This window comes from Betta splendens, chromosome 5 (assembly GCF_900634795.4).
Source record: "Betta splendens chromosome 5, fBetSpl5.4, whole genome shotgun sequence".
Taxonomy (NCBI): Eukaryota; Metazoa; Chordata; class Actinopteri; order Anabantiformes; family Osphronemidae; genus Betta; species Betta splendens.
In genome coordinates, this window is record NC_040885.2 from 3,961,672 (window position 1) to 4,088,814 (window position 127,143).

The following is a 127,143-nucleotide window of genomic DNA, read 5'->3' on the forward strand; positions in this document are numbered from 1 at the left end:
AAACGCGAGGTGAAGCTCCGAGCATGAGGCAGGTTGAGGAACAGCGATGGCGTGGCTGTGGAGACCGGGTCCTCGTTCCAGTGTTACTCCGGAGGTTCCTTCCCACGGTGTCTGTGGAGGAGCACAATGGTGCGCGCACAGCGCTTCACGTAACAATACCGGGTCCGACGGCTAGTAGCGCGCGACCCGAACGACGGAGGACCGTCCTCACGTCAGTGTCCTTTTTAGTCCGAAATGGCACGGGCAAAATGCTCACCGTGCGAACAGAAAAAAAAACGTAAACTCAAAGCGCGTACAAAGTACGGAAAACTGGCGTGGACAGCACAAACAAAATCTAAGTCAACGTGAAACAAAAATACAACAGCGAGGACTATGGTCACAAGGCGAAATAACTTGATCAAACCTGGACGGCTTCAAACAGCTGTGGGCGAACAATAAACCGACAAGGATGCCTCGGAAACGGAAGGGCTAAATAGTCCGACTAATGAGGCACCGGTGAAAACAATCAACAAGCCAAGGAACAGGAACGAAACAACCGGATGCAAAACAAAATCCACGACAATAAAAGCCCAAAACCAGAAAGCCCAGCTGCCGACGTAACAAATACACCATAAAAGCACAGTTGCAAATGCCGTGGTTGAAACCAGTTTTCTTATGGCTTGAAAAGCTCAAAAACGATGTTTTAGTGTTTCTGCATTGGTTTCTAACATCACAGCTTAAGATGGTCATGTTCTGATGCCAGGCAACTTTAAAACAGCTCAATACACCATTAAAGCACAGTTGCAAATACCGTGGTTTAAACTAGTTTTCTTATGGCCTGAAAAGCTCCAAAACAATGTTTTAGTGTTTCTGCATTGGTTTCTAACATCACAGCTTAAGATGGTCATGTTCTGATGCCAGGCAACTTTAAAACAGCTCAATACACCATAAAAGCACAGTTGCAAATGTCGTGGTTTAAACTAGTTTTCTTATGGACTGAAAAGCTCAAAAACGATGTTTTAGTGTTTCTGCATTGTTCTTTAGGTATACAGTTTGTAATGGTCATGTTCTCATGCCAGGCTACTTTAAAACAGCTCAATGCGTCCTAAATGTACAGTTGCATATGTCGTGGTTTAAACTAGTGTTCTTATGACCTGAAATGCTCAAAAACGATGTTTTAGTGTTTCTGCATTGGTTTCTAACATTAGTGCTTTAGATGGTCATGTTCTGATGCCAGGCAACTTTAAAACAGCCCAATACACCATAAAGGCACACTTGCAAATGCCTCGGTTTAAACTAGTGTTCTTATGAGCTAAAAAGCTCCAAAACGATGTTTTAGTGTTTATGCATTGGTTTTTAAGTATACAGTTTGTAATGGTCATGTTCTAATGCCAGGCTACTTTAAAACAGCTCAATGCATCCTAAATGTACAGTTGCATATGCCGTGGTTTAAACTAGTGTTCATATGACCTGAACAGCTCAAAAACAATGTTTTAGTGTTTCTGCATTGGTTTCCATCAGAACAGCCTCTACTGGAAATCTTTTGATGCCAGGCTATTTTAAAACAGCTCATTACACCATAAAAGCACAGTTGCAAATGCCTTGGTTTAATGTAGTGTTCTTATGACCTGAAAAGCACCAAAATGATGTTTTAGTGTTTCTGCATTGGTTTTTAACATCACAGCTTAAGATGGTCATGTTCTGATGCCAGGCAACTTTAAAACAGCTCAATACACCATAAAAGCACAGTTGCAAATGCCTTGGTTTAAACTAGTGTTCTTATGACCTGAAAAGCTCCAAAACGATGTTTGACTGTTTCTGCATTGGTTTCTAACATAACGGCTTAAGATGGTCATGTTCTGATGCCAGGCTACTTTAAAACAGCTCAATGCATCCTATATGTACAGTTGCATATGCCGTGGTTTAAACTAGTGTTCTTATGACCTGAACAGCTCAAAAACAATGTTTTAGTGTTTCTGCACTGGTTTCCATCAGAACGGCCTCTACTGGAAATCTTTTGATGCCAGGCTATTTTAAAACAACTCATTACACCATAAAAGCACAGTTGCAAATGCCTTGGTTTAAACTAGTGTTCTTATGACCTAAAAAGCTCAACAACGATTTTTTAGTGTTTCTGCATTGGTTTTCTTCAGAACAGCCTCTACTGGACATCTTTTGATACCAGGCTACTTTAAAACAGCTCAATACACCATAAAAGCACAGTTGCAAATGCCGTGGTTGAAACCAGTTTTCTTATGGCCTGAAAAGCTCAAAAACGATGTTTTAGTGTTTCTGCATTGGTTTCTAACATCACAGCTTAAGATGGTCATGTTCTGATGCCAGGCAACTTTAAAACAGCTCAATACACCATTAAAGCACAGTTGCCAATACCGTGGTTTAAACTAGTTTTCTTATGGCCTAAAAAACTCCAAAACAATGTTTTAGTGTTTCTGCATTGGTTTCTAACATCACAGCTTAAGATGGTCATGTTCTGATGCCAGGCAACTTTAAAACAGCTCAATACACCATAAAAGCACAGTTGCAAATGTCGTGGTTTAAACTAGTTTTCTTATGGACTGAAAAGCTCAAAAACAATGTTTTAGTGTTTCTGCATTGTTCTTTAGGTATACAGTTTGTAATGGTCATGTTCTCATGCCAGGCTACTTTAAAACACCTCAATGCGTCCTAAATGTACAGTTGCATATGTCGTGGTTTAAACTAGTGTTCTTATGACCTGAAATGCTCAAAAACGATGTTTTAGTGTTTCTGCATTGGTTTCTAACATTAGTGCTTTAGATGGTCATGTTCTGATGCCAGGCAACTTTAAAACAGCCCAATACACCATAAAGGCACACTTGCAAATGCCTCGGTTTAAACTAGTGTTCTTATGAGCTAAAAAGCTCCAAAACGATGTTTTAGTGTTTATGCATTGGTTTTTAAGTCTACAGTTTGTAATGGTCATGTTCTAATGCCAGGCTACTTTAAAACAGCTCAATGCATCCTAAATGTACAGTTGCATATGCCGTGGTTTAAACTAGTGTTCATATGACCTGAACAGCTCAAAAACAATGTTTTAGTGTTTCTGCATTGTTTTCCATCAGAACAGCCTCTACTGGAAATCTTTTGATGCCAGGCTATTTTAAAACAGCTCATTACACCATAAAAGCACAGTTGCAAATGCCTTGGTTTAAACTAGTGTTCTTATGACCTGAAAAGCTCCAAAACGATGTTTTAGTGTTTCTGCATTGGTTTCTAACATCACAGCTTAAGATGGTCATGTTCTGATGCCAGGAAACTTTAAAACAGCTCAATGCATCCTAAATGTACAGTTGCATATGCCGTGGTTTAAACTAGTGTTCTTATGACCTGAACAGCTCAAAAACAATGTTTTAGTGTTTCTGCATTGGTTTCCATCAGAACAGCCTCTACTGGACATCTTTTGATGCCAGGCTATTTTAAAACAGCTCATTACACCATAAAAGCACAGTTGCAAATGCCTTGGTTTAATCTAGTGTTCTTATGACCTGAAAAGCACCAAAATGATGTTTTAGTGTTTCTGCATTGGTTTCTAACATCACAGCTTAAGATGGTCATGTTCTGATGCCAGGCAACTTTAAAACAGCTCAATACACCATAAAAGCACAGTTGCAAATGCCTTGGTTTAAACTAGTGTTCTTATGACCTGAAAAGCTCCAAAACGATGTTTGACTGTTTCTGCATTGGTTTCTAACATAACGGCTTAAGATGGTCATGTTCTGATGCCAGGCTACTTTAAAACAACTCAATGCATCCTATATGTACAGTTGCATTTGCCGTGGTTTAAACTAGTGTTCTTATGACCTGAACAGCTCAAAAACAATGTTTTAGTGTTTCTGCACTGGTTTCCATCAGAACAGCCTCTACTGGAAATCTTTTGATGCCAGGCTATTTTAAAACAGCTCATTACACCATAAAAGCACAGTTGCAAATGCCTTGGTTTAAACTAGTGTTCTTATGACCTAAAAAGCTCAACAACGATTTTTTAGTGTTTCTGCATTGGTTTTCTTCAGAACAGCCTCTACTGGACATCTTTTGATACCAGGCTACTTTAAAACAGCTCATTACACCATAAAAGCACAGTTGCAAATGCCGTGGTTGAAACCAGTTTTCTTATGGCCTGAAAAGCTCAAAAACGATGTTTTAGTGTTTCTGCATTGGTTTTTAAGTATATTCAATTCAATTCAATTCAATTTTATTTATATAGCGCCAAATCACAACAAAGTTATTTCAAGGCACTTTACAAAGTAAGGTTTAAAACCTCACACAACTAAACCCAACAAATCCCACATACAGCAAGCATTTAATTTGACAGCAACAGTGGAGAGGAAAAACTCCCTCTCTAACGAGGAAGAAACCTCCAGCAGAACCAGACTGGATGTGGGCGGCCATCTGCCTCGACCGGTTGGGGTGAGAGGATAGAGAGATAGAAAAGCACAGCAACAGCAACAAGCAACAACAAGCAACAACAGAGCACAGGCAGGATGGTAGGACCAGGGACTGGATGCAGGCAGGATGGTTGGATCCGCAGCTGCCCATCACAGACACCAAACTTTGAGTCCAATGATACCTGTGGGTGAGGACAGAGAGGGAGAAAGAGTGGGGGTGGGGGGGGAGAGAGGAGAGAGGAGAGAAGCACAACTACTGGACAGAAAGAGACAAGGTTAGTTAAACATGGGACAATGATGGGAGGTTATGGGACAGAGGAGGTAGAAGGAAACAGAGGAGCTCAGTGTATAAATTAAGTCCCCCAGCAGTCTATGTCTATTGCAGCTTAACTAAGAGATGGTTCCTGTGACTAACAATAATTGCCAGTGACCTGAACCATCTCTAACTATAAACTTTATCAAAAAGGAAGGTTTTAAGCCTAATCTTAAAGGTGGAGAGTGTGCCAGCTTCTCGAACCTGAAGAGGGAGCTGGTTCCAGAGGAGAGGAGCTTGGTAGCTAAAAGCTCTGCCCCCTGTTCTACATTTAAACACTCTAGGAACCGCAAGTAGCCCAGCGCTCTGAGAACGAAGTGTTCTGCTGGGAGCATAAGGAACTATAAGGTCTTTAAGATAAGAAGGAGCTTTATCATTGAGTACTTTGTATGTGAGTAGGAGAATTTTAAATTCTATCCTACATTTTACAGGCAGCCAGTGCAGAGAAGCTAATGTAGGAGAAATGTGATCTCTCTTTCTAAGTCCTGTCAGAACTCTGGCTGCAGCATTTTGAATGAGCTGTAGGTTTTTTAAGGAGCTGTTAGGACATCCTATGAGTAAGGAGTTACAGTAGTCCAGCCTAGAGGTAACAAATGCATGGATCAGTTTCTCTGCATCGCTCTGAGAGAGGATGCTTCTGATTTTAACTATATTTCTAAGGTGGAAGTAGGCGGTTCTGGAGATTTGTTTAATGTATGATGTAAAAGAGAGATCCTGGTCAAACATGACACCAAGGTTCCTCACAGTAGAATCTGAAGCTAATGTTATGCCATCCAGGGTGGCTATCTGACTCAATAGTGTCTCTCTCAGATTTTTAGGCCCAACAATAAGAATCTCGGTTTTATCTGAGTTTAGTTGAAGGAAGTTTTGGGACATCCAGGATTTGATGTCTTTTAAACAACCCTGAATTTTGACTAGTTGATCTGTTTCATTTGGTTCCAAGGACATGTATAGCTGAGTATCATCTGCGTAAAAATGAAAATTAATAGAATGCTTTCTAATAATCTCACCTAGAGGAGACATGTATAAGCTAAACAGAATTGGACCCAGCACAGAACCCTGTGGAACTCCATAGCTAATCCTTGTGCGTGTGGAGAATTTATCATTAACATGAACAAACTGGAATCTGTTCAACAAATAGGATTTAAACCATCCCACTGCTGTTCCATTAATCCCGATTCTATGTTCTAGTGTCTGTAATAGAATGTGATGATCAATTGTATCAAATGCAGCACTAAGATCTAACAGGACAAGGACAGAAACTAGACCATTGTCCGAAGCTAATAGAAGATCATTAGTGACTCTAACCAGAGCTGTTTCTGTGCTATGATGTTTTCTAAATCCTGACTGAAAATCTTCATACAGGTTATTCCCACTAAGGTGGTCAGATAATTGTTTAGCCACGATTTTTTCCAGAATCTTGGAAATAAAGGGTAAATTTGAAATGGGCCTATAGTTGGCTAGTTGTCCAGGGTCAAGGGTTGGTTTTTTCAATAGAGGTTTGACCACAGCCACCTTAAAAGCCTGTGGTACATAGCCTAGTTGTAAAGATTGGTTGATTTGATTTAATATGGATGAGCTGATTAAAGGTAGAACTTCTTTGAGTAATCTGGTTGGGATTGGATCTAAAAGACAAGTGGACGACTTGGAAGAGTTGATTATTGAGGTTAACTCCATATGAGTTATGGGGGAGAAGCTGTCTAGGTAAGACAGAGGATTTAATAAATTTAAAGTTAATGGATCTAGACAGTGCTTTCTGTCATTTGGAAGAAGTCGCTGCTGAATGTTTTTTCTAATGATAATAATTTTATTAGTAAAGTAATTCATAAAGTCATTGCTGCTGAGATTTAAGGGGATAGTAGACTCAATACAGCTATGACTCTTTGTCAGCCTGGCTACAGTGCTGAAAAGAAACCTGGGGTTGTTTTTGTTTTCCTCAATTAGGGAGGAATAATATGTTTTTCTAGCAGCACAAAGTGCTTTTTTATATTTCATTAGACTGTCCTTCCATGCAATGCAGTTTACATTTATTTTGTTGGAACGCCACTGTCTTTCTAGTTGTCTAGTCCTTTGCTTTAGACTGCGGATCTCTGAGTTAGACCACGGAGCTAACCTCCTCTGATTCACTGTCTTCTTCTTCAGAGGAGCCACTGTGTCTAACATTGTACGTAGAGAAGCTGCAGCATCATCTACAAGACAGTCAACCTGTTCATAAGGATTAAGGTGACTGTTCTCTGTGTATCTGCAAGACATTGAGGCAAAAGATGATGGAATCATCTGCTTGAATCTGGCAACAGCATTGTCAGATAAACATCTGCTATAGTAACATTTCTTTCCAGCTGTTATAGGGTCAGTTGTGCTAAATTCAAAAGTTAATAAGAAATGGTCAGATAACAGAGGGTTTTGGGGAAGAACTGTTAAATTATCAATTTCAACTCCATATGTCAGGACAAGATCTAGAGTGTGGTTAAAACGATGAGTGGGTTCATTTACCTGCTGTGTAAAACCAATAGTGTCTATTAAGGAGTTAAAAGCAGTGCTGAGACAGTTGCTGTCAACATCTACATGAATGTTAAAGTCTCCCACTACAATGACTTTATCTGTGCTAAGAACTAAGTCAGATAAGAATTCAGAGAATTCAGTTAAGAACTCTGAATATGGAGCAGGAGGACGGTAAACAATACAAAACACAACTGGTTTCTGAGTTTTAGAGTCTGGGTGAGAAAGGCTCAGAGTGAGGCTCTCAAATGAGTTATAACTATGTTTAGGTTTAGGAGTAATTAATAAATCTGATTTATAAACTGCTGCTACTCCTCCACCTCTACCTGTACTTCTTGGAACATGATAGTTGATGTGACTCATTGGAGTCGACTCATTTAAAGTAACATATTCATCCTGCTGCAGCCAGGTTTCAGTGAGACAGAACAGATCTATGTGATGGTCACTTATCAAGTCATTTATTAAAAAGGATTTAGATGAGAGAGATCTGATATTTAATAAACCACACTTCATTAGCTTACTATTACTTTGTTCCGTAAGAGGAACTGTTTTGATGTTTATTAAATTCTGGTAAGTCACTCCTCTTTGATTTGTTTGTGACTTGTATAGTTTAGGTGGTCGAGAAGCAGACACAGTCTCTATGCGATAACTAAGACTAAGAGTGGGTCGCGGCTGTAGAGAACGTGCAGAGAGGCGTGTAAGACTGCGACTCTGCGTCCTTGGCTCCACTCTGAGTTGTACAGTTTGTAATGGTCGTGTTCTCATGCCAGGCTACTTTAAAACAGTTCAATGTATCCTAAATGTACAGTTGCATATGCCGTGGTTTAATCTAGTGTTCTTATGACCTGAAAAGCTCCAAAATGACGTTTTAGTGTTTCTGCATTAGTTTCTAACATCACAGCTTAAGATGGTCATGTTCTGATGCCAGGCAACTTTAAAAGAGCTCAATACACCATAAAAGCACAGTTGCAAATGCCGTAGTTTAAACTAGTGTTCTTATGACCTAAAAAGCTCAACAACGATGTTTTAGTGTTTCTGCATTGATTTCCTTCAGAACAGCCTCCAACAGCTCAAACACAACGTTTTACTGTTTCTGCATTGGTTTCTAAAATTAGGGCTTAAGATGGTCATGTTCTGATGCCAGTCAACTTTAAAACAGCTCAATACACCATAAAAGCACAGTTGCAAATGCCATGGTTTAAACTAGTGTTCTTTTGACCTAAAAAGCTCCAAAACAACGTTTTAGTGTTTCTGCATTGGTTTCTAACATCACAGCTTAAGATGGTCATGTTCTGATGCCAGGCAACTTTAAAACAGCTCAATACACCATAAAAGCACAGTTGCAAATGCCGTGGTTTAAACTTGTTTTCTTATGGACTGAAAAGCTCAAAAACAATGTTTTAGTGTTTCTGCATTGTTCTTTAGGTATACAGTTTGTAATGGTCATGTTCTCATGCCAGGCTACTTTAAAACAGCTCAATGCATCCTAAATGTACATTTGCATATGCCGTGGTTTAAACTAGTGTTCTTATGACCTGAACAGCACAAAAACAATGTTTTAGTGTTTCTGCATTGGTTTCCATCAGAACAGCCTCTACTGGACATCTTTTGATGCCAGGCTATTTTAAAACAGCTTATTACACCATAAAAGCACAGTTGCAAATGCCTTGGTTTAAACTAGTGTTCTTATGACCTAAGGCTCAACAACGATTTTTTAGTGTTTCTGCATTGGTTTTCTTCAGAACAGCCTCTACTGGACATCTTTTGATACCAGGCTACTTTAAATCAGCTCATTACACCATAAAAGCACAGTTGCAAATGCCGTGGTTTAAACCAGTTTTCTTATGGCCTGAAAAGCTCAAAAACGATGTTTTAGTGTTTCTGCATTGGTTTTTAAGTATACAGTTTGTAATGGTCGTGTTCTCATGCCAGGCTGCTTTAAAACAGCTCAATGCATCCTAAATGTACAGTTGCGTATACCGTTGTTTAATCTAGTGTTCTTATGACCTGAAAAGCTCCAAAATGATGTTTTAATGTTTCTGCATTGGTTTCTAACATCACAGCTTAAGATGGTCATGTTCTGATGCCAGGCAACTTTAAAACAGCTCAATACACCATAAAAGCACAGTTGCAAATGCCGTGGTTTAAACCAGTTTTCTTATGGCCTGAAAAGCTCAAAAACGATGTTTTAGTGTTTGTGCATTGGTTTTTAAGTATACAGTTTGTAATGGTCATGTTCTGATGCCAGGCAACTTTAAAACATCTCAATACCTCATAAAAGCACACTTGCAAATGCCTTGGTTTAAACTAGTGTTCTTATGGCCTGAAAAGCTCCAAAATGATGTTTTAGTGTTTCTGCATTGGTTTCTAACATCACAGCTTAAGATGGTCATGTTCTGATGCCAGGCAACTTTAAAACAGCTCAATACACCATTAAAGAACAGATGCAAATGCCGTGTTTAAACTAGTTTTCTTATGGCCTGAAAAGCTCCAAAACAATGTTTTAGTGTTTCTGCATTGGTTTCTAACATCACAGCTTAAGATGGTCATGTTCTGATGCCAGGCAACTTTAAAACAGCTCAATACACCATAAAAGCACAGTTGCAAATGCCGTGGTTTAAACCAGTTTTCTTATGGCCTGAAAAGCTCAAAAACGATGTTTTAGTGTTTGTGCATTGGTTTTTAAGTATACAGTTTGTAATGGTCATGTTCTGATGCCAGGCAACTTTAAAACATCTCAATACACCATAAAAGCACACTTGCAAATGCCTTGGTTTAAGCTAGTGTTCTTATGGCCTGAAAAGCTCCAAAATGATGTTTTAGTGTTTCTGCATTGGTTTCTAACATCACAGCTTAAGATGGTCATGTTCTGATGCCAGGCAACTTTAAAACAGCTCAATACACCATTAAAGAACAGATGCAAATGCCGTGTTTAAACTAGTTTTCTTATGGCCTGAAAAGCTCCAAAACAATGTTTTAGTGTTTCTGCATTGGTTTCTAACATCACAGCTTAAGATGGTCATGTTCTGATGCCAGGCAACTTTAAAACAGCTCAATACACCATAAAAGCACAGTTGCAAATGCCGTGGGTTAAACCAGTTTTTTATGGCCTGAAAAGCTCAAAAACGATGTTTTAGTGTTTCTGCATTGGTTTTTAAGTATACAGTTTGTAATGGTCATGTTCTCATGCCAGGCTACTTTAAAACAGCTCAATGCATCCTAAATGTACAGTTGCATATGCCGTGGTTTAAACTAGTGTTCTTATGACCTGAACAGCTCAAAAACAATGTTTTAGTGTTTCTGCATTGGTTTCCATCAGAACAGCCTCTACTGGAAATCTTTTGATGCCAGGCTATTTTAAAACAGCTCATTACACCATAAAAGCACAGTTGCAAATGCCTTGGTTTAAACTAGTGTTCTTATGACCTGAAAAGCTCCAAAACAATGTTTTAGTGTTTCTGCATTGGTTTCTAACATCACAGCTTAAGATGGTCATGTTCTGATGCCAGGAAACTTTAAAACAGCTCAATGCATCCTAAATGTACAGTTGCATATGCCGTGGTTTAAACTAGTGTTCTTATGACCTGAACAGCTCAAAAACAATGTTTTAGTGTTTCTGCATTGGTTTCCATCAGAACAGCCTCTACTGGACATCTTTTGATGCCAGGCTATTTTAAAACAGCTCATTACACCATAAAAGCACAGTTGCAAATGCCTTGGTTTAATCTAGTGTTCTTATGACCTGAAAAGCACCAAAATGATGTTTTAGTGTTTCTGCATTGGTTTCTAACATCACAGCTTAAGATGGTCATGTTCTGATGCCAGGCAACTTTAAAACAGCTCAATACACCATAAAAGCACAGTTGCAAATGCCTTGGTTTAAACTAGTGTTCTTATGACCTGAAAAGCTCCAAAACGATGTTTGACTGTTTCTGCATTGGTTTCTAACATAACGGCTTAAGATGGTCATGTTCTGATGCCAGGCTACTTTAAAACAGCTCAATGCATCCTATATGTACAGTTGCATTTGCCGTGGTTTAAACTAGTGTTCTTATGACCTGAACAGCTCAAAAACAATGTTTTAGTGTTTCTGCACTGGTTTCCATCAGAACAGCCTCTACTGGAAATCTTTTGATGCCAGGCTATTTTAAAACAGCTCATTACACCATAAAAGCACAGTTGCAAATGCCTTGGTTTAAACTAGTGTTCTTATGACCTAAAAAGCTCAACAACGATTTTTTAGTGTTTCTGCATTGGTTTTCTTCAGAACAGCCTCTACTGGACATCTTTTGATACCAGGCTACTTTAAAACAGCTCATTACACCATAAAAGCACAGTTGCAAATGCTGTGGTTGAAACCAGTTTTCTTATGGCCTGAAAAGCTCAAAAACGATGTTTTAGTGTTTCTGCATTGGTTTTTAAGTATATTCAATTCAATTCAATTCAATTTTATTTATATAGCGCCAAATCACAACAAAGTTATTTCAAGGCACTTTACAAAGTAAGGTTTAAAACCTCACACAACTAAACCCAACAAATCCCACATACAGCAAGCATTTAATTTGACAGCAACAGTGGAGAGGAAAAACTCCCTCTCTAACGAGGAAGAAACCTCCAGCAGAACCAGACTGGATGTGGGCGGCCATCTGCCTCGACCGGTTGGGGTGAGAGGATAGAGAGATAGAAAAGCACAGCAACAGCAACAAGCAACAACAAGCAACAACAGAGCACAGGCAGGATGGTAGGACCAGGGACTGGATGCAGGCAGGATGGTTGGATCCGCAGCTGCCCATCACAGACACCAAACTTTGAGTCCAATGATACCTGTGGGTGAGGACAGAGAGGGAGAAAGAGTGGGGGTGGGGGGGGGGGAGAGAGGAGAGAGGAGAGAAGCACAACTACTGGACAGAAAGAGACAAGGTTAGTTAAACATGGGACAATGATGGGAGGTTATGGGACAGAGGAGGTAGAAGGAAACAGAGGAGCTCAGTGTATAAATTAAGTCCCCCAGCAGTCTATGTCTATTGCAGCTTAACTAAGAGATGGTTCCTGTGACTAACAATAATTGCCAGTGACCTGAACCATCTCTAACTATAAACTTTATCAAAAAGGAAGGTTTTAAGCCTAATCTTAAAGGTGGAGAGTGTGCCAGCTTCTCGAACCTGAAGAGGGAGCTGGTTCCAGAGGAGAGGAGCTTGGTAGCTAAAAGCTCTGCCCCCTGTTCTACATTTAAACACTCTAGGAACCGCAAGTAGCCCAGCGCTCTGAGAACGAAGTGTTCTGCTGGGAGCATAAGGAACTATAAGGTCTTTAAGATAAGAAGGAGCTTTATCATTGAGTACTTTGTATGTGAGTAGGAGAATTTTAAATTCTATCCTACATTTTACAGGCAGCCAGTGCAGAGAAGCTAATGTAGGAGAAATGTGATCTCTCTTTCTAAGTCCTGTCAGAACTCTGGCTGCAGCATTTTGAATGAGCTGTAGGTTTTTTAAGGAGCTGTTAGGACATCCTATGAGTAAGGAGTTACAGTAGTCCAGCCTAGAGGTAACAAATGCATGGATCAGTTTCTCTGCATCGCTCTGAGAGAGGATGCTTCTGATTTTAACTATATTTCTAAGGTGGAAGTAGGCGGTTCTGGAGATTTGTTTAATGTATGATGTAAAAGAGAGATCCTGGTCAAACATGACACCAAGGTTCCTCACAGTAGAATCTGAAGCTAATGTTATGCCATCCAGGGTGGCTATCTGACTCAATAGTGTCTCTCTCAGATTTTTAGGCCCAACAATAAGAATCTCGGTTTTATCTGAGTTTAGTTGAAGGAAGTTTTGGGACATCCAGGATTTGATGTCTTTTAAACAACCCTGAATTTTGACTAGTTGATCTGTTTCATTTGGTTCCAAGGACATGTATAGCTGAGTATCATCTGCGTAAAAATGAAAATTAATAGAATGCTTTCTAATAATCTCACCTAGAGGAGACATGTATAAGCTAAACAGAATTGGACCCAGCACAGAACCCTGTGGAACTCCATAGCTAATCCTTGTGCGTGTGGAGAATTTATCATTAACATGAACATACTGGAATCTGTTCAACAAATAGGATTTAAACCATCCCACTGCTGTTCCATTAATCCCGATTCTATGTTCTAGTGTCTGTAATAGAATGTGATGATCAATTGTATCAAATGCAGCACTAAGATCTAACAGGACAAGGACAGAAACTAGACCATTGTCCGAAGCTAATAGAAGATCATTAGTGACTCTAACCAGAGCTGTTTCTGTGCTATGATGTTTTCTAAATCCTGACTGAAAATCTTCATACAGGTTATTCCCACTAAGGTGGTCAGATAATTGTTTAGCCACGATTTTTTCCAGAATCTTGGAAATAAAGGGTAAATTTGAAATGGGCCTATAGTTGGCTAGTTGTCCAGGGTCAAGGGTTGGTTTTTTCAATAGAGGTTTGACCACAGCCACCTTAAAAGCCTGTGGTACATAGCCTAGTTGTAAAGATTGGTTGATTTGATTTAATATGGATGAGCTGATTAAAGGTAGAACTTCTTTGAGTAATCTGGTTGGGATTGGATCTAAAAGACAAGTGGACGACTTGGAAGAGTTGATTATTGAGGTTAACTCCATATGAGTTATGGGGGAGAAGCTGTCTAGGTAAGACAGAGGATTTAATAAATTTAAAGTTAATGGATCTAGACAGTGCTTTCTGTCATTTGGAAGAAGTCGCTGCTGAATGTTTTTTCTAATGATAATAATTTTATTAGTAAAGTAGTTCATAAAGTCATTGCTGCTGAGATTTAAGGGGATAGTAGACTCAATACAGCTATGACTCTTTGTCAGCCTGGCTACAGTGCTGAAAAGAAACCTGGGGTTGTTTTTGTTTTCCTCAATTAGGGAGGAATAATATGTTTTTCTAGCAGCACAAAGTGCTTTTTTATATTTCATTAGACTGTCCTTCCATGCAATGCAGTTTACATTTATTTTGTTGGAACGCCACTGTCTTTCTAGTTGTCTAGTCCTTTGCTTTAGACTGCGGATCTCTGAGTTAGACCACGGAGCTAACCTCCTCTGATTCACTGTCTTCTTCTTCAGAGGAGCCACTGTGTCTAACATTGTACGTAGAGAAGCTGCAGCATCATCTACAAGACAGTCAACCTGTTCATAAGGATTAAGGTGACTGTTCTCTGTGTATCTGCAAGACATTGAGGCAAAAGATGATGGAATCATCTGCTTGAATCTGGCAACAGCATTGTCAGATAAACATCTGCTATAGTAACATTTCTTTCCAGCTGTTATAGGGTCAGTTGTGCTAAATTCAAAAGTTAATAAGAAATGGTCAGATAACAGAGGGTTTTGGGGAAGAACTGTTAAATTATCAATTTCAACTCCATATGTCAGGACAAGATCTAGAGTGTGGTTAAAACGATGAGTGGGTTCATTTACCTGCTGTGTAAAACCAATAGTGTCTATTAAGGAGTTAAAAGCAGTGCTGAGACAGTTGCTGTCAACATCTACATGAATGTTAAAGTCTCCCACTACAATGACTTTATCTGTGCTAAGAACTAAGTCAGATAAGAATTCAGAGAATTCAGTTAAGAACTCTGAATATGGAGCAGGAGGACGGTAAACAATACAAAACACAACTGGTTTCTGAGTTTTAGAGTCTGGGTGAGAAAGGCTCAGAGTGAGGCTCTCAAATGAGTTATAACTATGTTTAGGTTTAGGAGTAATTAATAAATCTGATTTATAAACTGCTGCTACTCCTCCACCTCTACCTGTACTTCTTGGAACATGATAGTTGATGTGACTCATTGGAGTCGACTCATTTAAAGTAACATATTCATCCTGCTGCAGCCAGGTTTCAGTGAGACAGAACAGATCTATGTGATGGTCACTTATCAAGTCATTTATTAAAAAGGATTTAGATGAGAGAGATCTGATATTTAATAAACCACACTTCATTAGCTTACTATTACTTTGTTCCGTAAGAGGAACTGTTTTGATGTTTATTAAATTCTGGTAAGTCACTCCTCTTTGATTTGTTTGTGACTTGTATAGTTTAGGTGGTCGAGAAGCAGACACAGTCTCTATGCGATAACTAAGACTAAGAGTGGGTCGCGGCTGTAGAGAACGTGCAGAGAGGCGTGTAAGACTGCGACTCTGCGTCCTGGGCTCCACTCTGAGTTGTACAGTTTGTAATGGTCGTGTTCTCATGCCAGGCTACTTTAAAACAGTTCAATGTATCCTAAATGTACAGTTGCATATGCCGTGGTTTAATCTAGTGTTCTTATGACCTGAAAAGCTCCAAAATGACGTTTTAGTGTTTCTGCATTAGTTTCTAACATCACAGCTTAAGATGGTCATGTTCTGATGCCAGGCAACTTTAAAAGAGCTCAATACACCATAAAAGCACAGTTGCAAATGCCGTAGTTTAAACTAGTGTTCTTATGACCTAAAAAGCTCAACAACGATGTTTTAGTGTTTCTGCATTGATTTCCTTCAGAACAGCCTCCAACAGCTCAAACACAACGTTTTACTGTTTCTGCATTGGTTTCTAAAATTAGGGCTTAAGATGGTCATGTTCTGATGCCAGTCAACTTTAAAACAGCTCAATACACCATAAAAGCACAGTTGCAAATGCCATGGTTTAAACTAGTGTTCTTTTGACCTAAAAAGCTCCAAAACAACGTTTTAGTGTTTCTGCATTGGTTTCTAACATCACAGCTTAAGATGGTCATGTTCTGATGCCAGGCAACTTTAAAACAGCTCAATACACCATAAAAGCACAGTTGCAAATGGCGTTTTTTAAACTAGTTTTCTTATGGCTTGAAAAGCTCAAACACGATGTTTTAGTGTTTCTGCATTGGTTTTTAGGTATACAGTTTGTAATGGTCATGTTCTCATGCCAGGCTACTTTAAAACAGCTCAATGCATCCTAAATGTACATTTGCATATGCCGTGGTTTAAACTAGTGTTCTTATGGACTTAACAGCTCAAAAACAATGTTTTAGTGTTTCTGCATTGGTTTCCATCAGAACAGCCTCTACTGGACATCTTTTGATGCCAGACTACTTTAAAACAGCTTATTCCAGCATAAAAGCACAGTTGCAAATGCCTTGGTTTAAACTAGTGTTCTTATGACCTAAGGCTCAACAACGATTTTTTAGTGTTTCTGCATTGGTTTTCTTCAGAACAGCCTCTACTGGACATCTTTTGATACCAGGCTACTTTAAATCAGCTCATTACACCATAAAAGCACAGTTGCAAATGCCGTGGTTTAAACCAGTTTTCTTATGGCCTGAAAAGCTCAAAAACGATGTTTTAGTGTTTCTGCATTGGTTTTTAAGTATACAGTTTGTAATGGTCGTGTTCTCATGCCAGGCTGCTTTAAAACAGCTCAATGCATCCTAAATGTACAGTTGCGTATACCGTTGTTTAATCTAGTGTTCTTATGACCTGAAAAGCTCCAAAATGATGTTTTAGTGTTTCTGCATTGGTTTCTAACATCACAGCTTAAGATGGTCATGTTCTGATGCCAGGCAACTTTAAAACAGCTCAATACACCATAAAAGCACAGTTGCAAATGCCGTGGTTTAAACCAGTTTTCTTATGGCCTGAAAAGCTCAAAAACGATGTTTTAGTGTTTGTGCATTGGTTTTTAAGTATACAGTTTGTAATGGTCATGTTCTGATGCCAGGCAACTTTAAAACATCTCAATACACCATAAAAGCACACTTGCAAATGCCTTGGTTTAAACTAGTGTTCTTATGGCCTGAAAAGCTCCAAAATGATGTTTTAGTGTTTCTGCATTGGTTTCTAACATCACAGCTTAAGATGGTCATGTTCTGATGCCAGGCAACTTTAAAACAGCTCAATACACCATTAAAGAACAGATGCAAATGCCGTGTTTAAACTAGTTTTCTTATGGCCTGAAAAGCTCCAAAACAATGTTTTAGTGTTTCTGCATTGGTTTCTAACATCACAGCTTAAGATGGTCATGTTCTGATGCCAGGCAACTTTAAAACAGCTCAATACACCATAAAAGCACAGTTGCAAATGCCGTGGGTTAAACCAGTTTTTTATGGCCTGAAAAGCTCAAAAACGATGTTTTAGTGTTTCTGCATTGGTTTTTAAGTATACAGTTTGTAATGGTCATGTTCTCATGCCAGGCTACTTTAAAACAGCTCAATGCATCCTAAATGTACAGTTGCATATGCCGTGGTTTAAACTAGTGTTCTTATGACCTGAACAGCTCAAAAACAATGTTTTAGTGTTTCTGCATTGGTTTCCATCAGAACAGCCTCTATTGGACATCTTTTGATGCCAGGCTATTTTAAAACAGCTCATTACACCATAAAAGCACATTTGCAAATGCCTTGGTTTAAACTAGTGTTCTTATGACCTAAAAAGCTCCAAAACGATGTTTTAGTGTTTTTGCATTGGTTTCTAACATCACAGCTTAAGATGGTCATGTTCTGATTCCAGGCAACTTTAAAACAGCTCAATACACCATAAAAGCACAGTTGCAAATGCCGTGGTTTAAACCAGTTTTTTTATGGCCTGAAAAGCTCAAAAACGATGTTTTAGTGTTTCTGCATTGGTTTTTAAGTATACAGTTTGTAATGGTCATGTTCTCATGCCAGGCTACTTTAAAACAGCTCAATGCATCCTAAATGTACAGTTGCATATGCCGTGGTTTAATCTAGTGTTCTTATGACCTGAACAGCTCAAAAACAATGTTTTAGTGTTTCTGCATTGGTTTCCATCAGAATAGCCTCTACTGGACATCTTTTGATGCCAGGCTATTTTAAAACAGCTCATTACACCATAAAAGCACAGTTGCAAATGCCTTGGTTTAAACGAGTGTTCTTATGACCTGAAAAGCTCCAAAACGATGTTTTAGTGTTTCTGCATTGGTTTCTAACATGACAGCTTAAGATGGTCATGTTCTGATGCCAGGAAACTTTAAAACAGCTCAATACACCATAAAAGCACAGTTGCAAATGCAGTGGTTTAAACCAGTTTTCTTATGGCCTGAAAAGCTCAAAAACGATGTTTTAGTGTTTCTGCATTGGTTTTTAAGTATACAGTTTGTAATGGTCGTGTTCTCATGCCAGGCTACTTTAAAACAGCTCAATGCATCCTAAATGTACAGTTGTAGATGCCAAGGTTTAAACTAGTTTTCTCTTGGCCTGAAAAGCTAAAAACGATGTTTTATTGTTTCTACATTGGTTTCCTTCAGAACAGCCTCCAATGGTCATGTTCTGATGCCAGAATACTGTCAAACAGCTCAATGCATCCTAAAAGCATAGTTGCATATGCCGTGGTTTAAACTAGTGTTCTTATGCCCTGAAAAGCTAACAAACAATGTTTTAGTGTTTATGCATTGGTTCATACATTACAGCTTAAGATGGTCATGTTCTGATGCCAGGCAACTTTAAAACAGCTCAATACACCATAAAATCACAGTTGCAAATGTTGTGGTTTAAACTAGATTTCTTATGGCCTGAAAAGCTCAAAAACGATGTTTTAGTTTTTCTGCATTGGTTTCCACCAGAACAGCTTCTAATGGTCATGTTCTGATGCCAGGCAACTTTAAAACAGCTCAATGCATCCTAAATGTACAGTTGCATTTGTCTTTGTTTAAACTAGTGTTGTTATGACCTGAAAAGCTCAAAAACTATGTTTTAGTGTTTCTGCATTGGTTTCTAACGTCACAGCTTAAGATGGTCATGTTCTGATGCCAATCAACTTTAAAACAGCTCAATACACCATAAAAGCACACTTGCAAATGCCGTGGTTTAAACTAGTTTTCTTATGGCCTGACAAGCTAAAAAACAATGTTTTAGTGTTTCTGCATTGATTCCACCAGAACAGCCTCTAATGGTCATGTTCTGATGCCAGAATACTGTCAAACAGCTCAATGCATCCTAAATGTACAGTTGCATATGCCGTGGTTTAAACTAGTGTTCTTATGACCTGAAAAGCTCAAAAACGATGGTTTAGTGTTTCTGCATTGGTTTCCACCAAAACAGCCTCAAATGGTCATGTTCTGATGCCAGAATACTGTCAAACAGCTTAATGCATCCTAAATGTACAGTTGCACATGCCGTGGTTTAAACTAGTGTTCCTATGACCTGAAAATCTCAAAACGATGTTTTAGTGTTTCTGCGTTGTTTTTTAACTATACAGTTTGTAATGGTCATTTTCTGATGCCAGGCTACTTTAAAACAGCTCAATGCATCCTAAATGTACAGTTGCATATGCCGTGGTTTAAACTAGTGTTCTTATGACCTGAACAGCTCAAAAACAATGTTTTAGTGTTTCTGCATTGGTTTCCATCAGAACAGCCTCTACTGGACATCTTTTGATGCCAGGCTATTTTAAAACAGCTCATTACACTATAAAAGCACAGTTGCAAATGCCTTGGTTTAAACTAGTGTTCTTATGACCTAAAAAGCTCCAAAACGATGTTTTAGTGTTTCTGCATTGGTTTCTAACATCACAGCTTAAGATGGTCATGTTCTGATGCCAGGCAACTTTAAAACAGCTCAATACACCATAAAAGCACAGTTGCAAATGCCGTGGTTTAAACTAGTTTTTTTATGGCCTGAAAAGCTCAAAAACGATGTTTTAGTGTTTCTGCATTGGTTTTTAAGTATACAGTTTGTAATGGTCATGTTCTCATGCCAGGCTACTTTAAAACAGCTCAATGCATCCTAAATGTACAGTTGCATATGCCGTGGTTTAAACTAGTGTTCTTATGACCTGAAAAGCTCAAAAACGATGGTTTAGTGTTTCTGCTTTGGTTTTTAAGTATACAGTTTGTAATGGTCATGTTCTCATGCCAGGCTACTTTAAAACAGCTCAATGAATTCTAAATGTACAGTTGCATATGCCGTGGTTTAAACTAGTGTTCTTATGACCTGAACAGCTCAAAAAAATGTTTTAGTGTTTCTGTATTGGTTTCCATCAGAACAGCCTTTACTGGACATCTTTTGATGCCAGGCTATTTTAAAACAGCTCATTACACCATAAAAGCACAGTTGCAAATGCCTTGGTTTAAACTAGTGTTCTTATGACCTGAAAAGCTCCAAAACGATGTTTTAGTGTTTCTGCATTGGTTTCTAACATCACAGCTTAAGATGGTCATGTTCTGATGCCAGGCAACTTTAAAACAGCTCAATACACCATAAAAGCACAGTTGCAAATGCCGTGGTTTAAACCAGTTTTCTTATGGCCTGAAAAGCTCAAAAACGATGTTTTAGTGTTTCTGCATTGGTTTTTAAGTATACAGTTTGTAATGGTCGTGTTCTCATGCCAGGCTACTTTAAAACAGCTCAATGCATCCTAAATATACATTTGTAGATGCCAAGGTTTAAACTAGTTTTCTCTTGGCCTGACAAGCTCAAAAACGATGTTTTATTGTTTCTGCATTGGTTTCCTTCATAACAGCCTCCAATGGTCATGTTCTGATGCCAGAATACTGTCAAACAGCTCAATGCATCCTAAAAGCATAGTTGCATATGCCGTGGTTTAAACTAGTGTTCTTATGCCCTGAAAAGCTAACAAACGATGTTTTAGTGTTTATGCATTGGTTCATACATTACAGCTTAAGATGGTCATGTTCTGATGCCAGGCAACTTTAAAACAGCTCAATACACCATAAAAGCACAGTTGCAAATGTTGTGGTTTAAACTAGATTTCTTATGGCCTGAAAAGCTCAAAAACGATGTTTTAGTTTTTCTGCATTGGTTTCCACCAGAACAGCCTCTAATGGTCATGTTCTGATGCCAGGCAACTTTAAAACAGCTCAATGCATCCTAAATGTACAGTTGCATATGTCTTGGTTTAATCTAGTGTTGTTATGCCCTGAAAAGCTCAAAAACTATGTTTTAGTGTTTTTGCATTGGTTTCTAACCTCACAGCTTAAGATGGTCATGTTCTGATGCCAATCAACTTTAAAACAGCTCAATACACCATAAAAGCACACTTGCAAATGCCGTGGTTTAAACTAGTTTTCTTATGGCCTGACAAGCTAAAAAACAATGTTTTAGTGTTTCTGCATTGATTCCACCAGAAAAGCCTCTAATGGTCATAATCTGATGCCAGGATACTGTCAAACAGCTCAATGCATCCTAAATGTACAGTTGCACATGCCGTGGTTTAAACTAGTGTTCCTATGACCTGAAAATCTCCAAAACGATGTTTTAGTGTTTCTGCTTTGGTTTTTAACTATACAGTTTGTAATGGTCATGTTCTGATGCCAGGATACTGTCAAACAGCTCAATGCATCCTAAATGTACAGCTGCATATGTCTTGGTTTAAACTAGTGTTCTTAAGACCTGAAAAGCTCAAAAACGATGTTTTAGTGTTTATGCATTGGTTTCATTTAGAACAGCTTCTACTGGTCATGTTTTGATGCCAGGCTGCTTTAAAACTGCTCAGTACACCAACAAATCACAGGTGCAAATCTTGTGGTTTAAACTAGTTTTCTTATGGCCTGAAAAGCTCAAAAACGATGTTTTAGTGTTTCTGAATTGGTTTCCACCAGAACAGTCTCTACTTGACATGTTTTGATGCCAGAATACTGTCAGACAGCTCAATGCATCCTAAATGTACAGCTGCATATGTCTTGGTTTAAACTAGTGTTCTGATGACCTGAAAATCTCCAAAACAATGTTTTAGTGTTTCTGCTTTGGTTTCTAACATTGCAGCTTATAATGGTCATGTAATGATGCCAGGCTACTTTAAAACAGCTCAATACATCCTAAAAGCACAGTTGCAGATGCTGTGGTTTAAACCAGTTTCCTTTTGGCCTGAAAAGTTCAAAAATGATGTTTTAGTGTTTCTGCATTGGTTTCCACCAGAACAGCCTCTACTGGACATGTTTTGATGCCAGGCTACTTTAAAACAGCTCAATACACCCTAAAAGCACAGTTGCAGATGCCAAGGTTTAAACTAGTTTTCTCTTGGCCCGAAAAGCTCAAAAACGATGTTTTAGTGTTTCTACATTGGTTTCCACCAGAACAGCCTCTAATAGTCATGTTCTGATGCCAGAATACTGTCAAAAAGCTCAATGCTTCCTAATTGTACAGCTGCATATGTCTTGGTTTAAACTAGTGTTCCTATGACCTGAAATTCTCAAAACGATGTTTTAGTGTTTCTGCTTTGTTTTTTAACTATACAGTTTGTAATGGTCATGTTCTGATGCCAGGCTACTTTAAAACAGCTCAATGCATCCTAAATGTACAGTTGCATATGCCGTGGTTTAAACTAGTGTTCTTATGACCTGAACAGCTCAAAAACAGTGTTTTAGTGTTTCTGCATTGGTTTCCATCAGAACAGCCTCTACTGGACATCTTTTGATGCCAGGCTATTTTAAAACAGCTCTTTACACCATAAAAGCACAGTTGCAAATGCCTTGGTTTAAACTAGTGTTCTTATGACCTAAAAAGCTCCAAAACGATGTTTTAGTGTTTCTGCATTGGTTTCTAACATCACAGCTTAAGATGGTCATGTTCTGATGCCAGGCAACTTTAAAACAGCTCAATACACCATAAAAGCACAGTTGCAAATGCCGTGGTTTAAACCAGTTTTTTTATGGCCTGAAAAGCTCAAAAACGATGTTTTAGTGTTTCTGCATTGGTTTTTAAGTATACAGTTTGTAATGGTCATGTTCTCATGCCAGGCTACTTTAAAACAGCTCAATGCATCCTAAATGTACAATTGCATATGCCGTGGTTTAAACTAGTGTTCTTATGACCTGAAAAGCTCAAAAACGATGTTTTACTGTTTCTGCTTTGGTTTTTAAGTATACAGTTTGTAATGGTCATGTTCTCATGCCAGGCTACTTTAAAACAGCTCAATGAATTCTAAATGTACAGTTGCATATGCCGTGGTTTAAACTAGTGTTCTTATGACCTGAACAGCTCAAAAAAATGTTTTAGTGTTTCTGTATTGGTTTCCATCAGAACAGCCTTTACTGGACATCTTTTGATGCCAGGCTATTTTAAAACAGCTCATTACACCATAAAAGCACAGTTGCAAATGCCTTGGTTTAAACTAGTGTTCTTATGACCTGAAAAGCTCCAAAACGATGTTTTAGTGTTTCTGCATTGGTTTCTAACATCACAGTTTAAGATGGTCATGTTCTGATGCCAGGCAACTTTAAAACAGCTCAATACACCATAAAAGCACAGTTGCAAATGCCGTGGTTTAAACCAGTTTTCTTATGGCCTGAAAAGCTCAAAAACAATGTTTTAGTGTTTCTGCATTGGTTTTTAAGTATACAGTTTGTAATGGTCATGTTCTCATGCGAGGCTACTTTACAACAGCTCAATGCATCCTAAATGTACAATTGCATATGCCATGGTTTAAACTAGTGTTCTTATGACCCGAAAAGCTCAAAAACGATGTTTTAGTGTTTCTGAATTGGTTTCCACCAGAACAGCCTCTAATGGTCATGTTCTGATGCCAGAATACTGTCAAACAGCTCAATGCATCCTAAATGTACAGCTGCATATGTCTTGGTTTAAACTAGTGTTCTTAAGACCTGAAAAGCTCAAAAACGATGTTTTAGTGTTTATGCATTGGTTTCATTTAGAACAGCTTCTACTGGTCATGTTTTGATGCCAGGCTGCTTTAAAACTGCTCAATACACCAACAAATCACAGGTGCAAATCTTGTGGTTTAAACTAGTTTTCTTATGGCCTGAAAAGCTCAAAAACGATGTTTTAGTGTTTCTGAATTGGTTTCCACCAGAACAGTCTCTACTTGACATGTTTTGATGCCAGAATACTGTCAGACAGCTCAATGCATCCTAAATGTACAGCTGCATATGTCTTGGTTTAAACTAGTGTTCTGATGACCTGAAAATCTCCAAAAAAATGTTTTAGTGTTTCTGCTTTGGTTTCTAACATTGCAGCTTATAATGGTCATGTAATGATGCCAGGCTACTTTAAAACAGCTCAATACACCCTAAAAGCACAGTTGCAGATGCTGTGGTTTAAACCAGTTTCCTTTTGGCCTGAAAAGGTCAAAAATGATGTTTTAGTGTTTCTGCATTGGTTTCCACCAGAACAGCCTCTACTGGACATGTTTTGATGCCAGGCTACTTTAAAACAGCTCAATACACCCTAAAAGCACAGTTGCAGATGCCGTGGTTTAAACTAGTGTTCTTATGACCTGAAAAGCTCAAAAACGATGTTTTAGTGATTCTGCATTGGTTTCCACCAGAACAGCCTCTAATAGTCATGTTCTGATGCCAGAATACTGTCAAAAAGCTCAATGCTTCCTAATTGTACAGCTGCATATGTCTTGGTTTAAACTAGTGTTCTGATGACCTGAAAAGCTCCAAAACGATGTTTTAGTGTTTCTGCATTGGTTTTTAACTATACAGTTTTTAATGGTCATGTTCTCATGCCAGGCTACTTTAAAATAGCTCAATGCATCCTAAATGTACAGTTGCATATGCCGTGGTTTAAACTAGTGTCCCTATGACCTGAAAAGCTAATAAATGATGTTTTAGTGTTTATGCATTCTTTCATACATTACAGCTTAAGATGGTCATGTTCTGATGCCAGGTAACTTTAAAACAGCTCAATACACCATAAAAGCCCAGTTGCAAATGCTTTGGTTTAAACTAGTGTTCTTATGACCTAAAAAGCTCCAAAACGATGTTTTAGTGTTTCTGCATTGGTTTCTAACATTACAGCCTATAATGGTCATGTTATGATGCAAGGCTACTTTAAAACAGCTTCAATACACCCTAAAAGCACAGTTTTAGATGGTGTGGTTTAAACTAGTTTCCCTTTGGCCTGAAAAGCTCAAAAACGATGTTTTAGTGTTTTTGCATTGGTTTTTAAGTATACAGTTTGTAATGGTCATGTTCTCATGCCAGGCTACTTTAAAACAGCTCAATGCATCCTAAATGTACAGTTGCATATGCCGTGGTTTAAACTAGTGTTCTTATGACCTGAACAGCTCAAAAACAATGTTTTAGTGTTTCTGCATTGGTTTCCATCAAAATAGCCTCTACTGGACATCTTTTGATGCCAGGCTATTTTAAAACAGCTCATTACACCATAAAAGCACAGTTGCAAATGCCTTGGTTTAAACGAGTGTTCTTATGACCTGAAAAGCTCCAAAACGATGTTTTAGTGTTTCTGCATAGGTTTCTAACATGACAGCTTAAGATGGTCATGTTCTGATGCCAGGCAACTTTAAAACAGCTCAATACACCATAAAAGCACAGTTGCAAATGCTGTGGTTTAAACTAGTTTTTTTATGGCCTGAAAAGCTCAAAAACGATGTTTTAGTGTTTCTGCATTGGTTTTTAAGTATACAGGTTGTAATGGTCATGTTCTCATGCCAGGCTACTTTAAAACAACTCAATGCATCCTAAATGTACAGTTGCATATGTCTTGGTTTAAACTAGTGTTCTGATGACCTGAAAATCTCCAAAAGGATGTTTTAGTGTTTCTGCTTTGGTTTTTAACTATAGAGTTTGTAATGGTCATGTTCTGATACCAATCAACTTTAAAACAGCTCAAAACACCATAAAAGCAAACTTGCAAATGCCGTGGTTTAAACTAGTTTTCTTATGGCCTGACAAGCTAAAAAACAATGTTTTAGTGTTTCTGCATTGATTCCACCAGAACAGCCTCTAATGGTCATGTTCTGATGCCAGAATACTGTCAAACAGCTCAATGCATCCTAAATGTACAGTTGCATATGCCTTGGTCTAAACTAGTGTTCTTATGACCTGAAAAGCTCAAAAACGATGCTTTAGTGTTTATGCATTGGTTTCATTTAGAACAGCCTCTATTGGTCATGTTTTGATGCCAGGCTACTTTAAAACAGCTTCAATACACCCTAAAAGCACAGTTGCAAGTGCCATGGTTTAAACCAGTGTTCTTATGACCTAAAAAGCTCCAAAACGATGTTTTAGTGTTTCTGCATTGGTTTCTAACATTACAGCTTATAATGGTCATGTTCTGATGCAAGGCTACTTTAAAACAGCTTCAATACAACCTAAAAGCACAGTTGCAGATGGTGTGGTTTAAACTAGTTTCCTTTTGGCCAGAAAAGCTCAAAAACGATGTTTTAGTGTTTCTGCATTGGTTTCCACCAGAACAGCCTCAACTGGACATGTTTTGATGCCAGGCAACTCTAAAACAGCTCAATACACCCTAAAAGCACAGTTGCAGATGCCATAGTTTAAACCAGTGTTCTTATGACCTAAAAAGCTCCAAAATGATGTTTTAGTGTTTCTGCATTGGTTTCTAACATTACAGCTTATAATGGTCATGTTATGATGCAAGGCTACTTTAAAACAGCTTCAATACACCCTAAAAGCACAGTTGCAGATGGTGTGGTTTAAACTAGTTTTCTTTTGGCCTGAAAAGCTCAAAAACAATGTTTTAGTGTGTCTGCATTGGTTTCCACCAGAACAGCCTCTAATGGTCAAGTTCTGATGCCAGAATACTGTCAAACAGCTCAATGCATCCTAAATGTACAGCTGCATATGTCTTGGTTTAAACTAGTGTTCTTATGACCTGAAAAGCTCAAAAACGATGTTTTAGTGTTTATGCATTGGTTTAATTTAGAACAGCTTCTACTGGTCATGTTTTGATGCCAGGCTGCTTTAAAACTGCTCAGTACACCAACAAATCACAGGTGCAAATCTTGTGGTTTAAACTAGTTTTCTTATGGCCTGAAGAGCTCAAAAACGATGTTTTAGTGTTTCTGAATTGGTTTCCACCAGAACAGTCTCTACTTGACATGTTTTGATGCCAGAATACTGTCAAACAGCTCAATGCTTCGTAAATGTACAGCTGCATATGTCTTGGTTTAAACTAGTGTTCTGATGACCTGAAAAGCTCCAAAACGATGTTTTAGTGTTTTTGCATTGGTTTTTAACTATACAGTTTGTAATGGTCATGTTCTCATGCCAGGCTACTTTAAAACAGCTCAAGGCATCCTAAATGTACAGCTGCATATGTCTTCGTTTAAACTAGTGTTCTTATGACCTGAAAAGCTCAAAAACTATCTTTTAGTGTTTCTGCATTGGTTTCCATCAGAACAGCCTCTAATGGTCATGTTCTGATGCCATGATACTGTCAAACAGGTCAATATACCCTAAAAGCATAGTTGCATATGCCGTGGTTTAAATTACTGTAGTTTTCTTATGGCCTGAAAAGCTCAAAATGGTGGTCTAATGGTCATGTTCTGATGCCAGAATACTGTCAAGCAGCTCAATGCTTCCTAAATGTACAGCTGCATATGTCTTGGTTTAAACTAGTGTTCTGATGACCTGAAAAGCTCCAAAACGATGTTTTAGTGTTTTTGCATTGGTTTTTAACTATACAGTTTGTAATGGTCATGTTCTCATGCCAGGCTACTTTAAAACAGCTCAAGGCATCCTAAAGGTACAGCTGCATATGTCTTCGTTTAAACTAGTGTTCTTATGACCTGAAAAGTTCAAAAACGATCTTTTAGTGTTTCTGCATTGGTTTCCACCAGAACAGCTTATAATGGTCCTGTTCTGATACCAGAATACTGTCAAACAGCCCAATACACTTTACAAGCACAGTTGCAATTGCCGTGGTTTAAACTAGTGTTCTAATGGCCTGAAAAGCTCCAAAACAATGTTTTAGTGTTTTTGCATTGGTTTCTAACAGTACAGCTTATAATGGTCATTTATTGATTGCAGACTGTTGTAAAACAACAAAATACATCTTAAAAGCACATTTGCAATTGCAATGAATTAAACTTGTGTTCTTAAGGCCTGAAAAGCTCCAAAACGACGTTGTACTGTTTTTGCATTGGTTTTCAACAGTACAGCTTATAATGTTTAAGTTCTGATGTCAAACAGCAGAATACACCTTAAAAGCACAGTGGCACGTGTTGTGGTTTATACTTCAAATTGTTGTTCTTTGAGCCCCGTGATACGTGGGTGGTGCAGTTAAATTCACCTGGATCCATGCAGTCTGTTCCTCCTGGATTCACTAACGCTTGTGTTTTAGACATCAACTGTTCACACAAGACAGACTGTTGCAACTTACACTTATATGCATACATTAGATCAGTCACCCCACAGTGCATAAACACTTCTTCTGAATTTATATTTGCGTCTGTAGTGACAATTCAATTCTTCTGGGGATGAGGTGAGAGAAATGCACAGGTTTATCATCACATCTCTCCCTAACAAATTTATCGGGCACAAATCAGAAAGCATGAAAGCATGTTTGAACTTGTTACCACCTGATCTGACACATGTCAAAGGTTTGGTATTATTGGTTCGGTATTAAGTATTATTAAGTATTATTTTACTGTTACACCTGAAGCCCTAACACTGTACACATAATTCCCACTAATTTTTGAGTGAAACTTCACTACATCACTACAAGTCATCACTACAGAGCGTGTAGCTCCACTTTCTACTAGAAAAGTGATTAGTTCCCAATTTATCATCAATGTTGGAACCCAACCGGCTCCTCACCTATCAGTTTTCCCTGGCAGAATCATTCTGTGGATAGTCAGCTGGTCTGTGCCCTTCAACTTTGCAGTATAGGCACCGTCCCTCAGTGGACTGGCAAATTCAAGACCAATGTCCCTCTTTACCGCACTTAAAGCACGTTGTTGCTGATTGTTGATTTCTTCAGCCAGTTCCTCTGTGGTCTGCTCATCCTCTTCCTTCTCTCTAACCCCTTCCCTGACCATCTGCTGTGTGACTGCGTCATACATAGTTAAAACTGGCATTTGCAACTCTACCCTTTCTTTGTTGTCCTTCTGTAGAAGTTGTTAGAAACCATGGTCTGCGTGACGTCAAACTTCTTCCAGTCTTGCTCCAGTGTCTGCACCAATGCATGTCTGACGAGTCAGCTTTCCCACTTCAGGTAGCAATCCCCTCAGGAAGTAATCAGTGGTATTTCCCAGGTACTGGGGACATTGCCAAGTTGATCAGGTTGAGCAATTCCCCCATGGTTGTTGAATATTTCCCTAAGACAATGGAGGAAATCGTCCACTGATTCTCCCACTTTTTGTCTGCAGCTTGTGAGTTTCCCAATAACCATTCTGACAGGGGATGCAATCTTTATACCGTCACACAGTTTGTCTACTGCAGCACAATATAGGTTGTCAGCACCGGCATCCCATTCTAGTGAAACGCTGCGGATTTGGGGGTCTGGTAGGTATTCATGAAGCTTATACATGTCCCCTGGCTTGACTTTAGAGGTCAGCAGTTGTCGTATTTCTGCTTCTGCGGAAAATGACAAGGGCGTTGGCAACCCACCTTCTGGAATCACAAATTGTTTTGTCCAAACAGAAAGACAACTGATGTTGTCATCTCCATACTTTCCCCTCATGATATCAACAATGGGACCCTCCAGCTCCAAGCCGGGTTTACCTTTACTGTTTAAGGAACAGCACCACGCGTGGTTGTACGGTCACTGATATCTCAGTGAGAGTTTGATGCCCAATTATAGTGTTCACGACTAACACTAATATCAGTGCCCAATTATAGTGTCCACTGATTAACACTTTCCCTCGGACATTTGAGGAGGAAAGATGTTAACAACTCACCAGGTTCCCTTTTAGTGAAGTTTTTAGTTTGCAGGATTCGTCAGATGGAGATCAGTCATTTAGAATTTCCCCACTGCGGGACTATTAAAGGTTTTCTTATTCTTATTCTTATTCTTATACACAGGAAAAAGCGCAGTTGCCCTGCGAGAGTGTAGTTCTCAAATCTCTCTCTCTGTGCCTCCCTTAATATCTCCATTTTTGCTAAGGGGGTCAAAATGTAACCACTCAGTGAAAAGTGTAACATACAAAGAACAGACTGTTCATAGATTTGATCATTTTATGCTGAATGCAATGTTTCATAACACATCGAACAAATAACACTACTAATTGGATTATATGAATATATATAAGTTCACAATAGAAAATACTTTCACATACATGAAATTACCATTACAATTTGGTTGAAGCATTGAGTTTGAATTACATACATTAAACATTCTCATTTAACATAAACTAAACATTGAATTGGTATGAGTGGTTAAAAAAATTATGGGTTTATTATTTAAAAGGTAAGGCCAATGGGGTGGGAATAGATAAGTCTAACTTCTTCCTACTCCATTCAAGCATGTACTTGTTATAGCCACTCAGCTACGAGTGAAAACTTTTTCAAGTGTCTTTTCTGGTGATGTGCACGCCAATCAAAATGAAATCAAAACATGACCAACGGTGTCATGTCAAAACTATCGTATATTGGCTCTATAACAGTAGGTTGGTCTCAATAGGTCTCAAACTGGTTCCATTTGTTTTCCAAGTTTCTCTGCTGATTACCTTGATCAGGTGTGTCAGTTGGCTTTCCAACCGTGTCATTGACTGAACACACCTGGTCAAGGTAATCATTAGGAGAGAGTTGGAAAACCAGCAGGCCCTTGGTGGAACTGGTTTGATCTAAGACCCCTAAAACTAACACTGTCTCTTATAGCTCAGTGGTTAATTGAGTGACTCTTGTCTTAGCAGTCTGAGTTCAGTTCCTCATCTCTGCTGTTACTTACAGCTTGCCTATAATATTTTGTTGTGAAAAACGTAGTTGATGTCTTGGTTATTTTCTGTTCACTAAATCATAATCACTCTGTCTAATCTAAGACAGACCTGCGCCACCAGCAATCTCCTCTTTGCATCTGAGTCTAGGTCAGTTGGTACTGGGCTGCGAAAGAATACTTAATTTGCATTACTTCTGTTTTATTCATTGTGTGATTGAAACATTGCAAACACAAAAAATATCTGAATGTAAAAAAAAAGATTAGATGAGAGCCCTTGTTGGCTTACCAGAGTCTGACTTTAGTGGCCTGGTAGTCCACCAGGGTGACAGTGCTAGCTCTGGGTTAAAACTGCTCTCAGGTTTCATAGCAGGCTTTTAGATGCTCATTAATAGGAGTGCTATTGATCGCACTGTCCTGAGCAACAGATGGAGGTAACCTTAGGATCTAAGTTAGATAACAGGATCTGATCTGCCTGTCATTCAACACAGATCTACAGATTTGATCTACATTTGTGTAAAACATGAACAGTAGTGGACTAGGCCAATCAATGATAATGGTGGATGTCACCTTGGGATGAGATAATAAGCTAAAGGACTAGAAAAAGCTGCAGAAGGAAACAGTGGTAAAACATACATACAATGTATGTAACATCTAAAAATGTAAATGCTAGATAACACAACTTAGTTAAGGATGTTGCCTGTGAACTCAGACATCATCGAAACTATCGCATTATGATTGTGAGAATTCAAGTTCAATTCAATTCAATTCAATTTTATTTATATAGCGCCAAATCACAACAAAGTTATTTCAAGGCACTTTAAAAAGTAAGGTTTAAAACCTCACACAACTAAACCCAACAAATCCCACATACAGCAAGCATTTAATTTGACAGCAACAGTGGAGAGGAAAAACTCCCTCTCTAACGAGGAAGAAACCTCCAGCAGAACCAGACTGGATGTGGGCGGCCATCTGCCTCGACCGGTTGGGGTGAGAGGATAGAGAGATAGAAAAGCACAGCAACAAGCAACAACAGAGCACAGGCAGGATGGTAGGACCAGGGACTGGATGCAGGCAGGATGGTTGGATCCGCAGCTGCCCATCACAGACACCAAACTTTGAGTCCAATGATACCTGTAGGTGAGGACAGAGAGGGAGAGAGATTGGGGGGGGGGGAGAGAAGCACAACTACTGGACAGAAAGAGACAAGGTTAGTTAAACATGGGACAATGATGGGAGGTTATTGGACAGAAGAGGTAGAAGGAAACAGAGGAGCTCAGTGTATAAATTAAGTTAAGTCCCCCAGCCGTCTATGTCTATTGCAGCTTAACTAAGAGATGGTTCCTGTGACTAACAATAATTGCCAGTAACCTGAACCATCTCTAACTATAAGCTTTATCAAAAAGGAAGGTTTTAAGCCTAATCTTAAAGGTGGAGAGTGTGTCAGCTTCTCGAACCTGAAGAGGGAGCTGGTTCCAGAGGAGAGGAGCTTGGTAGCTAAAAGCTCTGCCCCCTGTTCTACATTTAAACACTCTAGGAACCACAAGTAGCCCAGCGCTCTGAGAACGAAGTGTTCTGCTGGGAGCATAAGGAACTATGAGGTCTTTAAGATAAGAAGGAGCTTTATCATTGAGTACTTTGTAGGTGAGTAGGAGAATTTTAAATTCTATCCTACATTTTACAGGCAGCCAGTGCAGAGAAGCTAATGTAGGAGAAATGTGATCTCTCTTTCTAAGTCCTGTCAGAACTCTGGCTGCAGCATTTTGAATAAGCTGTAGGCTTTTTAAGGAGCTGTTAGGACATCCTATGAGTAAGGAGTTACAGTAGTCCAGCCTAGAGGTAACAAATGCATGGATCAGTTTCTCTGCATCGCTCTGAGAGAGGATGCTTCTAATTTTAACTATATTTCTAAGGTGGAAGTAGGCGGTTCTGGAGATTTGTTTAATGTATGATGTAAAAGAGAGATCCTGGTCAAAGATGACACCAAGGTTCCTCACAGTAGAATCTGAAGCTAATGTTATGCCATCCAGGGTGGCTATCTGACTCAATAGTGTCTCTCTCAGATTTTTAGGCCCAACAATAAGAATCTCGGTTTTATCTGAGTTTAGTTGAAGGAAGTTTTGGGACATCCAGGATTTGATGTCTTTTAAACAACCCTGAATTTTGACTAGTTGATCTGTTTCATTTGGTTCCAAGGACATATATAGCTGAGTATCATCTGCGTAAAAATGAAAATTAATAGAATGCTTTCTAATAATCTCACCTAGAGGAGACATTTATAGGCTAAACAGAATTGGACCCAGCACAGAACCCTGTGGAACTCCATAGCTAATCCTTGTGCGTGTGGAGAATTCATCATTAACATGAACAAACTGGAATCTGTTCAACAAATAGGATTTAAACCATCCCAATGCTGTTCCATTAATCCCGATTCTATGTTCTAGTGTCTGTAATAGAATGTTATGATCAATTGTATCAAATGCAGCACTAAGATCTAACAGGACAAGGACAGAAACTAGACCATTGTCCGAAGCTAATAGAAGATCATTAGTGACTCTAACCAGAGCTGTTTCTGTGCTATGATGTTTTCTAAATCCTGATTGAAAATCTTCATACAGGTTATTCCCACTCAGGTGGTCAGATAATTGTTTAGCCACGATTTTTTCCAGAATCTTGGAAATAAAGGGTAAATTTGAAATGGGCCTATAGTTGGCTAGTTGTCCAGGGTCAAGGGTTGGTTTTTTCAATAGAGGTTTGACCACAGCCACCTTAAAAGCCTGTGGTACATAGCCTAGTTGTAAAGATTGGTTGATTTGATTTAATATGGATGAGCTGATTAAAGGTAGAACTTCTTTGAGTAATCTGGTTGGGATTGGATCTAAAAGACAAGTGGACGACTTGGAAGAGTTAATTATTGAGGTTAACTCCATATGAGTTATGGGGGAGAAGCTGTCTAAGGTAAGACAGAGGATTTAATAAATTTAAAGTTGATGGATCTAGACAGTGCTTTCTGTCATTTGGAAGAAGTCGCTGCTGAATGTTTTTTCTAATGATGATAATTTTATTAGTAAAGTAGTTCATAAAGTCATTGCTGCTGAGATTTAAGGGGATAGTAGACTCAATACAGCTATGACTCTTTGTCAGCCTGGCTACAGTGCTGAAAAGAAACCTGGGGTTGTTTTTGTTTTCCTCAATTAGGGAGGAATAATATGTTTTTCTAGCAGCACAAAGTACTTTTTTATATTTCATTAGACTGTTCTTCCATGCAATGCAGTTTACATTTATTTTGTTGGAACGCCACTGTCTTTCTAGTTGTCTAGTCCTTTGCTTTAGGCTGCGGATCTCTGAGTTATACCACGAAGCTAACCTCCTCTGATTCAAGTGATCTGGAAAAGAAATATGTTGATATATACAGTACTTACAAGACTTATATGTACTGTATAGAAGGCGCTAAGGAGGGTGCAGTCTCCAAATCCATATCCAAATATTTTGACGCCTCACACCACCGGACCACCCCCCACAGCCCTTCACACCTTTACATAAAGCCTGGCACCATCAGTCCTGCAGACCAGCGACTCATCCCAACAACACTTCTCCACTTCACACCACCCTGAGACACTCCTTCAACCCATGTCATTTTCCAGCACTAAGGTGAGAAAAGAGCTTGAGAAAAGAAGATCGAGGCCAGGAAAGTAGCTCGATCAGATGGCATCAGCTGCAGACTCTTAAACCTGGTCAGGGTAACCCACCCCTGCATTGGGGTGAACCTCATTCACACACATTCAAATGTAAACATATGTCTATCTAGAAAAAGGTTGTAGATGTCCCACTGGAGTAAAAGGGGATTGCAATTGCATTGTATGATTGATCGAATAAAATAATGCTAGAAGCTTGTAATGACTCCTTCAGTGTCCGTGTGCAGCATGATAAACACACTACAGGGTAGGTTGCTCTGAACAAATGTGTCCTACAAATTACCTGGCTAAAATAGTCATTATAAGGTAATTGTGTGAATGCTAAGGTCCAACCATGCATGTATGGAAAGATCAGTATGAGTGGAGACTTGTTTGTTTGAAAAAATCCAGTTAACCTCTAAGCATCTAAGTCTAAGCAAGTAAGTCTACGAACAAAAACAAAGAAATGACTATTTAGTTCTTACAGGCTGTGGTTAACAGGTTGCAAACAAATTGAGTGAGGATGTTTTGGCACTAGGTAAACTATAGAACAAATAACATTTTATTATGTAGTCCATGTCACTCATTTAGCAAAAGGTTGAAGGAGAAGAGGAAGCTGGCAAGAAGGAAGAAGAAGGTAGCAGGAGTTAACATATGGAAATCTTTAGTAAGATTTGTTTTGAGAAAAAGTCTTGTGAAAGTGAACAATGGGGAAGAATTTGCAAGCAGGGGAGGGGATCTGTACCCTGCTGTCTGTGTGTGGAGCTTTGATCCATCAAGGACACATCATCTCTACAGAAATCTGCCGACAGGGACGGGAACTAGAACGGCGTCCTCACAGGAGCCGACAGGAACGGGAACTAGAACGGCGTCCTCACAGGAGCTGACACGGACGGGAACTAGAACGGCGTCCTCACAGAAGCCGACAGGGACGGGAAATCTGACCTCTCTCTGACCTCTGTGCAGGACACAGATCAAGATTCTCACTAACTGCTCCTTCCAGGAAAAAAGGTTTTCTCTTCCAGTAGGTGTTTGTTGATTACAGGCACCCAAATCAGGACAAGAGAAGGTACAACAAATGCTCAAAAGTGAAGACGGGAAGGTACTGGTGACTGGGAGATGGAAGAATGCCTGGTGACTCTTCAAAGGACTGAAGGTGATGGATGGATTTACACCAGCGGCTGTAAGAAAGGTCCATGAAAAAGAAAGAAGCAGAAGACAACAGCACTGACACAGCGGTCAGAATCAATGTGACTGTTCTAATCAAGAAGAATCAGATCCAGCTTGATCCAGACCCAAAGATTTCATCAAAATCAGCTAAACCACAGAGACAACAGAGGACGACAGGTCAGATTACACCGACATGAACATAGAAAACATATAGAGAAGGCATAAATTATTAGGATGTTTCTCAAATCAACCCTATGCCACACCTATGTCAATTAGTAGTTTTTATATCCAGACTATTTATTTATGCTAAGTTTTTGAAAAGAAATCAGTAGGATTTGTCAGGAACACACGGAGGAGGACCCAAATGCACAGTGCAGACGAGGATTATAGTTAACAACAGTGTTTATTGTGTCGGCATAGTCAGGCAGTCCAGGTCATACACGGTGTGTCTCAGTTCTTCAGGTACAAAGGGAACAGGCAAGACCAGATCCGGTAAACGGGCAGAGGTTCGGTTCACAGATAAACCCGGCAGAGGTACAGGCAAGGGCTAGGTAAAACTCAATGGTCAGACAGTCGTAAGGTTTACCACAAAATCCAAAGCGAAGGTACAGACGAGGGTCAGGCAAGAATCGGAGGTCTAAGACAGAGGCGATCAGCAAACAAGACAACTATACACGAACGCTGGAATGTGGTACTAGGACTCGACAATCTGGCAGCTAGAGTGTGTAAGAGGTGGAGACTATATACTGGTGTTGATTACTAATTACAGACAGGTGTGGATAATGGGAACCGGTAATTACGGAGAAACAGCTGAGATGAGGTATGAACAGGAAGTCCTTTCAGAGTAAAACAGGAAACAGTACCGATCGTGACAGTACCCGTCCCCCTAAGGCGTCTACCACGGCGCCCACGGAGACGGAGACGATGACCGGACCGGAGACGAAGACAGACGTGGAGACGGAGCTGGGACCAGAGACGAAGACAGACGTGGAGACGGAGCCGGGACCAAGGTCGAAGACAGACATGGAGACGGAGCCGGGACCAGAGACGAAGACAGACTTGGAGACGTGGCCGGAACTGGACCACCAGGACCCGATGCAGGCGTGGCCGGAGCCGGGCCACCAGGACCCGATGCAGGCATGGCCGGAGCCGGGCAATCAGGAACCGATGCAGGCGTGGCCAGAGCCGGGCCACCAGGAGCCTAGGCGAGCCCGGCCGGGACCAGCCCAACAGGAGCTGAGACGAACGCGGCCGGGAACGGGCCACCAGGAGCTGAGACGAGCGCGGCCGGGACCGGGCCACCAGGAGCTGAGACGAGCGTGGCCGGGACTGGGCCACCAGGAGCTGAGACGAGCGCAGCCGGGACCGGGCCACCAGGAGCTGAGACAGGTGTGATCTGTGCCAGATCACCAAGAACTGAGGCAGACGTGGTCGGAGAACCAGGAGCTGAGGCTGATGTGGTCTGTGCCAGATCACCGGGAACCGGGGTCAACGTGGCAGACGTCGGACCACCAGGAGCTGCCTCTGCGAGTGTGGCCGGACCACCGGCGGCCGGTACAGATGGATTTCCGCAGGACCCTCCGGCACCCCCCGGAACAGCTCCTGCGCACAAAGGAACAGCAACAAAAGTCTCTGCAGGGCCACCAGGAACTGCAGCAGGAACGACACCCTCCTGGAGGCCGACAGTAACTGCAGCGGGAACTGCGGCAGGCGCGACCTCCTCTTAGAGGTCGACGGGAACTGCGGCAGGCGCGACCTTCTCTTGGAGGTCGGCAGGAACTGATGCTGGGGCGACCTCCTCCTGGAGGTCGTCAGGAACCGCAGCGGGAACTGCAGCAGGGGTGACCACCTCCTGGAGGTCGGCGGGACTCGCAGCAGGGGATGCAGCGGGGGCGGCCCCTCCGAGGCCGACAGGAACACGAACGACCCCTCCAGGGCCGACAGGAACACGAACGACCCCTCCGGGGCCGACAGGAACACGAACTACCCCTCCAGGGTCGACAGGAACACAAACGGCGTCCTCCGTGGAGCCGACAGGAACAGAAACTAGAACGGCGTCCTCACAAGGGCCGACAGGAACGGGAACTAGAACGGCGTCCTCACAAGAGCCGACAGGAACGGGAACTAGAACGGCGTCCTCACAGGAGCCGACAGGAACGGGAACTAGAACGGCGTCCTCACAAGAGCCGACAGGAACGGGAACTAGAACGGCGTCCTCACAGGAGCCGACAGGAACGGGAACTAGAACGGCGACCTCCAGGAAAACACTGCTTGTTGTTTTCACTGGTTCCTGTCTCAGGCGGGCTTCAGCTTTTCCTCCACCTCCACCCCGATTAAAATCCCTCTCTTTCCTATGTGCTCCTGATATTCCTTGCATCATGTTTAGGGAATCCATGTGTAGCTCCTTTTGTACATTTTTGCCTTTAATGTCCTTTCTCTGCTGCAGCATGTGCTGAGCGTGTCTCCAGCCGGCAGAGGTCCCCACACCCAATGTAGGTGCGTTGAACCTCAGCAGTAATGTCTTTCTGCAGGCCGTTTGTGATGTGGTTGCACAGATGAATTTCCCAGGGACTGGGAGTGTCTCCAAGGTTGGCTGGTTGTTGCAGGCCACTGTGGATGTTGTATAGGGTGGTCAGATGGTGGATGATGCTGGCTGTCCTGCGTGGGATGACACTACTGTAGTGACCCGACCCAGTAGATGACACTACTGGGTCGGGTCACTACTGGTGGGATGATGATGATACCAATGGCTGTCTTTGAGCTTGTCCACTGAGTTGTGCTGTATTTCTGGCTGGCTGATAATGTGGAGGACAGGAGTCGAGGTTGGAATCCACACTCAGTGCGTGCATTTCTGCAAAAGGATAAATAGAGGAAGGGAAGATGCACATGGTGGGGGCTGCTTTCCTCCATGAGAAGAATCATTAATATCTTTCCCTCTTCCAGGCAGTTCATTTACTGCCTGCTTCCTAGCCCTACTTTCTTCTTCCTTCTTCCACAACTCCAAATACTTTCTGTTACCCTTAATATACTCTAACATTTTTCCCTTTACATTTTTCTTTTTCCTTACCTAAACTTCCTTCACTTCAAGCTTTTTCTCTAAGTCTTCAATCTTGGTGCAGATCAAACTTCCCCATTCTGAGAAGCCGTATTTAGAAAACCAATCATTTACCCATTTTATGCTGGCTTGGCCATATTTTCTTGTCATCACTTTTACTATTGGACCATCCAGAAGAATTTGCTTTGTCTAACCAGACAAACCCGGACAACCCACAAATCTTCCTTCTGGTCTTTTCCTAATTGAATTAAAACCCCTTAATTTGAAAAAGTAACTCGAGTTTTCTTTTTTTGGAATTTCTCTCACAGCGCATCAGAAGTGTTGTTGTTTGGATCCCAGCGGTGAAGGTCCCTTAGTGAAACAGTCATTCCCCTCTTCTCTGAGACACGAGGTTAGGGCTGACCTGAAGAATTTGTCTCAGTCAGGACCGTTGTTGCCCCAGACCCAGGAAAAAATACCACAAGAGCTTCTGACGACTCAATGAAAAGAAGAATTCAAAAAGTTGTGAATTTATTTCTGCATATGCATATAGGAAATTGTGTCGTGTATTTTCTTTCTTCATGGCAGAGATTTCACAAGAACTCAACTTTGAAGTTTAAATCAATAGCATACAGGTTTATTATATGACAAATTAAAACAATCAGATAATGATTACAAAAGAGTAATAGCAAGAGAGGCAGAGACCGAATTCACCTGCTTGTTCCTCTGCAGAGAGAACTGAGAGGTCGGAAAAGGTCAGCTGTGTGCTACCAGTGGACCGTCTGCGAAGCGCTCTGAAAACCCCAGCCTGTGAAGGCCTGCTTTTAACCACCACCTAAAATCTTTCCACATGTCCAAATAAGGATGTGTAGATGTTTTTCTCGGCTACTCGGAAAGTCCTGGCACTGGGCCGTGTCATCTGTCCAGCTCCCAGAACCATCCGACCCACCATCAACCTCCTAGTTCCTTTCCCAGGTCGGCGTGACATTTTGAATATTTCCTTAGGAACAGCTCGGATAAACATTGTTACGCAACAGATTCTGTGAACCCAGTTTAAGCAAACTCTTTAACCCAAGTCACCGAGGACACACATGAACCCATCTAGCCTCTGTATTTCTCCTATAAGCAATGATCAACTTTACTGCTAAAAGTAAATGTAAATGTCTGTTTCCTGGAGTCTATCCCAGATGCTCCCCAGACAATGACCCTGCCAAACTACAAGGGTTGCGGAACAGTCACTGCATCTTAAACTGACCAGAACAAATTGTTCACTACCTATACAATAAAATATGATATGATACATAAATAAACTACAAATAATATATGATATGATACATAAATATACTACCATTGAAAAAAGAAAAGAAAAGCACTCTGGTGGAGAGAACAAGTTGATGCTCACACAAGGTGCCCACCAAGGTTCTCTGAAAACTTTTTCTCCTGTCCCGAGTTTTAAAGCCTACAAATAACACAAACACCTCCACACATGAGCTTGAACTTCGGGACAATTTGCCACGTCTGCAAGAGCAAAGATGAGAAAAGAGAAAAGCCTCATTCAAGGAGCAGTCTATTCCTTGTCTAAGTCAAACACTATGTCAAAGGGTCATCAAGTCAGACAGTCAGACACTGTCTCACAGAGTGATCAAATCAGAACTAGGCTTCCTGTTCAAAAGATAACTGAGGACCTCTCTTACTCAGATGCTTGCAGCAATATACTTGAACAATGCATAGAATGTTTAAGGATGTGAATGATATGAACATAATTCAGAAACAATCAGATGATTATTAAGGCATAAATAATACAAATGATCAACATTATAGGATAATATAACATTTCCATCACAGAGTCTAGTGTTTATTGATGTTCATTTTATTCAAATTCATTAAAAATGCATGGATATCGAGTCATAGTAAGACCTCACATTGATACCTATGATACTTTCTGTTTCACATTTTTTTAATATTTGACTACAATAACAACATGGAGACTATTCCACAATAGCTTTTAGAACAGTTTTTCTTTTACTTTGAACATGTTTTTAATTTGTTGATAACTCAACTAGTATTACAGGATTTATAGTTACAATGAAATGTTTCCTGTTCTCACTTCAGAAAGTTGCTACACAGTAATTCATACTAAGAAACTCTTTTTCTATTTCTGTTTTTGTAACACTAACACTAACACTTACTAACACTAACATCTAACTAACTTTTATTAGCATTAGCTGCGGCATTGATGATGCCACTTATGTACAGGGTGTAACTGCTTTTAGTTTCTTTGTACAGTTTTATACTTTTAAACTTCCCCTGAAGATTCTCCCCCTCAAAGCAGGAGCTGACCTGACCTACTGTTTGGACCACAGGTGACTAGAAAGTTGATGAAAGCGTCATCAACAACGGTTCTGCTAGGGCGGAGTTGCTGACTGTAGAAGATTCAGTGGAACATCAACTTCTAGCTGCTTAAATGTCTTCAGATTGGGAAACATATCAACATTAAACAAAAAAGGACAACAGAGATGGAGTGAACAGAAGAGCAACATCGGAATCTCCTCAAACAGAACAGGTTTAAGGAATCCTTTGTGAGTATGGGAACCATGTTTCCCTGTATGAATGTGGACAAGCACCAACGAAACATCAAGGACTTAAAAGGGACTAAAAGAGAGAGTGACACTAAATTGACAATGAATTAAAATGTTGGCAATACTTTCCCTTGTTTGTATGTTTGACACTTAGTGTCAAAAAGGGAGGAATGTGGGAAATTTTGTGTCATGACATGCTGTGCCTCTAGCTTAGGGTTGTTCCTCTGGGGTCATCATGCATTTAATTATGAAATGGTGGGGGTTTCACTGTGGTGACCATGGGGAACATTGTTAAGGAAGTAAAGGGGGGTTTACTGCACTCATGTATATCAAGGAATAGCCAACAGCTCATGTAGGGGTTTGTAACAGGGTATAAATACAGGACTTGTGTCCTCAGTCCTTGAGTGGATACTTTTTACATGGAAAGATGTGTCCTACGTCTTAGATGTACTTTAATTGTGATCGACAGTCGGACACAGTAAAGGTGGTGAACTTTTGTGATTTACTTCTATATTTTACAAATTAGGAACTGCTGGACCCTGTTGTGGAAATTTTCTCATAAAGAAATCAACTGGAGATCATCAGTGTGATAAACCATGTCAGAGTTTACTCTTAGACTTTATTTATAAAATGTATTTTCTGAAATGTAACTTCTTCTTGGGCAAACAACCCCGGATACTGTAGTAATGAAATCCAATAGACCCTAATTAGGGTGTGTGTGGGGGCACTAAATTTGGTCCCCCTGTGGTTCAAAGTGCTGACTATATGACTATACAGTAGATATGCTTTACATCAAATTAAACTGCATGTAGTTAACATTATAGCTCAACCTGGGCTAGTCTGTGACCCATATATGGGTCTACCGCTGCAATACCTTATGCAACACTGTGGTGGAAATTTTCCATAAAGAAGCAGATGAGAGAGTTGTCCTTTTGTGCGATTTATTGAAATAATAAAGAAAATAAAAATAATGGGGAAAGCAAATAAAAAGCATGGATGTTGATCGTGCACATCAACAAACCAAAAACCAGCTGGGGAGATCAGTGCACACACCACGGAGGTGTGATGCAAAGAGCCCACGATCCTAAAGTTGCTTCTGCCTTTTAGCTTATCTGTCTGACTAGGGTGGAATGTCTTTCTAACCCAATCAAATGACATGCACCATCTCCTCCCTGTCGCAGTGTGTGTGAAGATATTTACATTCTCACACCTGCATCGCTGACGTCCAACTATCTGTGAGAAAGGAGCACCAAGTCTCAACAGACAGAGACACAACTCCCCGACCTTGGGTTTGGGAGCTAGAGTTGAGAGTCTATCAGGCAGAGACAACCATTGAACAATGTAGGTGAAATGTCAAATGCATACAGTAAGACAAAACATAAAATATTAATTGCAGAACATAAGTCATAAATCATATAATAACTGCATAGAATAAGGAAGACACAATTTTTCCCATAACAAACACACATGAACAACGGCTGAAATGAAAGCTTTAATCTAAAGGAATATGCGCCAATCCATGCTAGCTATCACATGTGGTGAGTTATGAGCCAAAGAATTAAATACGCTAAGCTAATCGCTAGCTAAATAAACAATGTACACATTCAAATATCGTACACAAAGCCCATATTACTGGCAAATTAGTCCCATTATCTGTTATTCCTACCTTCTAGCAGGTTGTGCTACTTTCTAGCCCTCCCACAGAGCTTGTCTGAAGTGATTTACTTGGGGGGCCATTTGGTGACATTTTTATTGTACCACGACCATTAAACACAATCAGTTGTTTTTAGGCCAATTGCATAGCTTATAACGATCTTAGCCGACTAGGTGACGGACCCATACGCACAGGGAGGACAAGGCTTGGAGTTCAGTTAGTTTAATAAGGTTCATAGTCAGGCAGGCAAAAGTCAGTACACAGCTGGTGCAGGGTAAGGTACAGACAAGGCTCAGGCAAAAGCGTAGTCAGGCAGGCGATGGTCAAACCAGTAGATCCAAAACACAGACAGACGTACTGACAGGGACAAGACAAAGACGGGATAACAAATGAAAACAAACTGGATCTTACACGGGCAGGAAATCAAGATAACGCTGGATAGTGGTGACAACATGCAACAATCTGGCAAAAGCTGTGCGTGAGTACTGAAGACTAAATAGCCGAGTAAATTACAAATTGAAGACAGATGGTGAAATCACATGACAGGGAAGAGAAGCAGGAACTAAACATGAAAGAACCAAAACCAAACTAAAGTGGTACCAAAACAGGAAATACCAAAACATCAATCCAAACTACAGATCCATGACAGAACCTGAGAAGGGCAAATTCCCAGGTGCCTAAAACAACAAACCGAAACAAACATTCGTAGGGAGGACTGGAGGAGGCCAGAACAAAGAATTACCAAAGTAGATGGGTCCAAACAGAGTCCAAAACTCCATTCAAGGAGGGTGGAGGCAAGGAGTGTTTCTGCCTAGCAGCAGCTGGGCTAGAACGGCACCTTTAGTGCCCAGGAACAAGTGTTGAATTGTAGGAGGCCGGCTTCTGAATGCGTCCAGAGGCCCACAGGGCAAACCAACGTCTTCCAGGATGAAGACGTCCAAGAGAGTGGAGAGTCAAGGTGGCCGGTGTCGAAGGTGGCCAGCGATGAAGGAGGCAGTCTCACCATTGTGTCCGAATCGCTTGGACCATCAGAGAGAGGAACTGGAGAGCTGAAGGGCAGGATGGCAGCAATGTGCTGTCTAGGGACTAGAGAGCAAGGCTGACAAGCAGGGCCCAGAACCAGAGAGCTGAACAGAGCTCAAGTAGGGTAGCACTTCGGAACCCAGGAGGGAGCTGCTGCGAGAGCAGGAGTCGAAGGGAGGAGCTGACCAGCTGAGGCGCCGCCACCAGGAACACTGGGGAGAGCAACTGAAGACATGAGAGCAGAGGACCCAGGGACTGAAGCAGACGAGGAACACGGGCTAGAGGGGTTCGCTTTTCCGGACCAACAGGAACACGGGCTAAAGGGGTCTCTTTACCGGGGCCACCTGGGACAAGAGCTACTTCTTGAGCTAGACGTGGCTGAACAATAGCAAAAATAGCAAAACAACAGCCCAAACTACAGATCTATGTCAATAACAAGTAAAAAGACACCTCACTGGCCACAGTCAGTTGTTGCTAGCCAGAGACATGGCTGCACAGACAACTGCCCCCCACCCTACTGGCCTGTACAGCGACAGATTTGGACATGAATTAACACTTTCATATATGTTTAGATTGGTATAAGTAAATGGTATTTTGATATATTGATAACTTTTACTGCTTTTTATGGATTGTAGTGGAAAAACATAGAATATCCACACTAGGAAACTCATCTGACTGTTTAAAAAAAGACATTACAATTATTATAATTTGGTTCTGCTTCAATAAATTGAAACCAACTGAGTTAATGTTCACTGATTGTGCTATGATTTCATGCGGGTTATTGAGGCCTCTATTTATTAAAAATATTATTGTTTTTTTTATTTATAACCATCCAGTATCACTTACATTAATTTTTACACCTCATATCACATCTCACAATTGTCCCCTACATTATGACACTATTTGCAGTCAAACAGACCTTCTGGTTGCAGAGATAAATTTTGTTGTTTTGTTGTTTTGTTGTTTTGAGTTCAAAAGCCACTGAAAACATAGACAATTGTAGCACCAATAAGAGAAGTCTTTGGTCCTATAGGTAAAATTTGAGACAGAGTAAAACAGTGACTGTCTCATACAGGTTTATAGTTTATTTTTTATTTATGATTTTACTATAAAACGTGTAATATAATTACATAACATTTTATTTTAAAATAAAAATTCTTGTCTAGGACTTTTTCTGTACAAAAACCAAATAAATATTGCTTTAAAAATAACAGTTGTAGCCAAGGCGTACTATAAATATAACTGGTAACATCCTTTAACTCATTTTTAATCTGTACTGAACTCTGAACCCTTAGTGATAATAAATTAACTCTAGTATTTGTATTTGAACATTTAAGTGAAATATAAATGTAAATACAATCTAAAATGAACCTACAAATAAGTGGTCTATGGGCTTGCTAAGTGGCAGTCTGGACCATCTTTTGTGATCCAATATTTGATGCAGTATTTAATTGGAGTGTCTCTCCGTTTTCCCCAGAGAGCAGGGGTGTAGGGGGAGGCAGGGACGCAGCACCTGCCGCCTCAGCCTAACGCTCATAACAAAAGGAGGCAAGCAAGTTGCAAACGTCTGCCATTAAGATTCCTGGTGCCAGCTACAAACTCACCGGAACATTGTAGATGTTTCTTTCATAATAAGAAGACATTCGGCTCGATGCTCTTAATAAAACTTGGAATACTTGAGAAAAGAGAACACAATATTTTGAAACGTATATAATGTAAGATTTTTTTATGTTGTGCGGTGTAGCAAACGCAATAATCTCCCAGTTTATGAAAAAACAGAATATTTGGTTTTAATTTTGTAAATCGGACACCGGAAGTGCTTTTGTTGTGTCGAAGACTTGACCTCAAAAAAGCCAGAAGGTGGTGAGGGAAAGGAAAGAGAGACGAGGGAGAGAGAAATACATTAGAGAGACGGAGAGGCAGCGGCAGAGAGGGCGTCCTTGGATAAAAGTAGACAACAGGAGGTATCGTCCTCCTGTTCGTTAGAGCTGGATAAATCATCGGATTCGTCGTATTGGCTTTAACGACGTAGCTACAAGCATCACCTCGCCACCTGCAGCATCCGCTGTTCCGCATTCCCGCTGTCCGGGCACAGGATCGTTCATTTCAGCAAGGTACACAAATCACACGCCTGCGTGTTTTACTGTCATGCTTCCAGATCCACCTTAACGCGGTGGTCTCATGAGGCTGACTGAATGTCCTGATTAGTAATGTTTTCGACGCAATATCCTACACCAATGACATTAACAAATAGCGTTACAAAACGCGCTCTTCTGTACTCTAACGTGACGAACATTAGGCGAAACTTTGTTAATTTCTTGCCTCTATGCTTAGAAGCATATAAACCGCCTCACAATATGACTCAGGACCCTTAGCATGCACTGTAAATACCTGATAGTTAGTGCGTGTTCTGAGTCTCATTATTGGGTTGTGCTTTTAGGTTCGGTCGCAATCATGTCTGAACCCTCATAGACTGAGAGACCACAACAGAACTGGGAATAATTTATTTCAGTTGAAACCAACATGGACACCTAAGATTGACTTGAAAATTATGTGGAAAGAGTCTGTATTATTTATTACTATGTTGTGTACAAATGCAATGTCACCCCAAATATCTGATATTTAAGACCTTACAGAACGCAAAAGTACAGCTATTTAGAGTTTTATAGCTAAGAGAACAGTGGAGAGGGAACCCCCCCCCCCCAAGGACCAGGCTCACAATGGGCCTTGTTTGGAGGTAAAAGTATAAAAGATCACAATGCATGTATGAACAGAAACCAGTTTAATGTCTGTGTGTAGTCTGAGTAGAGTTTATTTGAGTAAGAGTTTACTCTACATACAGTCGTAGAACTTAAAAGTGTCAGCCTTTACCACAATCAGCTTTCATTTTTGAGCGCGGTATCACCTTGTTTTTACCGCGTTGAAGCGTGTGTTACGTGTTTTTGGCCTATAGGTGGCTCTCAGCCCCCACACTGGCCCCTATGACGCCGTACTAAGAACATGTTATATGAGCCCAAGTAGAGTAACGAGACAATGTCTTAGTGGTGTAATGATTAGTTATTGCTTAACAGCTTTGACTCGTCAGTTTTTTTGTTTGGGTTCGAATCTCGGTGGAATCAGAAGTTGTAATTACTGAACAATCAGCGTTTCTGTTTATGGAAAACAACTCGTTGTCTCGTTTTCCCAGCTTTTACTCTGGTGGGGAAATCAAACTTAGAAAGTACATGACACACCCGACAGTACTTAAACACGAGGACATACTGTATAAAGACAGCAGCAACTTCAGCAATTGACAACAAACACTAGCGCACATTGACAACTTCAATCCATCCATTTTCCAAACCGCTGAATCCCATATGTGGGGTCGAGGGGGTGCTGGAGCCTAGCCCAGCTGGCTATGGGCGAGAGGCAGGGTACACCCTGGACAGGTCGCCAGTCCATCGCAGGGCAACACACAGGGGAATCGAACCCAGAACCTTCTCGCTGTGAGGCAACTCACAATTTGACAACTTCATCCAAGTCATCTGCCTATGAATAAGTGGCTCCTCCGCACCAAATCGTTGAAACCTCACATCACTGTCTGCTTCAGATGGTGATGCCACTTCCCCAATTCTCTCGTTGCCTGCATTAGCACATGCATACATTTTTGGTTAAGCTCTATCTGGACACATCATCTGCCATTCAGGCTCTTACGTTTCATTAAGAGTCAGAGCAAACTATAGGTCATTGCGGTCTGAGTAAATTTTAAGAGTTTGTTTTCTCCAACTTAGAAGCTGCTATAACAAGAGAATGATTTATTCTTTTGTTCTCTGCTTTTTTCTCAAAACAAAAAATCAGCTTTAAATCCAACTCTGTGCCTTGTGTCAAAAAAACAACAACACTTAAATTCTGTTTGTCTATCCAGTTTGTTTTGTATTTTTTCGTCATAACCAACAAACCGGAAGACAAGTACAGACATACATATAAAATACATTTATAACACAGATTGATGAATAAATATATATTCCTATTTTATGTTACTATACTTATATTGTCATATTGAATTGGCTGGAGATGGGACTGTGTCTCTCGGCTGACTCTGTGTAAAGACATCAGCAGCTTTGGCAATTTACAACAAACATTAGCGCGCACTAGCGAGCAAAGACACATAATAATCTATAATATTTAAAAATGAACTACTCTACATTTAATGATACAATAACATGACATCGTTTTTTGTGCTTAATGTGCAGACACAGATAGAAATTAACAGTCGGACCTCACATCTTTGCGCCACCAGGTGGTTAAAATGAGACTAGCACCCTAAATTTTTTCAGCTTGCTGCAGGATTAAAAATCCTTAGTCGGGGATGCACCCGTTGCACGGTGGCGATGCGACCGTACTGCATTAAAGTACAGAGAGAGCAAGTTGATGCTCACACAAAGTGCACACCAAGGTTCTCTGAAAACTTCTCCTCCTGTCCCGAGTTTTAAAGTCTACAGCTAACACAAAACCTCCACACATAAGCTCAAACTTCAGGACAATTTGTCAAGTCAGCAAGAACAAAGATGAGAGAAGAGGGGGCCTCACTCAAGGAGCATTCTGTTCCTTGTCTAAGTCAAACACTACGTCACAGAGTCATCAAGTCAGAGTGATCAAATCAGAACTAGGCTTCCTGCTCAAAAGATAACAAAAGAGGACCCCTCTTGCTCAGAGGCTTGCAGCAATATACTTGAACAATGCATAGAATGTTTAGGGATGTATATGATCAACACTTAAGAATATAAACATAATTTAAAAACAATCAGATCATTATTAAGGCATTAATAAAAATGAAAATGATTGGCATTAAGGGATAATATAAAATTTCCACCACACCTCTCAGCTGCTCAGTATCAATGAAGGCTACTCTGGAGTAACAATTGAAAAGCCTCCATGATGCACTCTTACTCCGAGTAAGACAGTGAAGCTTTCTGACACACAGGCGATCCATGTCAGCATGGCCAACTAGTTCAACAGTCCTTTGTTCTAACACCAGTGCTAACACCAGAAAAGTCAGTTCTTTTATCTCAGACAGATGTGACCCTCAGCACCCTGCTGTGACTGCTGGACATTTGAGAGATGAGGAGATAACGGACTAACAAGAAGTATACTTTATGATATTGTTGTGTGTCTGCCCTTCAGCAAAGCTAATGATCACTGCAGTGGGCGAAGCTACACTGTCTAATTATCTGAACAGTATGTATGTGTGGCCTTTCTCTCAGCTCAGCTATAGGAACAGCAATAAGCAAATGAAAGTGATGTGATTCACTGACTTAGTTTTGGTTTCAAGGGTTACATTACTGCTTTGGCTTCATGCTGTTTTAGTATATTTTTGTGCTGGTCAATAGGTAAGAGCAGGACCAGTTACAAATTTGGAACTTTTTTATGTTTTTACTTATCTATCGTTGGCTTATTTTAAAGCTAAGCCATAGTAGACTATTTATATACTATTTACCATATTTACAGACATTTTAATGAGACTTGTTAAATTAGTCCAATTAGTCCAATTTAAATTAGCTGTGGACCTAATTTAAACATCACAGTGTGTGTGAATTGCGAACTGTGGAGTATTTTGTTAAACTGTACAGTTTAGTATTATTATGTCAGTGTTTTACACTACAATTATTCCTGTTCATTCGTGGACACTCACTGCTAGAGAGTGTACCTGTGAACATCACTCTGCTTCGCCCAGATGATAGTGTGTCAGACTACGGCAGAGAGCGGACCCACATGCACAGTGCGAGGACACGATGTTGGGTGGTAAATTCAATTCAATTTATTTATATAGCGCCAAATCACAACAAAGTTATTTCAAGGCACTTTACAAAGTAAGGTTTAAAACCTCACACAACTAAACCCAACAAATCCCACATACAGCAAGCATTTAATTTGACAGCAACAGTGGAGAGGAAAAACTCCCTCTCTAACGAGGAAGAAACCTCCAGACTGGATGTGGGCGGCCATCTGCCTCGACCAGTTGGGGTGAGAGGATAGAGAGAGAGAAAAGCACAGCAACAAGCAACAACAAGCAACAACAGAGCACAGGCAGGATGGTAGGACCAGGGACTGGATGCAGGCAGGATGGTTGGATCTGCAGCTGCCCATCACAGACACCAAACTTTGAGTCCAATGATACCTGTAGGTGAGGAGAGAGAGGGAGAGAGAGTGTGTGTGTGTGTGTGTGTGGGGGGGTAAAGAGAGAGAGCGGGGGAGAAGCACAACTACTGGAGAGAAAGAGACAAGGTTAGTTAAACATGGGACAATGATGGGAGGTTATTGGACAGAGGAGGTAGAAGGAAACAGAGGAGCTCAGTGTATAAATTAAGTCCCCCAGCAGTCTATGTCTATTGCAGCTTAACTAAGAGATGGTTGCTGTGACTAACAATAATTGCCAGTGACCTGAACCATCTCTAACTATAAGCTTTATCAAAAAGGGAGGTTTTAAGCCTAATCTTAAAGGTGGAGAGTGTGTCAGCTTCTCAAACCTGAAGAGGGAGCTGGTTCCAGAGGAGAGGAGCTTGGTAGCTAAAAGCTCTGCCCCCTGTTCTACATTTAAACACTCTAGGAACCACAAGTAGCCCAGCGCTCTGAGAACGAAGTGTTCTGCTGGGATCATAAGGAACTATGAGGTCTTTAAGATAAAAAGGATTTTATCATTGAGTACTTTTTAGGTGAGTAGGAGAATTTTAAATTCTATCCTACATTTTACAGGCAGCCAGTGCAGAGAAGCTAATGTAGGAGAAATGTGATCTCTCTTTCTAAGTCCTGTCAGAACTCTGACTGCAGCATTTTGAATAAGCTGTAGGCTTTTTAAGGAGCTGTTAGGACATCCTATGAGTAAGGAGTTACAGTAGTCCAGCCTAGAGGTAACAAATGCATGGATCAGTTTCGCTGCATCGCTCTGAGTTTTGACTAGTTGTTCTGTTTCATTTGGTTCCAAGGACATGAATCCAATAACGGAAATGGTCACTATACTGTACTATACAAGCAACTGAATATTATATTCATCTGATAGAAAGTGTTTGATGAAAGTATCTGTTAGTGTTTGCTGCTAGAATTCAAACTTGGCATTTTGACATTCCAAGTACCAACTGGGGCTATGTATTATACTATACAGCATCACAGACAACCAATTATCAAGAATAAATCTACAGCCTATTTGTGTCACTTTCTAACTATGAACTATGCACATTGTGCTTGGCTCTTTTGTGATTCTGTGTGCTTCTTTGTGCTGTGAGGTACAGTAAAGGTAAAACAGAGCAAAGACTTTCAAGGAAAAGTCTATAGATATTCCATGAAAGGATAAAATACATTTGTGTTAACAGAAGCGCTCATATTTCTTCTTCTAGCTTCATCTCTCTCTCCCTCTGTACTCGTAATTGACAGAACTGTTTTTTACCAGGGACTCTGGGTTGGGGTTACAGGAGACACTAAGGCCTCCAGATGGAACGGGTGGATGGGGGAACTGTCTGTTTCAAAGCAGACTCCTGCTTAGTTAAACAGGCAGAAACGAACTGTATTATGAGAAGCAGAGTTACAGTGAAGAGAAGACACACGCATGCACACACGCGCACACACACACACTTCAGTGGTTCTTTGTTTAATGGGGCAAAAAGTTGCAATAGAGACTCAGACCCACTATTGTTCTATAGTGACCACATGATGATCAGGTGTCAGGACAATTGCAGATATAATGGAGCCGCCAGTGCACATTGTGTCATGATTTGGGTTTTGTTTCTAGTTGTTTCCTGTCGTCACTACTTCCTGTTTTATTTTGTAGACTTCCCGTTGCCAGTTCAGTGCTCACTCCCTAGTTCATTCACCCACACCTGTCTGTAATCAGTTAATCACTCACCTGTGTATTTAGTCACCTCCTGTTCCCGTAGTCACTTGCCAGATTGTCGTGTTTCATCAGTGTTGCGTGTTTCTTGAAGAGTCCGAGTTTCCTTAGTGTTCTGTGTTTCCTGAGCGTTCCTAGTTTCCCGTGTTTCACGAGTTTTCGTGTTTCGTGTTCCGTGTCCCTCGTGCCTGTTCCTGTTTTGCCTTGCTCCGCGTATCCTGTCTGTAAAAGAACCTGGACTAACTACCTGACCGTGAGTTTGCCTTATCCCTGCCTGTACTTTTGCCGTGATCATTTTGTGTATGACCTGGACCGTCTGACCTTGCCTTGGGAATAAACCTCTGTTTGATCATAATCCTGCCTCCGTGCTGTGCATGTGGGTCCGCCGCCTGCCCGAGCCCTGACACATTGTGGAACCTTCAGCGTGGAAAAAGCTCAGACATCGTGGAAGATATAAGATATATATGTTAGGTTTAATGTTTAACCTCATGAACAAAAGCACTACACTACTAGCACTACTCTGCTCTGTGCATGACACTTTTATGACATCTCTACCCGTAGCCGGCTTTGATATTCAATTTACATGTGACAAGATAGGGCTGACTGTTTGACAGCTGTCAATCAAAGTTTGAAGAAAGCTATATTATATAACCCTCAAAGTTGCTCTCTAGAGCAGATAGTGAGTCCTCCAGTGGGTGAGAGTCCTGATCCATGATGGATGTCAGTTTAGCCAGGATCCTTCTCTCACCGTGTCCAAAGTGCAGCCCAGGACAGAGCTGGACTTTTTGATGACCCTGTCCAGTCTCTTCCTGTCCCTCACCTTGATGCTGCTGCTACAGCAGATGACACCATACAGGATGGCTGATGCCACCACAGAGTCATAGAAGGTCTTCAGCAGTGGCCCCCTCAGTCCAAAAGATCGCAGTCTCCTCAGGAAGTAAAGTCTACTCTGACCCTTCCTGTACAGACCATTCGTGTAATGAGTCCAGTCCAGTTTATTGTTGAGATGCACAAGTGGGTGCATTTCTGGATGTGCATCGGTGGGATGACAGCAGACTGTCGTCGGCAAAAATCCACCACCCTCTCCTTTGTTTTCCCTGCATTAATCAGGAGGTAGTTGCGCTGGCACGAGTCCTGAGCAAGTCCTCTGTACTCTGCATCGTCATCATCAGTGATAAGTCCGACAATCGCAGAGTCATCAGAGAACTTCTGCAGAACACAGCTGTCCGGGACGTGTCTGAAGTCTGACGTATAGAGGGTGAAGAGAAAGGGGGGCCCCCACACTGCAGGCCAGAGTGTCAGACACACAGTCCATGGCTCTCACAAGTGCCCAGGAACCACCAAAGTGACTTGGGAGGCTGGTGTTGAAAGACGGAGCGTCCAGAGGCCCACAGGGGGTGACGATGACCTCCAGGACGAGGACGATCTAGGAGACTGGGGAGTCGACAACGGAAGAGGCAGCGCCACCCTTGTGGCAGAGAGCAACAAAGGTGAGGCCATCCACTCAGCCGTAGAGCATGGGGTGACCAGAGAGAGTTGCTTGGGCCACCAGGAGCAGGAACAGGAGAACTGGGACTGCAGGATGGCAGCGAGACGCACGCCATGGGCTGGAGAGCAGGGCAGGGGAGTCGGTCCCAGACCCAAGGACCATAGCAGAGCAGAGGCAGGACAGTGTTCAGAAACCCCTAGGGTGGACACCTGGAGACACCAAAGCAGAGGAAACCAAGGCCGACGTGGTCTCCCTTGGACCACCTAGAACTGAGCCAGATGCGGTCCTCTCTGGACCACCAGAAACCCCGGGGGTAACACCTGCAGACATGAGAGCAGAGGGCACAGGGACCGGAGCAGGCGTGGTCATCTCTGGTCCACCAGGAGCTGAGACTGGCATGGTCATCTCTGGTCCACCAGGAGCTGAGACTGGCGTGGTCATCTCAGGTCCACCAGGAGCTGAGACTGGCGTGGTCATCAACAAACCACCAGGAGCTGAGACTGGCGTGATCATCCCCGGGCCACACAGAAGCTGAGACTGGGGTGGTCGTCCCTGAGCCTCCAGGAGCTGAGACTGACATCCCCGGACCACCAGGAGCTAAGACTGGCGTGGTCATCTCCGGACTACCTGGAATCAGCACTAGAGGGGTCCGCCTCAATGGGCCATCAAGAACTAGAACTGGGGGGGTTGGCACCGGACCATCAGGAACCAGGATTAGAGGGTACCGCTTTACCAGGCCACCAGAGACGAGCCAACAGGGGCTGGAATGGCCCCTTCCAGACCAACAAAGGCTAGAATCTGGGCAGGAGCTTGGCTTGACTGGGCACTTCAGCCAGACATGGCTGAAGTGGTGCTTGCACTGACCATGGCCGAACAGGAGCTGAAGCTTGAACTTGACGTGGCGGAGCTCGAGCTCGAGCTTGACGTGTGGAGCTGGAGCTGGAGCTTGACGTGGTGGAAGCTGGTGCTTGGGCTGGAACTGGGAGTGGTTTGTGCACAGGGGCTTGAGCTGGGCAAGATGGCTCCTGCACAGGTTGAGCTTGACATGGCAGCTTAGGAGCTTGAGCTGGCCTAGACTGCTGCGCTGGAGCTTGAGCTGGCCGTGACTGCTGTGCTGGAGCTTGAACTGGCCCTGACTGCTGCGCTTGAGCTTGAACAGGCCATGACTGCTGCGCTGGAGCTTGACGTAGCTGGGCAACAGGTGCAGCAGGGGTCAGACGTGGCTGGGTGACAGGTGCAGCAGGGGTCAGACATGGCTGGGCGACAGGTGCAGCAGGGGTCAGACATGGCTGGGCGACAGGTGAGAAGCATTCAGTATTCATTACTGAATGCTTATGAGTATTGTATTTGTGAGATTGCATCTGATACACAGGCTTCATGTGCTTCCACTGTCTGCTCTACTGCACTGCTTTAACTGATCTACAAGGAACTTACGACTTAAAGACATGGACCATAACAATTGTATGTTGTTTTGTTTTTTCTTCACTACACAGGCCTGGGTCTGGACTGAAGGGTTCTTCTCTGACCACTTGTGATCCCACGGCTGTCCAAATGGAACGCTTGCTGTATGTGCTGGTCCTCACTTTAGTGGCTCTAAAGGAGGCTTTAGGTAGGTGCCCGGTTTTTTAGTGTATTAGTGTTCAACTACATATTCAGCAAAACCAGGATTAGTGTGGATTGTCATCTGAGGAAAGATGAGAAAAATGGAGGAGCTCAGCATATCAAACTGCCTAAAGCTATAGCAACTTAACTAAGAGAGTCAGCTTTAGCTACAGTAAAAGCTTTATCCAAAGGAAAGTTTTAGACTAGTTTTAAAAGTACAGATGGTGTCTGCTTCCCTAACCTGTTCCAGAATCTGGTCCTGCAAGAGAAAAGCTTGGTCGTGAAAGGCTATGCCTTTACACATAGATTGACACTGTCAAAATTTAAATTTAACAAGTTCTTCTTACCTAGACAGCTTCTTCTCCATAACTCATATGGAGTTAACTTCAATAATTAACCCTTTCAAGTCGTCATGTTGTCTTTTAGACCCAATCCCAACCAGATTACTCAAAAGAAGTTCTACCTTTCAACTCGTCTATTAAATCAAATCATCCAATCTTTACATTTAGGCTACGTACCTCAGGCTTTTAAACCTTTATTGAAAAAAACTACCCTGGAGAACTAGCCAACTATAGGCCCATTTCAAATTTACCCTTTATTTCTAGATTCTTGAAAAAATCGTGGCTAAACAATTATCTGACCACCTGAGTGGGAATAACCTGTACCAAGATTTTCAATCAGGCTTTAGAAAACATCATAGCAAAGAAACAGCTCTGGTTAGAGTCACTAATGATCTTCTCCTAGCTTCAGATAATGGTCTATTTTCTGTCCTTGCCCTGTTAGGCCTTGGTGCTGATTGATTGATACAATTGATCATAACATTCTGTTACAGAGATTAGAACATAGAATCAGAATTAAAGGATTCTCCTATTTGTTGAACAGATTTTAGTTTGTTCATGTTAATGACAAATTCTCCACATGCACAAGGATTAGCTATGGAGTACCAAAGGGTTCTGTGCTTGGTCCAATTCTGTTCAGCCTATACATGTCTCCTCTAGGTAAGATTATTAGCATTCTATAAATTTTCATCTCAGCTATAGATGTCTTTGGAACCAAATGAAACAGATCATCTGGTCAAAATTTAAAGTTGTTTCAAAGACATCAAAATCTGGATGTCCCAGAAAAATGTAAAAAATGTAAAATGTAGGATAGAATTTAAAATTCTCCTACTCACCTACAAAGCACTTAATGAAAAAGCTTCTTTTTATCTTAAAGACCTCATAGTTCCTTATGCTGCCAGCAGAACGCTTCATTCTCAGAGCGCTGGGCTACTTGTGGTTTCTAGAGTGTTTAAATGTAGAATGGGAGGCAGAGCCCTTAGCTACCAAGCTCCTCTCCTGTGGAACCAGCTCCTTGTTCAGGTTTGAGAAGCTGACCACTCTCCACCTTTAAGATCAGGCTTAAATCCTTCCTTTTTGATAAAGCTTTTAGTTGGAGATGGTCCAGGTGACTGGCAATGATTGTTAGTCACAGCAACCATCTCTTAGTTAAGCTGCAATAGACATAGACTGCTGGGGGACTTAATATATACTGTACAGTGAGCTCCTCTGTTTCCTCCTACCTTTGTCCAATAACCTCCCATCATTGTTCCATGTTTAACTAACCTTGTCTCTTTCTCTCCAGTAGTTTTGCTTCTCCCCCGCTCTCTCTCTCCCCCACTCTGTCCTCACCTACAGGTATCATTGGACTCAGAGCTATGTGTCTGTGATGGGCAGCCGCGGATCCAACCATCCTGCCTGTATTCAGTCCCTTGTCCAACCATCCTGCCTGTGCTCTGTTTTTGCTTGTTGTGTTTGCTGTGCTTTTCTCTCTCTGTCTATCCCCTCACCGCAATCGGTCAAGGCAGATGGCTGCCCACATCCAGCCTGGTTCTGCTGGAGGTTTCTTCCTCATTAGAGAGGGAGTTTTTCCTCTCCACTGTTGCTATCAAATTAAAGGCTTGCTGTATGTGGGATCTGTTGTGTTTAGTTGTGTAAGGTCTTAAACCTTACTATTTAAAGTGCCTTGAGATAACCTTTGTGTGATTTGGAGCAATATAAATTAAATTAAATTAAATTAAATTAAATTAAATTAAATTAAATTAAATTAAATTAAATTAAATTAAATCAAATCAAATCAAATCAAATCAAATCAAATTAAATTAAATTAAATTAAATTAAATTAAAATGATGTCTTTTGGCATATGGAACTATGGAATTCGGGATGAGATGAAACTTTAACATCAATAATTTGTAATTTGTAAGGATTTCTTACTTTTTTATATCCAGTGAAGAGATGTTACGTTATTGGGACAAACTATGAGTTGGCTTAGACATTATGATTCATTGATTCAAATAGAATTATGTCATCTACATTCATCTACTGTAGTATGATAATGTTCCTTTGAGATCTTTGGCCCCCTTATAATATGACTTCCAACATGTCTGACATATTCATGTTTAATCGGGTTGGGTGGGAGGGGAGGTTGCGGATGTGCATGACTAGAAACTCTGGCAAAAAGGGCAAATTAGGGTGTCTTGGCACAGGGAACAGGTCTGACTTAGTGCCAGCACTGTAAACCAGGCTCCTGCTCTGCTCTTACAGCGACTAAACACCCCTTTGCAAATCGTTATCATGCTCTCAGAGCACCTCTTATAGCATTCTGTTTTCCAGGTTCAGTAGTCTTTCCTGCAGAGCATGGAAAGGGAAGGTGCTTTCTAATAATATTACCTCCTGTAGGGAGGGGGCAGTCACTTGGCTTTGCTGACATCAATGGCAGCAGAGCCATGTGTACTTATTCAATCTGACCATTTAAAATCTCCTAGTTACAGTTCTCTACCATACTGTGAGATATCACTGTCAGAGAAGGCATGCCAAGTTGTTGAGTGCTCAACAGAAACAGCCTGATCACTGTAGTGTTATTTTTACCTATTATTGTGTGAGAGTCTTGCTTCATTCATTGATCTTCCATTTAACATTTTCATTCAAATCCATCAATAAAATAAATACTTTTATCAGTACTGTCTTGGTTTATCTTATCGTTTGTCTTTGCAAATTTCATATCAGTTTCATTTAGTCTTGATTGTCTCCTTTATTTTAGGTGGAGATGTTTGTGTGTCGGGTCATGACAGTGGGCCTGTGTTTGAAGAACAGCCAAGCAGTTTAATCTACCCAGAGGGACTGAGTGAAGGCAAGGTGATCCTGAGCTGTCAGGCCAGAGCTAATCCAACTGCCTCCTACAGGTGGGTGATGTGCCCACACTTACATATACTGTGTGTGTTTATATGCACTTGTGTCAAAACCTTTTACTGTCACAACCAGCGATGGAGGAAGGACCCAAATGCACAGTATTAGCTTGGTTAAGATCAAAAGTTTTAATAATCGAGGTCAGGCAGGCAGAGGTCATACACGTAGCAGGCAGGAACTGGATCCGACAGGGAGTAGGCAAAGACGAGGTCAACATACATACAATGGTCAGAACTCATGGCACTGGATTGTCGGAGACTGGGCTAAAGGCAAGGTCGGTAATAAACTAGGTCAGACACGGAACACAAGATGCTGGAAGTACTGGAATGCTGGTCAAAACAATGCAGACAATCTGGCGGGGAACTATGGCAAGAGACGTGATATAATATAATTACTAACAGGACACAGGTGAGTTAACTAAAACCGGTAGTTTTTACCCACCGATAGTTAAGTAAAACTAGAACTGCTGATGTTGATGCTGGAAACAGGAAGTGGTGACAAAATAAAACCGGAAATGACTAACACAGTGACTAATAAACATGAGCTGTGACATTTACACTTAGTTTGGTTGTGTTTTTATTTTCGCAACCTTATGTTTCAAATTGACTTACTATATGGTTGACTTATGGTTCAAACTGATTTGGTTTCTGTTGTGAGAAAAAATATTTCTTCCTTATTAATATGCAGTTATTATATGATTTATTACTTATGTTCTGCATTTAATATATTGTGTTTTGTCTTACTGTATGTATTTGTTTTATTTTGTTTAATTATTATCTCTGCCTAATAGACTCTAGCTCCCAAACCTAAGTTGTGTCTCTCTGTCTGTTGAGACTTAGTGCTCCTTTCTCTCTGATAGTTGGACGTCAGCAATGCAGGTGTGAGAATTTAAACATCTCCACACACACGGCGACAGGGAGGAGATAGTGCATGCAGTTTGATTGGGCTTCACAGACATTCCACCGTAGTCGGACAGAGGGGTTAAAAGGCAGAAGCAACTTGAGGATTGTGGGCTCTTTGCATTACACCTTCATGGTGTATGCACTGATCTCCCCAACTGGGTTTTGGTTTGTTGATGTGCACGATCAACATCCATGCTTTTGATTTGCTTTCCCCATTATTTTTATTTTCCTTCCTTTTTATATATTAAATCTCACCAAAGGCAACTCTCTTATCTGCGGCTTTATGGGAAATTTCCACCCCAGTTACATAGATACAAAGTTAATTTTTTAAAAAGTGATGTGTGAGATCAGTATCTAACTCTCTGGAACCTTTTACTGGTTTGGTTTATTAAATTATTAGCTATAATTTTCTCCCTGACTTGCAGATGGCTTGTGAATGGCACTGAAGTACCACTTGGTTTGGATCCCCGGTATACCGTAGTCGTTGGCAACCTGGTAATAAACAGCCCTGACTCTGGCAAAGACACAGGCTCATATCAGTGTCTGGCTCTCAACCGCTGTGGGACCATCGTCAGCAGAGCAGCTAACCTCAAATTTGGCTGTGAGTGATCAGAGACAAAAGCCAAAAAGAATTTACTTTACTCAAAAAGGCAACACACACTTGAATGATTTGATTTGACCCATACTAACAGTATATAACAGAAGCATTTAATATTATTTTTTTCCCCAAATCACTTAATGCATTTAGTGGTTACTACCAACTACATATTATTGCATTTTCTTTTGCTGTGTTCCTGTGTAAATGTTTTGGATTCTCTTCTCTTTGTCCTTCATCCAGACCTCCATGACTTCTCTACAGACAGCAGGAGTCCTCAAACAGCATACGAAGGGGTAGGAGCATTCCTGGCCTGCCAGCCACCTCCACATTACCCAGGTATTGGAAGGTTTCTTCATTGAGAAAAAACTGGTAGAAAGCCTACAACAGCATGCAGCTATTCGTCTTCTTTAATGAGACAGAGCTTTTTATATGGATACATTTAAAATTAAGTTGTATTGTTTTGGCTAATTCTCAGAAGGTACATGTAAACCAAGTTTAGACTGGATTTGTGAAAGATAAATATAATTCTTTCTCCAGCTTTGTCTTACCGCTGGCTCATCAACGAGTTTCCCAACTTCCTCAAGCAAGATGACGGCCGCTGGTTTGTGTCTCAAGTAACAGGGAACCTGTATGTGGCCAAAGCAGAGCCAAACGACACAGGGAACTACTTCTGCTTCACCACCATCAACATGGACGTCAGTACCAAGAGCACGTTCAGCAAGGCCAACCTGCTCACTGTCATAACTGATGGTGTGTTATGCTTCACATCACTATGTGTAACTTAACCATACACGGTGGTGTATATATTTTGCTATTTGCCATCTTTCTCTGCCACTATAAGAAACAACAAAGTTGTAGAAAATAGAACACATTTATGCTGTGGCATAAATAAACTGAATATATTTAGAAACAACAACAACAGAAAATGTAACACTGTTTTCTAGTTTTTTAAATTTAAAACAGTGAGAATCAAACTTACTTTGCTGGCATTGTAGTTGAGCATGTTAAATTCTGGGTATCTGAGCAGGTCACAACTTGGCCAATTCACATTTCCACTGAGCTACAGAATAGAATTTTAGGACACGGGAAAGATATTGTCACGATTCGCCACACAAGATGGCGAATCGAGTTTTTTGGGGTCCATGAGACTCCCATCAGAGAGGGGAGCAGAGGTCAAATTCACACTCCTGCAACACTAAACCTAAATAAAACCAGGCGGGGCAAATACCCGATAAACAGAACAAGACACAAATCCAGATGAACTAATACAGCTAAACATGAGCAAGAGCTAAGGCAGACTAAACATGAGCAAGAGCCAAGGCAGGCTAAACATGAGCAAGAGCTAAAGCAGGCTAAACATGAGCAAGCAAAGGGCTGCACACATCGTGTCTGAGCATATGAGAAACATTAATGTCACGTCTTAAACGCTCAGCAATGCATGACTAACATGGACAGAGTTAAACAAGCATGACTAAGTGAATAAGTAAAGGCAAACAAACATACTTTAGTCCAAGATGCTTAGAGTCCCTGGAAATGCATGAGCCATGAGTAGCATGCATGCAGCATTGAAGGGAGGCAGAGGGGAGGGTCCAAGTGTGTGAATTGCAGGGAGTTTACTGAGGTAGAAAGAGGGAGTGGGTGCCCAGAGCCCAGAGCAGAAACATGGTAAGCCCAGGAATCATCCATCCATTTTCCACCATTTATTTGCTTTGAGAGGTGGGGTACACCCTGGACAGGTTGCTAGTCCATCACAGGGCAACAACCATTCACACACACCTACAGGCAATACACCCGGAGAGATCCCACATGCAGACTCCACACAGAAAGACACCCGGAAATCAAACCCAGGGCTTTCTCGCTGTGCTACCCACTGCACCACCGTGCCGCCCACCATGCATAATGCATAATATTTAACACGTTTTACCATGTCTGCATGCAACTAACAATTTGAATGCACAGAGCCCAAAGGAAATCAGTAGAAATCCTAAAGAAATGTGTTTTAATTAATTTTTTATTTAATAAATTTGAATTACCTTTGTTATTTGAATAGCTCTACTGTTAAACATTAGGTCGGGTCAAAACGTCCCCATATCCTCCTTAAATCAGTTTAGCAAGCGCATTAGAGGGTATATAATAATATAATAGGTATAATAGATGAGACACTGAGCTACGATAACAGGCTGCGGGTCTAGCTGTAACTCATGATGTTTGGGCTTAAATGGTTGGGGGTCGTGTCATCAGTAGGACTCCTTTCGTGTTGTCTTCTTTTCTGAGGACCTTCATGAGACACAAAATCATCTGTTTTGTTTTGCCCATTCTCTTTGTCCAGTTTCTTCCAACATCTTTTCCTTTTTGTACCAGTAGTTAAGGTGTCATCCCTAACAACTACAGATGGACAATACAGGAGTAATGCACATGTCCCATCCAGCTCTTCAGTTAGGAACAGGATGTACAACGTGAGCGATATTAACCTGGATATGTCTACCTTTTTTCAGGCAATTCCAGGAAGTCAGCTCCAACCATCAAAGTGCGCTTCCCAGCAGAAACCTACGCACTCACAGGACACACTGCTCAATTAGAGTGCTTTGCATATGGAAAGTAAGCTTAAAATGTACAAACTGTTACATAAAGTAAATACTAAATACAAATACTTTATGTAACAGCAAGAAGCATGTTAAGCTTTGATATTTCTTCTCAACACTGTTCTATAACATTAAGCTTGCCTGAACTTCAGCTTTGCATTTGTGTATTCCCTCATATACATACATATATCTTCATATTGCCCATATAGCCCAGTTCCAAAACTGAGATGGAGGAAGGTGGATGGACTGATGCCATCCAAGGCAGGTTCTTCTGCAGAGGGCCCAACTCTCACCCTACAAGAGCTCACCTTTGATGACGAGGGTGTTTACGAGTGTGAAGCCTACAACTCTGAAGGAAGTGACAGATATCAGGGACGCATCACTGTTCAAGGTAAAGAAATGAAATTGTTACCATCAATGCTTTCATAATGTTACTCTTTATTATTTGAAACTCATGTGGTGTAATTTCCTGTGTCTTCTTTCAGTCATTTTTTTCCCTGCCTTTCAGCTCAGCCAGAGTGGCTGCAGGTGATGAGTGACTCAGAGGTGGAGATTAGTTCTGAGCTCCACTGGAGTTGTGTTGCTGCTGGTAAACCACGCCCCTCCATACGTTGGCTACGGAATGCACAGCCGCTCAGCACACAGGTAGCACATAGAAAAACGATGTTGAGTTAAGGTGCTCATGTTAACATATATGTTTGTTTTTTTTATTTTTCTCTCTGTCTCCTGCTAATAAAGTCCAGCACTTACAGTAAATCTAATTTTCTGCTGTGCAATGGGTAGTAAACCATTTTAATGCTTTCAATTTCCAAATGTTTCATTTTCTAAATAAAGTCAAAAAAATGTCTCACTTGACTCAGCGAAGCTTAACTTTTCCTGCATTCCTCATTCATCTTACTGCAGACCTTTATACCGTAGATAATACAGTTAGCACATTTGTTGGGTGGTTTCTAATACTTGTTCCTGAGTAACATCTCCTGTAAGATTTGTTCATTTTGACCATCTATGTATCTCAGGGGATTTTACACATTGTACATTCTCTGATTCTCTATCTTCTGTCTGACTTTGACTACCTCCCAGGATCGGATGGAGGTGAGTGGTGCTCGTCTTAAAATAAGTAATCTGGCGCTGGAGGATTCTGGGATGTACCAGTGTGTGGCTGAAAACAAACATGGTACTATCTACTCCACTTCTGAGCTTAGAGTCCAAGGTAGGACATATTGAGTTGCGCTTCCAGTTGAATAAAACTACTGTTGACTATTACGGTTCCTTTATTACAGTAGCAGTACAGTAAAGACCCTACTAACTACTACATAGTTAGCATCAACATATTTTTGTTTACATATAAAACCATCAGCCCTCTTCTTCTTTGTCCAGTTCTTTTCACTATGTTTCTACTTCCATTTTTTTTTTCAGTCCAGGCCCCAGACTTCAGGTTGAATCCAGTACGAAAGCTCATCCCAGCAGCCAGAGGAGGGCAGGTGATAATTGAATGTCGCCCCCGAGCCGCTCCCAAGCCCAGTCTGTTCTGGAGTCGTGGGACAGAGCTACTCACCAACAGTAGCAGGTATTGCTGTAATTTGCTTATCATGCCTAGTGAAGTGCATTTGCTTTTCATCCAATTGATTCAATTTATTCCAATTGAACTGAATTCAGTTTAGTTTATTTATTACAGTGTCAATTCACAACAAGTCAAAACCAATTTGCAGGTTTAAGGTTTAGGAACTTGGAACTTGGAAATAAATATACTAACTAGAGATGCTCGATGTGATGATGGAGAATTAGTGAACGTAACAGACGCATTGAAAACCAAACTAAAAGTAATTCAGACATTTTCATGTTTACCTGAATAAATCAGTGTAAGAAGAAAACTAAGCAGTTATAACATAATTGAAACTAGCTGATGAATTCAAAGTGTAGCTAATTGGAACTGCAATAGTGTCACGGCGCTCTCGGTAGCGGACCCACATGCACAGTGGAGACAAGGCTCGGTGACAAAAGGTTTAATAGTTCTCGTAGTCAGGCAGGCAAGGGTCGATATACAAGGTAGCGGTTTCAGTACAGGCAAGGATCTGGCAATCGGTGGTCAAAAAACAGGCTCGGGTCGAATACACAGCAATCCAGAAACTCCAGCAACGGTACAGACGAGGGCAAGGCAAAAGACACGGTCAAGACAGCAGACAGAAACTGGTGCACGATAAACTTACAGGAAGACGCTGGAGAGTTGTCACGGGTGGATGAACAAACAATCTGGCAACTGGGCAGGGCTAGAGCTGGTGCTTAAATGCAGAGTGATGATGATGGCTGGATAGGTAGCAGGTGAGTAATTACTAACAGGACACAGGTGCGTCAACTAAAACCGGAGGTAAAACTGGAACTGAAAACATGGGCACTGAACAGGAAGTGGTACAAAATAAAACCGGAAATGAGTGAGAAACCTGACTATGTGACGTGAACTGTGACAAATAGTTGCAGAGCTGAATGTGCAGAAATTAAAAGGTTAAAAACAGAAAAACAGTTTTTTATTAATATATATGTTTGTTTATGTTGGTACAAGTCTCTTTTAAACAATTCATTTAATTCTCACTAAAAAATATGTCCTAACCCACAATGACTGGTTAAGGCAGGGAGCGCAGCAGACGTAATCTGCAATCTTACAGCTGCAATGTACATTTGCCACCAGAGGGCAGTTGTGCACTTCTGGCCCTCGATAGTGCACAGAAGCCTGTACAATTGCCTGCCAAAGCTTTGGTAGTTGTAGGACGATTTATACCATTGAATTACATCTGAGTTGCATAAGTATTAGTGCTGGGCAAGACTGTGTTAACACAGACAATGCGTGTTAACGCCGTTTGTTTTTATTAATAATGTTTGGAAATTCTGTTGCACCTTGGCTCTGAATACACATATAGACAAACGATGGGTCACAGGTGGAGCAAGCTGTTTATCAGTACTGGCCTTAAATACGCTTGTAAACCAATGAGAACCGTTAGGGGCGGGGTCTAAGACCGCTGCAGCGCTCACTGAACCGGATCCGAATAGAGCCGGGGCCAGATAAATTAAGAAAGGTAAAAGTGTCTTACGTCAATTTAAATATCTTCTGAAGGCAGAGTTCTTGGAAACAAGTCATTTGTAACCACATCAATGCTGATCCTGAATCAGCTGAATCGCACTGTAGTACTTAGTAGAATAAACAAACAGTGAGGGGAGACTTCGGCAGACTACATTGAATGTAGCATGTGGAAGAAGTATAAAGAAAAGCAAGGCAAGCTAACAAATGGCTAAGCAGTTAGCTGCAAACTCCAGGCCAAGTCATTTCCTAGAGTTGTGGAAGATATCAGTCTGAGGAACATTAATAGAACCGGAACGAACACTTGCGAGCCTCCCTCAAGACAAACTATCAGTATCAGAGTTGTATGAAAAGGAGAGGAGGTACAGCGTCTACCAACTGTTGCTCTCATCTCATCATGGAATTTATTACTGAGTGCTTCTTATAATAATACGATCAATCGTATTATTATAATATATCATACAAACTCATGCAATTAATGCGATTAAGGCAAATGTGCCCTTACACTCTAGCTGTGACATAACGCACTCATCACGCACAGACAGAATAATTGAAAAGCTGAGTATTTCGGCAAAAAACCACCCAATACTTAAAGTGCTATGAGTCAGAAACTATTAAAGACATTAAAAAGCTGACCAAACAGTAGATTAATGGTTAAATAGCTGAAGATTGTTTTGTAGTTTAAAAGGTGTCTGTAGCTTAAAGTATGCTGTAGTAGTTAAAGCTGAAAGTAGACAAACCTGAAGAGTGTTTCTCCATTTATTTCTATGAGACAAAAAACTGAAAAAAGCTTAATATTTCGAAAAACTATGAAACATATGAATAAGAAAAGTAATAGCACACTTCTCCTGAAGTACCTGAATAGTTTGATTTTGAATGGTATTAGCTGAAAACGTGTAGAAGGAGATAGGTACCAAAAACGGACGGAAGAACGATCATAACTAGAAAAATTGTTATTAAGAAAATGCTCAGTAAATGCTTCCATGCTGAATGCATTGCTGAAAAATTGCTGAAAGTAGAGCTATATATATCTGAAAGGCTGGTCTAATTTAGGCCCCATTCACCTCCTGAGGGGGGAGTGTGTTTTACAGGATAAACAGTGTGTTTTACATAATAAACAAATGCATGAATATAGACATGCCTAAAATCAAATTAAACAGCAGCAGTCAGGGCTGGGACCCTAAATAAGTGTCCTTCATGTACATCGAACACAGATGAAGATATGATACAATAAACCATTAGCATGTAGTTAGCAATATAGTCTGCGCTGGGCTAGTTTACGGCTCACTTATGGTTCTACCGCTATGATACTTTATGCAACACACATTAACAAGGGCTCAAATGAACGCTCTAATATAAAGGACTCTAAGCATGCTAGCTATCACATGTGGTGAGTTATGAGCCAAAGAATGAAAATGCTAAGCTAATCGCTAGCTAAATAAACAATGTACACTTTTAAATATTATCACACAAAGTCCATATTACTGGTGAACTAATCTCATTCTCTCTATTTCTACGTTCTGGGAGGTTACCCACTCACTCTGTTACTCTCCAGCCCTCCCACAACGCTTGTCTAAAGTAATATATATGGGGGGCCATTTGGTGACATTTTTTATTGCACCAGGGCCATAAAATGCGATCAGCCATTTTTACTGGTTAACAGTCCTGTCAACTGTGTGCTGGGGCTTTTAGGCCAATTCCATAGCTTATAACAAGTAGAAAGACACCTCACTGGCCACAGCCAGTTGTTGCTAGGCACAGACACCTGTCCTCCCTAGTGGCCTGTACAGCAACAGATTTGGAAAAGGTGGACACGAATGAACACCTTCACATATGTTTAGATTGGTATAGGTAAGTGGTATTTGGATATATTGATTACTTTTATTTGCTGTTTTAGGTGGAAAACATATAGAATATAAATGATAATAGGAAACTCTTAAGCTCATTTGTCATTTAAATTGGTTTAACTTGGTACTGCTTCACTGTATTGAAACGCAAGTTTTTGCTGAGTTGATGTTCCCCAATTGTGCTATGATTTCATGGGGGTTAGAAATTGCATTAGCCTGCTTTACTGAGATATAACTGAAACAGTTTTAATTTTCTATTATTCATAAACTTCTCATCACTAACACCTACACAAATTTTACATCTCATATCACGTATCAGAAGTGTCATTGTGTCATGTCACATTATGACACTGTTTGCAGTCAAATAGACTTTGTGGTTACAGAGATAAATTCATTTGAATGTAGCTATGCCATTTTTCAGAAAACACTCTTATAGGCTTGAAAATAGGCTTGGGGTAGAAAAGGTTAAACTTAGCTGTACACAAATGAAGCAGGAAGCATAGATGAATGTATTTGAAGAGAATTGGGAGTTGTTTAAAGAGAGCTGAATTAAAATTGAGAAAAGTTGAAGCTTTGAAGGAAGCACCAACTAAACTAAAATAGTCTCATTAACTAGTAATATAATATAATATATAATATAATAATTAACCAGTCAAACACCAGTCAAACACAGAAAAAGTAATGCTTTGGCTAAAGATTTTGATTGGTGCTTTTTTTTAAAGCATTTGGAGGAAGTGTGTGTGCCTAATTACTAAACTGTAAAATAGTGTAATTCGATAGTTAAGTTAATACAACATCGATAGACTATTGTCTATCTGTCTGTTTGTCTCTCTGCCCTAGCAAACAGTGTAGAACTGACATAATCAGATCTATGTCCTGTTCTCAGAACTGTGCCTATACTTGATATTTGGCCCTAAGTATAAAGGTAATATACTAAAGCTCCACCTTTTGGTTTCACCCTGGAATTGCGTCTTTGGTGCTAAAAATGGGGATGGCCCCATTAACATTTTTAACATCTTCCCCTGACAGACCAAGGAGGGGGGCTGCTGACCATCGGCTCATGAGTGAGTGATGAGTGTGTGATCAGCGCCGAAAAGGGCACTGACAGTCGACTGAAATCGGCGAAAACAATACCGCTCCATCTGTATATAAAGCTGAAGATGTGAATTTGCACTTTTATTTTGAAAACAAGTGTGTGTAGTTAATTGCTAAAGTATAAAACAGTCTTAATGACTAGTCACAGATGACCTGTCAAAGGCAGTACAACTGCTATAAAAGCTAAACATTTGAATGGAGAAAGTTTGTGCCTGAATACTAAACTTCTAAGCTAGCTAGTATTGCTTTTTAGACCTAAAGATTTGAATTGGTGTTTTTCTTTTGAAAGGATTTGGAGAACGTTTGTGTCGGCAACAGTCCTAATAACTAGCCAGATGACCTGTCAAAAGCAGAATTAGTGCTATTTAGGCTAAAGTTCTGGATCTGCTTCATTTTGAAAGCATTTAGAGGTGTGTGCTTAATTACTAAAAAACTTGTGTAATGAATTCATCTGTAATATGCATAGAGCTGCTTTTTTAAATTGCTCAACGTAGCTGAAACATTGAACACAGCTTGAAGTAACTGAGGACTTGAATGCATACCTGAATAAATCTAAAAATCTGTTTTTGAAACAGAACTGAAAGTGCACAATAGAAGCAAAACAGTCTAGAATTTAAGAACTAAAGATGCACACATTCCTAATATTTTCCTGTAAACCATTTAATGTCAGATGTTTGGTTTTGTTTTAATCGGGCACTGAAACTTGGACTCCAACCTTAAGGTGAAGCTCTTCTGCCAGTTTTGCGAGTCTCAGCTGTGCAATACATACTAAAGGCTGAAAGAGGGGGGAATTAAACACAAGACTTCAGGGTACAGAGTGAAGCACCCTAACCACTTAGTCACAATAGCCGGTCATGTCACACACTGTAGCAGCACAATACTGTACATACAAGGAAAAGACATTTTTAAGAATTACTGAAAGATTTACAATATACAATAATATAGCTAAAAAGTGACTGATACATTAAATACATAACTCAGTTTATCTGGACAAAATCCATTTAGTTGTATTAAGAAATGAACATGTAAAGATGCCACATTGGGAATTCAACCTAGATCTCCTAATGCAGAGTTGAAGATTATAACATTGAGCCACAGGATATTAGAGCTCAAGGAAAACAAAGCCGGAGATATTTAACTGTAATTGCTTTACAGTACTGAAATTATTAATTAAGCATGAAGAAGAATGTTTTAACAGTTTAAAATATATAGATCTAAAGCAATTATATTCATTCATCATTGCAGGGGCCATTACTTCTCACAGCAGGTTCTGTTAGGGTGCCAGCAATTACTTACTAGTGACCACTACCGATAATGCACTATGCGGTAAATATGCATATAATGCTGAATGCCTTGTGAAAAACTTAAACATTTTTGAAAAAATAGCTGAAAGGGGTGGATACCAAATGGAACAGCTAAATATATCTGTAAGTAGAGATGTCCAACTCAAGCAATCCCACTCTGCACAGCATCGATCTTTTGAAGCAGAAAGGTCGCAGAGTAGTGTCTCCAGTACATATCAAAACCACCAATGCCAAAACCATGTCAGGTGACTACTGAGCTGCTTATCTGCAGATTAAACGGACTGGTTGTTTCAATATGTCAAACCTTTATAAACATGTCAAGTGGAATTAACGCCATAGACATGTTTCACACTACAGATATCTGTAATGTATTTATGACTTATGACTAAAGATATCCACACCTACATTTTGACAGATCACAATTCCAATAAAGTTATGTTTACATAATTCTCACACACAACCAGCAGATGTCGATGTTCTGACTGTGTCAAATGGTGTCGAGCAATGTGTTGATTTCAACCCAACTGTGTGCTCAGTGTGTAACAAGGCTTTGATTTCATCACTATCTGTAAGTCAAAGGAACAAAGCTGAAGAGCCTTTTTGATGGATTGGAAAACAACTTCAATCTTAATGAGATTAACATACTTTCATACTATTGTTATTTAATAAAAAGCTAAAATTTACAATGGATTGTGAGGAGCTGTACTGGCGTAAGGATTCTAATGCAAATCCATTAATCAGTCATTGCAAGGGTCACCAGTTCCTGTTATGGTGCATTATACTTATTGCATGTGCTGTAAATTTGCATATATTGCTAAATGCTGTAATGTTGAATTCATTCCTCAAGAAAGTTGTAGCGAAGATTCGCACCCCTGCTTAACAGACTTGTTACAGCAAAACCATAAGGCTTATCACAAAAATAACTTCATTTTATGAATGCCAAGGTTTCAATGAGCAACTGTGCGTTAATTAATGAAGAGTGAAAATTGTGGCCACAGTCGCGATTTAAAAATGCCACTCCTCTGCGTTTCTCCCCAGAAGTCAACAAACATTCACACATCCATTGGAGTCCATGGGAGTAATTCTGGAACTCTCTGTGCTTTGAGGCAGATCAAGACTAAAGTATAGGTGTGCAGGCTTAACCAGGCACATCATTAGAAAGAAGACAAGTCGACGAGTTAAATAATTATTGTCATAGAGTGAAAACTGTGGGTGTACTGATGAGTTAAAGAGATAAGATCTTTCTTAAAAAAACAAGATTACTTGTCACTTTATTTTAAAGTATGCTGAAGTAGTTAAAGCTGAAAGTAGACAAAGCTGAAGAGAATTTGAAAAGTTGTTTCCATTCATTTCAAAGGGAAGAAAATTGGAAAAAGCCTAATTAATATGATTATGAAAGATTCCATGCTGAATGTGTTCCTAAAGAATTGCTAAAGGTAGCTGAAACATTTAAAACTTATACATACATACAAATAGCTAAAGCATGTAAAGCATAGATTTATGTATCTGAAGAGAAATTTGAAGTTGTTTAAACAGAGTTGTTGAATTGAGGAAACTTAAAAAAGATTTGCTGAAAGTGAAGGAAGTGTATAAAGGTTTGCTTAATTTGATGTAATTTAGCTTAATGTATTAAGCAGCTAAATATCATACTTTAAACGTTTTAAGTTCAAGAGTGTGACAAACTGCCAGTTTGCAGCGGCTCCGGACTGTGCGCGCGCGCGCACACACACACACACACACACACACACACACACACATGGTACGTGCTGTAGATGAGGGAGTGACTCGAGCAGTACCGAGATCAGGTGAGGGAGAACCTGCAGGTGACGCAACGATTCCAGAAGTGATGGTATGATCAGCACGCAAGACAACGACAGTATCAACTAGGACAGAAAGTGTTACTCTTGCTACTGACCTCTATGACTAAGCTTCTGGCGAAGTCAAGGTCCATATACCGTGGTCCAGAAGATGGGCTCAGTGACTTATGAAATCCATCACCCAGACAAAGGAAAAGAAAAACAAACATACTACATCAACCTTTCGAAAGAGTGGAAGGAGCCACCGGAAAAGCAGTCAGGAGTTGCAGGGACTGTTGAACCAGCTACCGGCACTGCTTTGTCAGACGCGTGGGCGAACAATTCAATTAAATAAAATTTTATTTATATAGTGCCAAATCACAACAAAGTTATCTCAAGGCACTTTACAAGATAAGGTTTAAGACCTAACACAACTACACTCCAAATCCAACATACAACAATGTTGTGATCTCTCTTTCTAAGTCCCATCAGAACAACATTTTGAATAGCTGTAGGCTTTTTAAGGAGCTGTTAGGACATCCTATGAGTAAGGAGTTAAAGTAGTCCAGCCCAGAGGTAACAAATGCATGGATCAGTTTCTCTGCATCTGCATTCTCTGTAGGATGCTTCTAATTCTAGCTATATTTCTAAGATGAAAGTAGGCGGTTCTGGAGATTTATTTAATATACAATACAAGAGCGATCCTGGTCAAAGATGACACCAAGGTTCCTTACAGCAGAATTGTTGCCAGATTCAAGCATATGATTCCATCATCTTTTGCCTCATTGTCTTGTAGTTACACAGAGGAGAACAGTCCTTAATTTTTATGAATAGGTTGACTGTCTTGTAGATGATGCTGCAGCTTCTCTACGTACAATGTTAGACACAGTGGCTCCTCTGAAGAAGAAGGCAGTGAATCAGAGGAGGTTAGCTATGTGGTATAACTCAGAGATCCGCAGGCTAAAGCACAGGACCAGACAACTAGGAAGGCAGCGGCTTTCCAGCAAAATAAATGTAAACTGCATTGCATGGAAGGACAGTCTAATAATATATAAAAAGCACTTTGTGCTGCTAGAAAGACATATTATTCCTCCTTAATTGAGGAAAACAAAAACAACCCCAGATTTCTTTTTAGCACTGTAGCCAGGCTGACTAAGAGTCATAGCTGTGTTGAGCCTACTATCCCCTATTATCCCCTTAAATCTCAGTAGCAATGACTTTATGAACTACTTTACTAATAAAATTATCACCATTAAAGAAGACATTCAGCAGCAACTTCCTCCAAATGACAGAATGCACCGTCTAGATCCATCAACCTTAAATTTATCCTCTGTCTTACCTAGACAGCTTCTTCCCCATAACTCATATGGAGTTAACCTCAATAATCACAAGTAGCCCAGTGCTCTGAGAACAAAGTGTTCTGCTGGAAGCATAATTGAATGTTGTTGTCGTGTTCCTCTGCCTGTAAACCTTAACAACTGTTGAAAAGCATACCATACATCTGTGGGGGCGCCGCTCATGTGGCAGCTCACTGCTCCCCCAAGGGGGATGGGTCAAATGCAGAGAATGAATTTCCCCACTGTGGGACTATTAAGGGTTAATTTCTTTCTTTCTTCTTTCACTGGTATGAGGAGGGTCAGCGCCTGTAAGTCGACAGAAATGAGCAAAAATGAACTGCTGCATCTGTACATACTGTTTGAAAAACTTTCTCAAAGCATCGTTATAGTAAATGTTGTAATAGCCGTTAAAATGTGAACCCTGTGCACTTTTGCATCTCCAAACACATTGATTGGGCAGCAGTACTCTAACCATCCAGTGGCAGGTGCTCATGACCTTCCTACATGTTTACAGAGTCACAGTAACTCCAGATGGAATCTTGAGGCTCCACAACATCAGCAGAGCAGATGAAGGGAAATACACCTGTTTTGCTGAAAACTACTTGGGCAAAGCCAACAGCACTGGACACCTGTCTGTCAGAGGTACACATTTCTTTTGGAATCTTAGAATGTAAAACCTGACTATAAAGCAGTTGAAGCATTTAGATGGAAGCCAGGTAGAGGCCTGAGGAGATAAGTGTAACTGTTTTCTTCTATTATCTGAATGATTTGTCATTGCAGATGCCACTAAGGTCACCCTGGCCCCTTCCAATGCTGACATCAATCAGGGGGAGAATGTGACACTACAGTGTCATGCCTCCCATGACCCTACCATGGACCTGACATTCACATGGGCCATTAATGGGGTTCTGCTTGACCTGGAACGTTCTACTGGGCCTTACCATCGGGTGGAAGGGGTAAGTCCTGACTTGCTCTCTGTCAAAACTACTGTGGCAATGTTCTATTACTGTTATTTCATATTCAAACAAAAGCAACAAAACAAAAGAACAACAAAATAAAATGGCATCTTAGTTTGGGAGTTTTTCTGCAGATTTAAATCATTTTAGTGGTATTTGTTTAGCAGTGCTTCTTTAGACCTACACAAAATCCAGACTTAGCTTTCGTCCAGGAAACTTCTTGTCATGCTACAGTGGTAGCAATGAAAAGTGTCAGCCTCAACTGTGGTTGGCATCCACCTTTAATGCTGTATCACCGTGTTTACACCATGTAAGAGTGTGTGCTATGACCTTTTGGCCTGTAGATGGCGATTGACTCCCACTACTGGTCCTAAAATGCTGTTAAGATAAGATAAGATAAGATAGACCTTTATTCGTCCGACAATGGAGAAATTTCCATGTTGCACCAGCAGTACAAAACAAGAGCTCAGTCAAGATTATTTACAATTTAAGTAAAATTAAAAATACATCCTATATATACACACAATTGCACACTGAGGTGATGGGTAATTCTACCATAGGTTGATCGGATATTGCACAATGTAAAAGTTTGCCCAAACATTTGTATGGTGACCACAGTATGACAGACCACAGGTGACAATTGTAGCAGTTACAATACACAGCGATTTACTAGGAGCAGCTAAGTTTGTAAAGTCTTACAGCAGCAGGTAGCAGGCAGCAGGCTGTTCATTGTGTTATAGAGGCTCATGTGAACAACTGTTGTTTAAGTCCTGGGTAGTATAGTGGTTAAGGTAAAGGGCTTGGAAATGTCTGTTCCGAGTTTAAATCTCCGTGCGACCAATGCTTTAATTTAATTAATTAATTTCATTTCATTTCATTTCATTTACCGGAAAAACACAGTTGTATTTCATCATTATCATTTTGCCCACAAGACACTTTAAGAAAGCACTGCATTTTTTTCATAGTTTTACCTGTTTTACTCATGCATAGTAATCCTATGTAGAACAAACAAGTTGCTGCATTAATGAGTCGTTGATATACTTGATATAGTCCTGGCGTTCTGACATGCCATAGAGAGATTTTATACCATTTATTTATTTATATTAATTATTATCCTCTACAAGTTAGCAGTGGTAGTCTCTGAGACTTAATTTTTGAACGACAATAATAATCGTGTTTTAAAAAAGTGAAAGATTTTGGCGTCCCACAGCTTAGGTGCATATAATCCTGCTGCCTGACGTAAACACGTCCCTGCACTAATACAGAATAGGGGGAAGGAATGTGAAGTTTGACTTTGCGACTGTGAACCAACATGAGACACCATGTTTACAGCGCAGAGCAAGTTCGCTGAGTTTCCATGCACAGTCTGACTTTTATTTACATTGCGCTGAGTTCAGCCCAGCTGTGAGTTCATCATGTCCCTTTCCCAACGGCGCATTCGTATGATAATGTATTCTCACCTTGGCTGAAAGTTCTGTTGAAAAACGCATCTAAACTTTACCATCAACTGATCTGCTAGACTACGTAATTTAAAACTTTACATTCAGTGCAATAATTATCTAATTGTAGTGATGTGACATTCCATATCGAGTATAGGAGCCGGTGTTTCTGCGATGCGCGCACAGAGGCTTGCTTTATTTAGGGGCGGAGCTGAAAATGAAGAAAAAGAAATAATGTACAAAAAAAACTATATCGTCTAAGACCTGTCACAATGGAGAAACTGATGTTTTTAAATTATAAAAAAAAGATGTGTCTCCTAGACCCTAATCACTGGCCATACCCCAACGTTACTAAAGCACAATCATTGTCCGTACCCTCACCTCATTGTAAATAATCATTTCCAATTAATAATTTTACATGATGCATAATGTATGTATGTATGTATGTATGCATGTATGTATGTATGTATATACAGTATAACATACAATATACATGTTTTGCGTACTTCTTTATTTTGCTGACAGTTTAATTCACAGGCTTACAGGCTTACTTACTATGCAATCTTCTTCTGAACAACATAGTTGATGTTGTTCAGAAGAAGATTGCATAGTAAGCACATTGACAAGGGATTGAATGGCAACTCAGTCCAGACAATAGTCACCCAACGTAACCACTGGACTATCACAGGACATGGACAGGAATGCCCCCACAGAATGAATAGTCATGGATAATGTCTCAATTTGAATGTGGCAATGTTTATTTGAGAGTGAGTATTGCGTTTCAAACTACCCACATTTGAGCACACAACAGATACTTCATAGTAAAATAGGTTTGGTGTAATATATGTATGTTACAGATAGAAACGAAGAGCCAGACCTGAGTTGCGCTGTAGTGCATTGGAAGCTCTTAACGTTGCGCCACCTGGTGGTTAAAATGAGACTAGCGTCCTGATTTTTTTCAGCCAGCTGCACCCGTGGCGACGCAACGGTACTGCATTGAAAATGCTTGTCACTTTTGACTGCTACCACTGTAGATAGAATATCTTACAGTTTTCATTGCTTTCTTTGATTCAGCCTGCCAATGAGTGCCACATTGTCTAAACAGCTAACACATAGTTGTAAACAGCTGCTCCAATGTCAAATGACATGTTTGCAAAAGGCTCTAACTGTGTCAAAACATTTGAAATATACAACAAAAGCTTGTTTTATCTGTAAAATACAATATTTGTTGTTATAGCAAATTTACCAAATTTACCTTTTTGCAAACAATTGTATCTAGAGAAGAAATGCTTTCAGTCCATGACATTCATTTTTTTCAAAACCGTGGCTAAAAAAATGAAATATTATAAATATTACACAAAATACATAAACCAAAATACAGTCTATAAATCTATTGGAGGATAAGACACATTCAGTATTGATACTCAGGATCTGCTTTAGACCTCCTCCACCTTTTTATAAGGCCTGAATTCTTATTGAAAATTGAAGATTTGTGTGAAGGAGTGTCAAACAATTGCTATGGTGATTTCATACTGGTCTTGGTAGTTTCTAGTAGTTAGGAATCAACAGTTTCTGTTTGGTGACCAAAGCTAAAACAATGGTGTTTAGACTGTTTAAATGACATCAGTTTTAACTGTTTTGCAAAAGGGTGGGGAACATGTGTCCGTCCAATGATAATGGGTTTACACATTTGCTAGCCATGTCTTGGTCTGCTGAAATTATGATGAAAACTGAGTGTCTTAAATCAGGTCAAAGTGATCAATAAAAACTGTAATGATTTCTATATACAACAATACAATAAGATTTAAGACATAAGAACCCAACAAAACTGAATGTCTGACTGCTTTGGTTATGTCATTATAGAAAGAAAACATTGGTGATCTGTTCATTGTGAACGCTCAGCTCAGTCAAGCGGGGATTTATACTTGTACTGCTCAGACTGTGGTGGACAGTGCCTCAGCTTCAGCAAAATTAGTGGTCCGAGGTAAGTTATGTTGTATCAAGAGAAGCGCGAAAATCCTGCAAAATACTAAGTGCGTTAATATCAAGAAAGAAGCATGTTGTGCAGTTAGAGTTAGAGCTATAACTTGTGTTTGTAAGTCAGTTACTGTTACTGGATTATCCGAAATAAACCATATGGCACAGATCAAGCACAGGTTCTGTAGGTGTATGATATAAGCACAGGTGGGAATGCTAAAAAAATTAAAAAATGGAAATAATCATGTTATTTAGATGATTAAATGATGTGTAAGCGAGGTGAGCGTGTTTTTTTGTTATGTGTTAAAAGGCCCCCCTGGTCCACCTGGAGGATTATTGGTGAAGAATGTTGCTGCGACATCAGTGGAACTCAGGTGGAGTCGAGGCTACGACAACCATAGTCCCATCGGCAAATATATGATCATGGGACAATCACCACTGTCGTCAGAATGGAAGAAGATGAGGACAGGTGTGTGTGTGTGTGTGTGTGTGTGTGTGTGTGTGTGTGTGTGTGTGTGTGTGTGTGTGTGTGTGTGTGTGTGTGTGTGTGTGTGTGTGTGTGTGTGTGTGTGTGTTTTTGTGTTTTTGTGTGTGTGTGTGTGTGTGTGTGCGTGCGTGCGTGCGTGCGTGCGTGCGTGCGTGCGTGTGTGTCAAGCTGCTTTTTTGCAGAACCCCTGCTTGAAAGGGGCACCACATAAGGAATGGGTAGTTGGATTTCATTGACCACAAAATTCCTTTCCTTTTCAATTTAATTTTATTTTGAATCTTCCCACTCATCAGTTAGTTAGTCAGGTCGAATAGCCAAATATGACAAATAATTAGGTAAAAAACCTTGAGCAAATAAATACATGAACTCTTACTGTGCATAAATTAATTTAATTCAATTTAATTTTATTTATATAGCACCAAATCACAATAAGATTATCTCAAGGCACTTTACAAGGTAAGGTTTAGTACCTTACATAACTAAACCTAATGAATCCCACATTCAGCAAGCCTTTAATTGTAATAATTACAATTTAACACCATCAGTGGAGAGAAAAAACTCCCTCTCTAACGAGGAAGAAACCTCCAGCAGAACCAGGCTGAATGTGGGCGGCCAACTGCCTCGACCAGTTGGGGTGAGGGGAGAGAGAGAGAGAGAGAAAAGCACAACAACAACAAATAAGCAACAACAGACCACAGGCAGGATGGTTGAACCAGGGACTGGATACGGGCAGGGTGGTTCGATTCGCAGCTGCCCATCACACTAATAGCTCTGAGTTCAATGATACCTGTAGGTGACGACAGAGTGGGAGAAAGAGAGGGGGGGGAAGCACAATTACTGGAAAGAAAGAGATAAGGTTAGTTAAACATGGGAGGTTATTGGATAGAAGAGTTAGAAGGAAACACAGGAGCTCAGTGTATAAATTAAGTCCCCCAGCAGTCTATGTCTATTGCAGCTTAACTAAGAGATGGTTCCTGTGACTAACAATCATAGCCAGTGACCTGGACCATCTCTAACTATAAGCTTTATCAAAAAGGAAGGTTTTAAGACTAATCTTAAAGGTGGAGAGTGTGTCAGCTTCTCAAACCTGAAGAGGGAGCTGGTTCCAGCGGAGAGGAGTTTGGTAGCTAAAAGCTCTGCCTCCTGTTCTACATTTAAAGACTCTAGAAACCACAAGTAGCCCAGCGCTCTGAGAACAAAGCGTTCTGCTGGGAGCATAAGGAACTATGAGGTCTTTAAGATAAGAAGAAGCTTTATCATTAAGTGCTTTGTAGGTGAGTAGGGAAATTTTAAATTCTATCCTACATTTTACAGGCAGCCAGAGAAGCTAATGTAGGAGAAATGTGATCTCCAATTAGATACATAAATAATAAATTACATCATTAAACAGTATTTCATTCAATTAGCATAATGAATTTACAGATTAAATACACTGTTAAATTACCTCAATACAATGTTAACTCGGTTTTACAAAAAAATGATAATACTATGTGCTGGGCAGCGATTTAAACCCCATTAAAAACGTGTGAACTGCATGAGTTCTTTGTGATTAATCGCGATTAACGCATTAATATGACAACCACTTAGCTATGGCATTTGTTAGCTTGTCTTGCTTTTGTTTATACTTCTCCCACACGCTACATCCAATGTAGCTTGCTGACTTGTCTCCCTCCGCTTTTTGTTCAGGTGGGTGATTTGCTGGCATCAGCGGTGTGTATTGCAGTATTACTGAATTTAAGTGATACTTCAGACTCAACGTACTCCGTTGATTCAGGTTTGCCGTGCGTGACTTGTTTCCATGAAATCTGCCATTCGGAAGACATTTAAATTGATAATGTCCACGTAAGACACCTTTATTCTCTTCGATTCTAGTTCACTGAGTTGCTGCAGCAGTCTTAGGTCTCGCCCCCAAAGGCTCTGATTGGTTGAGAAGCGTACAGTATCTCAGGCCAGTACTGGTCAACAGCTTGCTCCTCCGGAAGGGACTTTCCAAATATTAATAACGGAAATAAACTGCGTTTATGCGCATTGTCAGCATTAACACAAAGCGTACATACATTAAGACCACTAGCGGCAACACACAAGAGCGGACACACAGTAAAGTACTTGTCGCTATCCAAAGATTAAAGTTATTAAGAATGGCGGTTGACGCCAAACGTGGCGGTTGAACTGATTGGAACATATTTCCTTGCCAGCTGCCTCTCCATGCTTCCTCATCATCGTGTGTATTTACTTGCTATTCTTATTACGTATGATCATCATTTGAATTAACCCATCTCCTGTAACATACATCAGAACCAGAGAACATTGAAGGGAATGCAGAATCGGCTCGTGTGATGGGACTGACGCCCTGGATGGATTATGAATTCCAGGTCATCGCCAGCAACATTCTAGGCAGTGGCGAGCCCAGTATGCCGTCACACACCATCCGCACACAGCAGGCAGGTAAGGGTCACAGTGTAGACACAGGATTATGGTAACTAGGTTTTTACAGTTCATTTAGACACACTTGTCATTAAATTTCTGTATATTTTGATCTCAGCTCCCACGGTGGCCCCCAGTGGACTTGGAGGAGGAGGAGGAGATCGTCATGAACTCATAATTACCTGGACAGTAAGTGTTTATTTTGTATTAATTGAATTTTTTTTTATTAAGTAAATATAGTTTTGGCCTATTTGAAACACTACAAGTGTACAACAATCACAAGAAATTTAAAGCAGTTTAAACTATAGTTTTCTTATTACGGATCCAAACATTAAAATCCACAATTCTACACTACACTCTACACAGCCCATGGTCAGAGAGTACCAAAATGGGGATGGCTTCGGCTACGTTCTGGCATTCCAAAAGAAAGGGATTGCCTTGTGGACAACGGTACGCATTCCTCACGTGGAGTCCACCAGATATGTTTACTACAATGACAGCTTGATGCCATACAGCCCCTTTGAGGTGAAGATCAAAGCTTACAACCGTAGGGGAGAAGGGCCCTTCAGCCAGATTGCTGTGGTTCACTCTGCTGAGGAAGGTAAGTTATACATACATATGTCAATGAGACCTTGTAGCTTCTGCAACGTCTTCCCTGCTGCTGCAACTCAGGCTTCACAATTCAAGCAACATAACTACAACAATGACTACTTGTACAAGTGCTAACTTCATCTGGATAATGTAATTGGATTAAATACATTTAATCAACTAAATGTATATTTTTCAGTGTAATCACGTTATCACTGAAATAAGTTCACAGGAGCAATGTGAAGTGTTACATCAACATTTAGGATGGCTTCCAGGAAGACATACTGTACATTTTATGTTTCATTTATGTATACAGCTTATAAGTCAGAGGAACATTATATTATTGCGTAAAATCAAACATCCATTCATCCATCTATTTTGTACCGCTTAGTCCCATGCCAGATCGCAGGGGGGCTGGAGCCTATCCCAGCTATCTACAGGTGGGGTACACCCTGGACAGGTCGCCAGTCCTATATTTAAACAAGTCGATATAAATGTGTATAGTGTAAAACCGAACAACAGGCCCAGCTCTAACCAATTTGGCGCCCTAGGCAAGATTTCAGGTGGCGCCATATAATTTGTATCAGAAAAAGTCCCAAACAGTTTTAAAACTCACAGTGCATTTAACACTAGAACTACTGGGATTTCTAAATATACCCATTCCTACTAGAAGGTGGTCAAATGATCTGCTCGGCTAGCTGAGACCCTGAATCATCTGTGAACAGCTGCTTTTGTTAGGTAAAGAGGGCCATCACTGAAGCACTCTAGGTGGTGGGTTGCGTGGGCTTGCTGACCCTGCTCCTGCCTGCAAGGCTGCACAGTTCCTATGAGTCTATGAGTGACATCCACTGTTACAATGTTCCACCGCTATGTGCTTGGATTTACAACATGAAAGGATGTGCGATAGGAGCAAAAAGCAATAAGAGACATCAACAATACAATAAGACAGTTTTAGATCCTTCTCAGATGTGGCGAAGTTCTGTTTATTTACTAAAAAAAAAAACTAGTTCAAATATAGTTTGCACTGTAACGTCACCAAAAATTACAGAAAAGATAACAGTACATCCATCAAATTTTAACACATGTGCAATAAAAAATATAAACAGAAAACGCTTGAGAGCGTTTCCGTTTTATATTCCGTTTATTTCGTTATTACTTCTTTCACCTGTACCACATAAAGTCATTGCAGAGCTACAGCCGTGTTCCTACAAAGTTAACCAGCTGTTTATTTCGTTATTCCCTCTTTCATGTCCGTCTGGTGAATGAAAGTGGGCGTGGCCATCCACGTCCCAGAGCGGTGACACTGGGGGATGGGAAACACGCATCAACACGCAGGACAAAGATCTGCGTTTCTCTGCTGCTACAGCCTGGCTGCGTTGGGTTGTTAGTCTCCCTTTCACCTCTACCATATGAAATGAAATGTGTTCCTACGAAGTTGATCAGCCGCTTTCAGAATCAGTATCGTGTTTTTCCCCAGCTTTGAACAGGGAAAACATTTTTTTATTTACAAAAGAATGTTTGTCAAAGTTATTGTCACCAAAAATTACAAAAAAAAACAGAAGAACAAAAGTACAGCCATATAGTTTGAACAAATGTGCAAAAATAATATAAACAAAAAACTCGTGAAAGCATTTCCGTTTTTATATTCCGTTTATTTACACATAAAAAGTTATCGCAGAATTATTCCCATGTTAAAAATATACAAAGATCACCTCCAATGATAGAAGACAGTTTTAGATTTTTCTCAAATGTGGCGAGGCTTCATAAAAAAAAGTTCACACAGTTCACACATGGTTTGCGCTGTCACCAAAAATTACAACCAATTACAACCAAGTGGGTAAGTCTAAAATAATGACACATTGTTCGTTTTTTGTCTGCTTTGCGTTGCAGTCACTTGTCACAGAAGTGGCATGTCCATGGTCTTTGCTTGATACACTGTCCACATGTGTATTTGTAGGAAATAACGAAATAAAAGGAATATAGAACCGAAACGCTTTCACGCGTTTTTGGTTTATATTATATTTTTAATTGCACATTCGTTAAAACTAGATGGGTGTACTGTCGTCTTTTCTGTATTTTTTGATGCTGTTACAGTGCAATACTGTGTGAAATTTATATATTGTTTTTGTAAATGAACAAAGCTTCGCCACATTTGGGAAAGATTTGAAACTGTCTTATTGTATTGTTGTTAAAAAAAGTGTTTTTATGTGTACATTTCGTTAATTTCTTTATTTCCCCTTTCACCTGTACCACACGAAAGGCATCGCAGCGCTGCAGCCATGTTCCCAAGAGGTTCCTCATCCACCTTCGGCTGTGACACGTACACGGACATTGTTCTGGTAACTTTCATGTAGACACAGAACTCTTCAAAGTGTTTTCAAACGTAGATTTCGTTAATTACGTGATTCATTAACAACATGTAAATGCGAATGCTGCACTGAGCTGTCTTTTGCTGTTATTATAGCTGAAAGGATGAACGCGTGTAAAATATTTGATAAGGGCCCGTTTGACAAGTCAAGTGCGGCACTTGCTAGGGATCATAACGAGCCATTGATGGAGTGAATGGCCCGGGCCCATCCCGCATTATCTATGCGTGTAAATGTGTGGAGATTGGTGGGGAACTTGCTATCAGCATAAGAGAGGTGTTTGTAGCGGTGGTACAGGTGAATGCAGGGTGGGCCCGTTATCACCCATAGCAAGTGCACCATTTGCATTTACATGTTGCATATGAACAACGAAATTAATGAAATCTACGTTTGAAAAAACTTTTAGGAGTTCTGTGTCTACATGAAAGCGGGCAGAACAACGTCCGTCTATGACTCACTGCTGAAAACGGCTGGTGAAACATAGCTGTAACTCCGCAATGACTTCATGTGGTACGGGTGAAAGGGGAAATAACGAAATAAACGGAATATAAAACCGAAACGCTTTCAAGCGTTTTTGGTTTATATTATACTTTTAATTACACATTTGTTCAAACTATATGGCTGTACTGTCGTTTTTTTTAATTTTTGGTGACAATAACTTTGACAAACATTCTTTTGTAAATAAAAAAATGTTTGCCCTGTTCAAAGCTGGGGAGGAACACATTTCATTTGGTACAGGTGAAAGGGAGACTAACAACCCAACGCAGCGAGGCACTTTTTATGTGTAAATAAACGGAATATAAAAACGGAAATGCTTTCACGAGTTTTTTGTTTATATTATTTTTGCACATTTGTTCAAACTATATGGCTGTACTTTTGTTCTTCTGTTTTTTTTTTTGTAATTTTTGGTGACAATAACTTTGACAAACATTCTTTTGTAAATAAAAAAATGTTTTCCCTGTTCAAAGCTGGGGAAAAACACGATACTGATTCTGAAAGCGGCTGATCAACTTCGTAGGAACACATTTCATTTCATATGGTAGAGGTGAAAGGGAGACTAACAACCCAACGCAGCCAGGCTGTAGCAGCAGAGAAACGCAGATCTTTGTCCTGCGTGTTGATGCGTGTTTCCCATCCCCCAGTGTCACCGCTCTGGGACGTGGATGGCCACGCCCACTTTCATTCACCAGACGGACATGAAAGAGGGAATAACGAAATAAACAGCTGGTTAACTTTGTAGGAACACGGCTGTAGCTCTGCAATGACTTTATGTGGTACAGGTGAAAGAAGTAATAACGAAATAATCGGAATATAAAACGGAAACGCTCTCAAGCGTTTTCTGTTTATATTTTTTATTGCACATGTGTTAAAATTTGATGGATGTACTGTTATCTTTTCTGTAATTTTAGCATTTGCATTTACATGTTGTAAATGAATAACGAAATTAACCAAATCTACGTTTGAAAAAACTGTGAAGAGTTCCGTGTCTACATGAAAGCGGGCAGAACAACGTCCGTCCATGACGCACTGCCGAAAGCGGCTTGTGAACCTCTGTACTGTACTGCCGTCTTTTTTGTTTTTCTGGAAACGCTACAGTGCAATAATTTATTTAGTTTTTTTGTAAATAAGCAAAGCAGCAAAACTGTCTTATTGTATTGTTGATGTTTTTCATTGCTTCCTTCGGTGAGACCGCAACAATGACACTCGTCCTTTCACGTTTTTAAATCCAAGCACATAGCGGTGGAACAGTGGATGTCACTCATAGACTCATAGGAACCTGAGTAGGAACCCTGCTCTGCCTTGCAGGCAGCAGCAGGGTCAGGAAGCCCATCCGTCCCACCCCACAGAGTGCGTCGGTGATGGCCCTCTTTACGTAACAAAAGCGGCTCTTGGCAGGGTGCCAGCTGGAGCGTGGCGGACAAGTGATCACCCAGCCGTAGTTAGGGGTATATGTAAAGGTGTACGTCCCTTAGTAGTTCTAGTGTTAAAAGCAACTATTCTCTTTATTAACTTTTGGAGCCACAGACTTCATGTGTTGCATGTTTTGAAATGTGTCTGAAATGTAGCGTCTATTAACCATACAGGCCGATAAAACTGCTGGGTTTGCTTACCGGTGTCTTTTCTTTTACTAGTTTGCTTTAGCTCTGAACTCGTGTTTGCTTATTTTCGCTTTTGTTGCTATGCTGGATGAATGGTGCCACTTTTCAAACAAACACAAGCAGCTGATTGACCCAATCAGTAGTAGTACTGTGATTGACAGAGAGGAGGAGCCAATCAGGAGAGAAAACAGTTTTTGGTCATGTGTACGTCAATCAAAACGACACCAAAATATTATTAACTGCTGTGTCAAAACTATCATATACTGGCTGTTAATAATTATCGTATATCTGGTAACACTGGTGGAAGTTAAACTTTTTTCTTCCCCCATTTCTGGCGCCCCCTGGATGTACGGCGCCCTTAGCATTTGCCTATACTGCGTATGTCACGGGCCGGCCTTGCTGAATGATGGAAGAAATTACATTATATATATATATATATATATATATATATATATATATATACCTCTTCTCACAGAACCAACGGTAGGACCACCAAGCACTAACGCCACAGCACTCACTGCATTTGAGATCCAGGTTTCATGGGAACCTGTCCAGCAACTCAGTGCCAATGGGATCCTGAGAGGTTATGAGGTGAGAATACAATGCATAAAGTACATGGAGACCACTAATGAAATTTACTGTACAGTGTATGTGCTCCTTAAACTGGAACCATAACAGGTTGGAAATGACTGGAGCCTTTTTTAACTTGGATGTTAAGGTAACATAGTCCAGTCATGATTCTAATTGTGTGTAAATATGTAGTCCACCTAAATGTTCCCTATACTGCCGACTCATAAACACTGCGGTAAAATGGTTGTGTTATTAATCTGGATCCTCATCAAGGAGGTCTTTGTCCTGCAGGTTTAACACTTCTAGACTTTGTAGATGAGGTTAGGTAACTGTCCTCTCATCTGCTTTTATGGTTCTTATCATTTTATTACCTACTTTCAGACTTCACTATCAGTGATCTGTATTTTAATATAAACTAGTTAAAGTCCAGACAATTTTAAAATGGAAATACCAACTTCCCTTCTACTTTAGGAATGTTGTGCCTTCGGAAGGTTCTCAAGTTAAGTTAGTAAATGTTTTTTTTTCTCAGATACGGTACTGGCGGCAGCATGAAAGGGAAGCAGCGGCTGATCGAGTGAGGACGGCAGGATTGGAAACAGCAGCCAGAGTGTCTGGACTTCGGCCCAGCACTCGATACCATGTTGCTGTCCTAGCATATAACAGCGCCGGCACCGGGCCGCCCTCACCCCGCACCACTGTCACAACCAGAAAACCACGTACAGTGATATTCACACACAGTCACGAATCAACAAAGAGACTGAACATTACTAAAGTAGCACATACTGTGGAGGAAGTGATACCATCTTTATTGAAGGTTCCTGGGGAGTAATCTCCTTCTACTTGTAGACATGGATTATCCCTCTGTACTGTAGCACATCCTGAACTGAATTTATTCAACAGGAGGTTGGACATCAGCAGCAAAGGTTTTACCTCCTGGGTTAAGCCACGTGATCACATGCACAGATTTTAACTTTGAAAAGTGTGTCTGTCCTATGTGTTAGTAATGTATATGTTTTTGTTTCAGCTCCTAATCGTTCCCCAGGCAACGTGTCATGGAAGACAGAAGGCTCCTGGGTAAAGTTGCGGTGGGACCATGTGAAGGCCATGCACAATGAATCAGCTGTACTGGGCTACAAGGTGAGTTAATATTTACATCTCATGTTTACTGCAAAATGAGTAACCCTAACCCCAAAAACAGATAGAAGAGAGTCAAATACCTTGATGTATGCTTCATCAGTGAGCTCCTACATGTTGTTTTTAAACTTTGCGCATGTTGCCAGCATGCTGTCAAACCTAATTACACCATATGCACACAGCCCTAAAAGAGCAGCTTAGCTGAGCCTTAAGAAGACTCTACTCTAGCTGTTTGAAGTGACCCTGATTACATTTCACTTGTGTGCACATGTTGCTGATGTTTTACATTGTTTGTTGATACACTCAGTTTGATAGTTAATGTTCGGTGATCCTTTTATTATCTTAACATTTCTGTGTATCAGATATGAGAAGCAGTAAAAAGGCTGTAATGGATCAGCATATATGAACTAACATTATATCAAAGATTCTCTGTAATGTAAACACAGGGCATCTGCATACTTATCATTAAACATTTATGGTTTTTGTTGATTTTCCCTGGAGAACATGATTTTGTGATAATGTGTACGTATGTGTTCTCTGTGTCAGGTGTTATACAAACATGAAGGGCAAACGACTCTGAAAGTTCTAGATAAGACAAAGACATCAGTGAGCTTGCCTCTGCCAAAGGTTAACGGTTACGTTGTGCTGGAGATCCGGTCCTGGGGAGAGGGCGGGGATGGCCTGGCTCATGAGATCATTGTGTCCCAGGACTCAGGTAAGAAACTAAGAAACACACAGCAGAGCTTTTTGCTCTGACTGTTGTTAACTGAGACAAATAAGCAAATGTGGTGCATTACTCAGATACAATATATTTCTGAGGCAGGTGCTTAGGAAACAAGTGACAATATTGCAATACCTGCAATATCTAAAAATGTTTTAGAGGGTGTCATTAAGTAATGAAGCCACATTTAGTCTAAACCTATGAAGCGGAATAATCTCTAAACTGAATAAATAAAATTAGCAGTTGACACTGCACTATCAAGATGTTTGGATAAATGCTGTCAATATTAATTTTACCTAACAAATATTACTGAGAATACTGTGCATAATTAGTCAAATGAGAAAACTACAGTTGAAAAGTGTCACAAAAGTGTCAGCCTCTACTGTGATTTGCTTCTATTATCCTGCATTATCACGTAATTTTTAACGCGTTGGAGTGTGTGTTACATCTCTTTGGCCTGTAGGTGGCGATCGGCTCCCACTCTGGCCCAGCGTTGCTGAAGTGTGAGCGTGTTATGTAAGCTCATGTAAAGCTCCTTGTTTAATCTTGGATAGCGTATTGGTTAAAATGCCTGTCTTGAAGGCATTTTCTCTCAGGTTCAAGTCTCAGTGGGATCAATTTTAATATTTTTGTTACTGGAAAGACAGCATTGGTATTTTATCGTTTGGCCCATGAGACACATCCCTAATATTATTTAGTGCATGGATCGCTAAGACTACGGAATGCTGGTCAACTGTGGCAGACGATTATAGTGTTTAGTACAGTGTTTTTCACAAGTTATGGCAGTTTAAGACTAAAATAAGCAGCAGACATTCAGTTTTTAGCAGACAAGCTGCTGGCAGACACGGTTTGAATGTAGCCATACGGAAAAGCATTAGACACTCCCATCACGCAGTTTATCCGACAAATTACGTGGGAGAGCTGTTCTGCTGCCGAAAAGATGCCAAACGCTGAATAGTTGCTGACGTCAAGAAAAAACAATGACAAAAATTAATAATATGATAAAGATTAAAAAGTTGACCAAGGTAAAAAAAAGACAAAGATTAAAAAGATGGAAAAGATAAAAAAAGTTCACCTACTGCAGCTGCGCTGTTGTCATGGAGACGAAAGGCGGTGAAATCAGAACTAAAGATTGTAGCCAAAGTCGCAATTTCAAAATGTATCTCCTTCTGCATTTCTCCTAAAATTCAGGATCTGTCTACGCTTTGAGGTTGATAGCGATTAAAGTATAGATCTAATGGCTTATCCAGACACATTATTAGAAAGAAGACAATTATGACAATGATTTAGTGAACAAATTATGTTGATAGAATAAAAATTGTGGCTGTAGTGACGAGTTAACTCTAGGACTACTGGGTTATCCAAATATACCCATTCCAACTACAAGGTGTTCAAATGATCTGCTCGGCTAGCTGAGACCCTGAATCATCTGTGAACAGCTGCTTTTGTTACGTAAAGAGGGCCCTCACAGACGCACTGTAGGTAGTGAGTCGCATGGGCTTGCTGACCCTGCTCCTGCCTGCCAGGCTGAACAGTTTCCATGAGTCTGAGTGACATCCACTGTTACAATGTTCCATTGCTATGTGCTTGGATTTACAACGTGGGCAAGTGTCATTTTTGCGGTCTCACCGAAGGAAGCAATAAGAGACATCAACAATACAACAAGACAGTTCCAGATCCTTCTCAAATGTGGCGAAGCTTTGTTTATTTACAAAAAAACTCAAATATTGTTTGCACTGTAACGTCACCAAAAATTACAGAAAAGATGACAGTACACTCATCAAGTTTTAACAAATGTGCAATGACAAATATAAACAGAAAACGCTCCTGTTTTATATTCCGTTTATTTCGTTATTACTCCTTTCACCTGTACCACATAATAAGTCATTGCAAAGCTACAGCCATGTTCCTATGAAGCTGTTTATTTCGTTATTCCCTCTTTCATGTCCGTCTGTTGAATGAAAGTAGGCGGGGGCATCCACATCCCAGAGCAGGGACACTGGGGGGATGGGGAAACGCGCGTCAACATGCAGGACAAAGATCTGCGTTTCTCTGCCTGCTACAGCCTTCGCTGCGTTGGGTTGTTAGTCTCCCTTTCACCTGTACCATATGAAATGTGTTCCTACGAAGTTGATCAGCCGCTCTTAAATTCAGAATCGTTTTTATTCCCCAGGTTTGAACAGGGCAAACATTATTTTTATAAAAACAATAAAAAAACGAAAGAAAAAAGATAAAAAATTTAATTAAAAACGATTCTTTGTCCTGCATGTTATTGCTGGATGGCCCCGCCCACCTTCATTCACCAGACGGACATGAAAGAGGGAATAACAAAATAAACAGCTTCATAGGAACATGGCTGTAACTTTGCAATGACTTATTATGTGGTACAGGTGAAAGTAGTAATAATGAAATGAATGGAATATAAAACAGAAACGCTTTCAAGCGTATATTTTTTATGGCACATTTGTTAAAACTTGATGGGTGTACTGTGACCTTTTCTGTAATTTTTAGCATATGCATTTACATGTTGTATATGAATAACGAAATTAACTAAATCTACGTTTGAAGAGTTCCGTGTCTACATGAAAGCGGGCAGAACAACGTCCGTGTATGACTCATTGCTGAAAGCGGCTGGTGAACCTCTTGGGAACATGGCTGTAGCTCTGCAATGACTTATTATTGTCACGCACTCTAGGTAGCGGACCTACATGCCAGCGGAGACAATGCTCGGTGATAATAAGGATTTATTAGTAGTCGTAGTCAGGCAGGTTAAGGTCGATACACAACTGAGGCAGTAGCGGTACAGGCATGGATCAGCCAGTCGGTGGTCAGGAGGCAGGCTTAGGTCAGACTTACAGCAAGCCAGTATCATAGATGAGGCAGGCGGCAAGGTCAGGGAAAACAGGGTCGGTCACAAATCAAGATATGAAATAATGCTGGACTGCTGGCTATAACACAAAGACAATCTGGCAAGGTGCTGGGCTGAGAGGTGGTGCTTAAATACTAATGAGAAACACAGGTGAGTAATGATTGATGGAATACAGCTGGCAATATCATGTGACTGCAAAGTAAAGCTAAAACAAAAGTGACAAGACAAAACCGGAAGTATAAGAAAATAAAGCAGGAAGTGAGTCCAGACCGTGACAGAACTCCCCCCTCACGGGCGAATTCCCAGGCGCCCCAAAACGCGCAAGGTGCACAGGAGGCGGGTCAAAACAAAACACAAGGCATGAATTGCAGAAAACAGAACCGAGTCTATGAGGGTGAAGTCCATAATGTGGATGATTACAAAGTCCAGGCACTCCCTCAAGGAGGGTGGAGGCGAGGAGAAGCTCGGCCGTGCAGCCGCCAGGCCGAGACGGCACATTTCATGCCCGAAGACAATGCTAGAGTTCTAAGGGGCCGGCATCGGAACAAGACGCCTCCAGTGGACAAACACTTGCGTTGGTGCTCTCCAGACCTGCGGCGCTCTAGGGGGCTGAGAAGGCGCGGCAGTCGGCAACAGCAGAGGCCGCACCATCGTCGTGGCAGGAAACAGCGACCTCCAGGCCAGTGCCGAGCCACCAGGATCCAATGCGGGCGCGGCCGGCGTCGTGCCACCAGGAACCGATGCGGGCGCGGCCGGCACAGAGCCACCAGGAACCGATGCGGGCGCGGCCGGCGACGAGCCACCAGGAACCGATGCAGATGCGGCAGGCGCCGGACCACCAGGAACCAAGATGAGTGCCTCCAGGAGGAGGCCGGCAGGAACTGCAGCGGAAACTGCAGCGGGCGCGACCCCCTCCTGGGGGTCGTCGGGAACCGCAGCAGGCACTGCGGCAGGCGCGACCCCCTCCTTGGGGTCAGCGGAAACTGCGGCCAGAGCGACCTCCTCCTGGAGGTCGGTGGAAACTGTGGCGTCTCTGAGGCCGACAGTGGCAGGAACTAGAACGGCGTCCTCCGTGAAGCCGACAGTAACAGGAACTAGAACGGCGTCCTCCGTGGAGCCGACAGGAACAGGAACTAGAACGGCCTTTCCAGGGAGGTCGACAGGAACAGGAACTAGAACGGCCTCTCCAGGGAGGTCGACAGGAACAGGAACTAGAACGGCCTCTCCAGGGAGTTTGACAGGAACAGGAACTAGAACGACCTCAACCGGGAGGTCGACAGGAACTGGAACAACCTCAACTGGGAGGTCGACAGGAACTGGAACGACCTCAACCGGGGGGTCGTCAGGAACTGGAACGACCTCAACCGGGAGGTCGACAGGAACTGGAACGACCTCAACCGGGAGGTCGACAGGAACTGGAACGACCTCAACCGGGGGGTCGACAGGAACTGGAACGACATCAACCAGGAGGTCGACAGGAACTGGAACAACCTCAACTGGGAGGTCGACAGGAACTGGAACGACCTCAACCGGGGGGTCGTCAGGAACTGGAACGACCTCAACCGGGAGGTCGACAGAAACTGGAACGACCTCAACCGGGGGGTCGACAGGAACTGGAACGACATCAACCAGGAGGTCGACCGGAACTGGAACGACCTCAACCGGGAAGTCGACCGGAACTGGAACGACCTCAACAGGGAGGTCGACAAGGACTGAGGCCTGGTTTGGCTGGCAAGAGGTGCCCACTAGCTGGCGTAAAGCTGGAGCTTGAGCGTGACGTGACTGAGCTGAAGCTTGAGCGTGACCTGACTGAGCTGAAGCTTGAGCTGGAGCGTGACGTGACTGAGCTGAGGCTTGAGCTTGAGCTTGAGCGTGACGTGGCTGAGCTGAGGCTTGAGCTTGAGCTTGAGCTTGAGCTTGAGCTTGAGCTTGACGTGGCTGAGCTGCGGCTTGAGCTTGACGTGGCTAAGATGAGGCTTGAGCTTGACGTGGCTGAGCTGAGGCTTGAGCCTGAGCTTGACGTGGCTGAGCTGAGGCTTGAGCTTGACGTGGTTGAGCTGAGGCTTGAGCTTGAGCTTGACGTGGCTGAGCTGAGGCTTGAGCTTGACGTGGCTGGGACCAGTGCAGGCTGAGACGCTGGGACCAGTGCAGGCTCTGACGGCGGCTCAGTGAACCCCAGGGCCTCACGCAGTGCAGGCTTTCTAGCGTTGAGCGCGGCTGCTTCCCGGAAGCGATGCTCCTTGGTGACTGGGTCGGTCGCTGCCTCAGCGGAGTTCAGATAGTGGGCAAACAGGAACAGGACTGGAGGGGCTCATTGAGCACGGATCCGCTGGAAGGTGCTGTCCGGGATGCCTGCGATGGAGGTGGGGATGTCGTCTGATGGAGTGAGGAGGCCCTCTGCTGGAGGAGAGAGTTGCTTGATCTCAGTGACCGAGTCCTCTGGAGCCTGGACAGGGGGAACCGGTTTTCGTTGACGCCGTCTGGGCCGCCACCGACCAGATGTGGGCTCCATCTCCTCAACCGTCGGGGCTGAGGCAGGAGCGGGGCCCAAGGTACGGCCTGATTTAGACTGGAGAACTATGGTGGTAGCGTGGGCTCGGACTTGGGTCGAAGAGATGGCGTCTGGAACATGAGCTGGATCTGCCTGAGTGGCGTCCGGAACATGCGCTGGATCTGAATGAGTGGCAACAGGAACGTGAGTTTGATCTGACAAAGCGGTGACAGGGACGTGAGCTTGATCTGACAAAGCGGCGACAGGATCGTGAGCTTGATCTGACAGAACAGCAACAGGAACAGGACCAGACTGAGCGGCAACAGGAACGTGAGCTTGATCTGACAAAGCGGCGACAGGAATTTTTGCCGGCGAAGCGGGAGCAGCTGATGAGACGCTGGCGGGCGCTGCGCGCAGTGTGCGTGCCAATTCCCTCCGAACTGCCTGGAGCCTCTCAAAGAGCTTCTGCACTCTCGGGTAGTCAAGCCACCAGAATTCCTCCTCCAGGATGCCAATAGCCTGCTTTATGGTGTGGAGCCGGACCTTCAGACTGGGGGCTTTCGCATAATCCTTCGCGAGCTCCTCGAAGCACCAGCGGAGGTCCTCCGGCAGACTCGATCAGGTAAAAACCATCACAACTGTGCGTTGTCCACGTACACAAAAAACAAAATCAACTACTGACCTTAAACAGATGCAGGGCGCCGGCTGGGTCCGAGTCTGGCCAGATTGTACTGTCACGCGCTCTAGGTAGCAGACCCACATGCATGGCGGAGACAAAGCTCGGTGATAATAAGGATTTATTAGTATTCGTAGTCAGGCAGGCAAAGATCGATACACAACTGAGGCAGTAGCGGTACAGGCATGGATCAGACAGTTGGTGGTCAGGAGGCAGGCTTAGGCCAGACTTACGGCAAGGCAGTATCACAGATGAGGCAGGGTCGGTCACAAAAGATATGAAATAATGCTGGACTGCTGGCTATAACACAAAGACAATCTGGCAAGGTGCTGGGCTGAGAGGTGGTGCTTAAATACTAATGAGAAACACAGGTGAGTAATGATTGATGGAATACAGCTGGTGATATCATGTGACTGCAAAGTAAAGCTAAAACAAAAGTGACAAGACAAAACTGGAAGTATAAGAAAATAAAGCAGGAAGTGAGTCCAGACCGTGACAATTATGTGGTACAGGTGAAAGGGGAAATAACGAAAAAAACTGAATATAAAACGGAAACGCTTTCAAGCGCTTTCTGTTACAGTGCAAACAATATTTGAACTAGTTTTTTTTTTTTAAATAAACAAAGCTTCGCCACATTTGAGAAGGATCTGAAACTGTCTTGTCGTATTGTTGATGTCTCTTATTGCTTCTTTCGGTGAGACCGCAACAATGATGACCCTGCTCAACATTGATGCATCGATGACCCTGCTCAACATTGATGCACCTGCTCAACATTGATGACCCTGCTCTGCCTTGCAGGCAGCAGCAGGGTCATCAAGCCCATGCTTCCCATCCCACAGAGTGCGTCGGTGATGGCCCACTTTACGTAACAAATACGGCTCTTGGCAGGGTGCCAGCTGGAGCGTGCCGGACAAATGGACACCCAGACGTTTTTAGGGGTATATGTACATCCTTTAGGTGTTCTAGTGTTAAAGACAGAGGTTCTGTCTTAAAAAAACGTGCCCTCGCACTCTAGCTGTGACATCACACACTCTAGCTCACGCAATACACACTAATGGAAAAGCTGAATATTTAACAAAAAACTCCTTATATTTAGTATATATAAGATAAGTATAAGTCAAAAACTATAGAAGATACGAGGACGCTAATTTACACAGAGAAAGTTAAAAGATGATAGACGTTTTTGAAGTTGAAATTAGGTTTCTTCTAAGTATGACGATGACAGACACTGATAAAAAGAGCCAAAAAGTTGAACAATGATTCGCATAGACGACCATTATAAAAAACAATAAAAAAAGTTGAAAAATGTTAAAAGTTGAAAAGCTGAAAACGTGAAAAGTAATAGCATTGATCGTCTAGTGATGACACACGTTTAGAACGTTGAACAACGTTTATACCATGAAGCGTTGAGAAGAAGAAAGCGACCGAAAAATGAGGCGGAATAAGTATAATAACTACAAAAAGCATTTCTATAGGAAAATGCACAGTGAATGCTTCCATGCTGAATGTATTGCTGAAGAATTGTTGAATATAGCTGAAACATTTAAAACATATCTAAAAATAGCTGAAGGACATAAGTATACATGAATGTATTCAAACAGAACTGGGTGTTATTTAAACAAAGCTGAATATTTTTAAAAGAAGCTGAAGCAGTTGAATTTCAAATTAAGGAAAGTTCAGAGATCTGCTAAAATTCAAGAAACGCTAAAAAAAGGTATGTAAAGGATTGCTGATATTGATGAAATATAAAGATGGAGCGGTTTGTTTTCGCTGGTTTCAGTCGACTGTCAGTGCCCTTTCCGGCACTGATCACACACTCGTCACACACTCATGAGCTGATGGTCAGCAGCCCCCTCGTTGGTCTGTCTGGGAAAGGTGTTAAAAATGTTAATGAGGCCACCCCCATTTTTAGCACCAAAGGCACAATTCCAGGATAAAACCAAAAGGTAGAGCTTTAGTATCTGACCTGTTTAGTTAGGGTCAAATACCAAGTATAGGCACAGTTCTGAGAACAGGACATAGATCTGATAATGTCAGTTCTACACTGTTTGCTAGGGCAGACAGACAGACAGACAGACAGACAGACAGACAGACAGACAGACAGACAGACAGACAGACAGACAGTGTGAAAAGATTCTGTAGTGAGTGTTTAAAGTCTATGTTACAATTGCCCACCAAGTTACAAATACCATCAGAGAATAATAACAGTCAGGATGTACAGTAACATGTCTTCATTGAACACACCCAATAAACATATAATACATATAGCAGTGATTTTTGCACATTTTAGGAAAAGTCACAAAAACAGATTTGTACATGTAAAGTCGCTCACGCAGTAGTAGTTATCTGTGGCTTGGCTTCATAATGATGTGTCACATTGTACAACACTAGACCTTGAACAGCACCCTCTCTGCCTCACAGGAACGGGTATGATGGTGCAAAATGAGGCCTCATCCACGTCATCTATCCAACATCTTCACCTACTCACCGGTTTGCTCCTCCTCACCCTCAAGTCTTCATCAGGCCTGTGATCCTAGCCTGTAATTTTTGGATATGAACGTCAAGCTTTGCTGTGTCTTAGCCTGTTTTGTATAGTACGTTAGGGATAGTTTGTGTTTTCATTTTTTATATAAAAAAACAGCCTTTTTTAAGAAGCGTTTGAATGCATTGACGGTTGGAAGAGGCGCAGGACAGCCTTGTGTGTTAAAAAACAGCAAACCCAACACTGTATCTGTGTTTCATAAGCTGTATCTGGTAACACGGAGACATCAGATGTGTATTAGTCATAGTATTATTGCAGTACAGTTTGACATGTGATGATCTGCCTGTTCACACTCACAACAACTTGACTAACAAGCGTAAACCTTTGACAACAATAAACATATTGTGATGCAGTTATTATTATACATCATACATTATTTCATTGTCATTATTAATGACATTGGAGAACCTACAACTACAAGACAGGTTTGACGTGAGGTTAGAGGCATTGAGTATATATTGTGCTCTGTACGCTGTTGAGTTTAAAGGACAGCGCGAGGCAGCTATACCTCATGTGATGCCATGACCCCACTGCCATGTGAGACATCTGCTTTTCAGTGTTACAATGAGCCTTGGCACAAGATATACATATATATGTCTACTTCAGTGCTATATTACAGTTGTTATTACTTACTATGACTGAGGGACTGTGAAGGTCTGTATCAAAAGTACACTACTGTTGAAAAGTCTAAGGTAATTTAAAAATATTCAAAAAGAATGTTGCATGATATAACAAGAGTCATCTGAAACCTTTTGTAGACACTGGTAAGGCTAGTGGTCATTAGAAAACATTTATAGTTATGGTTATTGTACATTTACTAATTAAACATCATATGCATTGAGCTCAGAGCTCCTCCAGTATTTGAATGCATGTTGTATCGAAACCAAACACTTCTTGTGTGGTTCAGTTTCCAAACTGCTGCTGACGCCCTGCAAACATGATGCCAACATTACAATAGCAGTAAATGCAGAAGGTATATAACGCAGGACTTTACTACTGTATATTTATTCTAAATCTTCTACTTCTACTACTACATTCTTACATTTTTTTAAAACAGTTCTAAAATATTCCTTACTCCAGAAATGGTCAAATGTGACTGGTTGTACTGATGCTCTGAAGAAATTGCTGACAAAAAACCTGTTGTGATACTTGTTTCTCTTGTTGTGAGTGTAAACACAAAGTGACTTATTTCAGCTCCAGCTAATGTTTGTGTGTTTTTACCTTGCCTGTATTAATACTGAAGTGAACTGAAGTGTCACTGCTCGTGTGTGTCAAAACATGTTTTATGTTTTGACAGGGTGTTGACATAGAACTGGATTATGATTCTGATTTATGTATGTATGTTGCCTGCATTGTTTTACTAATTGTTTAGTATTTGATTAGATTTACTGCAGCTATGTTGATATGAAAATGGCAGAGACAACAGAACAAATCAGTGGCAGAGATTGAAGAATTAGTTGCCAAATGTATCAGTGGCTGCCGCTAACAGAGCCATTCATCACGTCAGAGTCTAATAACTCTTGTGTAACATACTACTCAGTTTTCAGACTAGACTGTTTCAAATGAATGTTTGTTTGTCCACTCTTACACAATCCAGGTTCCGTCAAGTTGTCCAAGTGATTATGGTTTGTATTTTTGTGTTGTTGCCTTGATTTGTTAAGAACTATCTGTTTGCAGTTGTGAAGGGGAACTGATGCTTCATGTGCAGACTGATGTTGTCCCATAAACAACTGAAATACGTGGCAGTGGTTTTCTGTAAAGGTTTAATTCATTTTGTTCCATCAGTTTAATAATAACATGCATATAGAAGCATAGGAACAGAACTGGACACCCCTGAAACAGGACACCAAAGGGGCTGTTACATTCCAGTTAGACTTCCTTTTATTTCCTGATGATGTTTTAACCAATAGGTCTGGGTGATGGGCTGGAGTAGAGAATTACAATCAGTGTCGTCAACACTAAATTGGTCTGTATGATAAACCACCTGGGGAGTGACATAAGTGGAAGCTGCCTTAGGCCCCCTCCTCTACTGTACTGTGGTATTTAAACCTCCTAATCGGCCACTCCAGAACTCCAGCCTTTAGCTTTTTTTCTATATTGTTTTGTGTTTTTATTTTTTGCATTCTTCTGAACAACCAAAATGTTTTTTTTTGTTTTGCTGGTAAGGTATGATTGCATGGTGACTGTACAATACTGTGCTGTATTTCATAGAGAAACTGATACTAAAACACAGATTTTACTTTACTTTTCATTAGAAAAGAACCAGTTTTAGAAGCACTTAGGAAGGTTTGATTCAAAAAAGTTCTGCTCCCTGTCTGGGATCATTTTAAACTCCAGTTCTTCATAATTAGTTTAAATTTGGTCTCAACCTCAATAGAAATGACCACAGTTTTTGATGGAAAGAATGTGATGGGTGACACTCATAATAATGAATAATAAACACAGTGGGATTACACTGGATCAGTGTGTACATTTATTACATATACATTTATATATATCAGTAACGAATTACAGCAGGTTCTCCATCAGGAAGTCATGGGGTATATTTATCTATCCATATATATAAGTAGATAGATAGACAGACAGACATATAGATAGATATACAGTTGATATATAAAAATCCACTCACCCCTTCCTCTGAGTGATCTTCTATCTATCTATCTATCTATCTATCTATCTATCTATCTATCTATCTATCTATCTATCTATCTATCTATCTATCTATCTATCTATCTATCTATCTATCTATCTATCTATCTATCTATCTATCTATCTATCTATCTATCTATCGATCGATCGATCGATCGATCGATTGCTCAGTGGAGCTATCCAATGTGCCAGCAAAGGCTCACATCATGTTTATTCATCTTGTTTATTCTCCTAACCCAACTTCTCTAATGTATCTCTTCAGTCGGGTAGCTAGGTCTGTAAGCCTTTGCTTGGCAGTCTCAGGCATGGTCATGTTGCTTTACTTCTTAGGTGGCACCTCTTCATCATGCCTTTCTGCAATTCTGATTTCCGTGTTGCCTTGATCTTATCTTCTGCATTCACATCTTCTACATGCTTCACTTATTCTTGGTAACCAGGTGTTTATCTTAGCCATGATCTTCATTCTTAGGTCAGCTACTCTTGCATTTAGCAAATGTTATTTTGTGGGCTTGGAACCCAATCTTTGATTGTGGAGGAGAATGATGATATCTCCCCTTCTGACCTGGTGTCCTGGCTTCCCCTTGCTGTAGCATTTATATTGTGTTGTACCTCATCAGTCTCTAATTGTGACCTCAGGTGTTTCTTGCGGATCTTAGAGCACCGTGCTACTAGTTGTTTCAGCAACTAACCACTGTACCATCAGTCCAAGTTTTAATTGGTACAATGAGAGAAGGCAAAGTTCTGAACCAAACCTGCATTGGCTGGCTATTAATTAAGCATTCAGATAGTATGAGTCAATCATTGCTGTAATAAAGCTTTATGGTTGATCACACAAAGCCTGAGTAACCAGAAAAACACTTATGCGATCAAAAAATTATCCAGCTCTAAAGTAATTCTTACCCTCATAAAGTTCATTGCACACAGGGTGTTTGATAGATCTGAAGGCCATAGTAAATGCACACATTGGCTTTATCTCGTACCAATGTCAGACTACAGGAACTAGAGTTTGTCCTTTGTCCAATTGCACGTACTATTTGCTAATTGTTGTATAGCATTAGAATTCAGGGAAGAAAAACCTCTTAACAGTAGCACTTTAACCAGCATTACTGCAATATACAGTTTGGAAGACAACATTTGAATTGTATTGTTGTACCAATGCAGACTAATTCAACCACATGTGACCTCACATGTGGTTGAATTAGAATTTAACAGGGTGCAAACAAGGACTCTGGACAAGCTCGATTCATGGACATTCGCTTTCCCTGCATCTGCTTAATCTCCCTGTGTATAACTTTATCATCACTAATTTTGATATCTGATGGTTAATACATGCAGAAATAATCAGATTATTGCTGCCGATAACAGCTGATTTACCGCAAAATGAAAAGTGAACTTGTTCCTCTTTACAAAGTTTTGCTCGATCTACTCCAGAAATGGGGTAATGAGATAAACCTCCAGACTTCCACCCTGTCCAAGTCTTATCTGCTGCACTTTGCCACAAGCTATTATTCATTAATAAGTAAAATATAAATCTCACCGTACTTCATCAATGTCTGGAGTCTGCACCTATCCTCCTGCACAAAGGTACTGTGACCTGGATTTATATTAGTATTTATCTCAAAGTTATATATGTATCTGTGTGTGTAGTCATTCATTGTATTCTTACCTGCCAGTCTGCAAGCTTCTTTTATCCATAATATAATTTATATATATATATATATATATATATATATATATATATATATATATATATATATATATATATATATATATATATATATATACTATATATAATAGTAAGGTAAAATAATACAATTTCATTATGGATATAACAAGCTTGCAGACTGGCACATTAAGATTAAGGTTTTATTAGGTAGTGGCATGTTTAGCATTAAAATGACAGGTTTCTTAAAGTACCTAAAAACTAAAATAAGGGTAAAGTAATAATCAATCATAGTACAGACAATCACATTTTCTGTGTTTTTCCAGAGCTTCTTCAAAGATAACAATGACGAAACTCATAACAGGTACATATTATATTATTATATTACTATAATTAATCTATACAGGTTATACAGTTTTTATACAGTTTTTAAATCTGCAGTGCTGTTTGATATACGTATATGTAACATAGTATTCAATACTACATCAATCAGTTAAGCTGTTTGAAGTGTATAAACGCTGTTCCTTGTTTTTCAGTCCTGAGCATTCTGCTAATTTTGCACATTGGTAAGTATTTGCTATGTGTTACAGGTTTTGACTCCTCCTTGTCTGTTTTTCAAGGTGTCATTGCTCATTTACTTTGCCTTTCTTCAGCTTCATCCAGTAAGCTGGTGTGTCATATGACCAACTGGGCCCAATACAGGCCTGGTAACGGCCAGTTTACCACTGAACACATCGACCCTTTCCTGTGCACCCATGTCATCTACAATCTGGCCACCATCAACATCTACAACCAAATGGTTCCCATCGAAAGCAACGATGAGCAGTTTTACCTCACACTCAACAACCTCAAAAATGTGTGCGTTTACACACTGGGTTTAAACAGAGCGTTTCTCTCTTTTTTCCAGCTATTACTTTAGCTAAATGCAAATAGAACTGGTCTAGTGTGCTGTATGTACTTCAGACACTGTCTATGCAGTGAAAATGCAATAATATAATGTAAGAAAATAAGTATTTAATATACATGTAGACACAGAGGGAAGTATTGTAAGTCCCTCTCTTTTTACTGAACTACAAGTTAATTTTTGCAGAATTTTAATATTATGCTGCTATTTCATGCTGAAACATGAAATAGTTTAAAATCTGTTCCATGTTAACTAACTGCTGGTTTTGTTTTACATAAATATGCTATGAATAGAAAAAAAAACACTATTTATAAGAGGATCCAATAAAAGTCAAATATTAAGATGTTAAATTTGTACTTTTGCAGCAACCCTGATCTGAAGACTCTACTCTCAGTTGGAGGCACAGTCAATGGAATAAGCCCGTGAGTTTACATTTTGCTTCATCTTCCTTCTCTGTGTAAAAACATTATAGGTTTTTTTTATTCTATCTGATTATTTTCTCATTCTTGGTTTACTAAATACACATTCGTCAAAAATCACAAAGCTGTCTATAGGGTTTTGGAAGAGATAATACTGTTGTTTTGTTCATCCCTCCAGATTTATTGCCATGGTTGCCAAAACTGAGAGTCGTGCAGCCTTTATCAAATCAGCCATTAGCTACTTACGCACGCATAACTTTGATGGCCTGAACCTGGACTGGGAATATCCTGGACACAATGGAAGCCCCCAGGAGGACAAGGAGAGGTTCACACTGCTGGTCATGGTTAGTTGCCCTTCCCACAAAAAACAATACCAATAGATATACAGGGCCAGGTTGCAATTTGTTGAGTATGAAAGTGAAGTTCGGAAAATGACATCCTTGGTCTTAACATGAAACATGTTATTACAACTAAAACCGCTGTGGGAGATATTATTCCTCCCAAAATCATGCTGGGGGGGGTAGAAGTAAGCTCTGAGCTAAGTGTGTTTTGATCAAACGTCCTACAGGAGCTGTCCAAGGCCTTTGAGAATGAAGCCAAAGCCAGAGATAAGACTCAGCTGCTGCTCTCGGCAAATGCCGCTGCACTGGCTTCTTCTGTTGACAGAGCCTATGAAGTGGACAAGATTTCACTGTAGGTTTAACACTTTACAAACAGTGGATTTTAAACATGACATGACTAAATATTCAGTTGTTCCTATTGTTTGCAGTTATTATTAAATTTATACTATTATTGTTAAACCTTGATTGTTTACTTTGTAGATTCAGTTCCTTAACCTATTTCTACCACTGCTGATCTAACAACATATTTTTTTTTTGTAATATGAACTTTTTTTTTAATATGAACAGTTTTTTGGACTTCATCAACCTGTTAACCTATGACTTCCACGGATCCTGGGAAGCAGTGACTGGACACAACAGCCCACTGTACCCCAGCGCTTTGGACTCTGGCTCACACATTCAGCACAATATAGTAAGACACAAACCTGTACAAACTACCTTCATTTTCTGACATTTCTGACATTATGCCTTAGTGTGACTACAGTATTTATTCAGTGCAGGTGAATTTCAGTGGTGTGATTAAATTAAGGATCAATACAAAATGAGTTTTTCAGAAATGCTTAAAGCTGAATTTCATACATTTAACTTTTTTGTAGCTGTACTGTACGGCATACAAATAAAGCGTTAACCTGCTGCTCCTGTGGCTGGTACGTATGGTATGTCTACCTAAATAGCATTGTATCCAGGTTTGCATCATCTATCTAGTTTATACAGTATAAACAATTTTGCTTTTTCACATGTTGTGTAAGTCGAGAGGTATTTGGACAGTTGCAAAATCGATTGATGATTCTGTGTTCATACTTTAGCACAGTGGATTTGAATTAAGGTAATCAGAATATAATCACAGTGGAGACTGTAAACTTTTATTTCATTAGTGTATGTTCAGGGGCTCAATTTGTGAGTATAATAAACAGTATATAAGTCTTTACAGTAAGGCCTGCAAATTATTATTTATTTAAATATTAAATTGCCGTTAAATACGGAATTTTCTTTATAAATTTTCTTTATTTTGCCTTTGTTATAAGAACTCTGCTGTGTCCCACTGGATGGCTCTGGGAGCGCAACCTGAGAAGCTGTTGCTGGGTTTTCCCACGTACGGACGCACCTTCCGTCTTTCCACTGGTAATTCCGGCCTTGGAGCACCAGCTAATGGCCCTGCAGAAGCTGGTCCCTATACTCGCACAGCTGGCTTCTGGTCCTACTATGAGGTACAGTGAAGCATATTTATATTTGCTGGGACTGTGTTTACAGCTGTTCGTAATAACATCAAATTTTCCATGCATATAAAACGTTTAAAACGTTCTCACTGGAGTACATTTGTGGTGCCACGATTACAGGAGCATCATCGACTATACTAATGCATATTTTTTCCTGCAATGGGCAAAAGAAAAAAGATCGGAACACAAGTGTTTCGACCACTAGGCGTCACAAAGTTGTGTATATATCTCCACCAGACTATTGCAGCCATGTATGTGATACACTGTAACCTTGGAGATATGGCTCAGTCCCGGGTGCTTGGAGCCTTCAGTTTAATTCAATTCAATTTTATTTATATAGCGCCAAATCACAACAAAGTCATCTCAAGGCACTTTACAAGGTAAGGTTTAAGACCTTACATAACTAAACCCAACAAATCCCACATACAGCAAGCCTTTAATTGTAATAATTACAATTTAACAGCATCAGTGGAGAGGAAAAACTCCCTCTCCAACGAGGAAGAAACCTCCAGCATAACTAGGCTGAATGTGGGCGGCCAACTGCCTCGACCGATTGGGGTGAGAGGATAGACAGAGAGAGAAAAGCACAGCAGCAACAAACAAGCAACAACAGAGCACAGGCAGGATGGTTAGACTAGGAACTGGATACAGGCAGGGTGGTTCGATTCGCAGCTGCCCATCACACTCATAGCTCTGAGTTCAACATACCTGTAGGTGAGGACAGAGTGGGAGAAAGAGAGGGGGGAGAAGCGCAACTCCTGTAAAGGAAGAGACAAGGTTAGTTAAACATGAAATAATGGTAGAAGGTTATTGGATAGAAGAGTTAGAAGAAAACAGAGGAGCTCAGTGTATAAATTAAGTCCCCCAGCAGTCTATTGCAGCTTAACTAGGAGATGGTTCCTGTGACTAACAATCATTGCCAGTTACCTGAATCATCTCTAACTATAAGCATTATCAAAAAGGGAGGTTTTAAGCCTGATCTTAAGGGTGAAGAATATGTCAGCTTCTCAAACCTGAACAGGGAGCTGGTTTCACAGGAGAGGAGCTTGGTAGCTAAAGGTTCTGCCTCCCATTCTATATTTAAAGACTCTAGGACAGGGGTGTCCAAACTTTTTGCACAAAGGGCCAGATTTGATAAAGTGAAGATGCCTGGGGGCCAGTAGATCCTTCTGATGTTTTTTAACCAAAAAAGTTACATGCAAATGTACACAATTATGTAACAATTTTCATCGTCACAATTCTCTTTATTTTTCAAATGGCAGTGTAACCAAATATAAGCCGCTCAGGCAGATGTGAACAACTCTTAAACAACAACTCATATCTGGGGAGTCAGATAACATTGAACACTGAACTGTATGAAATACCTTAAATTTACATGAGTTTGATAAATATCTTTGCCTCATGAACATTTTAAACAGGAGTTATATGTAATGCAAAGTTGTCTCTTATCATTAAAGTTTAAAACAAGTACATTTTGCTCTTATCTTTTACAAGATCTTTACAAGACCCCTTAAGTTTTAAGTAGATTACACTTAATGACAAGTGCACAACAGTAACTAACTCGAAAAAAGCATTTGCAAAGGAAAATGTGCAGTGAATGCTTCCATGCTGAATGTATTGCTGAAGAATTGCTGAAAGTAGCTGATGAATTGAATGTAAAGCTGTATATATCTGAAGAGCTGGTTTAAACTTAGCTGTAGGCTAAGGAGGAAGCATAAATGAATCTATCTTTCGCATCGTATAGTTAAACATTGCTGATACATTATCAACTCAACTTATCTAGAAAATTTGCATATCTAATCATGATGTTGTTGCATAAACATGTCTTAGACAGGAGTCGAACCTGGATCCCCCACACCAAAGTCAGGAACTTAAGCCATTGAGCCGCAGGACATTATAAACAGAGGACGTAGCTAAAAAGCTTTCTCCAAATGGAGAGAAATGCTTGGTAGTTTTGACATATTGTAGCAGCCCAGGGGGATTATTCCTGCCCTGAGCTTTGCAAGGGAACACCCTTTTTTGTTTCTCCACCTGCACTGAAATATCTGGGATCGCGCAGTGTACGGGACACACGCATTCTCACCTGTAGTTTAGCATAGGAATTAGCTACACAGTTAGTCAATTAGCCTAGTTCTTGCTTCTTATTTATTTTATTAAACGAAGACTAGAATGTTGCAACAGTCTCAAAGGTGTGAACCCAACAAAAAGCTGATATTTAAAACAGATTTTAAGGTGCAAATCTGATGTAAATGAGAAAAGTCTAATGCAAAAGTCACTAACCAATCATTGCAAGGGTCACTCCTATTTAAACCAGTTTCTGTTATGGTGCATTACCCACAAGGCATTGTGCTATAAATTTGCATATATTGCTGGATTAAATCCTTAAAAAAGCTGAACATTTTTAAAATGCCTGAAAGAGCCCTACCTTTCTCATAGATAGCTGGGAAGGACTAAGTGGTAGACTGACTGCAAAGCGTTAGATGGACACGTATAGCTAAATATACCTATATTACAAAGATCATTTAGTTTAGTTTAGTTTAGTTTAGTTTAGTTTAGTTTAGTTTAGTTTAGTTTAGTTTAGTTTAGTTTAGTTTAGTTTAGTTTAACAAAAGCTGAATTTAGAGCTGCTGTGGACACTGAGCAGTAGGAGTTTGACTTGACTGAGTTCAATTAGTCTTATCTACTCTGTCATGAAGATGGTTCTACAAAGGCAGGAACCTCTACAGATCAGCTCAATCAGTTGCAAAGCTGATTTGCACCCGTGCTTAACAGGGTTGCTACAGCTAAATCATAACGGCTTTGACAAAAATAAAAATGAAAATTGTGGCCACAGTCCAATTTAAAAATGCCAGTCCTCTGCGTTTCTCGGCTTCCATCCCACATTGAACGGAGCCTCTCTAGTAACATGCCCATGTTGCTTAGCCTCTCTGCATGTTCTCTACAGCCGCCACCCACTCTTAGTCTTAGTTATCGCATAGAGACTGTGTCTGCTCCCCAACCACCTAAACTATACAAGTCACACACAAATCAAAGAGGAGTGACTTATCAGAATTAAAAAAAATGAATGAGTCACATCAACTATCATGTTCCTAGAAGTACAGGTAGAGGTGGAGGAGTAGCAGAAATTTATAACTCAGATTTATTAATTACTTCTAAACCTAAACATAGTTATAACTCATTTGAGAGCCTCACTCTGAGACTTTCTCACCCAAACTCTAAAACTGAGAAGCCAGTTGTGTTTTGTATTGTAGCACAGATAAAATCATTGTAGTGAGAGACTTTAACATTCATGTAGATGTTAAAAGCAACGGTCTTCGCATTGCTTTTAACTCATTAATAGATACTATTGGTTAGACTCAGCGTGTAAATAAACCCACTCATTGTTTTAATCATACCCTCGATCTTCCCCAAAACCCTCTGTTATCTGACCATTTCTTATTAACTTTTGAATTTAGCATAATTGACCTTACAGCAGCTGGAAAGAAATGTTAATATAGCAGATGTTTATCTGACAACGCTGTTGCCAGATTCAAGCATATGATTCCATCATCTTTTGCCTCAATGTCTTGTAGATATACAGATGAGAACAGTCACCTTAATCCTTATGAACAGGTTGACTGTTTTGTAGATGATGCTGCAGCTTCTCTACAGACAATGTTAGACACAGTGGCTCTTCTGAAGAAGAAGACAGTGAATCAGAGGAGGTTAGCTCCATGGTATAACTCAGAGATCCGCAGTCTAAAGCACAGGACCAGACAACTAGAAAGTCAGTGGCGTTCCAACAAAATAAATATAAACTGCATTGCATGGAAGGACAGTCTAATAATATATAAAAAAGCCCTTTGTGCTTCTACATATTATTCCTCCTTAATTGAGGAAAATAAAAACAACCCCAGGTTTCTTTTCAGCACTGTAGCCAGGCTGACTAAGAGTCATAGCTGTGTTGAGTCTACTATCCCCTTAAATCTCAACAGCAATGACTTTATGAACTACTTTACTAATAAAATTATCACCATTAGAGAAGACATTCAGGAGCGACTTCCCCCAAATTACAGAAAGAACTCTCTAGATACATCAACTTTAAATTTACCGAATCCTCTGTCTTACCTAGACAGCTTCTTCCCCATAACTCATATGGAGTTAACATCAATAATCACCTCTTCCAAGTCGTCCACTTGTCTTTTAGATCCAATCCCAACCAGATTACTCAAAGAAGTTCTACCTTTAATCAGTTCATCCATATTAAATCAAATCAACCAATCTTTACATTTAGGCCATGTACCACAGGCTTTTAAGGAGGCTGTGGTCAAACCTCTATTGAAAAAACCAACCCTTGACCCTGGACAACTAGCCAACTATAGGCCCATTTCAAATTTACCCTTTATTTCCAAGATTCTGGAAAAAATCGTGCTTAGTCCAATTTTGTTTAGCCTATACATGTCCTCTCTAGGTGAGATTATTAGGAAGCATTCTTTTAATTTTCATTGTTATGCAGATGATACTCAGCTTCATATGTCCTTGGTACCAAATGATACAGACCAACTAGTCAAAATTCAGGGTTGTTTAAAAGACATCAAATCCTGGATGTCCCAAAACTTCCTACAACTAAATTCAGATAAAACTTCTTATTGTTGGGCCTAAAAATCTGAGAGAGACACTATTGAGTCAGATAGCCACCCTGGATGGCATAACATTAGCCTCAGATTCTACTGTGAGGAACCTTGGTGTCATCTTTGACCAGGATCTCTCTTTTACATCATACATTAAACAAATCTCCAGAACCGCCTACTTTCATCTTAGAAATATAGCTAAAATCAGAAGCATCCTCTCTCAGAGCGATGCAGAGGAACTGATCCATGCATTTGTTACCTCTAGGCTGGACTACTGTAACTGCTTACTCATAGGATGTCCTAACAGCTCCTTAAAAAGCCTACAGCTTATTCAAAACTGCTGCGGCCAGAGTTCTGACAGGACTTAAAAAGAGAGATCACATTTCTCCTACATTAGCTTCTCTGCACTGGCTACCTGTAAAATGTAGGATAGATTTTAAAATTCTCCTACTCACCTACAAAGTACTCAGTGATAAAGCTCTTTCTTATCTTCTAATCTTACCTTATAGTTTCTTATGCTCCCATCAGAACGCTTCGTTCTCAGAGCGCTGGGCTGCTGGTGGTTCCTAGAGACTTTAAATGTAGAACAGGAGGCAGAGCTTTTAGCTACCAAGCTCCTCTCCTCTGGAACCAGCTTCCTCTTCAGGTTCGAGAAGCTGACATGCTTTCCATCTTTAAGATCAGGCTTAAAACCTTTCACTTTGATAAAGCTTATAGTTAGAGATGGTTCAGGTCACTGGCAATGATTGTTAGTCACAGGAACCATCTCTTAGTTAAGCTGCAATAGACATAGACTGCTGGGGGACTTATTTCATACACTGAGCTCCTCTGTTTCCTTCTACCTCTTCTGTTTAATAACCTCCCATCTTCATCTAACCTACGGAAAAACCTTCGTTTTTGTCTGCCCCTGGAGGGATAAAAGGCCAGTTTCAACAGATTTCTTTTGGGTTTCATGCATTCAAATTGTTGGTTTCATGAATACATGCAACAGTCAAGTACTAAGAGGCCGCTGAAAACCAACCACACCAACAAGCACCACACCTTTACAGGATCTTTCCTGATTGACATCTATCGTGAGAAAGCACTGACCAGAATTTCACTCCCACAGAACAAATTTTTAGGATCTGGACAAGGAGAATGTCTTTTATCAAAAAAGCTTAACCTAACAATCTGAGTGCATAAAGCCCAAAAAACAAAGTTATCCTCCATAGATTTACAGTACATTATTACACATAATACATAAAAAGGTCCATAAATTCAACATTCATTAATATGCTGACCACCCACACGAACTCTTGGTGCATCTGGAAAAATGATGGCAAATGAATGGCAAAACACCATGGACAGAGTAAAATAAAGTGATTTACAGTACCAACATCACATGGTCTGTCTAATATTTTATGTTTCTGTGTTACCAGGTGTGTGCCTTCCTCCCCAGTGCCACTGTTGAGTGGATCTCTGAACAGACAGTTCCATATGCCACCTATGCCAGTTCCTGGGTGGGATATGACGACCAGCGCAGCTTCTCTTCCAAGGTAAGAGATCTATTATTTTCGTTTTCGCTGATTTCAATCGACTGTCAGTGCCCTTTCTAATGAAGAAAGAAAGAAAGAAAGAAATTAACCCTTATTAGTCCCACAGTGGGGAAATTTGTTCTCTGCATTTGACCCATACCCGCGGGCGGGGTGAGCTGCCATAGTGAACGGCGCTCGAGGAGCTTGTGTAAAGTGACTTGCTCATGGTCACACCTGATTCCGTGTGCAGGGATCGAACCGTGGACCTTTACCTTCCGAAGGCGAACCATTACCAACTACGCTACCAGGCCACCTGGTAATGCTGATCACACCCTCACGAGCCGACTGTCAGCAGCTCCCCTCCTTGGTCTGTCTGGGGAAGGTGTTAAAAATGTTAATGAGGCCACCCCCATTTTAGCACCAAAGACGCAATTCCAGGGTAAAACCAAAAAGTGGAGCTTTAGTATCTGACCTGTAGATTTAAGTATAGGCACAGTTCTGAGAAAAGGGACATAGATATGATAATGTCAGTTCTACACTGTTTGCTAACGCAGACAGACAAACAGACAGACAGACAGTAGTCTGTCTAAACAATCAACTAAAAAGTTGAGAAAACTTGTAAGTTGACTTCATGTCAGAGTTGAATGTTATACTTACTCTTTTTAATCATAGATGAGCATAGGCAGCTCACGCTGCCACAGCTGCCAAACTACCTTCTAGAGGTTTATCAGTTACTGGATATATTAGGTTGAATTGGACTTTACTAATGTACCTAATGAAATTCTTAAATTCTCATTCTATATATTCAGCCATATTCACTTGGATGTAATGTGTGTCAGTCTGCCTGCTTCAGATTTCAGAAAATGAGCATTTGAATCTTCTAATCAAGCTTAGATGAACATAACAATAGAGAGCCTATTTTCAGACAGAACGACCAATCCACAGCACTAGTTAGACTGGTTTCAAACCACCCCCTTCTCCCCAAAGCATCAGAGTCCTGCAGTACTGTTACCTGATGTGATGTAACCAGATACATTTGCGAACTACTTAAACAGAAGATTCTTCAGATAACCATCACTTCAAAGACCCTAGTGGTTAAAGCACACAACTTCATACTCACAGCTTTTTAAACAAACTGTTTTTGTTAGTTGGTGGTTTAATATAAGAAACTTTTAAATCCTGGAGCTATAAAATTAAAACTTTCTTTTTAACAAGTTTAATTTACAGATTTTATAAACATTTTCTAAACCAGGTTGTCTGAAAGTTGGGTACTTTCTTTTAGAGTAGAAATGTTTCTTAAGGAGCTTTTACATTATATGTCCTTCATGGGGGACGTGGTCTTCACACATTCTCACAGTCCTTTGTTCAACTGATGAGCCAGTTCTTTACAGGTGTGAAGTGAAGCCTATTGTAAATAGAGGATAATGCCTAACTTTACTCATGGTAAAGGTTCCTGCACTTTTTACATGGTAAAGGTTCCTGTACTTTTGGTAAAGTTTATACTTGAAGAAAAGTGTGTGAGTTAACTTGAAAATTATTGAGACTTCACTACAGCCGACTGTGGTAACATTCGGCAGTAAAGGTGATTAAACACAAAACTGAAAGAATATCAGCTGCCATAACTCATAACTCATGTATTCACATGTCCATTTATTACTGGATATGGTGGATGATGATGCTGATTTCCTGCTGTACAACCAGGCCCAGTGTCTGTCCATTCTTGAGGCACTGATGTGCTTTGCCTTGTCTGATTCTTTTTGCCTTGTCAACAGAAAATGGGGTGCGCAGATCTCTGTATTTTGTGTCACTTGAATTTGTGTGGTAAACATAAGACACCTGAGGCAAGTTTACACCAGGAGTCTTTAGTTGGGAGCTTCTGTGCCTTAACCACTAGGCTGTTGGTCCTCTGAGGGTGACCTACTGTATAGACAGACACTAAATTCCTTCATACAGCATTATGTTAACAAAGCCTTGATTTGAGTGGAACCTTTAAAGTTATGGAACTATGAAGAATTTTTTTGTTAAGCAGTTAACAAATATATCTGGTTTTCATGACTCAGGTGAAGTTGTGTGGAAGTTGAGTCATGTCAACTCTTTCAGTCTGGTCTCCTTCTTGGGGGAGTGTTCATCACACCTACTCACACACCTTGTGTCTTTTGTTCACGTAACGAGCCAGTTCTTTGCAAGTGTGACGTGAAGCCAAACTTGTGGATAATATGGAACTTCCTTCAGACTGAGGAAGCTTTTGGTCTTTGTCTGTTGTCATTTATTCCTGGCTGGCTGAGAAAAATTACCAGTAATTCTAGTGCTAATCATTACCATACAGTAATAGTTAGTATAATTAGGACAAATAAAATATCCATGTGGATGTTGACTGAATGGTCTCATCCACTTTCCAAGCTCGGGTCCTCTACCAGAGGCCAGGGAGCTTGAGGGTTCTGCGCAGTATCCTTGCTGTTCCTAGGACTGCACTTTTCTGGACTGAGATGTTGGATGTTTTTCCAGGGATCTGTTGTAGCCACTCCTCCAGTTTGGGGGTCACTGCCCCAAGTGCTCCGATCACCACAGGCACCACTGTGGCCTTCACCTTCCAAGCCTTCTCCAGTTCTTCTCTGAGCCCTTGGTATTTCTCTAGCTTCTCATGTTCCTTTTTCCTGATGTTGCCATCGCTTGGTATTGCCACATCCACCACTTTGGCTTTCCTCTGCTCTTTATCCACCACCACAATGTCTGGTTGGTTCGCCATTACCATTCTGTCAGTCTGGATCTGGAAGTCCCACAGGATCTTGGCTCGCTCGTTCTCTACCACCTTGGGAGGTGTTTCCCACTTTGACCTTGGGGTTTCCAGTCCATACTCCGCGCAGATGTTCCTGTATACTATGCCAGCCACTTGGTTATGGCGTTCCATGTATGCTTTGCCTGCCAGCATCTTACACCCTGCAGTTATGTGCTGGACCGTCTCTGGGGCCTCTTTGCACAGTCTACACCTTGGGTCTTGTCTGGTGTGGTAGATCCGGGCCTCTATGGCTCTGGTGCTCAGGGCCTGCTCCTGTGCAGCCAGGATGAGTGCCTCTGTGCTGTCCTTCAGCCCAGCCCTTTTTCTAGCCATTGGTAGGATTTGTTGAGATCTGCCACTTCAGTTATATTCCAGTGGTATATCCCGTGCAAGGGCTTGTCCTCCCATGATGGTCCTTCTTCCAGCATCTCATCCTCTGTTCTCCACTGCCTGAGACATTCACTCAGCACGTCATCTGTCAGGGCCTTATCCTTGATGTACTTATGGATCTTGGATGTTTCATCCCGGATAGTGGCTCTCAGGCTCACTAGTCCTCAGTCTCCTTCCTTGCGGCTAGCGTACAGTCTCAGGGTGCTGGATTTGGGGTGGAACCCTCCATGCATGGTGAGTAGCTTTCGTGTCTTAAAATCTGTGGTCTGTATCTCTTCCTTTGGCCATCTTATTATTCCCACAGGGTATCTGATCTCTGGCAGGGCTTAGCTGTTTATTGCCCGGGATTTGTTCTTGCCATTGAGCTGGCTTCTAAAGACTTGCCTTACTTGTTGGAGGTATTTGGCTGTTGCCCCATTACTTGTTGCCTGTTCAAGGTTGCCATTCACCTGTGGTATTCCAAGATACTTGTAATTGTCCTCAATGTCTGCTATTGTTTCTTCTGGGAGTGAGACCCCTTCTGGGAGTTCCGGAGTCGGTATCCATAGCCAGTCTTGTTTATTATTTGGCTGAGGGGGTTCAGACCTATGCAGAACAGCAATGGGGACAGTGCATCTCCTTATTATATGCCACATTTTAAGGATACATGGCCAAGTGGCTTCCCATTGGCTTCAAGGGTGGTTCTCCACAACCTCATCGAGTTTGCAATGACGGCCCTTAAAGTTCTGTTGATGTTGTACAGCTCCAAGCATTCAGTGATCCATGTGTGTGGCATTGAGTCATAGGCTTTCTTGAAGTCGATCCAGGCTGTGCACAGGTTGGTGTGTCACACTCTGCAGTCTTGGGCGACTGTTCTGTTAACCAGGAGTTGGTGTTTGGCTCCTTACCAATGCCCTTCTGTGCTTCGCTCATGTATTGACCCATGTGCCCACTTATCTTAGCTGCGATGATGCCTGACATGAGCTTCCATGTTGTGGGGAGGTAGGTTATTGTCCGGTAGTTGGATGGGACTGTACCCTTTGAGGGATCCTTCATTATCAGGATCGTTTGCCCTGTGGTTAGCCATTTAGGATGAGTCCCATCCCTTAGCAGCTGGTTCATTTGTGCTGCCAGGCGCTCATGGATTGAAGTGAGCCTTTCTTAGCCAGTAGGCATGGATCTTGTCAGGGCCGGGTGCTGTCCAGGTTTTCATACCTGAGACTCTTTGTTGGATGTCTGCCACTGTGATAGTCACTGGATTCTGTTCAGGGAGGTTGCTGTGGTCTTCCCTCAGATCCACCAGCCACTGTGCATCGCTGTTGTGTGACGCCTCCCTCTCCCATATACCTTTCCAGTACTGTTCAGTTTCCAGCCTTGGTGGGTCTGCTCTGCTGTTATTACCCTGCCATTGAGAGTACACTTTCGCAGGTTGTGTTGCAAAAAGCCGGTTTATTCATCTGGCTTCGTTGTCTCTGGTGTATCTCTTTAGGCGGCTTGCCAAGGCTTGTAGCCTTTGCTTGGCAGTTTCGAGTGCTTCAGGTATGGGCATCTGGCTGTAGCTCTTGGGCATTGGTCTTTTCATTGCACCTCTCTGGGCCTCTGTCATTTGGCTCACTTCCCTACGAGCTGCCTTGAATTTTGCCTCCAACCTTCATTCCCATTGTGTTTATTGTTTCTCATGGCTCAGCGTATCTGTGCTCATTGGGGCTTAGTACCCAATTTCCGGTTGAGATGGTGAAATCCCCCCTCTTACCTGGCGTCCTGGCTCCCCCTTACCGTAGCATTTGTGTTGTATCTCGTCAATCTCAAGTTGTGATAGCAGTTGCCGTTTTTGGATGTTGGAACACTGAGCTACTTGTTGCTTCGCCGTCAGCCCTGAATGTGGGTTTCTCCGTTCCCATTCACCGCACATTCTTTGCATGTAAATGTATGTACTTGAGTAGTAGCATTCCAACAGAGCCTTGTTCTCGCAACAGTGGGGGTTATTGTGGTGTATGGGGGCTTGGTGGAATGGTACCTAAGTCATGGTAATTTCATTAAAGATCAGTGTAAAATCCAGCAGGAGCGAGGCAGCTAAAGTTTGCCGCTCCATCTGTATGTTCTTGTGAAGCTCTGGGCAGATATTACAGATTACAAATTTAATTTAATGACCTTGTATAGAGTCAAATTTGGGTCAGATTAGATTTGTGCGTGCATAAACCGATCCAGTTCTTTCCTGACTCGTTCATACGGATCTTTATGGATGATTTGCTTGTTCGTTCCTTCATCATGTGACTGTTGCACTGTTAAACAACAATGGCAGGGAAGATGCAGGACATAAGTCATGTTAATGTGGTGCATATTTGCTAGGTTTTCACATGGTTTGAATTTCTTGTGGCATTTTGTGATTATAATTTGTCCGCTGAAGCAAACCATGTTGTTTTTAGTATATAGTGTTTGAGAACCGCGCCAATTTTACAACTACCACGAAAGGGCTATAGCGCCGCCGGCTGTAAATGAACTAAATGAATGACTGACTGGAAATGATTCAATCACTTTACTGAAAGAGAGTTAAAGCTTGAAGTCAGTTTAAAGAACCAAACTTTCCATCTTTAGTGAATGATGAACGATGAACTAGAACTAAACCACACAGCCCGAGCTGCCTTTTACGTGACGGCTGGTAGTGAACGTAAAACTTATTTTGACAATTATTACATCTTATAATTGTGGCAGATTATACAGGACAACAAAATCAACATGCTGATATAATGTTTGAAAATATTGATTTACTGTACAAATACACTTTACATTAAATACATACATCTACAAGAATCAAAGACCACTAATTAATTATGATTCCATGAAGAAACACTGTATGTCGGCTGTCAGGTGACAAAAGAACACATGTTCCGTAAGGATCCATAGGAACAAACTGGTGCCCTTGCTGCTCGCCACAGAGCCTGCGCGGCTCGGCTGTCACGTGACAAAAGAAAAGGTTGCTCAGTTGATTAAGTCCTGAATGAATCATTTCTATTTCCTGTCCGAGAGCTTCAGCAGGTGCTGCCATGTGGCGAGAGAAGGTACTGCATGGAACTGAACGAATCGTTCACCGAGGACTCATTCCTCTCGAGTCATATAAAAGATTTGTTCATATTGAACGAATCATTCACGAACGACACATCACTAATCTGTGCGTGCGTAACCAGATTTGTACTTGTAGACTTAGTGGGGCTATACCATGCTTACACTTATAATTTGGGGCGTTAAAATTACACACAAATCATGGCTAAATTTACAAATAAAATAACGTGGCCTTAATATACCTCGACGCTCTGATTGGCTAATGAACAAGGACGTTGTTGCAGTCCTTTGACGTGGCACAGCAGATCCTGGAAGCTCCACAAGCAGTACACAGCAACATGCTAGTCCACTGACTGATGACTTTAATTACATTTAATGATCAGACAGACATGACGTAGCTATGAAGTGTGCTGTTAGTCTCGTGACGGATGCACAGATCGGTTTACGCGTGCACAAATCTAATTTGACCCTAATTTGACTCCTTACCTTTGTTACTAATGTGGTCATGTGTAGGTCCAGTGGATGACAGCCAAAAACCTTGGAGGTGCTCATGTGTGGACTCTGGACATGGATGACTTCAGTGGATCTTTCTGCTCAGCTGGAGCATACCCTCTTGTCAACCACCTCAGGATGTCCATGGGTAAATACCAGCCAATGTAGTGTGTTAGATAGTGTAGTGTTGCCATGTGAGGAATTTGCCTCTTTTGTATTTGTAACATTTCTTTATCTACCTCTAACTCGGCAGGCTTCCCCCCGAAACCTACCACCACTCCAGGCCCCACCACTACCAGAGATCCTTCGGCAGACTTTTGCCGTGGCCGCCCTGATGGCCTCTATGAGAACTCAGCTGATAAGACCACCTACTTCCAGTGCTTTTTAGGAAACACCTATCTGCATCGTTGCCAGTCTGGCCTTATCTTCTGGGACTCCTGCAAGTGCTGCGACTGGCCCTGAACAACAGACACAGAACAGAAACTAGAAAACATGCTAAGTTCATGAATATATTCTGTAATAAAACTGAGTTATGTTGTTGTAAAATCACAGTAAACCGATTTCATGGTGCTGGGTTACAACAGAAAATATTTGTGCTACCTTTGTAGATAACTCATCTGCTGGCCCTAAAATAAAAACTCTATAATTACATAGATGCGTCTGCTTACTCTTACTCTTTTGCCAGGTTCTCATAAACAAGTGAACATTATGATACGTTTATCTTATATCATAGGGTTAGAGTTAGGTTATATGCACTCTCCAACTTCTTTTTATATGGTACTACAGTAATACCACACATATTTTGCCATATTGTAATGGATTTTCAGGTAGAGTATATAACGATAATATATTCCAGTTGATTGATGACCTGTCTTTATTGTTTTCCATTATGAATATCAATAATATCAGCCTAATAGGGGATGGAGGCGCAGGACAGAAAGAGCCATCAAAAAAGTAATCACCTAAAAAATATATACTGTATTAAAGAAAAGTAATAAAATAATGAATAATTGTGTTGAATCGTGTCCCTTCGAAAGTGTGTCGCATCCCTTCGGGTCACTTCGTCTCGTCACTTCTATAAATATATCTGGTAGTGACTGCAAAACAAGCTTGTAATACTCAAGCATCTTTTTTTTTCATTAAACATCCCACTAATCGTCACTGTTATCTAGTGTTTTTTCTGCTAGCGTAGCACCTAGCTTACTTTCCTGCTATGGCTTCCCCCTGTTCCTCGCCTTCTCGCTCTGTTCGATGCTCGGTGTGTCTTATGTTTAGCTTCTCCTCTGCCTCCTTTAGTGATGGTAATTGTATCAGTAATAAGTGTACACTACTTGCAGGTTTGGAGGCAAGATTGTTAGACTTATAGTCTCGGCTACGCACCTTAAAAAACAGGCCAGCTAGCCAGGCCCCTTTAGCTAGTTAAGTGTTTGTCTGGGGCCAGAGCGCGCAATGAGTCTTATCTCAAGCTCCTGTTTAAGGATAAGCGTAAGTACGTAAGAGAATAATGAAGGATGCCTGGTTACGCAAATTGGAAGTCACCAAAATTAACATTGAGTTGATGTGTTCGTTGGCCAAAACAATGTCAGACTCCATAGTTTTCTCTGGACCCCTCCCCAATGTGATGCATGGGATGCAGAGTTGCAGTCTTACACTCCTCTCTGCATGTTCTCTACAGCGGCCACCCACTCTTAGTCTTAGTTATCGCTTAGAGACTGTGTTCTATGTTTAAATAAGCCTTTATTATTATTTCCCACGGGACAATTCCATCAGCAGCCAGCTTGTCTGGCGCTAGTCCGACAGTGGAAGCAAGTTCCAGTACAAAACAATACAAAGCCAAAAACACACGCACCTACAGTGGCACACAGTACAAGTGGAAACCTTGCTGCAATTTTTTTTTTGGTACATCAGGACAGATAGGTAAGGTCGGAGAGCAGACAGTAAGGCTGTAAGGTGTGTGTGGTTGGGGGGGTTATCTCCATCAGTGTAGTGAAGTGTTGACCGAGGCCGACCAAGATGTTTACATGCCAGTCCAACAGTTGTCCTTGAAGGGAGCCAGAACAAGGAAAAGAGGATAGATAGCGGCACAGCTGGTGAGCTAGATAGGGAGGGGTGAGGGAGAAGGGACAGAATAATATACAGCCGATTCTAATACAGTTTGAAAATCCACGACTAATTTGTCTAGATCAATACTCCAATTGGTCAGAACTCAGGGCTTCATCGCCTCTTGTGGGACCATGGGTCACCCATGACCTCAAGCCATCCTCAAGCCTGTCAAACAAGGCTGTCACCATTTTCACCAAGTGTCTGTCTGCAGATGTTATCCCTCAGTCTCTTGTCTTCCTTCGAACGGGCTGAGATCTTATTAGTCAGTCCTGCAATGCGGGCATCCGAACAGGCTGAGATGTTACTAATCAGTCTCTCCATCCCGGCCATCCTCTGGTGTAACTCTGTCAGCCGAGTAACCATGGCCCCCAACGGCGTTTGTAGCTCCACAGCCGGTGGACACGCCAATAAGACTTTCCAATCTTCCGATAAAGCAGGGCACAACCAACGCCAATCACGAGTAGCCCTGTTATAAAGTCCAAAATATTAATAGATCCTCTGCATCCTCGATGGACAGAGGCTCCAGACACACACACGTAGCCAGAGGCAAGAGTCCCCAAGGGGCAGTGGTTCTTCCGGAGATTCTTTTTTTTGTGAGAACATTTTGTTCAATGTGCTAAGTGACCAGTTGCTTAGCTCCATGTTCAAAAATGTTATTCCAGAATAGCAGATTAGGGTGCTCATAAGAGACAGGACAAGGACACTGCAAGCAAAAGTAGAGTGAGTGCAGAGAGAAAACACGTCTGCACTCCTCGAGAGGCAGAAGTAGAAGTGTCTGCTCCCCGACCACCTAAACTATATAAGTCACAAACAAATCAAAGAGCACCAGAATTTAATCAAAACAGTTCCTCTGACAGACAAAGACAGAGTAACAGTAAGCTAATAAAGTGTGGTTTATTAAATAGCAGATCTCTATCATCTAAATCCTTGTTAATAGGTGACTTGGTAAGTGACCATCAAAGAGATCTGTTCTGTCTCACTATAACCTGACTGCAGCAGGATGGATATGGAAGTTTATATTAGTCACCTACAATGAGTCACATCAACTATCATGTTCCTAGAAGTACAGGTAGAGGTGGAGGAGTAGGATCAATTTATAACTCAGACTTATTAATTACTCCTAAACCTAAACATAGTTATAACTCATTTGAGAGCCTCACTCTGAGCCTTTCTCACCCAGACTGTAAAATCCAGAAGCCAGTTGTGTTTTATATTGTTTACTGTCCTCCAGCTCAACGTTAATATCTGACTTAGTTCTTAGCACAGAGTGCATTGGTTCACGTATGATTGACTAGTTTGCTGTGAGAGAGTTTATGGTGTATGTGTGTTGATGTGATGATGTGTGTTGTACGTGTGGGTGGGTGTATGCGTCTGTGTTTGTGTGAGTTTGTATGCGTGTGGTGCGGTTGGAGTGTGGGGGGTCCGGTTTTCCGCCAGGGGTACGTTGATCGTCTGCCTGGGTGGTCTCTTTTCTGCTGACCACCACCAATTGCTGGCCTTGTGCTGCAGGCCCGGTGTGGTGCCAGGGGATGAGGTCGAGTCGATGGGGTAGGCCCCGCTCCGCTCATGTGGGGGTGGTGGACTGGGGGTGGGCCCCACTCTGGGCGCGGGAGCATCTCCTGGCGGGCTCCCCATGAACCGTGGGTCCTCGGGCTCCACTCTTTCAGGCCGACCCTCCCACCGGGGGGAGTGTTTGCCCCTGGTTCTCATGGGGCGGACAGCGTTGACTCACGGTGGCCCACTCTGACCTTGGGTGCTGTCTCTGTGGCTGCTGCAGCTCTGCCTGGGGGCTCTGTGTGGGCAGCTTGGGTCGCAACACCTGCCCTCCTGGAACTGAAGGTGTGTGGGCTCCCTGGCTGCTCATTGTTTTAATCATACCCTCGATCTTGTCCTAACATATGGGGTTGAAATTGATAATTTAATAGTCCTTCCCCAAAACCCTCTGTTATCTGACCATTTCTTATTAACTTTTGAATTTACCATAATTGACCTTGCAGCAGCTGGAAAGAAATTTTGCTATAGAAGATGTTTATCAGCTTGCTGTTGTCAAGCAGATGATTCCATCATCTTGTGCCTGTCTTATAGCTACACAGAAGAGAACAGTCACCTTAATCCTTATGAACAGGTTGATTGTCTTGTAGATGATGCTGCAGCTTCTCTATATGTACGTTAGACACAATGGCTCCTCTAAAGAAGAAGGCAGTGAATCAGAGGAGGTTAGATCCATGGTATAACTCAGAGATTGGTGTTGCTCTTACTATGCAATGTTTTGTCTGAACAACATAGTTGATGGTTTAGTTATTTTGTGTTTACTGCAAAGTTAGAATTGTTCTGTCTAGTTTAAGACAGATCTGCAGCACAGCAGCAAAACATTCTTGTTTTCATTCTCCTCAGCTTTTTTTGTGTCTTTAAATAGCAGGTGTCTCTTAAGAATATGTACACACCCACCGCTTTACCATCTTATACTATGTATTGGCTTCACATAATTCCGTAATTATGGGTCACAGTTTAATCGACACACAGCCTGGGCTCTGGAACCCAACTCCTTGAGAAGGGGGGCCGGACCCTCTTCTACTCTGGAGTTGCCTGCGGTGAGAGGCGGCGGGCTAGTGTGGGCTTGCTCATTGTCAGGTTCCTGTACTCACATCCTGTTTTATTGTGTAGCAGTTCCGGTTTCCAGCCTCATCTCATGCTTCGTGTTCCTGACTCCCGATTCCTGTCTGCTCCTGAATGGTACTGTCGCCTGGAAAGGTCTTGTAATACCGACCTGACCGCCTGACCTCAAGATAGCCTGCTCCTTACCGGTACTGTAAACCTTGCCAATCCTGTTGTCAAACCCTTGCCTGCCCGTGGATCTGATTCAGCCTGCTCCCTCTGTACTGGAATCTGAGAATCATTGTGTGTGACCTGGACGTCTGTTATAAGAAGAACTGCATTAAATCCTTAAATGTTACCCTCTGTCTGACGTCTCGGTGCTGTGCATGTGGGTCCGATCTCTGCCTAATCCCTGACACTCATAGCTCCCCAGCTTAGTTGCCATGTGTCAAAGTCCTCCACATCGAGAGGAGCCAGTTGAGGTGGCTCGGGCATCTGGTTCGAATGCCACCTGGACACCTCCCTGGGGAGGTGTGCCCTGAGGAAGACCCGGGACACGCTGGAGAGACTATGTCTCTCGGCTGGCGTGGGAACGCCTTGGGGTCCCACTGGAAGAGCTGGAGGAAGTGTCCAGGGAGAGGGAAGTCTGGAACTCTCTGCTCAGACTGCTGCCCCTGCGACCTGGCCCCGGATAAAGCGGCATTCAGCAGCAACTTCCTCCAAATGACAGTAATGACCATCTAGATCCATCGACTTTAAATTTACCAAATCCTCTGTCTTACCTAGACAGCTTCTTTCCCATAGGTCATATGGAGCTCATATGGAGTTAAAGTCTTTCAAGTTGTCCACATGTCTTTTAGACCAATCACAACCAGATTACGTAAAGTATCAACCAGTCTTTACTGATAGACTATGTACCACAGGCTTCTAAGGTGGCTGAAGTCAAAACTTTATTGACTAAACCTACTCTGGACCCTGGAGCCAACTATAGGCCAATTTCAAATATACCATTTAGATTCTTGAAAAAACCATAGCTAAACAATTATCTGACCACCTAAGAAAGGAATAACCTGTATGAAGATTTTCAGTCAGGATTTACAGATGCAACAGTTCGTTTTCGCTGATTTCAGTCGACTGTCAGTCCCCTTTCTGATGCTGATCACACACTTATCACATCCTCATGAGCCGACTGTCAGCAGCCCCCCTCCTTGGTCTGTCTGGGGAAGGTGTTAAAAATGTTAATGAGGCCACCCCCATTTTAGCACCAAAGACGCCAAAGCGTCTTTGGTGCTTTTTTGTTGTAATTGGACTTTAGTAATGCACCTAATGAAATTATTAAATTCTCATTCTATATATTATTCATATGCACTTGAATGTAGTGTGTGTCAGTCTGCCTGCTTCAGGAGCTGTTTTAAATTAAAAAAAGAACATTTCAATGTTCTAATCAAGCTTAGATGAACATAACAATAGAGAGCCTCTTTTCAGACAGAACGACCAATCCACAACACCAGTTAGACTGGTTTCACGCCACCCCCTTCTCCCCAAAGCACCAGAGTCCTTCAGTGCTGTTACCTGATGTGATGTAACCAGATACATTTGTGAACTACTTCATCCATTCATCACTTATAAGAGCCTAGTGGTTAAAGCACACAACTTCTCACCCACAGTTTTTAAATAAACTGTTTTTGTTAGTTGGTGGTTTGAAAAAAGAAACTTTTATATCCTAAAGCCATAGACTAAACACTTTCTTTTTAACAAGTTTTATTTTTTTATAAACGTCCAGTTCATTTGACCATTTTCTAAACCAAGTTGTCTGAAAGTTGGGTCACTACATTCTTTTAGAGCAGAAATGTTTCTCAAGGAGCTTCTACATTATATGTCCTTGATGGGGGACATGGTCTTCACACCTTCTCACAGTCCTTTGTTCAACCGATGAGCCAGTTCTTTAGAGGTGTGAAGTGAAGCCTATTGTAAATAGAGGATAGTGCCTAACTTTACTCAGACTGAAGGTTCCTGCACTTTTGGTAATGTTTTTGCTTTAAGAAAAGTCTGCAAGTTAACTTGAAAATTATTGAGCAGTCACATTCAGCAGTCACATTGCGGTGACATTTGGCAGTAAAAGGTGACTGAAATGACACAGAACTGAAAGAATATCAGCTGGCATAACTCAAAACACATATGTATGCAGATCTCTGTATTTTGTGTCACTTGAATTTGTGTGGTAAACAAAACACCAGAGGCAAGTTTACACCAGGAGTCTCTAGCTGGGAGCTTTTGTGCCTTAACCACTAGGCTGTTGGTCCTCTGAGGGACACCTACTGTATGGACAGTATCTAAATTACTTCGTACAGCATTATGTTAACAGAGCCTTGATTTGAGTGGAACCTTTAAAGTTATGGATCCATGAAGAATTTTCTTTTTAAGCAGTTTACAAATATATCTGGTTTTCATGGCTCAGGTGAAGTTGTCTGGAAGTTGAGTCATGTCAACTCTTTCAGTCTGGTGTCCTTCTTGGGGGAGGGTTCATCACACCTACTCACTTTTGTGTCTTTTGTTCACGTAACGAGCCAGTTCTTTGCAAGTGTGAAGTGAAGCCAAACTGGAGGATAATATGGAGCTTTTGGTTTTTGTCAGTTGTCAAAAAATGCCAGTAAATTTAGTGCTAAACGTTACAATGCAGTAATACATATGTAGGGCAGTCATTTGGTAACGACCACTAGGTGGCGCCGCGGCTGTAGTAGGGCTGGGAGCGCGGATTGTCCCTCGCTGGACACCGTACTCCCGGACCCGTTGTATTCTGGGTGCCGCGGGAGTTTTTTTTTGTTTTCTTGCTTTCTGTGGAAAGGTGAGCACCTGCATGACCACCGGGTATTATCTTAATAATGGATTAAGTTCTGGCATTCATCGGGGGCATGTATTAGGTCTTATATTTGTGTTAGACATTGCACTATATTTTGTTTTCGGAATTTATGTGTTTGCACTAAGCAAATTGGTTATTTACTTAAGTGTCTTATAATATCGGACAGTAGCTTCGCCTCAGTTCTGTGTTGAATATATAATTATTTTCAATGGCTGTGTTTCATTTAGATTTCATAACTGTCCTGTGGTATTATTTATGACAGATAGGAATTTCTTTATTTATTTCTGTTTTTGTTGATTAGAGATATGATGAGATACGATGTTTTCTTGCTTTCTGTGGAAAGAATAAAAGCGGAGCCGTAGGTCCCGGCCGCAACTTCGACTACTCAGCGTCTGGTGTCTTTGTGCTGCCCACACCCCTCAACAAATCACGACCAAAACACAGCGCAGACATCCGGAGGGGTTTGGACGTCCCAAGCACGACAGAGACCGAGAGGGCGGGTTACACATACAATACAGTATAATTAAAACAAATAAAATATCCATGTGGATGTTGATTGAATGTTTGACTAAAGGGCATTGTATTCATAACAGCTGTAATTTTCTACTTGCTTAGACATGAATAACTTTAAGTTAAGTTATAAACTACTTTACATTTAAGACGCTCATTTCTGTTGGACAAACTCAAACCAACACGAGTTAACGTTTAAACAGATACATCTTAAATTTATTACAAGTGGTGACATAATATTATCAGCAAGGAAGAGAGGACAGAGCAGCAGTAAGAGGTCGCCTGGGCTCCTGCAGGAGCGTCAGCCTGAGAACCCCAACGTCCCAGACAGCAAGTCGTCCATCGGTCCTTGGGGCTCTGCCCCTCTAAGGCTGAGGCACGAGCTTATAGGCCCTGATTCTACGTGAGCTAGACATCTGTTTTTGTTCTAATTTCTGGCCTGATACCAGTGGCCAACAATAAGTGTTTACTCAAAAGTAAATACTTAGACAGCGACAAAATACAAAAGGGTTATGGAACAGTCACTGCACCTTAACATGACCAGGACAGATAGTGGATTACATATATAATAATATATAATATGATGTATTCTGCACAGTGGTGCGGTGGGTAGCACCGTCGCCTTACAGTGAGAAGGTTCTGGGTTCGATTCCCGGAGGCGGCCTTGGTGCCTTTCTGTGTGCAGTTTGAGTGTTTCCGTGGGTTCTCTCCATATTCTTTGGTTTCCTCCCACAGTGCAAAGACGTCTCTGTGTTACGTCTCTGCGATGGACTGGCGACTCGTCCAGGGTGTGCCCTGCCTTTCGCCCATAGTCAGCTGGGTTAGGCTCCAGCACCCCCGCGACCCCGCATATGGGAATAAGCGGCTTGGAAAATGGATGGATGATAAATAAATAAACTACAAATCCTCTCCTCATGGGCATTTTAATGCCCATTAACCTCTTTAATTGATCCTGCTGCATTACATTAAATAGACATAAACTTAATTTCAACATCAAGATGACGAAGCAGGGTTAAAGATTCTGTAGTAATAGAACACCTATGCTCTTCTTTCAGCTCCAGGTGATCCTCACACGCTGCCTGTAAACAAGTACATTCAGTAACACATCTCACAGCTTTTCTTCCACATAAGTGTCCTCTTTATCACAACAGATTTTTCACAGACTCCACACCGACCACATCAATCATGATGCCTGTGCTCCCACATCGTCACTGCATCTGCAATTCAGCTCATGTTCAAACATCAGTGTATACCAACGATGCAGCTAAGGGCGGCGCTCCGCCCACACCCTATAGCCGTGTTGGTCAGCGCAGCCCCACAATATTAGGTGGGTGAGGATTTTTCGTGTAGCTGGAATTGGAATCATTGGACTCTCCATCGGCTCCTTCGGCTTCTCCTTTGTCTGTCACGGTTGTACAGGAAGCTGTGGCACTGCACCCTCTGCATAGTTCTCGGAACCTCATCTGATGGCCTGCCTTTCCGCTAGCGACCCAGTTGGCCCAGCTTGCCTTCACGTAGAACACCGAGTCCCTCGTTTCCCGACCATCCAGGGCTCCAGCACACTTCTGCTGCACCATCCTCTGTCCCCCTCAGACTGGTGCTCCAGCTGTGACCTGAAAGCTGATAGCTGAGGGGCAGAAAGATCTGCACCATAGTGCAGCATAAATCATCCTACAGAGCTAGGGTTCGGGTTAGGGTTAGGCTGAATAGAACATATAATTTGCTTTTTGTTTCAGGTCGTTGCTGTAGAAATAAAAACATCAGAGAATATAAAAACCCACTGTCGTAGCAGGTCAAAAGACACACCCTCCTCTGATACTGATGTACACTGTGGACAGAGGTTAAAGGTAGGAGAGAAGTCAGTTAGGAAAGAAAATCAGTTTGAGCGAGATGTTTATGCTGAAACACTTTCTCCACTGCTGCTCCGCCTAGAGAGAAGGGTTGAAGTTGTTAAGGTAAGCTTCCTGTGTACAACAACACCCTGAGATGCAGAATGAAAATGATGAAACCCTCATTATATAAAATCACCAACAACAGAACATCATTGACACGTGTCATGGTCAGTCCGTAGAGCATGTAAATGAAGGTTTTAAGTCTGATCTTAAAGGTGGAGAGCGTGTCAGCTTCTCGAACCTGAACAGGGAGCTGGTTCCACAGGAGAGGAGCTTGGTAGCTAAAAGCTCTGCCTCCCGTTCTAGCTTTCGAGCCCAATTTAAACCCTATTAATTAATTAGGATTCGATTGGGCATATTCCAAATAAAATGGTTGTAGTTCCTCAATGGTAAGGGCTATAATATTGAGCTTGGTGTCATTGGAAAGAAAACTTTTTCTAGTTTTCAAAGAAAGAAACATAATTTGTTACAGTTATATAGGAGGAAAAACAAAAGAAACACAAACCTGAAATAAATTTTTGATTAGCCCTCGCCTAGATTTTTCCCTTATAGATATAAGCAAATATCTCCCTGGTGAATGGTCTCATGACAAAAAACCAAAAGGGATCTAAAAGAATGAAGCCTTGTGCATTTATATATGAAGAAATAAATTAAATAGTGTTACAAAACCAGTATATGGGACATTTTTTAATTACTTTTATGATTAATTAATTATTCCCTCCCCACACCAAATTCCGCCTGGCCCAGGTACCCCTAATAGGTCACATCTCTGGCCTGGATCAACCCAGAGACACCAGGGAGGGCTCAAATGAAAGCTTACAGGCTGTAAAAATACCCTATAATGCTATATTTGCGTTCACTATAACCTAATATAATATATGTAACAATCTGGGTCAAAAAATCCTAGTTAGGAAAGAGCAGGCTT

General features: G+C 41.2%; 2 protein-coding genes and 1 long non-coding RNA gene across 3 annotated transcripts; all 3 read left to right on the plus strand.

The window, feature by feature from the left end:
* The first annotated feature begins 45,753 nt into the window (after positions 1 to 45,753).
* cntn2 (contactin 2) lies at positions 45,754 to 98,425 on the plus strand. Its single transcript, XM_029150698.3, has 23 exons — positions 45,754 to 46,032; positions 54,762 to 54,877; positions 57,950 to 58,091; positions 59,423 to 59,598; positions 59,836 to 59,931; positions 60,133 to 60,345; positions 62,091 to 62,193; positions 62,387 to 62,568; positions 62,686 to 62,822; positions 63,258 to 63,387; positions 63,594 to 63,744; positions 73,141 to 73,268; positions 73,407 to 73,582; positions 76,885 to 77,005; positions 77,309 to 77,467; positions 79,781 to 79,930; positions 80,028 to 80,098; positions 80,276 to 80,510; positions 85,438 to 85,553; positions 86,062 to 86,248; positions 86,557 to 86,669; positions 87,213 to 87,381; positions 95,845 to 98,425. The coding sequence occupies exons 2-23, from the start codon at positions 54,820 to 54,822 to the stop codon at positions 95,952 to 95,954; spliced, it is 3,123 nt and encodes a 1,040-aa protein (XP_029006531.1). The 5' UTR covers positions 45,754 to 46,032; positions 54,762 to 54,819; the 3' UTR covers positions 95,955 to 98,425.
* LOC129604108 (uncharacterized) lies at positions 77,474 to 79,774 on the plus strand. The gene is made up of 3 exons (XR_008694737.1): positions 77,474 to 78,759; positions 79,172 to 79,259; positions 79,358 to 79,774. It is a non-coding gene; the product is annotated as an uncharacterized LOC129604108 (long non-coding RNA).
* Positions 98,426 to 98,798: 373 nt separating the features above from the next.
* Positions 98,799 to 116,909, plus strand: LOC114855508 (acidic mammalian chitinase-like). The gene is made up of 12 exons (XM_029150699.3): positions 98,799 to 100,198; positions 100,604 to 100,641; positions 100,814 to 100,843; positions 100,931 to 101,135; positions 101,547 to 101,603; positions 101,779 to 101,944; positions 102,169 to 102,293; positions 102,509 to 102,632; positions 103,246 to 103,428; positions 109,466 to 109,582; positions 116,280 to 116,406; positions 116,512 to 116,909. Exons 1-12 carry the CDS (start codon positions 100,164 to 100,166, stop codon positions 116,718 to 116,720), a joined length of 1,416 nt encoding a protein of 471 aa, XP_029006532.1. The 5' UTR covers positions 98,799 to 100,163; the 3' UTR covers positions 116,721 to 116,909.
* The last annotated feature ends 10,234 nt before the right edge of the window (positions 116,910 to 127,143 follow it).

Coding starts and splice junctions, on each gene's coding strand:
- cntn2 (XM_029150698.3), top strand. CDS start 54,820: ATGGAACGCTTGCTGTATGTGCTGGTCCTCACTTTAGTGGCTCTAAAG. Junction 63,745..73,140: donor CTACTCACCAACAGTAGCAG/GTATTGCTGTAA, acceptor ACATGTTTACAG/AGTCACAGTAACTCCAGATG. Junction 86,670..87,212: donor CAGCTGTACTGGGCTACAAG/GTGAGTTAATAT, acceptor TCTCTGTGTCAG/GTGTTATACAAACATGAAGG.
- LOC114855508 (XM_029150699.3), top strand. CDS start 100,164: ATGTCTGGAGTCTGCACCTATCCTCCTGCACAAAG. Junction 100,844..100,930: donor TCTGCTAATTTTGCACATTG/GTAAGTATTTGC, acceptor GCCTTTCTTCAG/CTTCATCCAGTAAGCTGGTG. Junction 109,583..116,279: donor AGCGCAGCTTCTCTTCCAAG/GTAAGAGATCTA, acceptor GGTCATGTGTAG/GTCCAGTGGATGACAGCCAA.